The 144,179-nt window shown below is 37.3% G+C and overlaps 10 protein-coding genes across 21 annotated transcripts in view; 4 read left to right on the top strand and 6 right to left on the bottom strand.

Annotated features, from left to right (window-relative positions):
• The window catches only part of camsap1b (calmodulin regulated spectrin-associated protein 1b), a 23,756-nt gene extending 6,877 nt beyond the window's left edge, over positions 1-16,879 (bottom strand). The window contains exons 1-11 of one of the 7 annotated variants that reach the window (XM_083526567.1): positions 16,543-16,708; positions 15,695-15,878; positions 11,210-11,472; positions 7,352-7,513; positions 6,793-6,873; positions 6,447-6,479; positions 3,633-3,774; positions 1,738-1,877; positions 1,543-1,639; positions 1,288-1,423; positions 1-34 (exon numbers count right to left, since the gene is read on the bottom strand). The exon at positions 1-34 is cut by the window's left edge and continues 58 nt beyond it. In XM_083526567.1, coding sequence (XP_083382693.1) covers positions 1-34; positions 1,288-1,423; positions 1,543-1,639; positions 1,738-1,877; positions 3,633-3,774; positions 6,447-6,479; positions 6,793-6,873; positions 7,352-7,513; positions 11,210-11,472; positions 15,695-15,854 — 1,248 coding nt within the window. In that variant the 5' untranslated portion in view covers positions 15,855-15,878; positions 16,543-16,708. Of the gene's footprint in view, positions 35-1,254; positions 1,424-1,542; positions 1,640-1,737; positions 1,878-3,632; positions 3,775-6,446; positions 6,480-6,792; positions 6,874-7,351; positions 7,514-11,209; positions 11,473-15,694; positions 15,879-15,952; positions 15,976-16,542 lie in introns of those variants that run through there. The other 6 variants (XM_083526562.1, XM_083526565.1, XM_083526561.1 and 3 more) reach the window with 6 other exon arrangements.
• A 3,753-nt stretch (positions 16,880-20,632) lies between these two features.
• Positions 20,633-56,449, bottom strand: notch1b (notch receptor 1b). Its single transcript, XM_083527608.1, has 34 exons — positions 56,149-56,449; positions 54,866-54,938; positions 45,652-45,914; positions 45,242-45,580; positions 43,597-43,719; positions 43,224-43,457; positions 42,413-42,568; positions 42,037-42,222; positions 41,681-41,794; positions 40,156-40,269; positions 39,217-39,450; positions 38,977-39,087; positions 38,136-38,328; positions 37,192-37,337; positions 36,984-37,097; positions 35,996-36,115; positions 35,696-35,848; positions 35,367-35,595; positions 34,261-34,462; positions 33,932-34,085; positions 33,647-33,831; positions 33,240-33,372; positions 32,713-32,970; positions 32,476-32,588; positions 31,668-32,239; positions 30,173-30,553; positions 29,944-30,089; positions 28,683-28,896; positions 28,371-28,458; positions 27,777-27,939; positions 24,448-24,746; positions 23,926-24,073; positions 23,662-23,759; positions 20,633-23,461 (listed from the first exon to the last, which is right to left on the bottom strand). The coding sequence occupies exons 1-34, from the start codon at positions 56,204-56,206 to the stop codon at positions 22,178-22,180; spliced, it is 7,398 nt and encodes a 2,465-aa protein (XP_083383734.1). The 5' UTR covers positions 56,207-56,449; the 3' UTR covers positions 20,633-22,177.
• Positions 56,450-78,888: 22,439 nt separating this feature from the next.
• On the bottom strand, positions 78,889-84,272 carry LOC310718065 (natterin-3-like). Its single transcript, XM_083526596.1, has 3 exons — positions 84,192-84,272; positions 83,739-83,832; positions 78,889-80,113 (listed from the first exon to the last, which is right to left on the bottom strand). The coding sequence occupies exons 2-3, from the start codon at positions 83,830-83,832 to the stop codon at positions 79,014-79,016; spliced, it is 1,194 nt and encodes a 397-aa protein (XP_083382722.1). The 5' UTR covers positions 84,192-84,272; the 3' UTR covers positions 78,889-79,013.
• Positions 84,273-86,384: 2,112 nt separating this feature from the next.
• Positions 86,385-88,507, bottom strand: LOC310718064 (natterin-3-like). The gene is made up of 3 exons (XM_083526595.1): positions 88,464-88,507; positions 87,926-88,040; positions 86,385-87,623 (listed from the first exon to the last, which is right to left on the bottom strand). The coding sequence occupies exons 2-3, from the start codon at positions 88,038-88,040 to the stop codon at positions 86,533-86,535; spliced, it is 1,206 nt and encodes a 401-aa protein (XP_083382721.1). The 5' UTR covers positions 88,464-88,507; the 3' UTR covers positions 86,385-86,532.
• Positions 88,508-95,498: 6,991 nt separating this feature from the next.
• On the top strand, positions 95,499-100,201 carry fam163b (family with sequence similarity 163 member B; the record flags this gene model as incomplete). Its single annotated transcript, XM_083527567.1, has 2 exons — positions 95,499-95,591; positions 99,194-100,201. The coding sequence occupies 2 exons, from the start codon at positions 95,499-95,501 to the stop codon at positions 99,722-99,724; spliced, it is 624 nt and encodes a 207-aa protein (XP_083383693.1). The 3' UTR covers positions 99,725-100,201.
• Positions 100,195-111,915, bottom strand: LOC310718651 (ADAMTS-like protein 2). Of its 3 annotated transcripts, none has more exons than XM_083527563.1 (19): positions 111,822-111,915; positions 109,921-110,023; positions 109,621-109,763; positions 109,366-109,441; positions 109,076-109,178; positions 108,848-108,993; positions 108,559-108,682; positions 108,394-108,474; positions 108,084-108,259; positions 107,338-107,653; positions 106,333-106,678; positions 104,223-104,323; positions 103,984-104,110; positions 103,644-103,857; positions 103,123-103,278; positions 102,741-102,911; positions 102,255-102,431; positions 101,999-102,143; positions 100,195-101,815 (listed from the first exon to the last, which is right to left on the bottom strand). In XM_083527563.1, exons 2-19 carry the CDS (start codon positions 110,020-110,022, stop codon positions 101,694-101,696), a joined length of 2,826 nt encoding a protein of 941 aa, XP_083383689.1. In that variant the 5' UTR covers position 110,023; positions 111,822-111,915; the 3' UTR covers positions 100,195-101,693. The 3 variants fall into 3 exon arrangements, with proteins under 3 accessions (XP_083383689.1, XP_083383691.1, XP_083383690.1); XM_083527565.1 differs by having other exon boundaries at positions 111,818-111,912; XM_083527564.1 differs by lacking the exon at positions 111,822-111,915 and adding an exon at positions 110,348-110,365.
• A 3,330-nt stretch (positions 111,916-115,245) lies between these two features.
• mymk (myomaker, myoblast fusion factor) lies at positions 115,246-118,702 on the top strand. The gene is made up of 6 exons (XM_083527597.1): positions 115,246-115,595; positions 116,002-116,116; positions 116,434-116,582; positions 116,976-117,092; positions 117,551-117,691; positions 117,828-118,702. Exons 1-6 carry the CDS (start codon positions 115,461-115,463, stop codon positions 117,945-117,947), a joined length of 777 nt encoding a protein of 258 aa, XP_083383723.1. The 5' UTR covers positions 115,246-115,460; the 3' UTR covers positions 117,948-118,702.
• Positions 118,703-121,913: 3,211 nt separating this feature from the next.
• LOC310718047 (tetratricopeptide repeat protein 16-like) lies at positions 121,914-130,624 on the bottom strand. 4 transcript variants are annotated; one of them, XM_083526548.1, is made up of 13 exons: positions 130,069-130,624; positions 129,247-129,404; positions 129,073-129,163; positions 128,842-128,985; positions 128,531-128,631; positions 128,124-128,253; positions 127,809-128,023; positions 126,916-127,193; positions 126,420-126,561; positions 125,549-125,714; positions 123,227-123,363; positions 122,950-123,091; positions 121,914-122,160 (listed from the first exon to the last, which is right to left on the bottom strand). In XM_083526548.1, the coding sequence occupies exons 2-13, from the start codon at positions 129,402-129,404 to the stop codon at positions 121,996-121,998; spliced, it is 1,869 nt and encodes a 622-aa protein (XP_083382674.1). In that variant the 5' UTR covers positions 130,069-130,624; the 3' UTR covers positions 121,914-121,995. The 4 variants fall into 4 exon arrangements, with proteins under 4 accessions (XP_083382674.1, XP_083382676.1, XP_083382675.1 ...); XM_083526550.1 differs by having other exon boundaries at positions 129,247-129,344; positions 130,069-130,203; XM_083526549.1 differs by having other exon boundaries at positions 129,247-129,367; positions 130,069-130,195.
• A 28-nt stretch (positions 130,625-130,652) lies between these two features.
• On the top strand, positions 130,653-139,042 carry slc2a8 (solute carrier family 2 member 8). Its single transcript, XM_083526552.1, has 10 exons — positions 130,653-130,938; positions 131,611-131,773; positions 133,330-133,536; positions 134,906-135,005; positions 135,652-135,863; positions 136,398-136,547; positions 137,202-137,310; positions 137,420-137,596; positions 137,838-137,983; positions 138,233-139,042. Exons 1-10 carry the CDS (start codon positions 130,847-130,849, stop codon positions 138,377-138,379), a joined length of 1,503 nt encoding a protein of 500 aa, XP_083382678.1. The 5' UTR covers positions 130,653-130,846; the 3' UTR covers positions 138,380-139,042.
• Positions 139,043-139,423: 381 nt separating this feature from the next.
• lcn15 (lipocalin 15) lies at positions 139,424-143,951 on the top strand. Its single transcript, XM_083526557.1, has 7 exons — positions 139,424-139,590; positions 141,429-141,571; positions 141,777-141,853; positions 142,016-142,126; positions 142,209-142,310; positions 142,731-142,755; positions 142,846-143,951. The coding sequence occupies exons 1-7, from the start codon at positions 139,492-139,494 to the stop codon at positions 142,868-142,870; spliced, it is 582 nt and encodes a 193-aa protein (XP_083382683.1). The 5' UTR covers positions 139,424-139,491; the 3' UTR covers positions 142,871-143,951.
• The last annotated feature ends 228 nt before the right edge of the window (positions 143,952-144,179 follow it).

Raw genomic sequence — 144,179 nt, 5'->3', positions numbered from 1 at the left:
ATGTGAGGGGCTGAAGGTGGAATTCGCCTTGTTACTGAAACAGAAAGCATTGCCATGTCACCAGAACGCAAAATCAGGGCAAAGGTTATTTGATTTAAATGGGCTTGGATATCTAATATTACCAGACATTATACATCTCTCTTGTGGCTGGACAAATATAGACAACTAGTATTTCATATGCAAGAGGTCCTTAATTAGGACAGAATGTACTCTCATCCACAACGTCACAAAAACACTCTACAGCCGTTTATAACAAATCTTATGATGCCAAAGATCTGTTTATAAAAAAAAAGAAAAATACACTAATAATAAAAAATAAATTCTTTGTTTAGTTATCTGATTTTCTTTATCAGATAACTAATCTTCCAGTTATGCAGAGGTAAAGATATTCAGGCAATTTAAACCTGCCTATTAACAGAATTGAACTTATGCATTTGTGATTCATTCAGTAAATCTAAATTTCCTAAATCTAAAATTTGCATTTTTCATACTGTATATGTGTAATTTAGATCAAGCTTATGAACTTCCAAAAACTTCCATGCCAAAATCGCCATGTCCTAAATATACACTATAAGAATAAGGCTTAAATTATGCAATGTTAGCACTTATTTACCTAAACATAAGACACAAAGGAGTGATTCTGCTTTACAGCATTAGTTGAAGATCCATCCCATCCCCTTGCTACCTTTTAAAAGCCACAAACTTTGCATACTGAACAGGTCCTATAAGGAAATTTCATTTGTGAATGTAATCAGATTCCGAAGCTTGCATGGAGATTATACACCCGTTAACCTGATGATTGATAATAATCAACCAGAAGTAGTTCTTCTTGTAGTGAAATGCATTTCCAGTTTTCCCAGAGTTCACCAAGAAATTACTGGCACATTCAAAATCATGCTGTAGCAAATCTGACGTGCCATTGTGTTTAAACAGTGAATCTTTACATGATCTTTATGTGGATCATTTAATTTATTGCAAAAACAACATAATTATGATTATTTAACTCAGCTTTATGAAATACTGCATCAAAGTTTTAAGGGCTTATTAACACACTTCAGGCACAATGTTTTAATATTTGACACTTTGCACAAATACAATTTTTTTTCTTTTAATGCCGAGCAACGGTTTTTTTTTTTTAAGTGTGTAAATGTGGCCTATAATTGTTTGACCACACATACAAACAGATGATATTACCCCAACACATATCCAGAGAAAATGTTTATGAACAAAGAGATGCAGGATTTCAAGACTTACGAAGGATCAGCTTCCTCAGTGTGCAGGAAATACCTGTTACACACTTCGGGGCTGTTTGCAACAGCATGTGCAGAATCGGCCATTCCGGGTGAGACGAGGAAGCTTCGCTTCGTAGCATTGGAGATGGGCACGGAGGGCCGGGAGCTCTTTGACTGAGTCATTGCTCTTGCTATAAACAGATTCAGGAAAAAAATATATAAAAAAGGCATTTCAAACCTTCGAAACTGAACTGCATAGAATCAATGGACAGCTGGGAGAAAAAAAAAGAAAGACAAAATAAATTCTTACCGTCCTTCACTTCCTGCACATCCCTCGGGTGGACAAACTCAGGCTTCACAATCTCAAACCACCAAAAAAGTTCAGCAATGAATACCATCACATTGTGCTGGAAAAACATAAAAACAGGGGATAAGAAGTACAAATGTGGTGACGAAGGGGAGAAGAAGAAGAAGAAGAAAAAAAGTTATTAAAATCTTAACTTACTTTAAGCACCAGAGGTGAATACAACATGTCTTCTAGTGTTAAATAGAAGCATTTATTCAGGTATTCGTTGGCAAATTCCTTTAATAGCTGGATATTATAGAGGCTGTCTGCTATTGAGGTCACTTCCTTCAAACAAATATCTAGACGAAAGAAACGATAAGGTTAACAAAACAGCTACTGATGTAGTTGGTGTTATTTTTCAAATCAAACTCAAAGCAACTTTACACCTTCCAATCTAAATCTAATCATACAAAATCAAACAGATTCAGGACAAGAGATGCCAAAACAGCACAGTTGACATTGGTCAAGTATAAAACATGACCTGGTTGTTTCCCAATCGTCATTCTGGTTTAAGGGAGGCATTGGACTCCTGTTTCAGGCAGACCGGTATGGAACACAGTGGGTTATTTTGCTTTTCTAGCCTATTTGCCTGACATTCCTCCCTGGTTGCTAGTGTTTTTAATTTGGGTCAACCCAGTCAAGCCATACACCTCTCTCCTTGCAACACCATTACACACAGATCTGCACCACTGTGTGCAAACAACCATACCATTGTCGAAGGCGGTGAAATCACACTTTACACTGCTGATTTGAAATGTTATTTTTTAAGTAACCTAAAAAATTTTTTATAATTAACCAAAACTCATGACTTGTATTCTCACTTTCTGCACTGCAGACACGACTGATTGGATTATTATTATATGGGTGAGTAGGTATACAGGTAATCGTATTACAGAGCCCTGTCTGTGTATTCCTGTAATCTCCGGACTATAAAGCGCACCCAAATATAAGCCGCACCCACTGAATTTGACAAAGATTTTTATTCTGAACATGCATAAGCCGCAGTGTCTACACTGAAACTAATGAACTTTCTCAGGCTTTAACAAAAGACAGTGTCTGTTACACGGTATAACGGGTGAAATATGTTGTGGCTCCTTTAAGAGCAGAGCAGCATTTTGGGAATAAAAAAAGCACTAGTTTTGGAAACCTGCCTGTGCTTATATGATTTCTGTTGCAACTGGAGTTAGCGAGCTCTTCCATGACCCAGACTCAACACGTTACAACGGCTTGTATCTAAACAGTAGCCGACCAAGTAAGTCATTGTTCACCGTCTTCCTCCTTCCTTTCACAACTATTTTTCTCTAAAGGTAATTTTTTAGAGCCGTGCAGCTCGGAACACGTGAGGTGCTTTTTTCGTTTCCGTTCAGAAATTTCATTCATTCATTCATTTTCTCCCGCTTATCCGTAATTCGGGTCGCGGGGGCAGCAGTCTAAGCAGGCCCCCGCCTTCGACTGCTGCCCAATCCTCTACAGCACCATCCCTTACGGTCCCTCCTGCAGGTGGTGAGCCCACAGGAAGGCGGCCCCACGTCACCCTGACATCACGGACCTTGATATTTCCCTCGTAAGGGACCCCCGGAGCATAGAGGGTTAAGGGCCTTGCTCAAGGGCCCAAGAGTGGCAGCTTGGCGATACCGGGGCTTGAACCCCAGACCTTCCGATCGGCAACCCAGCACCTTAACCGCTGGAGCCACCACTCCCCTTGAAAATAAATTTCATTGGTCTAATGCTTTGGTGCTCAGTTTTTTTGGCTTGAAGTTTGTGAAACCGGGAAAAATCCATAAATAAGCCGCTTCATTGTTTAAGCCGTGGGGTTCAAAGTGTGGGGGGAAAAAGTAGCGCTTATAGTCCGGAAAATACGGTATAAGTCAAGGTTTGCTTCCAAAAGACTGCACAGATAAAATGTTAGCTAAAGAAAAAAATGTATAAATAAAATGGGAAGAAAAGCATGAGAAGAGAAGCATGAGCAAAGAAAAGACAGAAAAGCCTGCAGTAAACAAACAAGGTAATCTGCATTGTGGAGGGCAGCACATTTAAATATTTAGAGCACATACCATCAAGCTTCATGAGGTCTGGGCAGTAATAGTGAACCACAGTCAGTAGGGCAGCACCATCGCACACATCTCTCATTAGATCCTCCAGCAGGGGAAAGTGGGGAAGCTGACGGCCAGAGGCGTGTTCTCGTCTATAGCGCACCTGAACAAGTACGAGAAGAGCAGAACAGAGCAGCTTGGCCAACACGTTCTGAATAAACATAAACTAAACTGTTATATGTTAAAAAAAAAAATAATAAAAAAGAAAAGAAAAGAAGAGCCAAACCAATCTTAGTTCATATGAAGGGCATATCTATAAAGCACGCTATAAATATTATACAGTATTGGAACAGGAAATGCGGCACTTCATTTTTTGGTTTGTTTTTATTTGAGTTTGTGATCAAAAGATAAACACAAATAAATAGACAGCAATTCCAGCTTTCAATTCCTGATCATTACATCTAGATTTGTGAAGCATGCTTGTGCGAAACCAAATGATTTTTCAAGCGATCAAAAATATTGCGACATGCAACCGAGTTTGAGTACTGGGTTTTACCTATGACTTGTTTAAAAGTTGACATTGACAAAACCATGACAGCCAGAGAGCTGTCTATTGGTGCAAAGAAATCCTTCCAAGATTTTACATTGGACAAGTCAGTCACCAAACTAAGCATGCATTATACCGCAGTTTGGTGACATCAGTCATGTTACCTCAGTTACTGGAAAGAAGTGATGCAACCTAGCATTATCTGCTTTAAGACAATCTGTTCCTCTACTTCTGCTCCCGTAAAATTGGGTGGTCTACCCCCAAAGGTTGGTGGTAGACCACCCAATTTTTTTAAGGTATTTTTTAAGATGTTAAAAAATCTTTTTTACAGATTTAGATGCAAGAATCAGGAAACAAAAGCTCAAAATACAACCCACCATCTCATTCAACGTTTGAGTTCAATTTAATGTTTTAAATGTATAGCAATAAAAATTTATAGTTTTGTTCCAATACTGTTAGACAGGACTGCATATGCATATACATATACATACATATATATACACATATACATATATACATACACACACATACATACATACATACACACACATATTCCAGTGGAATTATTTCTAATCTGGCAACCACACCCAGCACAAAGCTTCAAAGAAAAAACAAACAAAACAAAACAAAAAAAAACATTAACTCACGTCGCTAAATTTAAGAATCAAGGTTGTCCGTTCCACAGCAAACAGAAACTGGACTAGAGTTAAGTACCATTTTATTAGTTGTACATTAATAAGTAAAAACATCACATTTACAAAAGGAGGAACGGTCATCCCTGACTCTAAAGCTAAATAAGCTGTCAAACACACGGTGAGAACTACAATAGAGAGCAGGAAGTGAGTGAGGCAGACAAAGTGGACGTGGAGGATTTAGAAGCATTGGCTACTCTGTGGGTTACAACAGCCTCTAACATGCAATGGTTCAGTGACACTAGCATGAGTTCAGGTGTGAGGGACACACAAAGCAGAGTGAGAGTGCAATAATGGGTATACATATTCAAAGACCTAGATAGCATCTGAGAGTGCACACCGTAAGCCATTGCTTTACTTGATTTGAAATACATGAGAACTACTTTAGTTTTGACAGATAAAAAAAAAAAAATGTATTCAAATGAAATTTGCAAACGTAATCTCAGAAAAGCTTTTTTTTTTTTTTGGTTAACAAATCTGAGCTATAATGCAGCACAATGTGACTAAAAACAAAAAAACGGAAAATTGAAAAGCTTAAGGTCTGACCAGTCAAAAGTAGCGAGTTAAATTGGGATAGAAATAAATATGCTGTAAACAACCTAAATCTAAATGATACATATTATAACATTAATGTTAACATCAAACTTCGAGGTTATTCCAAAACACTGTGAAACAGGAGGGGAAAAGAGCAATGAGAGTTTTGTATTCGAGAAGGGCTCTGTGAATGTATTTGTCTGGGATACATTGATCACCCTTATTTTTCCTTATTTTACAAACATTTCTATAATAATCGACGCAGAACCACTGATTGATGCAAATCAGACCAGTACAGTGCAGGCAAGGTAACGAAAAAACAATTTCGTTTGCAAAATTACACTAAGAGAAGCACTTTGTGTGGTATTGGTATGGATTGGCTTTTTGAGCATGATGACAAGCTAACTAGGTCTGCAATATGTACATCTGAGGCACAATGCTAGTGGAGTTTGTTTGAGAGTGGTTTTCTCCAACAATTTAACTTAAATAAGCAAGCAAATAAAGACTGATTTAAACGCCTGGAGCAGAATAAAAAAAAAGCTATGAAAGTAAACAAAAAGTAATCAACCAAATGCCTGGTCCAACAGGTTCAGGCCATATATAATCAGCTGAAACGCTCCCCAGGGTTTTTAATGAACACATGAAATTTTCAGTGTAACAATAAACTGTTCAACAAATAATAATAATAATACATTTATAAATATTTGGAACCCATAAAGAGCTTTTCCACACTTTCAGTTTCATCTACAACGATGCACTGTACAATTTAGGGCAAAAAAGGACCAAAGGCTGGGACGGCGCATGAGATTCACTAATCCACACACACACGCGTCTCTTTATTAACACACCCAAACACTCACACACACACGGTGGAATGCATTTGGCTCAGTGGAGTGGAACGTTGATATTGTTGGGTGATTATTGGACAGCATGAACCGCATGGCATCAGCATTTCCTACTGTAATTCGCTGCAACGCCTCAATGGTAGGGTGTGCATGTGCATACATCAACACACACTAATGCGTGCAGTGGTGGAGATGACTGCGCTAGCAGAAAACTTACAGGTACTAGCTTCCAATACCACTTTGAGGGAGACTATCCGAGTAGCAAGAAAGGAAAGTTAGAAGGGGAGAGACAAAAGGGAGGCAGACAGGAATGTACGATCAGAGAAGAGGGGGAAAAAAACAAAACAGAACTGACACCACTAGCTGAGAAAAAAAAATAAAGAAAGAGAGCAGAAAAAGAATGGACTCGTAGTAGGGATCTTTTCTTTGTTACAATGAACAAAGTCCAAAGAAACAAATAAACGAAAAAAATAAACTTATCAAAAGACTGGTACATAATTACACATAGATCATCAATGCACCTTTTCTGAAGTTACAGAAAGTAAATGAGAAGACAGTGATACCTTCTGGTGACTGGGTGAGTCCAGCAGGTGTTGCTTAACTTTGCATTCCTTTTCAGAGATCTCCCTCATTTTCAAGTTTACCTGAAATGTTTAAGACGTAAATATTACCACAGTAAACATAACAAAGGCAACTTTCCTAGACAATCGTACATCTTCCACCCCCATCGCAGACAACTCCTTCATTATATTATGTGCACCAACACAGCAGTTTTACAACTAACTGTTCATTATTACTGGAACATAATGAACACCCCTCGATGCTGGATTGTGTGAAAACTACTATTTGTGATGTCTGCCTTGTGTACAAAGTCTGAAGGCAAGCAAAAATTGAGTTATGCTCCAATATTTGATGTACTTGTTATATATTTTGAACTTATTCCTATGCACTGTCTCAAATTTGAGGGGGAAAAAAAAACAAACAACCTCTTCATTACAATTATTTGTAAGAAAACCCAAATAACTAACAAGATCTTTATCTATTCCACCCATATCGGTACCATGTTACGTAAAAACAGAAAACTGTTTATCTGCAACAGATATCCCTGATCCTTCACATTACCTTGTTAATCCAGAAGACCATGGCGTCCTCCAAGTCAAAGGGAAGCTCTTTGGAGGCGCTAAAAGTAGAGAAGCGCTTTACACAGGTCACCACTTTCTCGATGCTGATCATCTCCACTGTGTAGGCCATCATCAGGGCATCAATCATCGGCATATGTGAGCTCTATCACATAGTTAAGAAACCAAAGTTCAGGGCAGTCGTGTTGCTATTATATTTGGCAAAAAACACACACACTGAGCTCATTTTCCAATCTCGCACGTCAAGGCATAACGGTCTCTGAAATATTCTGTTAACTGCAATGGCCAAAACATTTTACATCACACTGGCAAGCATTCGTGATGACATCATGGATCCAAAAAGCATGAGACACTACAGATACTATGTAAGGACTTTTAAATAAAACTGGGCAGATAAATAAGTGTATCCGTGATTAATCTCCAAGGAATTCTTGAAAGTTGGAAGTTTACAGAAACAGCAGTGGATAGAACGGCTACAATCCACATTGTCAATTTAGATTGGGTTTAGGGCTAAAACTTTTAATTTAGTGATGGTGCCAACTTCTATTCATACATGTGGCGAGATAAAACACACCATAAAACCCAAGAGCTCAATGTGTTTAAAGACTGAAATGAAGGCCACATTGCACCAGTGTACCAGAGAGCAGTGTTAGGAACATGATCATGTTGGAGGAAATGTGCAGATTAAATGTATAAGTGCTTCTAATATCGTGTGTGTGTGTGTGTGTGTGTGTGTGTGTGTGTGTGTGTGTGTGTGTGTAACTGCCATGTAAGGCGCTGTAATATTTAGAACAGTTTTTATGGTTTTTGCATGGCTTTATATCTGATGTGTGAGCAAAAGAAAACTAAAATATAATATAATAATATATTTATAAAATGCCAGCAGTGCAGTGAGACAATAAGCAGTCCAATAAAGTTCAGTAGCAATAAAGTTATTAACACAGATATAGTATAACAGGCCAGTTTAGAGCACACAGTGAGAGCTTAAACAATATATTTAAAAAACAAACAAACAAACAAGCAAGCAAACCAAGATAATCATTTCAGTGGTTTTGTTTTGCTGTTACATGTTAAGTGAAATCAGTACCTCCTTTATGTTTATTAAAAAAATTCTTCAAGGATCGGAAGTGCTTCCCTGAATGCGTGTTGGTTTGCAAAGAGACAATAAAATTTAGCAAAATGTCCAGTTAAATCACAACGATAGACTCTTTTTTTTTTTTCTGTTACGTTGAGGGAAGCACTTCCGATCCTTAAAGACCAATACAGCGGAAAAAAGGAGCTTCTTCCTGCAGGCCATTCGGAGTCTAAACCAGGAAACACCAAGAAACAAAACCTCTCATTCCATCTCACTTTTCCTTCGTTGCACTTTAATGACAATCACACAGGGACATGATGAGATGTATAATATTATTCTTAACCTTATTTTTATACTCTTAATATACATTTATACTTTATTTTTGTTTTATTTTATTTTTATATTCGATTTCTATTTTCATGTTTAGATGCTGGACTGTTGTAAAAAAAGCATTTTACTACATCATACTCTGTATGTGTATGTGACAAATAAAATTGTATTTGAATTTAGCATGAAGTCCATGCATGAAGTATATCACACCATAATAAAAAATACTTTTTTAAAACATTTTCCTACTTTTCACGACCAGCCTTAACACATGAATACGTTTTTATAGCATGATGTAATACCCGAGCGTTAAAACATTTCCTTTTACTTTACAGAATCCAACACAGCAAATACACAACTTGTTACAGTGTATGTTTACAGCGGGACTGTCATGGTAACCAGTCTCTCATTTATCGTGATTGAAGTACTACTTGTGTTTTTTTAGCCTAAATATGGCCAACTATCTCACTCGTGGTACCATGACTGCATATGATGGCTAATTTTCCAAGCCTCAGTAAAAATTGAGACGGGGGAAGAAAAAAAAAGAAAAAGAAAATCGCAAAATTATTTACATTGTGTATTATTTTATCAATATGCTCCAAAATAAACTTCTTTATAAATTAGCCTACTATCTTTTTATTTTAGTTTGCAACCAGGCAGCCTTTTTAGCAATGCAGTACCTTTTTGTTTTTACGCACCAGCCTGTTTCAAATGTGATTTCAAAAATTAAGCCTCTATATTTTATCTAGAGTCAGTCCCAAAATAAGAGCTCAGTCCCAAAATAAGAGCTCACAGCTAGCAAATTAACACAAATTACACGTAAACTGACTACCGATTGAATCGCCCTAATGTACAGCTGCCTGTAAATGACACCTCTAAAGTGATATTTTCTCTTCATTTAAGCAACAAATCTAAAAAGTAGGGATGCACCTAATATTCGGCCACCGAAAAAGGTTTTCGGCCGAAAGACTTTGATCACCGAAACAACACGGCCGAAACAGTGTGTTGTGATGACGCAAACAGAAACCGCGCCTGCAGCAACATGTGTGGACGTATTTCAGTATATCTGAGAAAGACCCACCGATAGCGATTTGCAAAACATGTAATGCCGAAATTTCAAGAGGAGGTGCGTCTGCACGTCGAGTTTAATTTATCAGCTGAAATCCAAACATCCCGATCGTTATGCTGAATATGAGAGGAACGCAGCACAGAAAAGCAAAACCCCTCCGAGCACGCGCACTCCGTCTGTGGCGGACGTTTTTGAAAAGGCAAGGAAGTTTCCCAGTAATAGTGTCAAGGCAAAGGTCATTACACAAAAAGATTATGGAATTCATTGCCTTAGATGATCAGCCATTCTCTGTCGTAGAAGATGTGAGGTTTTGCAGGCTGATCGAGCACATTGAGAGCCGTTATGCCATACCGAGCAGACGACATTTTTCAGAGGTGCGTTTACCTGAGCTGTTTAATGTTGTTGCAACTCACGTCCATAAGCATATAACTGCAGATATTTCAGCAATCAGTTTCACGACAGACATTGTTTGGATTTTATTTTATCCTGTGCATTGTTGCAATGTGCTATAAATAAATATTTTCATAATTTGTAATTAATTTATTCTTTGAAACTTGAATATTAATTTATGCAATTGAAAAAATAATAATTAATTATTTCTTTCGGTGTTTCGGTTTTCGGCCTTGCTTTCCTCTTTTTCGGTTTTTGGTTTCGGCCAAGAATTTTCATTTCGGTGCATCCCTACTAAAAAGCTTGCATGAAAGATGTGTTAATATTTTCTAAATCTTTAAGAATGATGCTGAAACTGCTGGCGTAATACTAGTCATGACAGATTCACACAAAGCAAAGATCACTTCGGTTATACACACTCGTGCCTTGGAACAATCAGGCTTTGTCAAACAGGTTCCTGTGGGTTACGCCACACTAAGCCTTATACAGGGTGTGGGCTCAATCACAAACATTTGCATCTACAGGAATAAAGCTACAGGTGGGTAGACAGTGCTGAATCAACAGCACTTTCTATTTCTAATCACTGCAGACTTAAAGCACAATGACAGAAGTCAATGCAATCCACTCCTTTTCTAACCTTTTAGTAGAATCCCTTACTTTAATGTTTGCCCTGGTGAAAGAGATTTTTACCAACAGAAAGGAAAGAACATTTTTGCCTGCATGACTTGTTGGAGTGGAGATAAGGCATGTTGATACAGGAAGACTTCCGCACACTGGATCATACACCCTGGCCACGCAATGCCATAATTCCTTCCTCTCGGTACATCTGAGCAGTCACTATCACTATCACGGCTTATAACCATCGACACAAGCTATTCTACAAATGCAGCAATTTTCCAACAAATTTTTGCATGCGATTTTCTGAAAACTCCAACCTGTTCATCCCAACTGCATTAGCTAAAGAAAGATTTAACACTCACCATTTTGATTGGTTGACACTTGAGGTCACCCTCTGTAACAGGTGTGTCATCTCCCTCCATGACGTAGATGCCTTTGCGAGACAGGGCATGGATGACTGACTGATGGGACTGAAGGGAAGCTGCCTGGTCGCCTTTGAGAATGAGGCCACACACACGACAATAGAGCTCAGAGGACAACAGTAGCCTGATCACTGGAGGCTTGATGTGCTCCTGCTCATACTGGTCTGTGTAGAAGGGGTCCCTCATGTCCTCTGGGATATGATCTGGAAAACAGGATTGGGGGAAAAAAAATATAAGACAAAGAATAAAATTGATAAAATAAGTTGCAACCTGTTTCACTTTATGTAATAATCAAGTGACCATGAAGCGCAGCCGTCATAGAAAAGACAACTAACGATTACAAGTTAAAGCCAAATCACACCCAAATTTAGTTCTTCCGCAAACTGTTGCCATGAAAACAACTGTCTAGAGCGTTACAACTTCCCTTTAGTGGAATTTAGGGGCCCAAGTATGAGCCAATATTACATGTCCCTGAGAGCAGTGCTAGCTCGAATGAGACATGCTTGAATAAGAACCGAGCCCTGATCTCCACTGTACAGAACTGCTTTTGCGAATGTGATCGTTGAAGACACCAGGGCTTAGAGACATAAGTGTCTAAGCACACTAAGGCTTACTAACGCTTATGCTTATGTGCCTGAAGGAGCACAAATACACACAGCTACAACCCAAAATCTAGTGAAAAACAATCCCAGAAAAGTGAAGGTAATTAACACCTATGGTTTGGAATGGGTGCATGTGAGCGTGATGTTCGGGTGTTCACATACGTTTGGCCCTATAGTGTATAATATTACACACATTCAAATAATATTTAAACGTGTGGTTTATGGGAAAAGTTGAATTGTGGAGTTGTGGTTTTTGGTTGTAGACAGAACCACTGATATCCACTATAATGTTTTACATGGTGAAATGAAGAAAGAATGAATTAACTCCCTGTTAAAAATGGATCAAAGGCTGATGTCTTTAGCAAAATGGATTCCATAAAACTGGTGACTGAGCCCAGCCTTATTTAATGGCATGGAAGACAATCTGAGACTGTAAGTGTTACTTGGTGTTATCATGGTGAAGATGTGAAAAGGGGGGTGTGATGCCGTGTTTCACAGTTTAAGTGAAAATTCAAATGTATCAGCTGAGGCCTGGTGGTAAACATGCAGCAAAAATATTCAACAGATGACAGAGGCTTGATCCACCCAGTATTACCTTGTTTCTTCCTTTTACAAAACACCTGGAGATACTATTCTACTGGAAGTCACATGGCACCAAGCAAAATCAGCTCTAAAGTGTCACCACTTTTGGTAACTGGTCAATAAAAAAAAAAAAAAATAATAAAAAAAAAAAAATAAGCGGAAAAATTTTACTGTGGAGAAAACCACCAGCATTTATAGATAAAAAGTTATGGATAACTAAAACAACATGATGCTGCAAATAAATATCAACTGAAAAATGCAATTTCAGACATACTTTCCTAATCACATGGCTGCTTAGATAACTATTAAAAATAAATAATGATTCCCAATGCAAACGAGTTTTGAGTGGAATTAGGTCAGTCGTTTCACACTTGATCGGATCCTTCAGCCAGTTATGACAGGGTCCATGTAATACAGTATAGAACACCAAGCTGATCCTCATACACACTCTTTTATAAATAATTCAATAACTATTAAATCCTGAAACATTAACAAGAAAAAAACCTCATTCACGTGCTGGAATGGGACCCAAATGTTCACCAAAATCAGACCATGAAAAAAACTGAGTATTCAAAATATGAGGAAAAGCGGTTGCTGGACAGGATAAACTGGTTGACCTGACGAGAATGTCCACTAATTATGTAAATAGGAAGTAATTCAATCTATTGTCTGTAGGAACATTTGCCCAAGCACTTTACTGCCAGTGTAAAACAGACCTGTGCTGACCAGTGCCAAGAAAAGAACTAAAAATATACTTTGTGCAACAGTACTCCTGGTTATAACTTTTCCATCATGTGGTAGACTGTTAATGTTGTACAGTTGAAACTGTACTCAGTTACTGCAGGACGAAAACCAATACTGTATAATATAAAGGTCCACACACATGGTGGTAAGTATCACAGCTATTAAATAGGATGGTTTAGCATTATATTTTGTGACCAACTGTTGGACTATTACAAGGAAAGAGGAAGAATGAGGTTACACATCTTCCTCATTCTCTGCTTATAAATACAATCTCACTGCTTTCAAATGCCAAACCATAAATCGTTGCCTGACCACAATGCACGTCAACCAAATTTTTACACAGGACACACTCAGGTATACACAGAACACTCCGTCTCAGATATACTGCAGGTGTGTTGAGGTTTAAAAGTGACAGAATTACATTTCTGGAAAATTGCTAGGCACAATATATTTTTCTTAATGACTACATCAATCCCTACATTTGGGAGATGACTAACCACCACTGTGTGTGATATTTTTCTTTAGTCTTGACACCAAGTAATTGTGTGATTTCAGTCAAATGATTAATACAACTTATGGCAAACAATCTTTAATAATTATGAAAAATCGGCTTTTTTGATTTTCCCACACTTCAACTGTTTTTCCCAAACCAAACGTGCGCCACTTGAAGCTCCTTATACAACCACTGATATTTAAAATTAACGAATAAGCTGATTTCAAAATAAATTCATAAATAAACACACCACATTCCACTTCACATCCAGCACGATGCCCAAGACTAATGTTGCTGTCCAAAATTTAGATAAATTCACATAACAAAAAGAAAGAAGTCTGTTATAAAATATGAACAAAAAAGAAAATAGATTGTGCCTTAAGTCCAGAGCACACAGCCATTGGATACAATTTCTGGACATTTGTTTTAAAGTAACCTTGCTGCGAACGCATGTATTTATTATCAGTTCACATGTGATAAGTTATCTCTGTATGAATTACAAAGATTGGCGTGGCCGTCGTGATCATGACATTCCCATAGCAGCTCACGCCAAATGTTTCATACACTATAAACACACCATTTATTAATACAAACTGTGTGCATGATTGCTTTTATTATAACTGTTTCTTGCTCTTGATCATTGCTTTAACATGCACAGGAGCTACAAACTCTAAGACATATCTTAAGATTCTTAGAAAACTGCTTGAAAATAATTTTTAAAGTGCTGCTTTTTAGGCTGTTAAGACTTGGTCTGGGTTTGACTAGAAATATAAAATAGCACTGAAGTGTGTATGTAGAGAAGAAAAACTACAAATCCTTTTTCCTTGCATGATATTGGAGAAAAGTGCCTAGGGATGTTTCTACAGGTCCTTTTATATCATGCATTAGACTCTCTATGATTGAATAGATATGTAGCATTTAAATGTGCCTACACGAAAGCAAAATAATAATAAAGTAAATAAATAAAAGAAAAAGATAAGCACAAAACACAAGGCCTTGCACCATATAGAAGAAAATTACCTTGGGATATTTTTACATTTTCTTATATATCACACATTAGACTCTATGTCTAAAATGCATATGTAGACCTCAAGTGGGTCTGTAGAGAAGGGAAAAAATGCACACAATTATCTTCCTTGCAAGATATAGGAGAAAATTAGCCGAGAGAAAATTACATATCCTTTTATATCACACAGACTCTGTATGTCTATAATATAATATATATATATCCCTAAAGTGTACATTTATTTTTTTACATTTTCTTATACATCATGCATTAGATTCTGTACATCTATAATGCATACGCACGCAGCATTAAAGTGCATCTGCACAGAAGAAGCACAAAAACGCTTTCCTTAAACGAAATTGGAGAAAATCCCCTAGGGATATTTCGACATGACTTTATATTATGCATTAGACTCAGTATGTTTATAACATAATACATATCATGGGATGGGGGCATGTATAGAAGAAAGATAGAACAAAACCTGCTTCCTTACACCTGTATAGGAGGGATATTTGGGGATGGGGACATTTCTATATCCTTTTATATCATGCATTAGACTCTTTGTTTACAAAACATAGGTAGCACTAAAGCGTGTCTATAGAGAAGGAAAAAAAAGCACAAGACCTCTTTCACGATTAACTGGCCATGTCTTTTATAATCATCCATTACACTCAGTAACATTTACAATGAATGTCAGAGACACACAAGGAACAAATACCCTTGCCGAGCTCTCCATGCACAACCAATCCAGTCCATATAGGGATAAAGTTGCCTGAATACTCTGAAGTATGAAAATGATGCAAATTGACAACCAAAGTACTGTCTCTCAGCGTCTGGTAAAGCTAAAGCCTGCCATTATTTACCTGATCGTGCACCACTATTAAAGCCAAAGCCCTAACCATTGTGCTCATGCTGGTGTAGGTGAGCAGACTGTCTCCCCTGTGTCTCTAAACTCCCAGGACACCCTGCATGTGCAAAAACGGAAGGCGACTCCTTACCGATTCCGTAAGCTTTAGCAAACAGCCAGTGTAGGTTAGCCGCGATCTTGGCCCTCGCCGAATCGTACATTTCCAGCGGGGTGATCTCCACCGCATCCCCCGCCGCGTCCATCTTCCGCCTGGCGCCGCTGTCGTCTCCGGCCCCCAAGTCCAAGTCCATCCTGACTGAGACCGAGAGCACGTCCTACAACAAAACAAACCATCAGCCTTTTGCCTCATTGTCCTCCATCACCACCGCCTTATAATCTGCACCTTTACCTGCAGGTCAAAAGCACCAATACCACGCACAGCTATGAAGCGCTATAGGCCGGGGGAAGTCGAGCTCTGTAACGTTAGCTAGCATTTCTAGCAGTATGCAAATACAGCAAATTAGCACGCTAAGCAGCCCAAGTGGATGTGTTTAAATATATCCAAATACTTCCACCAGCCTGATAATACAGCAGATATGGACTGACTAGCAGCCTAGAGGAAATATACCAAGCTAGCAAGAGACTACTTTGTTAGCCAGCTAGTTAATAGATGACGCGTAGGCTAACTATAGTCAGGTATGCTAGAGTCTAGGGAGACTGGGGGTATTAGCTAGCCGGCATGGTTTCAGTTATAATGATACAGTTTGCTTTATTTGTTCTATACACCGAGTTCACTGAGCATATATTTAATATATTATTAGCTATAACTGCACTATTGAAGTACACATACACAGGGGCAGTACGCGGCGGGAATGACGACAGCTAGGTAGCTAACTAGCGTTAATTCAATCCAGTCACGAAGGAGAAACGCAGGGCTACGAATATATAAATATCTATAACCCCATAGTCCGGACAAGACGCGCCATTTTTTTTCCGTACCTTATGAATTCACGCTGTGAAATCAGGTGAAGAAATCGGAGGCTGGGTTCTGTGAGAGAACATGGAGAGATAGATAGAGAAACTCACGCGGAGCCACTGACCGTGCAGAGATCAGCGCCGTCACCTCCCAACAACAAGCCCCCGGTAGCTAAGCGACCCGTATGTGTGGCCCAGGCTAGTGAGCGTGCGCGCGACACCCCTTCTGCTTCCGAATGTAACCGAGGTTTTTATTATTTTTATTTATATACAGTGTTAGTCAAAAGTTTGAACCTTTGGATCTTCCTTTCACCTTCAGTGTGTGTTCTTTACTATGATATCATTTGGATCTTCCTTACACCCTCAGTGTTTTTTCTTTACTATGACGTCATGGGTGAAGGTCCAAACTTTTAAATAACAATATACATTTTTTAAAAAGTAAAAATAAAATAATAATAATTATTATTATAATAATAACTGTATAAATTAATCCAGTACTCTGACCTGAGGAAAATGACTGAAACTTTGCAAGTTCTTTAGCAGCACCTGACATAATATATATAACTATAATATATAGTACAATATATATATATATATATATATATATATATATATATATATATATATATATATATATATATATATATATATATATATACAATACAATATTACTATATATATATATATATATATATATATATATATATATATATATATATATATATATATATATATATATGTGTGTGTGTGTGTGTGTGTGTGTGTGTGTGTGTGCATGTTAGTTAGTTAGTTAGTTAGTTAGTTAGTTCTCTTCAGCATTTTTTTTTTTTATTGTTTTCAACATTGTACATTTATGCTGAAAACATCCAAACTATTAATTAAATGGATTTGTTATAAACAAAAATGTTATATAACCCAGTATATTTTCTCTCTTCTAATCTTCAAAATATTAACCTTTGCACACTCTTGGCATTTCCTCAGTCCGCCTCGTGAGGTAGTCATCTAGATGTTTTTTTTAACAAACTTTGTTCCCAGTGGTGTTAAGTTTTTGTTGGCTGCTTATCCTTCACTCTCATGCCCAACTCATACAAAACAATCTCACCTCTATTTAGACTGGTTGATTCACTATTCTCTCCTCACTCTCCTTCTTGAAGAAGTAGCTCTTACATAATCTAGAGTTGTGTTTGGGCTCATTGTCCTGTTGGAAAGCAAATGATGGTCTCACTAAGTGCAAACCAGATGGGATTTCATGTCTCTGAGTGTGCCCTCAGTTTTGACTAAATTACCACAAGTGTTACCAGCAAAACACCCCCACACCATCACACACTCCTCCTCCATGTTTTCACAGTGCAGTTAGTACCAAAAAATCTCAAATTTGGACTCATCAGACCAAAGGGCAGTTTTCCCCTGATCTAATGATTTAATGATCTAATGATCCATTCCTTGTTTCTTGGCCCAAGCAAGTCACTTCTGCTTGTTCTTCTAAAGTGTTGGTTTCAATGATGCACTTCAACCACAAAGACCTGACATGCAGTCTCCTCTGAACAGTGGATGCTGTTTCTTAGGCTAGTAATTAAATCATATAAACCTATCCTCTGCAGCAGATGTAGCTCTTGATGTTCCTTCTCCTTATAAAAGCCTGTTTCTTCATAGTGTTTGATGGTTTTGGAGACTGCACTTGGGTTGGGGATACATTTAGAGTTCTTGAGATTTTTTGGATTGACTGACCTTCAGTGATTATTGCCACGATATGGATTTGTACAGTAGTTGTAGTAACACTAATAGGGCTACTGACTCTGCACTCACCCTTTCCTCTGCACAAGAAAACTGATGGTCTAAAGCACATTAAGAAGGCAAGATATGTCACAGATGAACACTTGACACAGCATACCTGGGAATTGAAAACCATTTCAGGTGACTACCTCATGAATCCGATAAGAGAATGCCATTAATTTGCCAAACTGTCATCAATGCTAAATGTAGCTACATTTGACCATTTAAAATCTAAATTATATTCTGGGTTATTTAACACATTTTTCTTTATTACATGAAATTTCAGGTATGCACATAAACTTTCTGAATACAGATTCCCTAAATATATATATATATATATATATATATATATATATATATATATATATATATATATATATATATATATATATATATATATATATATAAATGATCAATATATTATGTTTTGAAAAATTTATTATGCTGAATATATAAAGATTTGTATCTACTCAAGTTAACATTACATCTGGAAGTATATTTCTCAAGACCACACGGCACGACGTCGTCAAAGTGGGCATGGTTCAAAACATCATAGTTATAGATAATGCAGTGGTTATGAGTCAACAGATAAAATAAAATAAATATTTAATAATAATAATAATAATAATAATAATAATAATAATAATAATAATTATAAATAATTATATTTTTTATTCAAACAACTGGTCGTTTTAGGATTAATTCATCCAAAATCTGTGATTTATGTATTCAAAGACTTTATTAGATTTTTTTACATAGATTTTCTTTTTCTAAACATTCTCAAAGTGAAATGTTCTACATTAATGCTCAGTTTCATTTCATTTCATTTGTTAAATGCTTAGGTTTATTGGTATTCTTTTTTTCAAACAGACAATATCTTCTTTGTTGTGTGCTATTGTGTTGTATTTTCTAACAATCCTTAACCTCTGAATATACTGTACTGATGTCTAGAAACTTGAAAATGTGGGAAAGGTTAGCGGTTGTGTATAGTTCAGACCAGCAGGTGGCGCTTTATGAATTTTATTTAGCATTGTGATTTATTTACCCCCCACATGATTTTATTTATTTTATGTATTATTAAAAATTACTTTATACAAAGCGACCCACAGGGTGACTGGTATAAATGCGCTAGCAGGGCTAATATCGCTTTCAAATATTTAAATGTCATAAATGTAAGATTTTCATCATCAGATTATTTGTTAGCAAATGTCTTAAAGTGATTTTTTTTTAACCTAATATTATTTCAATAAAAAACTACATGACCAGTGATAAATACACAGAATAATATGTAGTATGAACAGGGCTGATTTCTTTATGAGCTGTAAATCATGAATAGATTCTTCTTTAGACTGGATGTGCATTTTGGAGAAAATACTTCATCCATATCACTGACACATCATCAACACGCCATAAGCAGGAGGTGCATCTGATTTTTATCCATGGATGAACTGATCATAATCATATACATGAATGAAATGAATTATTTACTCTATAATTTGTTTCCCTCTAAAATGCTTTAGAATAAGCATAAAGCATAAAACACATAATGTCCAATAAAAGTAAGAAACATTCAAAATAACACAAGTTGTCTGTTATCTCATTTAGAGAAAACCCTACATGAACTCAATATGGCATTAATAATGAAAAACAAATTATAATAAATGCAGCTAAGCTAACTGCCTGTAAGATTTGTTTGTGTGTAATAGTTTGCCCATTAGGGTCTTATGATATAATGCATTGCTAATAATTTAATCATTGAGCTCTTTCATGTTATTATGCTGTCACTGAACACTTGGCAACCTTTTTTTTTCCTTTAGAAGTGAATGAGATATGCCCCCTCTAATCACAAAGCAGAACAGTCTCACATGTGGACTTGTATGAGCTTTGAGAGCTTTAAAGTCAAGCATTATTAAATTATATTAAAATGTGCAGGGCGTGAATAAAAATGGTTTGATGCTTGTTGCCAGCAACAAAATATTACAATAATTTACTATAAGAATTGACATAAGGAAGGCTCTATAATAGTACATATACTGTGGGAATGTTTAGCATCAATGTTTAGAGTCCTCAAATCAGATTGCTCCTGGTCCTAAAACAAAAAAGTCCCCAGAAACAGATGTTCAGTGAAGATTCATCATTGCAGATTGAATTTGGATCTGCGGACTGAAAAACACTTTGCGTAGAAGGGATATAAATATGATAAAATGCTTAATGACAGTGAGTGTTATCTTTGAAGAAATGAGTCTTTATTTAGAAGATCATGAGAAAGAAAGAATTGTCATTTAAGCAACACTATGCAAAGCCGTGTGGTTTCTAATGAATGACACCGGACATGCTGCCATCCGATACAAATGCGTATCTTTTATTATTTCAAAAAAGAACATTTACAGAGACAGTAGAATGAACAGAAAATATACTTCATGTAAACTATGAGATTATTTGATTGTTTTTTATACAAATATTACATATTCAATGCTGTTGACTTAATATTTGAGGGCTCAAAAAGTATATATATCATACCAAACCTGTTCCATTGAAACCAAATTTGATCAAGTTTGTAATAGTCAGCAAATTGTCTTTTAAAATGTTGTTTTATCTGTATGTGGGATATAAAATAGAATCTACTAATTTGTATACATCTCTTATATCACCTCTAACTCAGTGATTCTGAACAGAATATAGGGTCTCTTTCTACAGGAGAACACAAAGAGCTATTGAGCCAAAGTTTCAAATTTTAGTGAAACGTATAAGACGTAAGATTTCTGAAACAAAATCCTGTTCACATGAACCATGTCCCCTAGATCTATTTACAGTAGCCATAGGCTCCAACATTACATACCATAGAGAAAGTAAAGACAGAGTCACAAGCCTGTCTACACAACCTCATACATTTTTGGCCATAGGACCAGTTCGGTAAAATTGAAAGGGAGGGAAAAATACAGAGTACTTTAAACCGCAAACTGTATTACATCACATCAACACCTAGTAAAGGAGTCCACATCCTCACTTTCACACCCACCCTTACAGTGGAAGTTTAATAACTCTGCATTTCGCAGGTAATTTATTCTAAGGAAAATAAAGAACTCTCGGAAATCAACTGTACAAATGTGCTGAAGTAATAATCATCAGGAACTACTACTTGAACATACACAGTACACATATTTGAGGAGAAATTATGACAATGTGACAGAGAACAATTCAAATAGCTAGCATCGAAAATGATTAGGTCCTGGTATACACTAAATATTTGAGTGGTCAATCCCTAAAAGCGAAACATATACAGGCAGGAAAGCCACAGTGAGCTTGTTCTGGTGATGGTAGAGAAGCAGCTCTTGTGACTGGTAAATTGAAAAAAATTTATTCATCTGCTGTAATACTGAGAACTTCATAAAAAAAAAAAATACAAAATAAAAGAAACAACAAAAAAAAAAACGTGCTCCAAATGCCCTTATACATGTGATTTACAAATTATACAGTGATGTAGAAAAAAAGTCAAAGATTAAGTGAAGGCAATTTGACTACAAATATAAAGGCAAATAAATACCCAGTGTATTTTTTTTAGTGAAAAGACAAACTATTACAAAAATAAGACAAAAAAAAAAAAAAAAAAAAAAAAAAAAAAAAACCACAAAACCAATCAAAAAAATAAAGGACTTTTATTCCTAAGACATTGCCCTTATTTGGCAGTGACCTAATTTATGAACCTTATCCCCTCGGGCAAGTGAGGAAAAAGTATAAATAACAATACATTAATAAATAAAGAAAAAAAAAATGTGGTTAGTACAAAAGACATAGAAAAGATTGAATTACTGTTTTTTTTTTTATATTTTACAAAAAGAATTCTAACAAAAACAAAACTAGTCCTTCAACCACAGATGTAACTGGTTCACTTAAACTGCTCTGGAATGTGTGAGATTTGGGAGTGCATGCTTGTTGGTGGGCTGGAGATCCCCTCAGACCAGTCGGACATGTTGGAGTGGGGCGAGGAGCTGGACCACTGGTCAGGAGAGCCTGGCGATGGGGTTAGAAAAGGATGATCGGGCACCTGAAGCTGGTGGCTGGGTGTGTTGGTGTCCATGCCACCCGAATAGCTGTGCTGCGAAGGGGGCGTGAGGAACTGCGTGCTGGCCATGCCGGGAGCCAGCGTCTGAGCATTGAGGAGTTGTGTCTCCTGAGGGAGGATTGTGTGGATGGGGACACTGTTTCCTGTGTTTTGCTGCTGCTCACTGCTGATGAAATTTTGAGTGTTGCTCAGGTTCTGATTTGGGTTTGAGTTCTGGTGCTGCAGCTGGATGCTGGGTTGCATTTGTTGGGGCTGTAAGATGTGTGGCTGTGCGGCGAGGTGGGCGTTAGTTAAGCTCTGATAGCTGATCATTTGTGGTAATGCATTGGCAGGAACGCCGTTGTGGAGCGATGTCATCAAGGTGTGCTGGTTGGGTTGGCACATGCCACCGGGGATGTTCCTCATGGCTGCAAACTGACTCTGCTGACTGATGCCAGCGTGCATCCTGTTTATCCAATCACATTGGCCATTCATGGCTGACCCATTTGATCCACCGACAGGCAAGTGTGTAAGACGTGGAGGCAAGGGATCAAACTGCAAGCGTGCCAGCTCTTGCTTACCGGCCATACTTAAATGGTGACCATCGGGAACAGGCTGCAGGTGGTTTAGTTGCACAGAGGGTGACTGCTGGAAGGGGGAAGGCATCAGAGGCGGAGAGGCAACATCCGAAATGTAACCATGAGGCGACTCGAGGGAATCGACAGGTGATAGCACAGCCGAGCTGTCTAACAAGCTACCTTTGCCATCCTGCGGCTTCTTTTTCTTGGCTTTCAGGTCTTTAGCATCCTTGCAAGCGATGCCCTTTGCACCAGGCTTTCTGGCCTTTTTGCTCTGGATGGATGGCTTCATACCACTTAGGTAGGCGTTGGGCGAGCACAAAGGTGGTGAGAGCGTGGAACTCATGGAAGCGCTGGCCATAGGCGGGCTGCGCACCAGGTTGTACTCATCCATGAGGCGCACAATGTCATGGTGCATGCGTTCCTGAGCAATGTCACGCGGGAGCCTGTCCATGTGGTCGGTGATCTCGCGATTGGCAAAGTGGTCAAGGAGTACTTTGGCTGTCTCGTAGCTGCCTTCCCTGGCTGCCAGAAACAGAGGCGTTTCTTCCTGTAGTATGGGAGGATTTAAGGTTAAGACATCACTATTTACTTCCTGTCATGTGCAGTTGTAAAATACTTTCGCTCTCGTAAATACTGCAAATGCTACTGTAACTGATAGTACTACTACTACATTCTGCTTTAATACAGTAAAAAAATTATTTTAAATACATGTACAACTATACTGTGTTTATTAGAATTTTGTTTTACCTTATTGTTCTGCATGTCTTTATTGGCTCCGTTTTTAAGCAGTACCACGGCTGCATCTACATTGTTCACCGCAGCAGCCCAGTGCAGTGCAGATTTCCCTGGTACATGAAGAGACAAACAAATCTTAATATATTTCACTAATATTCTGGTGTTTTCACTAATCAAGCACAGCAGTGGAAAAGTACAAATGAAAGGTCTAATGAGCAGAGCAGATTTCTATTACACAGTGAAAGGGAGGTAAGATGAAATGTCATTAAGCAGTACCAAAGTCATCAATGGCATTGACATCAGCATGGCAGTTGATTAGTTCCTCCACCATGCCTTCCACGGCCAGTCTGGCTGCCAGGATCAGAGGAGTAGTGCCGTCATGCATGCGAGCATCGAGATCTGTTGCACGGTTCCGTATTAAAATCTGTAACGAGTATTAAAAAAAAATATTTAATTACAATGGAATTTAAATAGAACCATTTAATCATAAAATGAAAATTTGACAGCAATTTAGAACACCTGGCTTTTTCCTCTATAGGTTTCAGTTTTTGAAGCACCTGTTAACCAGTGCTTTCATAACAACAAGCTGTAGAAGGGTTACAAAATAAAGCACCTGATAACTACTTTACAGTACGAAGATGGATCACTGATGCTTATTTGTGGCTGGTTGTTCAGAGGCTCTTGGCTAAAATTTTTAGACCAAAACCTGATTGCCTCTGCCAAAAGGTTTAGACTACGCCATAGATAATAGTTTTTAGCAAGATTATAAACCAAATATGCACACAAACGATCACACACCTGGAAGACCCCTTGTGCATCTGAAGCCACAGCAGCATGCAGTGGAGTTCGGCCCATGTTGTCTTGGATGTTGGCATCTGCGCTGGCTTCCAGCAGTCTTTTAGCAGCATCGGATCGGGCATAGCGGGCAGCCAGGTGCAGAGCGGTCTCACCTGTGCGGTCCGTCTGGTTGTGCAAGTTGGCACCCTGGTATATAAAGTCATTTATGACATTGGCAGAGGCGTCCTCTTCTTCCTCGCTGTTACCAGTTTCCAGGCCACCTCCGCTACAGGAGGCGATCATTAGAGGAGTGAATCCATCTATACATGGGAGAAAGAGAACAGCCCAGGAACTCAATACATATCACCAAAGCATTTTCTGGACATCAAAGTTTTGGGAGTGGAATGCCAGCCTCCTTTGCATTTGGGTAGCATTTTTTAAAAAGTATTTTATAGCATTACATATATATTTTTTTGATTAACACTTTTCAATTGCAAACCAGTATTCTTTTTTTTTTAAACAGGACCCAACTGAAAAGTATCTGAATGCTGTGGGAACATTCTCTGTATTATTCAGCGACAGTGCTTAAAAGCAATTCTCAAACCAAGTCAAAGAGAAATGTTACCAAAAACCCCTCACTCGTGTTCGCAGCCAAGAGTGAGATATAAGAACCTCTAAGAGGCAATCTGAGGGCATAGTCTACTCCCATCTATCTTCAAAGTGACAGAAAGATTACGCCAAAGTAACAAACAAATCGAAAGCGGATTTGACGTGTTTGCCTCTGCCAATCATCCCTAGATCTCTTCGATAACGGATTCTAATCAAGCGCTCGTTTTTTTTTCCTGCTGAGCTTAAGGGAGCGGGGTAGGCTTTTGAAAACTTCATGGCGGGTATAAATGAGCATTATCATCTCTAAGAAGAGGCTTGACATGCCGTCTTCAACAGGGCCTTCTTTTCTTCAAAAGAACAGCTATTCCCAGATCTATCCTGATTTTGTCAATTCCAGCACATTGATTCAAAGAGTAAAAGGGGGAAAAAAAAGAAAAAAAGAAAAAATACCAGCTAAAAGCATGCTACCTTCAAATTTTTTTAATCATTCTTCAGGGTTTTTGACAGTTATTAAAACAAGTCATAAGTCTGATAATGTCTGTTTAATTGGCACGTGTAGTGAGATAGCAGGTATTATAGAGGGGGGGAGGGGTTCTCTGGGGCACACTCCCTAAGGTTAAGAGCTTTCAGTGAGTCTTTGAAGTTGATCTCTCTTCCCAATGGGCCCTGTATATTAAAGCTGCTGTCATCGATTTTTAAGAATGCTTCAGTCTTAAAAACTGTCTTTTTTATATCCTGATAACCATCACTAAAATAAATGCAAAAAAACATCCCTGTGATTAGCAACTAAAATTTCAACATGACCAGCTGTGTTATTTAATCAGTCAACTATTTTACAAGAAGGAAATCCTCCCTGTCTGTCAGGAAGCAAAGAGCTGGCTTCAATGAGCAGGAGATAACAAGGATGCCAACAAATGAGAATAGGCTTACGCTACAAAACAGCTTAGGAAAATAAAGCGTCCCACAAAAAAGAGCAAACAAGAAGGTGACTGCTGGGGCAGGGTTTCTGCAGGTTTCACAAAGTCAAATTTAAGACATTTTTAAGATTTTAAGACCTATATCACAACAGCAAAAACACAAATACCTTGTTAGTAACTAGTCTTAACCAAGCCCTAAATTAGCTAAATTAGTTAACCCCTAAAGTAAAGTATTGCACTTCCCCATTGCTGAAAAATTAAATTAAATAAAATACACCTTTGGTACAATCTAAGAGAGATTCACACAAATAAAATAAGGCTTTTTGGCTGTTGCATGTTGGTCTCATTTTTAGTCATTATACAGCGAATTATATTTGGACTAGCGAAAGAAAGAACTACAACACCACTAACACACTAAAGAAAAGGACCTGTTTCAAATCATTTTTTGGTTTGCTTGTTATATATAGCTTGTTTTATATATATCAAATTGTTTAATATATATATTTCAAGTCAAGTCAAGCAGGCTTTTATTTTCATTCCATACAGTGCAGTACACAGTAAAATGAAAACAAAGTTCCCTCAGAACAAAGGTGCACAACATTAACAAAAAGTAACAGAAAACAGAACTACACAAGACTAACTAGGACACTACTAAGGACAATACTATATTTGCCATACTATACTATACTATACTATACTATACTATACTATACTATACTATACTATACTATACTATACTATACTGGTTAATGGATGTTGTGAGGGAAGACATGCAGGTATTTGGTTTAAAAGAGGCAGATGTAGAGGACATGGAGAGGGGTATGGAGACAGATGATCCGCTGTGGCGACCCCTAATGGGAGAAGCCGAAAGAAGAGGAAGAAGAAAACTATACTATACTATACTATACTATACTATACTATACTATACTATACTACTATACATACACAACAGATATTTAGTAAACAAACTGAAAAGCAACAATTATTTAGCTGTGAGCTTTTTTAAATCAATAATGCTTAGAAAAGGGCAATTGTTTGTTTAGTGTTTTATGCATTTTCTCACAGAGCTAAATCTAATTCCACTTAACATTGCGATTCTCTAATCCGTTAAAAAGGTGTTGATTCATTTTATGCCTGCTTCATGACAAATCTAAAGCTCACAGTAAAAGCTAATTCACCAGGACCTTTATAGTGGACACCCCACATAATCTAAGACTAATAATCAACGGTTAAACATTTCTTTGTTAATGGCAAACAAAAAAAATGTATATAACCATCGATATTGTGAAGGTGTTTATTTAATTATTTATTTTATTAAGTGACACTGATGAATGCACCTAACCTTTTTTTAAAGACATTCATCACCATTAAATATTATACTTAAAGAAAAAAGTATGATGTTAATTATATATTATAGAATATTTAAATTAATTAGAAAACAAATTACTGTGGTGAAAGAGGAATGTTTTGCTATATGCGGCTAAAGTTCAATAGCTTCAGGGTTGTAATCATTCTGATAACACACATATACACGCACACACACATACATACATACATATACATATATATATATATATATATATATACACATTACCAGTCAAAAGTTTGGACACACCTTGATAATATTATTAATTATGTAATGTATGATTTTGATATTAACATAATTATTCAGTGTGACAAATGTGGTAGAAAAGAGAGAAACATGACTTTTTTAAGGGTCCACACACTGTGTGTGTACAATTCAGACAATTGGAATAATAGCAGTAAGGTTATATACACCAGAATTCCTAGAATAATTACTGAGTATTAATACAGTAACCTTACCTGGTCCTCGGACATTAACGTCCATGCAGTCATTCTCGTTCTCGCCTTGAGGAGGTGTTGGAGCTATAGAGGGAATCCGCAGGTCGGCTGCATCCAGATGCTGCTGAGTCCATTGCCGATGGTCCTGCTGGTCATCCAGATTCAATATTGCCGGCTCCTCAAACTAATACACACAAATACCCAACATCATCCATACTAAATAATTAACTTCAATGCTTAGACTTTCAGTATTTAGCAGATGTTCATATCCTGTGTGAAATACACACATGCACAGAAGTTGCTTGCTAGTGAAAACAGGTTACGGTCTAAGATTCTCAAAGGGCTAAAATCATTTTACATATGAGTTAATACAATATTTAGTACATCCATGGAGTCAATAAGAGTCTGCACTGACTCAATGGGACCTGACATGGGCATGTCACAATATTAAATACAGAATATTAAACAATAAATAAAGATTCAGATTCCTACAGATGTATGCAAATCGACTCAGAATTGCAACAAGCAAATACATTTTTAAAGCCAAAATTTAAAGATGTTATGATATACAGTTGTTAACACTTTCATTAACAAAATATAATTATTTTCTCTTACCCTAAAACGCTTGGTGTCTGCAGGCTCGTCCTCTCCCCATTCATTTTGATTGTCATCCATCAGTGAAATATCGGAGTTCTTCAGTGGCCTATAATGAGAAAAATTCCTATCAGAAGTGCTGCTGTGCCGTCCATCCCAACACCACAGAAACAAAAATCTGGTTTGAATCTGCACCCTCATAAACCTGTCCCGACTTTTCCGTTAATAAAAACTCCTCTATTATAATGCACCTTAAACATGCCATAAGCGGTATGTTTTTTTTTTTCTTCTCACATTCAAGACAACTCCATGCAGAAAATACACTGTACTTACTTCAAGCCGACAGAGTCCTCGCCGACGGGCTCCCTCCGTTTCTTCTTGCTAGGCTCACTGGTTTTAAAGCCCTCAGGGAACCAGAGTTGACCATGCTCTCGTCTCCGCTTACGAGAAGCCACCATGCCCACGACCACAAAAGCCAGCAATGCCAGGCCGGCCAGCACCACATACACCACGTAGAGCGGCGAGGTTGGCTCGACTTCAGTCTGAGCTGAAAGAAGTAAAGACATGTGAGACCCAATGGACGAGTGTGGTACAGGGTGTGAAGAGGTCACAAACATGTCCTTGAACAACAAAAACTATCCCTGAACACGGAAAAAGATGCTCGGCTAGCGACACAGTGAGACAAGCCAGGTTCGTGGTGAACACTTGCTAAGTGTGTGTATGTCATTCAGTAGTAATCAGAATCGCTAACCATTTTTTCATGGAAAAAGAGGCGCCGGCAAATAGGAACACGAGAAAGTAAAAAAAAAGGGAGAAAGAACACCTCCTCTCACATCTCTTCAGCTCAGGGTACCAGGAGACAACTTTACCACTTCTTCTTTAAGGGGGAAAAAAGGGAGGGATTAATGAACTTCAAATTACTGCGCACGCTTTAAGCTGTAAAGACGAAGGATTTATTAGGATTTTCAAGATAACAAAGACTCCCAACTTCTAGCACACTCCCGATCAATTTTCCTCCGCTGCTCTTTTTTTTCCCTGCCCCTCTCCCTGTCTCTGCTAAAGATTTTGAAATGATAAACTCTCCTAACCTAAACCCTTGGAGATGCACTAAGGCTTGGTGTTACATTCAGAGAGGTGAAGGTTGCAGCAGCTTCTTCTTTCCATGCTTAGGCCGCAACTGCGGTGTGTGTTTGTCTGTCTGTGAGGAAGAGCGAGATAGAAATTGAAAGTGATGTACTAAAGAATCTGGTGATGGAGAGCTTGATTTGTGGCAATTAACCATTTTAGTATTTCATTTTGCACTTTGACTACAGCATTCTTTATCTGACATGCGATTTCATTTGCTCTTGTGTTTAAGTACCAAAAAAACAAAAACTTCAAAGTCATCCACATAATCCCTGCCATGTTCGGTGTGCATGCATGTGTGAAAGGGGGGGTTGGGGGACTGTTATAGGGCTAGCCTGAGTTGAATGGATCTGTTATCTAAATTCTTGTTATTATGAGATCATTATAACAAGTTAAATGTCAATTAAAAGGGAATCTGTGTCTTTAAAGTTACTAATGATGACCCTGTATACTGCTGTTTCATACTTACTACTGACAGCCTTAATGTACGGCATGTTCAGGTTGCCACTGGAAGCGAGGGCTCCCAAGAAGGCAGCAACATCAGTAGCACTCTGGAAGCACTCGGTCGACTGCTGGTAACACTGCCGGTTATCGATCTCCAGATACACCAAAGAGCTAGAGAGACGATATGCATGATATTAAACCATGACATGCATCCACTGTTCCCAGATGAACTTCATGGATGCTCACTCATTTACCTTTTGACTTGTATGTGGTTTTGGTCATGGTGGCTTGAACCGAAGACGTTGGACCAGGAATCCAGAGAACGCTTGAAGTTGTGCTTCTTAAGCTCTTTTGTACTGCCATTGTACGGGTAAATCATGAGCTCACCGTGACTGTCCACCCTGAACACCACGTTGGTGTGCAGCACTCGGCTCAGTTCACGTAAGAAAGTTGACGAGTTGTTACGCAGCTGCTCTGGTGGCAACTGCACCACCAGCACCAGATGGCCTTCAGCGCGCTTCTCCGGCACGTTCTCAGCACAGTCCAGTCCGTCCCAGTCACACTCTGCGTTGTTGCAGCCTTGATCGCAGTGACCATCCGCGTAGTGATCTTTACAATACTGATCGTACAGCGGGCTGAAAGAAACACATCACAGCAGAGAATAAACATTAATGGGCAGATGAATGGAAACTAGACTGCATTATGATGGTGTAGGTTTAATTTAAGATTAGCTAGTAGCATTCAATGGTGGATGAAGTATAAAACCCATGTACTTGAGTAAAAGTAGAGATACACAAGGTAAATATTACTCCAGTAAAAGTGCTCCCTGAGTAAAAGTACAAAAATGTTTGCCTTCAAATGTATTTAAGTATCCAAACTATGATTTATTATGGCTACAATGTTCTAATTATAATTTTTGCTACAAGTCTCTTGCTTAAAGAATTCAGTTTATGTGAAAACACTCTAATGTTACTCTTAGCACACCAGTCTATTAAACTTTCTTTCGGCTTCTCCCATTAGGGGTCGCCACAGTGGACCATCACAGTGTTTGATTTGGCACATGATTTTTACGCTGGATGCCCTTCCTAACGCAACCCTCCCTATTTATCCAGGCTTGGGATCGGCACTAAGGCTTGTGCAACCGTAATGGCTGGGGTTGGTTCCCTGACCTGGGATCAAACCCGGGCCGCAGTAGCACACCAGTCTATTAATAGAATGATATTGATGATTCAAACACTGATTGATATTTATTAAAATGATCATGAGCCCAAAACCTTTTTTTTTTTAACTACTTCAAAAAATCATGCAAATAAGGCCACAGGTGTTGTGGAAAGTTCGAGTCAAGAGTTTTTTCCATCATTTATTTCTCTTAAAATATTCTGCTTGCTGTTGAACTGACACTAGATTGTATGTTATTGTAAGTAGATACCACCAAGCACCAATCAAAGTAAGTTCAAAACAGAGCATGCGCTTTACATGCGATTGGTTTGACCAGTTAAATTTTTATCTACTTTTTTATCCACATAAAAAGGAACGACTGATATTACAAAATGTAGTTGGTTAAAAGGTAAGACATGTTGTGAAATGTACATAAAAGTCTCCCTAAATGGAAACAAAACAGTACAGATACACAAAAAAGCTACTTAAGTACAGTAACAAATTACAGTCCACCACTGGTGGCATTCACATCGCATTCTTATCAAAATTAAAAAGTAAAAAATGTACACCAAGTAGACTCCTAAAACTCACTTGCACTCTCCACTGCTTGTTTGACAGTCAAAACCATCATAGAGGCAACCAGCATTGTTGCACTGTTTGTCACATTCCCCGTTGTTGAAGTAGCGCCAACACTGCAGTGCAGCCGAGCAGTTCTTCCATGGATCGTGGAAGTTGAGTGAGCAGTCACCACCGTCCCACTCACACTCATAGCTGTTGCAGGTGCTGTCGCAAAACCTGTTGCCCTTTTTAGCTGCACACTCAGCTACTGGGCAGCTGGCCACCACTTCAGGTGGCGGAGTGATGTCTCGGCCGATGCCTCCAGAGAAATTGTAGTCCAGAATGTGGCACAGCAAGCCGTTGAATGTCTTCGGGCATACACAGTGGAAGTAGGGTGCCTCTGGGATGACTTTGCACGTGCCTCCGTTGTAGCAGGGTTTGGAAGCACAGTGCCCATCAGATGTGTGCTGGCACTCAGGGCCACTAAAGCCTGGTGGACAAAGACACAAGGGGGCTTTCTGGCCTGAGATACAGGTGCCAGCATTACGGCAGTGAAGACTGCCGCATGAATAAGCATCATACTCGCAGGATGAGCCGGTGAAGCCCTGAAAAAGAGAGATGGGTTTGTACTATACCTCACGAACAGAAAGCAATAAAAGGGATGTATTGTGATCACTTGATTTACAAAATACAAGCCCTGCTGGATACACAAGAACAAAGACCTGTACTCTATGGCCAAAAATACAAAAAAACATCAGATAAAAGTATTGTTCGCTGCAATAAAAGGTGCAGCCATTTGCAGAGAGATGAGAAGCTTATAAGTCATAATTGTCTCACTTACTGCAGGACATTTACAGATGAAGCCTTGGGGAGTGTTACTGGCTACAGCACAGGTCCCTCCATTTCGACACGGCTTCCCCTTACAGCCATCGAACACAATGTCGCAGTGCTGACCTATCAGTAAAAATAGATGCTCCCATTTACATCATTCACTCCTTATTGAATTCCACACTATCACTGAAAATATAAATACTTATTGACCGAGCTCTGCGATAGACAGAGAAAAGAGTATATCTACCTGTGTATCCAGTGCGACACTCGCAGCGGTAATTGTTGGTGAGCTGAATGCAGCTGCGGGTGCCCCGTGGGTCGCAGGGGTTAGACAAGCATTCATTGACGTCTCCTTCACAGCGCTCTCCCACGTAGCCTGGTGGGCACTCGCAGTGGTAGCCGCCAACACGGTCCACACAGCGTCCCTTGTTAAAGCATTTGGGCTCTTGAGTCACAGGGTCAGTAAAAGGTATGCAGTCATCGATGTTGATTTCGCAGTGAACACCTGGAACATATGGATTGTTATGAATAAGACGATGTGCTGATAATACTCGAAGATCTAACTAATACCATAAGTGGAAAAATAGCACTGATGCACGCATAGTACTTTTGTCTTTGTTTATAACAATCACATCTTACACAGAAAGCAATTCAATTCCTGATCTTTACACACCCAGGAAAAATCAATCACAGAGGAAAAGTCTTACTAAGCTGACTACTGTCTGCTAATTAGTGAAGTGTGGGATGAACAGATTGACAGAGGAGGTAACTGACCTTGGGTTCCTCTGGGACAGGAGCATTTGTAGGCATTGACGAGGTCGATGCAGATGCCCCCATTCTGGCAGGGCTGAGAAAGGCACTCATTGTTCTCGTCGGAACAATTTGCTCCATGATAACCAGGCAAACACTGCATGAGAGAAAGGGAAAAAAATATATATATTCTGAATGTCAGATTATAAAGTGCAAGCCTTTGTTCCACTATATTATAATCAATGAGCTAAAAAAAATAATAATTATTATGAGAATGTAGGCCAATTTGTATTTCACTTAATGCCATTTCAGGCATTTCAAAAAAAGAAAACAATAAATGTGAAAACATCCCAGAAATGGCAGCTTTCCTGTTAAAATAATGTCATCATATTGAGATAATTAGCAAGCTGTTAGTAAATAAACAAGCTCACCTCACAAGAATATCCTCCTAAGTAATCAGTGCATGTAGCGCCATTCTGGCAGGGGTTTGGGATGCACTCGTCCACCTGCTCCTCACAGTAACTGCCAGTGTATCCTGCCTGGCACTGGCAATAGTGTGTGTTTCCAGCATCCAGACACTGGCCAGAGTTGCGGCACAGTCTGGCAACATCCACACCTACAAAGCAGGCAGAGACGTTTGGATCCAGCAAAGAATATATGCAGTGAGTACAGCTGCAAAGGAAACTGCAATTCACAAGCACACAAATGATCCCTACCTCGCTGTTTGGCTGCAACTTCACAGGAGACGCTGGGGACGTCACAGTACAGACCAGTCCAGCCGCTCTGGCACTGACAGGTGTAAGTAGTGCCACTTTGTCTGCAGGTACCCCCGTTCTTACATGGAGATGGCTTACACCAGTTCACCAGATCCTGAAAAGAACAGTGGACACCATTTAAAATTTTTCATATTCCAGTGGTGGGTTTTAGGGATTTCTCTGCTCGAAGACCTCTGGTTTACACTACCATTTCAATACATGTTAGACAAATACATTATTTTTATTCTTTCATATATAAAATCATATTGGGTTAAATCATAGGGTTGTACCTGACAGTTGAAACCATGGTAGCCATGAGGGCAGGTGCACTTGTAAGTGCCATAACTGTCCTGACATGTGCCGCCATGCATGCATGGTTTTGAATCACATTCGTTGATGTCATGCTGGCAATAGTTGCCTGTGAAGCCAGCCAGGCACAGACAGCTGAACGTATTGATTCCATCAACACAGGTGCCACCGTTAAAGCAAGAACTGCATCAAAATTAGCAAAGAAAAATCAGTTATGGCTTTGCAGCATTAGGTACACTACAATTAATGTCAATCTCAGCGATCTAGACAAAATTACCACTTTCCTTATATGGTCAATGTTTCCTGCTCTTGATCCTGTTGCCATGCTGTTTGGCCAATTGTTTACAGTGTAATTATTAAGAATTCATAGATTTACCAAATAGTATGCCTAATACCACAGTATGGCTCTATTGTTTGCTAAATCAGAATCTGGCCAGTCAGAAGAAGGTGTTGGTTATTTTTCTTCTGATAACAGCTCTACGGCAATACTGCAATTCAAATAACAGTTTTGTATTAACCTATACGTTATTCTAATGTGCTATAATTTCAATAGTAATCATAGCTTTAATCAAGGAGGGTTTTTAACCAGTATAAAATAAGTGAAATCAGAAACTAATCTCACAGATGTTTTACAAATGTTTTCACTGGCAAATAGCTGTGGTATAGGACGAATAAAGCAGAATTTCTCTATCATAATCATCTTTTGTCTGTTTTTATCTGTTTTGAGCCAAAGATTTTAGTATGACTCTTGGTTTCCTCTAATAAATCTCTGAGTATGAACTACTTTTGTTTCCCATACCCACCCATTGTAAGTATTTTGTTTGGGCAAATGCCATTACCTATTGCACTTGTACTTGCATGGATGTTTGTCCACCAAAGAGGGCGCCAAGAGGCAGTAAAGCATAATGGCAACTGTACTCTAAAAAAAAACTTTAAATCTATCACATATAAGGTCAAGACAGTTGACTGTTGTGGGCAAAACAGTGAAGCCAGTGTGTGTGTAAAGGTTGTGATTTACACATTAGAACCTGACACACTTGATCCTGAGTCGATTTAAAAACAAAAGCGAATAGATGGCTGGTTTTACCTCTCAGTGCAGTCTTGTGTGTTGGTCTCACAATGAATGCCACTGAAACCAGGTAGGCATGTGCATGTGTAGCTGTTCACACAGTCTGTGCAGTTGGCTCCATTCTTGCATGGATTGCTCTCACACTCGTTGATGTCCTCCTCACATTTGGAACCACGGAATCCCAGGAGGCAAGAGCATGTAAATTCATCTATGCCATCCTTGCAAAACCCACCGTTACTGCATGGGTCTGGACAAATAAAAAAATAGGGGTAGTATGCATCATGGAGTAAGCAAAAAAGCAAAAAGAAAAAGCCCAGGAAGTGGAAAATAAGTAGTATATGGCTTACTGGGCTTGCAGTCGTCAATGTCGGTCTCGCAGTTGTGGCCAGAGTAACCTGAATTGCAGTTGCACTTGTAGCTGCCAATAGAGTTCTGGCAGATGGCGCCATTGAGACATGGGTTTTTCACACATTCATTGATATCAATCTCACAGGTCTGACCTGCAATAACAGGAAAGGAAATCACATGCAACAAACATGAAGCAAATATATTTAGACCTCCTTGGAATTCTAATGAGCAGATTGCACGCTATTGTCAATAAACTTTTTCTTTTACTTATTTCGCTTTGTTGTTCTGTGCTTACTAACCTTGCCAGCCTTCAGGGCACATGCATGAAAATCTCTCATAATCTTCTGACTCCTTACACACCCCACCATTCTTACAGGGTTTGGGACTGCAAGGGTCTAACAAAGTTTCACATTTCTCACCTGCGAACCACAGAAAAAAAAAATTTGAACACAATGTACCAAATTAAAATGAGTACTAATTTTTGTTAGTTCACTTTATCCATCTGAGTGAAGGCTTTGAATCGTAGCCCAAAACAAAAACTTAAAGAACGGAACAAATCCGGAAGAAGACACTCTTGCATTCTTAGCAGCACTATATTTAGTTAATGACATTGGATTTGGAAACGGCCTTTTAAAGATTCGCCCCTTCTCAGAGACATTAGCATTTCATCACTGGTGAGAAAAGGTGGGTGGCCTCACTGCCTGTCTTCCTATCTGTTTCCACGACACCAGGCCCCTACAGGAAGCCGACAGGCCTTTCCGCTCATTGTCTTTGCATTTGCTTTTCTGTGAGAGAGGAAGCAAGGCAAACAGGAAATGTGTCAAGCTACTGTTCCCACCCAGCCTGGACCAGGACCTGCTTGTTATTCCAGCTCTAACTCGGTGTGGATTTTTCCGGCAAAGAAAAATAAAAGGTTTCAGCAATAAAGACGATTTCAGTCCAAAAGACAGCAAATGATCCTACAGGCTGCGTAAAATAATACAGAGAAAGGAAAAAATGTGTACTCCTCTGCAGACACGTATCTATTCTGCTATCAGCAGTACTTGCAGTACACTGAACAGGCCAGGATGAACAAACAGGCAATCAGCTTTTGGGGGAAAGGAAAAAGGAAGCACTGTTGCTGAAACGAGCACATAACATGACCTTGGGAGCACATTTTATCATATCTCTGAATTTTGAAACCGGAAGAGTAGTGTACACGCTAGGAAAATGGCAAAGAAAAATAACAGTTTGTTTAAAAATGTCAACCTCAAGATGTGAAATGATAATAAGCAATCAAACTCGTACCGGTGTAAGGCAGCACGCAGTTGCATTTGTAGCCGGCAACATCGTCTATACAAGTCCCCTGGTTTAAGCATGGGTTTGATGCACACTCGTTAATGTTCGTCTGACAGTTAGGGCCTAAACACAAAATCATGGGATCCAAATCATTTTGATTTAGGAATAGAGCCACCACACTGGTGTACTTTAGACGGACAAATTTAGCGGCTCTTACCACTGAAGCCAGCTCGGCAGGTGCACACATAACCACTGGTCATGTCCTTACAGGTGCCACCGTTCATACAGGGGTTGGATTCACACTCATTGTTGTTGATGTCGCAATTGGTGCCACTCCAACCCGAATCACAAATGCAGTTGTATCTAAAGACCAAAAAAGCATGAGTAGTATTGTTATATTCTTACATTTATGATGAAGCACATTCACTATTCAATATATATATATCTAGAAAAAATCAAAAAAGAAATATAGAAATATAAAGTCACTCAGACCTCGTGCACGAGTGAATGCTTAAACATGCTATTCAGTTCTCTCTTTTTTGAACAGTTGCAACCAGTCTAACACTTCCAACACATGCATGTGTATAATGTAGATGCACAAGCCCACGTATGCTAATTGACCTGTTTAAATACAATCATTCTAAACCTTGTAAAGGAAAACCTAGTTGTTCAACAGTGCATGTGGACTTAAAAGACTGTTAACACTTTACCGAGAAAACACAAAGAAACTCACTTTATACACACAATAAAACACACTTTATACAATAAAAGCCTAAGGCCAGATGTTGGGACAATCGATAAATGTTTATGAATGTCAAACATGATTTTGTAGAACTTATGTATTCTTCAGTGATTTGCAAATGAAGCTCTAAATCTTAAAAATGAGTTTGTGGTTTTGCACTATAAAAGCATGGAATAAACCAAAACAAGTGCCTCAGGTTGTTTGCACATGAAGGTTACAGAACATGTATTCAGAATATCTTTTCTTTGCCTCCTTAATGAAAAGTTGAATAAACCTACAAAAACAAAGCATTGGTATGACTGTCGTATTCTACATGTGTGACAGATTTAAACAAGTGTCTATGTCTATCAAACATCACAGATTGTAAATGTATCAAACACTAAAGTTTGACATTAATAAATGAAACAAGAGCATCTTACCCATTGACTTTATCTTCACAATGTCCATGAATGCAAGGATTACTGAGACATTCGTTGAGTTGAGACAGACAGGTGGGGTCATGGTAGCCATCAGGGCACTGACAGGTAAAACCGTTGACTCCATCGATACACGTTCCTCCGTTGTGACAGGGGTTGATGGCACACTCATCGATATTGATGTTACACATTTTTCCTGCATTAGAGTCAGCGTTTGATATTAGAATTAAAACAAACGTAGACATAATACATATTCCAATCCATTTTTCTTTTCCAACCAACTCAATCGCCATTTTTTTACTGATTGCTTTTTGTCCGGCCGCATTTTCCCGCCGCTTGAAGCAGCGCCACCATTCAGCTGACGCGAGGCACAGCATAAAAAGGGAGGTTTCGTTTGTCGCTCTTCTTTAAAGCACCCGCCAACTTTTCCCTTTTAAAAGATCGGCTTACACAAATCTTTCGCAAATCTTTTGTCCTTTAAAACCCCCCCAGATGCCTGGCAGCTTTTTCAGCTGAATGGACGAGCAGGGGAGGTTGCGTGTCAGAGCGCCAGGGCAGGGATTGGGAGGGAGTGTAAGGCAACACCACAGCCAGAGTGTGTACTCGCTGGCCAGCTGTCCCTCCACACCCTTGTTTGTGGGGAACTCACCTGGGGAGACTTTTGTCAGCACCCATTCCCCACTGACTCAACTGTGCCATTCTTTTATCTGACTTGCACAAGTTCTAAAAAAAATATCCAACTCAAAATAAAATTCTAGTATCAGTCAGTAAACAGGGTTACACTATCTACTATCTACACTGTTAACCTTGAGACGATCAGTGTGTATTTTCAGAAGCAACTGACCTGTATATCCCAGCTCGCAGGCACACTCATATCCGTTGATCTTGTCAATGCACTTGCCATATTCACATGGGCTGCTCTTGCAGTCATCCAGATTGATCTCACAATTAACACCTGTGAATCAAAGTCAAATCTAATTAAACTGTACAGGTTTTTTTTATGTGTATGTTTGTGTTTATACATTTACATATTTATCAGATAAACCACAGCAGACTGTAAGAGAATTCCAGATTACTTTCTTACCTGAGGTTCCTTTAGGACAAACACACAGGTAAGCATTTGGCCGATCCTGACAGGTGCCTCCATTCTGGCATGGCTGGCTCAGACACTCGTTTATGTTGGTTTCACACAGACGACCGGTGTAGCCAAGGTGGCACTGGCAGGTGAAGCTGGCCAGGCCATCGTTACAGGTGCCGTAATGACACGGATTGGACAGACACTCATCGATATCTGCCTCGCAGTGCTGTCCTGTGTAACCTGGACCATAATAAGGATTAATTTAACCTTCTGTTTTTTTCTTATGTAGGCCAGGTATTATAACATGCCATTAATTTACATCAAATAACTTTGGCAGGTAAAATAGATTGCCTGTCTGTTTATTTTCAGGGTTTGTTATGCTGATTAGGATTAGCTGAATAAGAGAAGAAAAATAAAATAAAGAAAAAAAAATAAAGAAATATTAATGCCAGGCTGATGATTGGACGATTTAAAGCTACTGATCAATTTGATCATTTTGTTTGACAGCTGGTAAAGTCCTCATTATTCCTGATTCAAATGACTGTAAAGGTTACAAAAATTCAGAATGCCAATAATCACCCTTACAAAATAAAAAGCTAGTAATTAAGTGAGAATTTGACTGCAACTTTACTACATTTCAAAGTCAAATATCTTATTTTATACTCTACATTTTGAGAAATCACTCATTCCTATTATTTATGAGTGGATAAAAACGTTCATTATTACTATTGATATTATAATTTTATTAATAGTGTAGCAAGTGAAGTTTTAAGTCATCAAGAATGTACTGCGGATTTAAATAAAAGCCGGGAAAAATACCACAAGTGGTTCTCCAAATTGCGTGACACATGGATTGTGTACTTTATCCGACATTGCATAAACAACATCTAAAATAAGGTTGCATTTTGTATTTAACAAATAAAAGTGCTTAACGGTTCGCCATACCCTCAGTGCATTGGCAGGTGTACATATTAGGCCCATCAATACACTTGGCGCCATTTTTGCAGGGCGTGCTTGCACATTCGTCGATGTCAACCTGGCACTGGTTCCCAGAATATCCTGAGAAGAGAGCCAGAGTGAAAGAGAAGTGAGGGGGTGGGGGGGGGGGGCAATGAAAAGCGTAGAGCTTCTTTAGGATGATCTCTTCAGACCACACTTGCTTCATTCCATCACACTCATCTAAACAATCTCCAGCTAGGCTTCATTAACATGTCCCCACACTGCTCACTGTTTTCCTCTCTCTCTCTCTCTCTCTCTCTCTCTCTCTCTCTCTCTCTCTCTCTCTCTCTCCTGCCGCCACCCCCCCCCCCCCAATCCCCCCACCTTTCCAAACTCCTTTTTCAACAAATCGTCGTGGGGGGGAGGGGGAGGAGAGGCGGTTGTAAATAAAAAAAGAAAGGGGTTAAAAAAAAACCTTCCAAGGCCTCCTGACCAAGGGCACCAGACAAAAGGGAACAGTCTATTCAATGAATTGCAAAGCTGCACTGGTTGCCTCCTTTGTCCTCAAAAACTTTTCCATCACAATGTGCATTCTCTCATCCTGCCTTGGCCCCCTCTCTGCTTCGGCACCGTCAGAAAGATCTCGCCACCTATAACCTTTCACGATTCAGTTAGCTCATCGTTTAGAACCAACCAGTGGACCTGTTATAGATATAGACCTCAAAAGTTATATTGAACTACCAGTATATAGTAAATTTTGTACTAGAATTTGACATCTGCTGTAGTGGAAACAGCAGTAGTGCTCATCCCAGTGAAAATTCCTTTGTCATAGAGTTCCAGCACTACCTAACAATCCAGCAGGGATTTCCTCCGGGCCTCAAAAATGGCACATTTCAAAAAGCTCTATTGTGGTTACCATGGTCTCGCTATGTATGCCATTCAAAAGCAACCCTGCCCTGCATTCTGAACAGTGCCCTAATTTGCATCTGAAGACTGAGTAGAGTGGCCTAGACTCCGTTCCCCAGCTTACCGTACCACACACCTCCCAATCACTTCGCACAAGACATTGCTCAGGGACCCCACAGACCTCATCCCCTCGCCACAGAATACTAGCAGCATTTCTTACCCCAGTATTTATGCATGAATTCCCCTGTACAATAATCCTCTGATCTGCTTTCCACCTTTCTGTACAATAATCCTTAGATCTGCCTTTATGACATGCCTGCTACTTTATAACCAAAATTACTTCCACTTCATTTGGGATGAATGCATAAAAGTTGGATAGTTAACATTCAAAAGCCAGTGCATGAATGAACCACATACCTCATGCCTGAAACTTACAGAGTTACATAATAAAATGTTTAAGTGCAAGTCTCAAACTTGGTAAAAAAAAAAATTGCTAACTGTTAAAAACCCTTTGATATGGATTTTTTCCCCAATTTGGCTGGAGCTATCTTAGTGAGCCTGAGGGCGAGATTAGTTTATTCCTCTCTGTTGCTGTCCAGGGGTTGAATGGCCCCCTTGTACTTACCTTTGGGGCACTCGCACTGGTAGTTGTTGATCTTGTCGATGCACTTTCCATTGTTGAGACAGGGCGTGCTCACACACTCGTCTGTATTGATCTGGCAGAAGACTCCCTCGTATCCTGTCAATTAGCACAGAAAGATTTTATCCAGATTATACTACAAGGTTTATTGATCAGATTGTTTTCTCTTTATAATGTACCAAACATAGAACATATAAATGTGCCAAAAAACATTATAATAATTTCAGACGCATTGTAGCACTGTAGACACAACACAATGTAAACACAAAATATCCTACAGTAATACACTACTACATATGTGTCACTGTTCACCTATGTATACTCAACATTTTGTGCTTTACCTGCCATGCAGATGCAGTGAAAACCTCCGATTTGGTCCAGGCAGGTAGCATCATTTTGGCAAGGGCTGGACATGCACTCGTTAACATCAAGTTCGCAGCGAGCCCCTACGTAGCCCGGAAGACACATACACTCAAACGAGCCTTTGGTGTTCAGACACTTTCCAGCATGCTCACATGGATTTGAACCTATAGAAAAAAAAGATGGGATGGATTAAATCTAATATCTATAAACAGCTTGATAATGAAATATATTTTTTATAGAAAAATATTAAAATTTAATATAGAATATATAAATATAGAATTAGCTCAGCCAACCCATTCATACAAGTTCTGTTGAGTTAAAGCATTTATCTCTAAACAGTGTTACAATGGTTACCCAAAGCGCATTCATCGACATCCTGGTTACAGGCTAAGCCAAAGTATCCTGTAGGACAGGTACAGATAGCCTTGCCATTGACTGGGTTGGTGTCACAGTTCGAGCCTTTCTGACAGGGGTCACTAATACAAGCATCATCCAAATGACACAGCAAACCTGGAATAAATGGAAATGATATGAGTAATTACAACCGCATTTACCTAAAAACATAAATAATTATATAAAATGATGATTTTATATATATACAGTGGAACCCGGTTATGTCGATGTCCTAGGGGGTCGGCAAAAAGCATCGAGATAACCGATGATCGAGATAAACGAAAATCAAAATGGCGGCAGTATATTAACGTGCTTGAAATTTCTTTATGTACATGATGTGCGTTAATAAATGAGAATGTGCATGCACGTGTTTTTAAAGGGTTTTTTACACAACAGCGTTGCCGCGATTTGTTTGATGAAGGCTTGCTATAAAAATACATACAGTACATGTTTATCTGTCAGGAATCCACCTGCCACGCCCCCTTCGGCCCCCTTCGGCGTGTCAGGTGTTTTCTCGCTTAGAATGCTTAGAATTCTAATGCTTAGAAAAAGCGAGAATTTGGCGGTTCCACTTCAAAAACGTCGACTTAATAGGGTTGTCGAGGTAACCGAGGGCGAGATAACCGGGTTCCACTGTACATATATATAGCATTTGTTCCTGGTTCCACCATACAATATAAAAAAAAAAAAAAAAGCCATTTATTCCTGTTTCTATCATATTTAAACAATTCTCAAAAATTTAAAATAGACTATTAAGTATTAAAGTATAGACCTGTGCGTCCAGGTGGGCATTCGCAATAAAAGGACGCTACACGATCGTGACAAGTTGATCCCGGGTGACAGGCAGCATCAACGCAATCATCGATATTTTTGCTGCAATCGTCACCTGACCAGCCATTCACACACACACAGTTGTATCCACCCTGAGTGTTGAGGCAAGTGCCACCATTCTGACACGAATTAGGCATCAGGTCGCACTCATTGACATCTTCAGTACAGAATTGACCTATCAGGGAACACAAGACACAAAGGACTTATGATGCACTGATTTATTCCAAGAGTTAGCAAGCTAAAGTCGTTTTGTGAATGTGGTTTACATTTTTGTTATTAATAAAAGCAGCACAATTAATGTACACAATTCATACCTGTCCACTCCGGTTTGCACTGGCAGTTGTAAGTGTTCACCCCATCTACACAGGTTCCTCCGTTTAGGCAACGATGGTCTGGACAGTCGTCGATGTTCTCCTCACAGTTTTGACCGCTAAAACCTGAAAAGATGTTGATTATTTACTCAAAAGACAATCAATTTTTAGGGTTTGTTCATTCAAAAAGTGGAGGGAAAATGACACATTTAAGGTTTTTAACGTTTTTTTGTAATTAATAATTGCTGAAGTTTAATATCCCTGGTATTTTTCAAATAATTGTTATTTTTTACAAAAGGATACAGTGTTTGTTAAACCCACTGTTACATACTGAAAGTGTGGTTAATGGTCTTGTGGTCAACCGTTGTCTCATTCTGGGAAGCATGTCAGTCCCAGGTCTCAAGACAGAGACGACAGAGTGAACAGAGTCAACTGACAACCACAGTTTCCTTTGAAATTAACAGCAGTTATAAAACATTCCTGTCATTTATATCCCCGTATAAGTGATATATAAGAAAAAAATGTGTATGCATAAAAAATAAGTTTGCCGCTGGAGTTTAATATTTCTTTTTATATCTGAGTAAAAAAAGGACGTCGTGAATAAATGTGTGTTGCATTGAGGTTTTTAATTTCACCTCTTTTATATTTATTTATATATTCAAACAGAAATGCATGCTGCATTAATCATGAGTTAATAAAATTAGTGCCGTTAAAATGAAATTGTCATTGTGTTATTTATATATATATATATATATATATATATATATATATATATATATATATATATATATATATATATACAGGTGTGTAATTATCTCAGATGTTGAGCATAAATTGTTACTTATGTTAGGCCTATTGATGAATTAATGAAAGTGGATAAAGCCTACATGCTATCTACCTTTGTTGCTGTTTTGAGTTCTACATGGCTTTATACTATGCCTATCTAAATTAGATATGAGTTTATTTTCCCAATTTCACCATCAATCTTAGGCTTTCTGAATCTTGGTCACTCATTAAGTTAGATAACTAATGATGAAACCATTAATGACCGAGCTAGGAGCAAAGAGAGAAGAGATATGCAAATAAGCATGATAATCTGTAGAATAAGGAGTAGACCGCATGCGTAACGATGTATTGAACAATTGTGTTCCTCAACCACATTTTCATTCACACTTCTTGCACGTTTTCTTTGGTTTAGATTGGCATCTTAAAGGAAAACGATTAGAGTTTTTGAGTATGTATGCAAGACCTACATTTCCATGTTCTCTTAATCCAGAGACAACACCGTGAGGATATTGTCCCTCAGACACTTCCTCATGATAAGCACTAATGCTTTCCTGCTGACCAGTTCACACACAGTGTTGGCTTACATCATGCTGATGAACGGACATGTTGGGAGAACTAGCCTAGCCAAAGTCCCACACTGGTGGGAAACACTGACACTACGCTGTGATTACAAAAGCCAGTTAACTCTTGTAAATCTTTACCGGCAGTGTTTGGCAGTGACAGATGGCTCCTATCATTTGTCTTGCCCACAATTCATACAAATTAGCCGAAAAAAGTGAACACTGCTAATTCATAGTTATCTTATTTTGCTAGGTAATAATGAAAAAATTGGCAACATGTAAATAACATCGTGCTTTCCTACCTGGCAGACAGGAACACTCGTAGTTTCTGTCTCTGATCTGGACACAGGTACCGCCATGATGGCATGGTGATGGGTTGCAGGGCTGGTAAAGTGTCTCACAGTGTTTTCCTGTGTACTCAGCTTGGCAGTTGCATCGATAGGTGCCCACTTCATTCACACAGACACCGCCGTTCTTGCAGGGAGATGGGATCTGAGCACACTCATTAACATCTTGTTTGCATGTCTCGCCTGAGAAGAAGGGCGTGCAGGTGCAGATGTAATGAGAATCAAATGGACTGCACTGACCTCCGTTGGCACAAGGGTTTGAGGCACAAGGGTCAGCCTGCTGGCAGTTTTTACCTGTAAAAATCAGAAGATTAATGGTTTACTTCAAAAGAAAATTATAATTTCTTCAAATAACATATTCTTACCAGTCCACCCAGGCGGACATTTGCATTTGAATGTGTGGACACTGGTCAGCTCACACGTCCCCCCATTCCCACATGGGGAACTCCGACATGGGTTGTCAGTGGGGGTGAGGCAGCGTGGATCCATGTAACCCAGTGGACAACGACAAACGTAGTCCACTTTGTTGTCACGGATGTTTGGCTGGCAAATGCCTCCATTCCAGCAGGGATTCGGCAGGCAGGGGTTGGACAACTGACAAGTTGGGCCCAAATATTTTTCAGGACACCTTAAAAAACAGTCAAGAATTTAGTGATAATCTCTACGATATGTACTATTTGTTTGTACTGTTATTTTTTTTGTGTGTGATTTTCAAATTAGTTCTTGGCTGCTAACCATAACCACTGCTAAACTACTACTATAACACTGATAATTATGTTGTCTAACAAATCTGGATGACAGAAATCTACAGTGTAAACAGTGGCTATGAAGGCAGCCCTAAACAGCCACAAAAGAGAAAAGTAAGTGATTACATGGTCATTGAGGTTAAAACCAAAATGGAAGATGGGCACTGAGGTTGCAGTTTCCCACATCCACACACTAAACACTCACACATACTAAAACACTAAGCTAAATAAAGCACATTAGCGGCAGCAAAATATTGCTGGTGCAAAGCCATGATATAATAAAAATAACAATGGAGCATGAAATATAAACCACAAGAAACTTGTGGTTTACTTGAGGTACTTGTGCTGTGAATTTACACTACTGATATGCCTTTTTTGATAGTAAACATACCTTTGAAATTCATTTAAATGTTTGCCATTATGAATCTCATCTATAAAACAATGCAATTATTTAAACAATGTTGCACTCTGGAACAATAAACCGTAAACATAACTGTAAAGTAAAGATGAAAAAAAAAACATTCACAAAACTCTTTTCAGCACAGAAATGGGAAAAAAAAAAAAGATTTTTTGTTTAATATAACAAGATTCCACTCAGCTCATTGTAAATTCTGGCATGTACTTCTAATCCTGTTTGAAACTGTTGCATGAAAAGCACCAATCATCATCTCTTAGCAGAACATTTCTGCATGCCTCAGCTTTTTTCTACCATCTATTCACTAAAAGGACAAGGCAGAGCCTATACCAGAGTCTTTGAACCCTTGGCTAACATTATCAGGACTTCAAAGCCCCCTTTCCACCTCCTCAATAGTGTGTAATCTTCTACAGTATAAGCTCATCCCCAGCATCAATCAAGAGCTAGAGGCACAAAGGAAATGAACAGCAAACATTGTAAAAAAAAAGAAAAAAAAAAGAGCCAAATAGTCTTTGTAACAGGGGCCGGCTTGGGCATTCGCATTAGTCTGATTATCCTGGGTGACAAAGAGGGTGCTTTTCCTTACTACACCAATGTTGAAACAACCTTACGCTAACATTGAGTCTACACCACTGGTAAAAAGCTAAGTATTGTCTATATTGCCTAAGTGCAGGCAGTACACATTTCCAGTGGTTTGGTCTCTGATCACAACAAAGAAGTAGTGTTTTTACTATTTATTTCAGGGTTTGGATAACCAATAATAGTAGTCTGGTAGACCCGTTAAGTCTGGTAGACCCATTAAGATCAGAGAACTGCACTTCATCTGCTTCTGCTACATTTTCTATCTTTTTTCACTGTCAGATCCTGCCCACGTATATGGATGTTCCTGTTCCTGTGACTTGCTCAAATAAGTGGCCAAGGTATTTCACTGCTTTAGGCTTTGTGCTACTGAATAGAAGTTGAAGAGTTTAAATGCCATTTCCACCAAGATATCGCTGTTAAATCCTTAATCAAGGCCCTTAAGCTGTCAGTAGTAGAAGGGACAGTGGTGGTCTGTGCTCAGGAGCCTGCAGGGCAGAGTATGCTCCGGCCTTCTGAAGCTGCCTTCGGTAGCAGGTGCGCATGTTAATGAGAGCACGACAGCTGCTAGTCCTGGTACACTCCCCCACTTTCCACTTCCCTCCTGGAATATGATGGCTGAGGCTGAAAGTCCCTGAATAGTGTCTCTGCTGAAAGGCTCCATGAGAAGGGCCATTGTTCGTGCCGCCATTCAAGGGCCAGCCTAAACGCTGTTTGGTCGCCTGCATCCCTTCTGAGTGAGCCTTCAGCTATCAAACCTCTGTTTTCCCTCCCCTGCCTCTCTTCTCTCTCCTTCGCTCATTCCCAGATCCAGGGCTCGCTTTTTACACTCCTTCCCGCCAATTTACTGCCGCTAGCCTTGGTGAGGGTGTACTTCCAATAGGGATCTTTCATAGTTAATGCTCATGCCATCTCCTGCAAGTCTCCTGATAAACAACTAAACAACCAGGTCAAGCTAGAAAAGCTAGTTTGAGGTGTATTAGGCGATCCAAATTCCAAAATTCTCAGTTTGTGAGTCAGCTTTAGAAGAAAGCTCATAGTTTGATAAACGTCTTTGTCAATAGCTTTAAAACACAGAACTCTATGCTCCACAAAACACAAAAAGTCTTAATTTTTTTTATGGAATTATTTTTGATCTGATGGCTGGTTTAAGGGTTTTTGCAGACAGTGTGAGGGGAAAAGCCTAGTGATTAAGGAATGTAACGAAAAAAATTCGCCCCATCCTGCGTCCCATCCCTGACAGCACTTCTCAGTGGAGTCTGCTGGCAGCCGCACTTCCCACAGCCAAGTGAAAATCACACCAGCTTTAAAAACTCCACTGGAGCTTGCCCAGCCTGGCAAACAGCACCACACCTCATGGAAATTGCAAAAGTAAAAAATACATAAACGCACATAGTCATCCCATCATACATTCTGCTAATATGCAGAAAATGTTGGTGGTTTGGTCTTGAACTTGGCAAAACCTTGACAAATAATTTGTCAGCACAAAATCTGTCTTTGAGAGACAGTGAAGCACACTTAGAGAGAATATGTTTCAGGTTAGAGACCAAATGCAGTCAAAATTGTATTATTACAGGGCATTTGAGCGTAATGGAAAATAGCTGTGGTTGAACACAAATCATACACAGGTTTTTCAGAATAACAGAACAAACTTGACATGGCGCAAACAACCATGATTTATCTGGCAATGTCTGACCTCATAGTGACCCTATTGATGTAAATCAAATAATCCTATGCACCAAATCGAAATCTTTGTCCTTTGAGATGTGATGAGATTCGTTTTCTATGTGGCCACCCGTAGCCCATGATAACAGGGCTTTGCCAGTGCTGCAATGTGCGGTCAGGCCAGAGCAGATGTTTTGCTGACACCTGACCTCTTAACCAGATGAGATACGGGGGGGTTTCCTCCCCCATGCCCCAATCTGCCATCTGCCACCCTGAGGTTGTACAGTGGAAGAGGCTCTGTCTCACACACAGCGTTAAACTTTAACTTGAATTTCCTTTCACAGCTGAACGTCTCCTTTCACATAGGGAGGAAATGTGTGCTCAACGTTCAGTTTTCTTCACCAATGCTGATAAACACTGTAAAAATTGATATGAACTACAGGTAATTGTGGCGCCATTAATACTAACCTGGTATTTTCATGCCTTTGAGCTCATCTAGCCCTCTTCAAACCCTCATTTCCCGCAGTTGGGTGTCTAAACACCTTGTCTGATCTTTAGGTAACGATGGCTTTGGGCTCCCTTGTCTAACTCTGTAATCACTACGGGATGCCTGATCTTCCAAGACCACATCTGTTGGTGTTCATTAGAGACATGCCTGTTTATCCCTATAACTTTAGGACCCCATGGGAAAGGTCAGCAACCCCAGGGATCAAGCAAAAAGCAGGAATTAGAAACTCTATACTGACCTAATGAGTGCTTCGCCTGGTGGTTTTGCAAGTCTGGGAAATAACTTACTGTTTTCGCATGTGCCTCACAACCACCTCAGGCATATAACTTCTTTGGACATTTTGCACGAAGGCTTTATTTCCAAAATGCAGCATTTCGTTTTCACATAGCTTCACAGCATTTGGAAACAGTGTGTGGTATTTCTTGAGGCAGCTGCCACTGCTACAGATGAATGGCTTAAACCACAGACAGTAGATATGTATTGTGTGGTACCTAAAAGCATGAATACCTTGATAGTGATCGCATGTATTGCAGTGTTCCACAGACAGATGGCTCAGGTCAAAAGCAGCAAATAAAAAAAGCATGGATGATTTTTTTGCTTGCTCAGCTGTGCATACAAAACTCAATCCACCACATTTGGCTCTTTGAGAACGTGTGATAAAATGTTCTACAGAACACAATGTAAGCGTAACCATTTTTTCCACATGTATACATCAAGAAACAAAAAGATAAAACATATATGCTACATAATTCCGACACTAGTGCCTCGTTTTAGACATTTGCTTTCTTGAGTGATATGTTTATAGTCTCAACCTTTCAGTCCTCCCTGGCCCTGGAAGTGCATTTCCTGTATATAAATGAAGAAGGGAGCACAGAGGAACTCATCCTTGACCCGTAAACAAAGCTTGCATTGAGCAAAGACAAGAGGTTGCTTTCATACAGTACTTTTCTTAGCTGTCCATGTACCAAAATAGACACTGTTTTGCTTGCTTACTTACACATGCCTCTACTTTAAAGTCACCTTTGTCCCCATCCCCATCCCGAGGCTTCCTGAGGTTTGGCCAGCTCCAGTCACGTCCCACCTCATGAAGATTATGGACTTTAAAGAAGTAGATGCCAAACTCGCAAACATCCTGAACCATCTAGAGACGTACCAGTGCCAATTGGATCCCACTGCATGTATGGAGTTTGACATTGGACCTCCTGGAGTGTTTAAAGGCTCTGGCATGGAGAAGCTGATGCAGGATCTGTGATGATCACAAATGAGCTCAGTAGCTCCTACTTTTATACCAAAGACTGTAGAAAGAACATTTACTAATAATCTTATACTCCAGTGCTCATGTAAGTTCTCACTCTCCAGTGTTCCAGTGTTGTTGAAAGATTTATGATCAAACTCTTGATGCCACCCAAATGAGGATGGGTTCCCCTTTTAAATCGGGTTCCTCTCAAGGTTTCTTCCTCATAACATCTAAGGGAGTTTTTCCTTGCCACAGTTGCCATGGCTGCTCATCAGGGATAAATACACACCATTTACCTTGACTGTTGATTTCTGTAAAGCTGCTTTGAGACAATGTCTATTGTGAAAAGGCGCTATACAAATAAACTTGACTTGACTTGACTTTGTGTAGTGATATTAAACAAACATATACAGGTTAAAAATGTACAGACATATTTTAACAGCTGCTTACTTGCTTGCCTTTTCAACAATGTGCCTTTAAAAAAAAAACATGCATCAAGTATAGGGCCAGGGGATCATGTCTGTTTTTGTAGACTTCTATGTACCTTTTTACAAAATGTCAAACACTAAAATATAACTGTTTAACCCTTACACATTTGTAATATGATTTATGCTAACAATCATTTAATTATCCTTTAACAGAACCTTTTACCCTGGACAGGGTTGCAGTGAAGCATGTGATAAAATAATTTATTATACTTGTGAAATCATTTGAAACATGACATTGGTCTATTGTGCCTCTTAAATATCACAGATTGGTGATAGTATCACCTGTGGTTTTGAGATATGTATAAGTGTGTCATGTACACGCTACGTCATAACAGAAAGTTATGATCTGGCTGTAGCTAAAATTGCTAGCATTAGTGTTAAATCAGTGTAAATACAAATGCATGTACTCAGTGGCAAACCTCAGCCTGGCTGTCAAAATTAACCTGTTAATAACACGTTATTGCAAATTCATTTTGACAGCACTAATTTGATGCAGCGACCAATTCTGATTGACTATTTTTAATAAAATATAAATAAACATAAAAGAGGCTAAATGAAAACCTTCAATGCAACACACAGTTATTCACAATGTCCTTTCTTTACTAAGATAAAAAAAAAAAAACCTCCATCTAAAAATAATTTTCTATCATTACACATTTGTTTTACTGATGCGCCATCAATCAAACACCAAAATCTGCTATGATGCACACATACAGCAAAACTTAAAAATGTAATAATTTAAGGTACATTTAGAACCGAAAAAATGTGTGATTAGGTTGTGATTAATCACGAGTTAACTTATGACAATCATACAATTAATCAAGATGAAATATTTTAATTGACTGACAGCCCTTATATTTATTCGTATATATATATATATATATATATATATATATATATATATATATATATACAGTGGTCCTCAGTGGAACTCAGTGGAACTTGCAAGGGTTACGTTCTAAGACCGTTCTAAGTTTCTACTGTTAATATATTTGTCTATTACTTGATGAAATGATTTTTTTAAAGTGACACCAAACCGCTCGGTTATCATGTCTACAAAAGTATTATAAGTAATATGTTACATAACAGAAAAATAGTTTTAAAGTGAAATTGAGCCATATGCATATTCATTCATCCAACACAAAGGCCAGTTAGGCCTGCCAGCTGAGCTATTAATATAACAATACCTGTATATTTAAATAGTTGTTCTATTATGTTCTATTTTCCATGCATAGATTAGTCTAGACAAAAGAAATCAAGTCAATGAAACATTTTTTAAATAAGGTATTGAAATAAAGCTTTTTTTTATGACATTGGTTTTCCCATTTTTCCTATTTATTTTTAAGAATCACTTGCTCAAGTTAGTGTTGGGGTTCGAGTCAGAAAGCCTCATATTTGGATTGTGTTAAGTCTTCGTGTAATTTGTGGAGAAATCTGAAATAATGTAAATGAAGTAAACTCAATGTAGGATTTATATTTTGGAGCTGTGTATAATACTGTATTACTTTTTTAATTGCACTTTCAAACAGTAGTTAACTTTGGTAGTTACCCATCGGTTTCACCAGATGACATTTACTTGGTCTTACACAGGCAGCACAGATCTTTAAAAAGGCTTTATCATTTAACTTCAGAAGTGGCATCTGCTGTGCAGTAGATCCACCAGCCTTCTAAAAACATTAACCCTTATCCAGTCTGGAGTGAGACTTCATCATTGCTGAGGAAAGCTTTTCACTCTAAAGAGCAGAAGCCTGGTTAGCTTTTTGAGGTGTCAGGTGTTCCTTAAGTTGAGGATCTTCAACAACCTCTTGAACCCCTGCATCTGTAATTACCTTATCAGACTAAGATCGTTGGTCCAGTAATTTCTTCTCTGTCCACTGCTGCAGAATCCAGCTCTGGTAGCTGCTTTTCATTGCTCTTAGCAAAGCAGACATATATGTTTGTCCAGGCTTCTGAGGTAGCGCTGCCTCTCTAAGCATCAGAAAATGAGCCTCAGATTTGCATTCCAGGCACAGTTTGACCTCTATATCTCTACAATGTTGTACAAATCTGGCTTTAAAGACACAGCATATTACAGCACAGACAAAAATCTTGGTTTTGCTAAAGAAAAGAAGCATCTGTATGAGAATGATTAGTTTCTAAGCTTCACAAAGGTGTTTTTGTCTGGAAAATGCAGCAAGATGCTCATAAGTTGTATGATCAAAACAGCCATTAGCAAAACCTCATCCCTGTGCTGGGTTCTATTCCCTTTATGAACCCTTTAAGCAAGTGTCAGAACAATTTGTCGCACACATCATACAGGCTACCGGGGGGAAATAAGCTAAATCACATGTTTAGGAACTGTAAGAACTTGCCAAATGTTTGAATGTGGTTAGTTTTATAGAACAAGCATGCCATGAAGCTGTCAAACTTAAAGCCTCTTCCTCTACTTCAATTTGATTATTACCAAATGTGATCCGCAACTACAGCAAAGACAAACTTTCTATGTCAAATTCCAACAAACATTCACTTGCCCACACACTGAAGCTAAACCAAATGCTATGGACGTAATTACTGTCCCCAAGCATATTCATGGCTTGCACAATGGAGTCATTTGATAGCAACATGGGGTGGTCAAAACTGACCTGTGAACCTGCTGCCTGCAAAAGCTGAACAGACATGCTGCAGACTCAGAGGCCTGTCCACTCTGTGCACTCAAATTTTTCACAAAAGGCAGCGGACATGTTAACCGAGTATCTTAGGGCGGGAAGAGCAGCCCTCGTCCTATCTCTGTGCTTAATTAGAGGAGTCTAAGGGTATCTGACCACAATGGTCGCTTTGTGAATCGACTGCGGCAGGGAGGCTGCCAGACAGAATTAAGACGTGGCCCCATGCCAGCATGGCCCTGTGAGAGAATGGCCCTCTAAAGGATGCCGCAAACATTGCCGCAGTCCCTATTTCAAACCAGTCACGCTGATAACTTGCTGATAACGAGAAAGAAGACACTGCTGTACTCGGCCAAACTCCCTGAAACTCAATCCAATGTTTGTATCTCAATTGCGCAACAATAGGAAAAAAAAAAAAAGAACAATCAAATGTTAGCCTCCGTTAATAAATCCACAGCAATTTCATAACAACTTTCTTTTCACTCATTCTATTCAGGAGAGTGAAGGTATGTGCTCTAGGAGGTTTGCTTTTTATAGGTCTCGGCTCCATTGTTGCCAATTATGAAAACATCCAGTCCAATTACACTCTGCTGCCATCTGTGCCTCTAATATAAATCAAAGCATAGCCATTCAAAATAGGACAAAACACCCAAGCGGGGACAAGGGCATGTTGAGGGGGGGGCTATAGGCATTCTCGGAAGCCTGACACAGATTAGTCACACAGAATTAATCTAGATGGGAGAACAATGGATGCTGAGTTTCTGGCAAACCCCAGCTGTCGTTTCATAAAAGAAATGAGAAACAAGATTTGGGGCTTAGAGCGTCTCTGAGACTTCTGTTAGAGAAGAGGCACAAACAGCATGACAAGAGAAAGCCAAATTCCCCTCCCTTCTTCAACATCATCCCATTCATTGGCTAGTGTAGACCATGTTTTCTCTTCGAGAAAGTGCGTAAGCATTTCAAAAACGTGATCTTTTCAGTGTCAGGTAAGGCACTGGATTTATTAAGCGGTATTTATGCATTTATTTATTAAATCATTTTAAATTTACACTATATCTATGTGAAAATGCATTCTGCAGAAACAAAAGATAATAAAACCCCAAATTTTTATTAACAATAACCTGGTAAATTATTATAGTATTTCACTATATTGTATATTTTTATATTTTTCTGTCAAATTCCACCATATTTCAGCAAGTCTACTCATTAAACACATCAAGCAAGAGGTCCAGTATTAGAGTGATACAACTAAAAGATTTCGTGCTCATGTTTTGAATACTTCTTGAGATTCGTACTCACTTGCATTCTCCTCTTCCATCAACAGTAGCCACGCACGAACCTCCGTTTTGGCATTTCTCAGAACATTTCAGACCTATAAAGCAGAGGAATGTCAGCAAGAGAACAAACTGGAACGATGACTACATTTCAGATACATGCCAAATTCCCAAGCTTGGTTAAGAAAAAGGAGACATAAGACACAATCATATTGATTTTGCCCTGAGTTATAATGAAATTATATTTATAAGTAAACGAATACTTTCAGCATGTTGGAGAGAAAACAAAACCAAATGGAGAGAAACCCCAGGGAGAGAAAAGAGGGATGAGGTAAAAGTGTAACTCTTAAGACCTTAAAGAGATGTCTGGTGGCAGGAAAGTCTGAACACAGCACTCTCCAGAATGAGGCTATTTTTGGCCATTCACACAGACCTGCTAAAGCATTTCTGTGAAACTTTACTGAACTGTGCTAAAGCAGTCTATCTATCTATCTGAGATAGATAGATAGATAGATAGATAGATAGATAGATAGATAGATAGATAGATAGATAGATAGATAGATTTTAAATTGTAATTTATTTATTTAATTTAATTTCTTCAAATCTTTTTTGTACACTGTATCTGTATGTCCATGTTTCCAAATGAAAGACATATTAAACTTACAGAACGGTAAAATACTTGCAAGTACTTTTGCTTCTTTTTGCATTTTGACAAATGATCAACAAATCCCCCCCCCCCCCAACACACACACACACACACACACACACACACACACACACACACGCGCGCGCGGTTTTTAAACTCTTTGTCATTATTGATATTATTAATATCTAGTGGGTTATTAGATACTTTTATAATTTTTTGGTTATGAATAAGATATTAAGAAGCACTGTGTGCTATAAGAGTTGTGTGTTATGGTAAATCTTACACCATGTCTTTTGGAGCTGAAGCGCGCTCGCGCACCGTTATGTGATTTCCTTTGACTCACCTGTTGCTCAAAAGGATGTCGGCAGTACAAAGTGCTAAAAAACTATTTTATTATATTTTCAATGAGATTGTTATATTGCATGCCAGTGGAGCTTCTATTATTGTGCATTTAAAGAGTTTTGCTATCAGCTATCAGCCCTCATTCACTTTCATCCTGAACGCAACAAGTGGGTTTCTACTCAAATTTGTCGATTTCCATTTCCTCTTTTTTCCGTGCACACGCCATAATCGTGGAAAGTTACAGATATTTTGGGTTTTTTTTTTGTTGTTGTTGTTGTTAGCAGCTGAATGCATGGCACATACAGTGTGCGTCGTCTTACCCTGTGTCAGAGCAATCAGCGAAATCACACCAATCAGTTTCACGAGGAAAAGATGCATTCCTTCTTATGGAGCTGTACGAATCCGCGCGTTAACATAGATCCAACATTTGCTCGCAGGGGTAAAAATGTAGAGAAAAGAGAGAAATATATCCAGATATGGCGCTTTTCTTCCTGTCCACGCAGCACCGCAAACTCTGCGCGTGTGTGACCTCGCCTTAGTAGTGGCACTGAATGGGATTCAAAGCTCCCTCCGACTCATCGCCTTCCACACACACACACACACACACACACACACACACACGCGCGCGCGCACAGGCTGAGACAGTGGGAAAACCACGCCCCTTTCACGCGTGTCGAACCGTTGAAAACGCAGAAGCGGGAAATTCACATATTTGCTCCAAAACCGCACACGTGGAGAAGGTAGCATCGGAGTATGCTTGTCACGTGATCACTGGACATACAGTGTAAACAAAACAAAAAACGAACCACAATTAATGCGGTTTCAAATGATTTAGAACAGTCAAACTTAACTGGAAAGAAAGAAAGAAAGAAAGAAAGAAAGAAAGAAAGAAAGAAAGAAAGAAAGAAAGAAAGAAAGAAAGAAAGAAAGAAAGAAAGAAAGAAAGAAAGAAAGAAAATCAAAAGGTCAAAGATTCCCTCAGAGCACATTTATGAACACAATACCACTATTCAGATAATGACCCCATTATTTAACTTGCATTTTATTCCAGAAACTTCCTGATAAGACATATTTCATAGGCCTACTTAAACAAGATAATATTAAAATTCAATAATAAATTATATATACTTCATTATATTGGGTTTTCATTTCCACTATTTTGTAAAATAGAATATATTATGGACCCTCAAGCTATGCTTTCCTGACACATGAGAAGCATAGGTGCAGCAGAAAGTTCATAAAGTGATAAAAAAAATTGTTCATAATGCTCTAGAATGCCTCAAATATCCCGACAGGTATCATATACAGACTTTTACTGTAGATAACCTTTTTAGTCTGCACACAGTTCAGTTGCCTACCTCAAAAATAGTTTAAGCACTGTGCATGCTATATTTCATACACAAAATTAATAGACTACATCGTCAAAATCCCTTGACCAACTCAAAACATAAAAGAACTTTGTGTTTAGATCACAGTTAAAATATCTGATTCAATTTTGTGTGTACAGCAAAATTCAAGAACAGATGAATCACAATTTATGTGATGGAAAATGCTGACTGACAAAGGAAAGTTTCAGTTTATCAGCAAACAGAGAGTCAGACAGAGCCCAACCTCTATTTGCTTAATCTTCAAGGCTAATACCTTAAGTAAAAGCTTCATTGAAGACAATTAAGCAACTGAAGAAAGCGGTTCTGCACATTCATTTAGTTGCAATGTCAACATTTGAATTGTTCGGACTTTTATGTAGTTTTAATATACATGAAGTCAAAATGATAACATCTTTTCCATAATATGGGTTTCTCTATCTATAAATGCTGTGTACTAACCAATATTTAAGAATTCAATTGCACAGAAGATCATTGTTTATGCCTTATATTAGCCACAATGCACCTATTATTTAAAGGAAACTGCTGCTCTTTATGAAGTAATAGTCTATATAATTTATAACGCTTTCTTATTTGAGTAAGTGCAAGGTGTGACAAGCAGTTTCAACACCCCAAGGCTGGATTTCCCGTCTTGATTCGTTTAGTACTTCGAATTGGCACCATTTCCTCATGGTGTGTGTTTGTGTAAGTAGGTGCCAAAGAAACCGCAGGTAACTGCAGGCAGTGTGGGAAACATCTCTGGAGGCAGTGTGACCTGAAGGCTTGGAAAAAAGAGTTTCATAGTGGAGGCGGTACCCGTGATAGGGAGATAATTAGAACTGTGTACAGACATGCAGAAACAGCTCTCACACTGCACACTGGGAACAGAAGTGTGAGAACAGGCATCCTATTTGTAACTGCAGTCTCACTTTGCTGTGTTGTGTGTCGTAGCACACATTGTCTTTAAAAGTAAATTTTAACTGAGGTATTCAATTTAATGGTTAACCCTTTGTTTGGGGCCTCAGAAGGAAATATGGTCCTCTAAATTCACGTTGCTGCTGCGGCCATGTACATCACTGACTCAAAATAGCTTTAAGACATGGAATGTCTTCCCATCTGCATCTACCAATAAGTTGATCCTTTAATAAAATAATTAAAGCAATCCATTCGCTTTAAATCCATCCACTCTGTTTTACTGTCACCTACAAATTATCCCCCATCAGATATTATATAATCATTGTACATTTCTTTCTGCTGCACTAGAATCTAACTAAAAATAAATATCGCTTATATTTCAATGAAAAAAGCACACTCTTTGAATTTCTTACATTTTTATTTAGATCTTCCATGCATTAGAGTCAGGAATGAATAATATAATTTTATGAATGGCAACCTAGCTAGTTATTTGTCTTGATAAATATTTACCAATCTGAGACTGCAAAAAAATCTGAAAGAAAAAGACTAAGTTTCGGGGTAAAATCACTTAAATTATTTAACAACTGGTTAAAAGTATCTCAAGTATCATTTTTTGCAATGTTTTTAAATGAGGTCAATTTTGACACTATACTTTTTCTTAGGTATCCATTTTTTCTCTACTTTTGCTCCCCAGACATCTGTTACTAACTGTTGAAGATAGTTATATGAAAGTGATTAGACACCATATAAAATTAGCATTTTAAAAAAGAATCAGATTCCCAGCTGCATTGAAACAACACAGACATTCTTCTTCTGTGAAATAATCACAACATCTGCTGCAAGAGCAAGGTCAAACAACAAATGTATTTTCTGCCAGGCTCCTACTTCTGAAAGTGCTGTAACAAAATATGAATGTATTACATTTAAAAAAAAAACACACTTGTTTATTTAAAAGGTTAGATCTGCAGGGTCCAACAAACAATATGAATGATTTTTTACCTTTGCATTGTCAAAGTCTTTAAAATGATATTTTCTTGAGGCAGAAGTCTTAAAGAAAGAGTTATGCTTGACAGGCAAATGTCTCAGGATGAACATATGTTCATGTGCAATAGAAAAGATTTTCCCCACAGGACTGGCTGTCCTTTTTCAGTTTTTATGTGAGGTGTTTATTTCTGATTGTCAATCGTCTGTCATCTTGTGGGCTACATATGCCAAACATGTAGTGCTGATCGAGGATTGTTTTACTTTTTATAACTTAACAGAACAGAGTTAATTGTCCATCCTCTGAGATTCTTGGAAAATAAACAGATAAGGGTAAAAGAAGGGAAAGATTAGAAAACAAGTAACTCCCAATTCATAAAAAAGATAAGGAATATTGACACGTTCTCCAACAAGATACCATTGCAAAAACAAAAAAAAGAAGCTTTGCCATGATCCAGATTTTTTCTCTAGCCAGCTAAATTCCACGTTATTGTTCATTGTGTACTGCCTGATTGATAAACTTGGGCTGTTTAATTATTATGAAACATATTCTGAAAACTAAACTTAAACATGCAGGTTATGGTGCTATTTTGGATACAACAAAGTAAACAGAAAAACCTTTTTAAATGCTTTTACTTTTTTACTGTCAGTTTAGCAGGAGTTACTAGAGTTACTAGAGACCACAGCAGATGTTGCCTCGAGACATGTTGGGGCATATCCCTGGACAGTCCCTATCCATTAGCAACACAGCTTTATTATTATCATCAGGTACATTAGCCCTGGCTCGTTTGGCTGATTGGTCCATGGGTGGAAGGGTTGTGGTCTTCTACATATGCAGATTGAAACATTACCATCAGTAGAGCTGAATATGTAAAACTTCATTGGACAGACTCTCTTGTAATGCAAGGTAACACTGACCAGAGCAGTACCATAAAAGAGATGATAACCTGACCCTAGTTATTTGAAGCTTAGAACATAAAGCCTAGGCTGTAAATAAAACATTGGATTAGAGTAAAGAAATACTTTCAAATTTGGCTTGTTATTTATCTGCTGTTTAGAATGGTTTGGACCAGAGACTCTATGCAACTTAGAAAACTAAGAAGCAAAAGGAAAAGCAATTTCAGTAAAGCAGAGAGGAAGGATGTGGATAAAAAATCTTCAACAACTTACAAATCTCAAACAAAGAGCTCATTTATTATAAGAAATCCATACGGGTGCATGCTATATATAAAAAATAGCATAAACATTAAGTATTTCATTTGACACGTGTTGTTTATGTTGCATTTAATTGTTTTTTTTTTCTTAGTATTTAATTCTTGTTTTCCTTGCATTTAAATGAATTTAACACTAAAGTGAATTTTTAACACTAAAGTGAATGAGTATGAGAAAGTTTGCCACACAACATGTCCACAAAATTGAAAAATCACCACTAATCACCTCACACTTTAGAGACCTGGGGTCATAAGAGCTTTTATATGTACAAAAGATTTGAATTCTTGCAAAAAACAACACATCAAATAAGCCAGGACTAAAACCACTTGGGACAAGAATCTATAGACTGATTGGCTTGTTAGTAGGCATGGCTTGTTAGCAGAGTTTTTAGGAAACACTAATTGAAGTTAGACTCCTAAACTTAACACTTAACTTAACACTTAACACGCTGCTTTAAAGCCTATAAACCCAGACAAAAATTCACTGTGGGTTAAAAGTGTAACTATACAGCAACTTCAAGTAGATTCATACATATCCCATGCATTTATTAATTGTGTGTTTACATTAGTACATTTGGCAAAAATAATTGTGATATTATTAGATGAACTGTGTTTTTTTATTATTTTTATATTAGTTTCCTTTTGATTGTACTATTATTTTTGGTTGGTTTCACTGTAGTATTCATTTAGTGTTTTTATTTTTTGCACTGGCATACTGGATTACTTGTACTGTATACTATACTATACATACACGCATCAAGCTTTACTACACCAATCCTAACAAGACATTTACATTTACATTTGCAACATTTAGCAGACGCCCTTATCCAGAGCGACGTACAAAAGTGCTTTGAGTCTCTAGCAATGAATAAATATACAGTGGTACGCAAGATTACAAACTTAATATAAATATAACTCTTGATTTCTACAAAGCAAACTTGGAAAGTGCTAATTTAAGTGTTTCAGGAAGAGGCAGGTCCACTCCACTGTATGGACATCTAGGGGAAGTTCATTCCACCACCTCGGTGCCAGAACAGAGAAGACCCCTGAAGTATACTTAGCTCTCATTCTGAGAGAAGGTGGTACCAGTCGAGCAGTGCTGGAGGATCTCAAGACCAATTCTGAGCAAATGCAGATATATATGTACAGTAAAAGGACTATGTTTCTGACTTTGTAATAGTTTCATTACAAAATCAAATTTTATTTAATTAAATAAACTTATTTTATTTTTTTAGGAAAACCACTTAAAACTGTATAAGACTTCACTATAAAACATGATAGAACCAGTGTATGTTAAATTATGCTTTTGTTTAACTTTAGTCATCATTACTGACAAATTTTGGATTATATATGTGTATGTGTGGACAAATTTTGGATTATATATGTGTATGTGTGTGTGTGTGTGTATATATATATATATATATATATATATATATATATATATATATATATATATATATATATATATATATATAAAAATATATATATATATATATATAGAGAGAGAGAGAGAGAGAGAGAGAGAGAGAGATAAAACATGATAGAACATATATATATATATATATATATATATATATAAAACGGATAATTATTATATTATTAAGTAATTATAAATAATTTAGCATCTTGACTATTCTTTAAACTTTTTCATTTTCAAGCTGAGTTTTCTTACATTTTTAAGGTGTACTTTCCCTTTTTTCAATTTGAACCAACTTGAAATGTTATACAGTGAAAGAATTTCCTGAAAGAATATTCCAGAGCAATATGCTACTATGATACATCCTTAGTTGTAACTGAAAAGTGATTATTTGCTAGTGACTCATCACTTTCTTGCTAAACTGAGGTTAGACAAAATATTTTAAAGTAATATTCATTTGTTAAAGTGAATAGTACTTTTAGTGTTTAAAAAAAAAAAAAAAACCTTTCGTGACCACCTGAAATGGGTACAATGTCCCATTGTGGTTCTATTGTAGCGTTATAGCTTCCTCAGTGAATCAACAATTGATTTATGCATCCTGCTTTTCCACCACAATCCACAACCCCTCACATTCATTAGACAATACTCTGTGGCTTGCCTAATGTTTAAAACAATGAATCTATGATAATGAATGAATGATGTAAAAAAAAAAAAAAAAAAAAAAAAAAAAAGCGACCTGATCGAATGTCATATCATGCCAGTGAGTGACAAGTCCCATAATCACATATCACAACAAAACATTTGTTTATGGTCCACTACTGATTGCACACAGACCCACACACTTGTCTCTTTTATAGTGAGCCCAGCTGCTTCCCAGCATTGTGACGCTCCACCTACAAACGTCCACAGACGACGTGTGGAGAGACACCCGGCAAGACTGCGGCGCTCCACTGTTATCCAAACTGCAGAACAGCATGGTATCTGGCTCTGTTTTTGGCTGCGGAGTCACAAACAGGAAGTCACTTGGGGCCAGTCACACAGAGACACTTCCCCCTTTTGTTTTTGATGAGGTTGTGTGAAGGTTCACAGCATAGACCCTGTGTCGCCCAGCATCTCCTAATGCTGGTCTTTCTCTTGGCACACCCTTTGCAACTGCATGACCTCATTTTTGCTCTTGTTACCTTTGATGCCAGGCATGAACCTCCTTTCCATCAGCCAGTTTGTGAAAATAAACTAGTTATTTTGGCCGAGAAGTGCTAAAATTCCTGAATATCAGCTGTTTCTTCATATCAGACAGCTGGAAACATTTAAATAACATTGACACAATTTATATATAATTCTGTATATATAAACAAAGCCGATATTTGTAAAATAGTTTAGCATAGCCCTGATGAAAAATAGGATTTTTTTTTCTTTTTTTTTTTGCATTTGTTCATGATTTATGCATAGAGCAAGGCAAGGCAAAAAGATTCTAACATTTCCTAAATTGCAACTACGAATTTGGTGATTTTCTTCCACTGCACTGTTGTCACATTGTGTGCCCTAGTTGATCTTCCTTCAAAAAAACAGTAGTGACCTTTGCGTTTCATTGGCTGTACACACATTAATACTGCAAAATCAGCAAAGTGCTAAAAACATATGCTATTTTTAGATCAGGCTAAGTTATAGTTTCCTTCAGCAACTTTTGAACTTTCTCAAGGTCCTTAGCAGTGACAGAATGAGTACTATACATATCAGGCAGTGAGAAATCACTGATATCAAGACAGAAGGTGAAGTTAAGGAAAAACCCAGTCATGGCTGGACTGTTTGGGAACTATGTGGCCTTTGTCCATCCATGACTCTCTTGAGACAAGGCAGTACTGCTCAACTCACTAGTTTATCTACATCTTGTCTTCTTGTCTTAAGCTCTTCTAGAGTCTTGATGTTGAAGTCTAATATGGTCTGGTTCCTTCTTGTCTGCAAAAAGTGTTACAAGTACATCTCCAATGAACTGTAAGTGTATTCTATGTAAATGCAGAAATAGGTTAGTTGCACCTAAATGACTATTATAAGGCACCTAGTTGGTTTATTAGCTATTTATTTACAACGTACTTACTTTTATACTTTTTTTTAGCTATTTATTATACTACGTACTTACATTTATACTATATATAAAAATAGGCCAGGGCTATAGTTGAAGTAATGTCTCTCTTTCTAAAATAAACACTAAGCTAGCATGCATTTTTGACTTTAAGTTTGTGTGTGGGAAGCTAAGGAACATAAGAGATTGCAGCATGACTCCATATTCTGCACATTCTGGGTAAATATCTGAAGGTCACTAATGAGACAGAAGTTCATGGACCGTTCAACTAATTTTGACTTGGCCATGTTATTTTCATTGCTGAGAGTTTGGTGGTTTCTTTATCTGTATGCAACATTTAATGATAAGATTATTGCTATACACTCACAGGTCACTTTAACAGGAACAACGCACACCTTCTCATTCATGCTATAAAAAAAAAGTGATCACTTTCACTAGAAGAAATGCGGAACTTACTAACGAAAGAGCCCACTGGAGAATAACCAGACTTATTTTGAGCTGACAAGAAATTTGTGGTAATGCTTTACTTTAGTAATCACTCTTTACTGAGCAGAAAAGCATCTCAGAAAGTGCAGCATGCAAACCTTTATGCAGATGGGCTACAAGGGCAGGAGACAGGATAGGTTCCACTCTTCTCAGTCAAGAATTAGAGTCTACATTAGACAAAGAACCTGGGTAGTAGAAGACTGAACAAAGACAAGATGATTTTTAGTTTTGACCAGAATATTTGCATAAATGAGATGTTCCTAATAAAGTGTCTGAAGAGTTTATATGTAACAGATTAGTGTATTATGTAATGCTGATAAACCTTTAAGATAGTGATGTCACATTTTTTAATCTGTTTCAGGATGTCAAAAAGATGGCACATGCTTAAAGTGTCCAAAAACAAGCCTTATATCTACAGGAAGCCAATGCTTTTATTTCTATGACGACATTTCCAAATGTCCCTAATGCCAATTGACAGCCATACACAAAGTGTTACAAATAGATCTAATGTGGACATGTCTTCCTGATATATTGTATGGACTAAGCAAGCACACGAAACAATGCAATTTGTGACAATGCAAATTGAAATATTTACTTGCACCTCCATTGTATTGTTTCTATCGATTGCCCACATGCTAGAAGCTACAGATAGACGTTCTCATGCCCACAAGCTTGATTATAGCCCCACAAAACCATGGGCTCCTCAAATGTCGATACACCGGTCAAACAATGACAATTTTAGGTGTCGACTCACTTCAGACCTTTTCATGTTCAGCAGGGAGGTGTGAAAGTCTGGCTGAGGAAATCACAAATGGATAGGAAATCACAAAGGAAAAATTCACAATATGGGAGGAGGGTGGGAATTAAATGGTGAGAAAAGAGACAAAGAGCCCAGTTATGCTTCGAAATTTACCTTCTCTCTTGAACCCAGTAGTTTGGGAGAACATGTTTTTCTAACAGTGTCTAAATGTTCCTGAGAACCTAGCACTTATTTGTGTAAATATTATGAACAGCTTCAAAAACTGCCCGTAACTTTTAAGAACTGTTCATTAGAACTTTCCTGGACTTTCAAGGCAAGTCAATATAAAAATTCTAGTGAGAAAGAATATCTATTCTTCAAGCTCTCTTGGCGAAACATGCAACATTTCATCCTACTTAAGCTGCAGGAAGCAGGCAAACATTCACAGCAGTCGAGCTCAGAGCATGTCAGCGTGTCCCTTTTCTCTCAGCAGATCCTTTGCATGCTTTCAGTCTAAACACACAAACAAAGTAATTATGTAAAACACAGTTGGACATGGACAAGAATGTTCTAAATAGTCGTATAAGAGCAAGCGGCCCCTATTTTACGTCTATCATTTCCACTAGAACTGCAAAACTAAACTGCTGACTTTACAGCATGTGCGTATGCTTGTTTCTCAGGTTTCCCTCACCTGTCACCTGGCATCATATCCTATCACAACAGCTCGTTTTGAAACAAAGTGTGTGAGCCTGAACCAGCGAAACATGCTTATTGTCCAACCTGATCTCTCTGTTCCCAGCTCATTTTGACTGGTTCAGCAGCTGCATTCCAGCAGCGCCTGGGAACAGAGATACACTGGTGGAAAATGATAATACACTGCACATGTGTGTTTACAGTAAACAGACAGGAGCTCTTAGATGTTCTTCATTTAAAATGACTGTTGTGGTTATTGGTTAATGCTTGTTTGTTATTATTGTAACTTAACAGTCTTTTAACAGTCTTAGGGTAAAACTCTTATTTGTTGTATAAATGAGCCCCGCTTGCTGGGAATACTGTTCTATGCAAACATATGCAAAACCATCAGTAAAATTGTGAGACTTGGTGGGGGTTCAAATTCCCCAAGGCCTGGGAAAGAAAATGAGAATATTCTTCCTTAGTACATTCCAAAAATCCTAAACAACTGAACGTATACTGCAATTATTCTTAATCCATTGTTTATAAAAGAGAATATATATTTTTCGTAGCACTAAAGGTCACAAAATCTAACTAAAGTATATTAATTACTTAATCAAAAACATGCAAACAGACTAAGGGAAAGCATTTATTTAGGACAGGCTGTGTCCTTAGGGTCAGATAAACACTGCTTTAACTGCTTGCCCATGTGTTCAGTCATTCAAAGATCCTTAAGGAAAGATGGTGACAAATTTTGGGGCACAGAGGGGTGTTGATGGATCCAGCTGTTCTCCTGAGCTGGGGAGGAACAGGTGAGAAGGAAAATGTATTCATTAAATGTCTCTAAATGAGCAAACTGATACAGATATGTTTCAGCACACTATCTGAGTGAAATATGGTATATATAGCAGATGCACACTATACATGAGCAAAGCAACCAAGAACAGTTTTTATGGCACTTAAAAGTTACTAAGGTGCTACACATACTAATTGTGTATATTAAAATAAATCATTATTTTAAACCTTTCTTACATTTAACTTTATATGTAAATACAAATTTTTTTAATATAGTTTACATATATTATATATGTTCCCTTACATACTTACATTGACAGTTTTTTATATAAAAGTTGCATATTAAATAGGTTTTATGTGTGTCTGTAAAAATTATGTTTTTGTTATTCTAAGCATAAGAAGCACCTTATTCTAAGTAATTCACTTGTCTGATCTTTACATTGAAATACAATTTGAAGTAAAAAAAAAAAAAAAAAGATTCACTAAACGTACATTTTCCTTTGATCATTCTGCATATAAATAGGTTTTCCCACTTAAGCAAAGCAAAGATTTGCAGTTTGGATAATGGTTTTTCACAGTGACTAAACTCTGTGGTTGTGTTGTACTTATGCATGCAAATATATCCACAAATGCTCACAATTGATATGCCATAATTGATATAGGAACTGAACCTCTGGTTATGAATTTCATGTTTGTGAGTCTCTAGGTGTGTTCTCTGGCCTGCTGTGGTTCACTGCATGAATCATTTTGGAATGAGAACACGTCTCCTGATAAGTTGCTTGAAACATTTGGTAGAACTTTCTGGCTGCATGATCTTGCATTATGTTCGGCTGGTCACTCAGTAAAAGATTATGGAAAACATGTCCAAACTGCCACAAAACTGTAGTATTTTAAAAATGCTCTAAGAAAATCACATGTCCCAGATCTTTCATTTATTTTTTTTAAATACCGCAGCTTGCCTTTCTCATTTCAATTTTAATCATGAAAGGTCACAAGTTGCCTTTAGCAATTGTCATCTTTTCAGTACTTTTGTTCCCTCGTATCAGGGCAGAATAATGAGCTTTCACTAAAAGCGCTTCGCTGATGGGTTTTGTACCAGAAAGTTGCTCACTGTGCCAACATTTTTGTATAGAATCATAGTTTACAATGTCTGGATTAATTTTATAAGGCTCACCAGCACAATGACAAACAATCAAAATCTGCCCCAACACAACACCACATAAACCAGTCTTAACTTTATATTTGCTTAAATATTGTTAATGCTACAATGAACTGAGATTAGCTATAAATTGAAGCATCAATATTGAAGCTGATAACAACATAACCTAGAACTCTTTGTGACACAAAGCAATAATGAGCAAAATAAATAAAAATAAATAAATAATTGACAATCGACAAGGTTGAATTATGAAGTAGCAAAATGTGCAAATGGTATCAGTGAACAGATGCTAACAACCCATGCAAGACAGATAGCTAGTTAGCTAGGTCATTAGTTGACTAATGACAGCTAACATTAAACATTCATTATATTCTACATCTGTAACATTATTTACCAGGCTCAGTTAGTCCACATGCTGCTTTCATATTGTCCCTCAATTGTGCACATCATTGACAAATAAACAGACAATTACCAGAAAATCCAGCAAGGATAAAACCAGCCCCACACAGATACTCTAAGCAGCTGCTTGCCTCTCCTAATAGATTTTAGTAACCTCTAAGTTTCATCGGGGTTTATACAGATCTGGAATAATCTAGTACTGTATTTTGACACCCTCCATAAATTCACATTTTCTGCTTGCACCTTTAATGTGTAAGTGCAATAAGGTTTTATGTTATGTGCATTCTGATTATAAATGGCAGAAATATGAATGTTTAAAAAACTTTCATCTTTTATCTTAAATCTCTAATCTACAGATGAACAGTGCTGATGATGTTCATCTAACTTGTAATAATACATGAGGAACTTTCCTTGAATTAAATTTGTTTGTCAGATAACATGTAAATAGAGCTAGCTTGTTAAATTAGTGACATTTTTTTTGCTAGCGTGCTAATCCATCATGCAAACTTTTAAACACACTTAACAATATTAAATGTGTGAAAAACACTAGCTATATAAGTAAGTTTAAATCTGCCAAATGATAATTTGCATGTCATTGCATGTCAATTCAGTTTGAATTTAGAAAACCTTCACTACGTAGGTTCACTCCTGCTTATTTTAATGTTAATGTTAACTCACAAATATCTGTCATGAGAGATAATAATAATTGTAAACTACCCCCCTCAATTACTATCAGGGTTTCACTATTTTCCAAATATCGCTCTAAATCCCTGGGTGTGTAACTACACTAGATCTGTGCACAACCCACAAACCACAGTTCTGAAGGCAGGAGGGGTTTTACAGCTGTAGTCCTTTCTGGGGAAATGTTGTGCTTTTTCCCATGTCTGTTTTTCATATCACATCCTCAATTAGATGATTACAAAACAACTGTCATGGGGCAGAGGGTGAAAAAAAATAAATGAAAGAGAATAAGGGAGGAGACCAGAGAAGGGAAAAATAATGGAAAATGATAAAAAGACCGACTTTAGTAAGGAGAGACGGTGAGATTAAAGAGAGTTACGGAAAACAAATAAATGTGGGAGTGCAATATAGGAAGTGATGGAAGTGTGCAAAGAGTGAAATAGTAGAGAGAGAGAGTGAGCAGCGGTAAAGCACAGGGTCCCAGACGCGAGGGAGGAGGTGGGTTCCCATGCCCCAGAGGTCTCTGGGGGGGAGTAGCAGTGGCAGATGTGACGTCTGGGTTGCCAAACTGGTAGCCTGAGAAGCCATGGAAAATAAGGAAAATATCTTAATCCATCACCTTCTATGAGCAGTAGTACAGTTTATACACTCACAAATAACATATATATTGACCACCAGGAAAAAGTTGTTTACAAAATGGGTTTACAGAAGCTCAATTTGAGACAACATAATTATGGATTTTTATTTAATTAACATTGCTTATTTATAGTAAATTCAAGGTTAAACATTCAGGCTGGAAGTATCAAAAGTTTCCATTCAATATCAAGCCACTGCTAGTGTGGGAAAACAACTCTTATTTGCCCCCTGGGAGAATATTATAATTTGTTCTTAGCCAATGGAATTTCCAGATGTTTATATTATTCTTTTTTTTATAATTTTTTTTGTCGTTTTAAAAATGGATGTGTATTAGAACATGACTGGGTCGATGACAGCCAAGAAATCCTGAGAATCATTTGTATGTAAAACAGAATTTAATGTCAATATAAGACATTAAAAACTTTTGCAGACAAACAAAACAAAGGTTACAGGTGGAAAAAAGTAAACAACAAGAGGGTGATAATCAGAGAGTTAAAGAATGAGAGATAAAGTGCAAGTGACTTTTCCAAAGAGCTGTCAGCATGCCACAGCGGTAAGCAAGAGGTCTTTATCTCCTAATGCTCTGTATTACAGAGTCCTTGGAAAAAGCCGTGCCTCTGTGAGGGCAGATGAAAAAGATCCGGATGGGATTCTGCTTTAAAAGGATTAGGGCCTGAGCAGTCACACATCTACAGCCTCCATTGTTCCTTTGAAGCTTTGTGACTAGCTGTCAACAGCCATAAGACGTGGTCAGACCTCTGCGCGAGAAGAGTTCAGGCCCAAAGAGTCACAGTGACTGCCCAAGAAACTAATCAGTTTGGAACAGTTTGTTGTGTTTGGCCCCAGCAGAGACAAGGTAAAGAGCAAAAAGAGCAAGGAAGAAGGATTAGGTCAAGTCAAGTCAAGTCAAGTTTATTTGTATAGCGCTTTTCACAACAGACATTGTCTCAAAGCAGCTTTACAGAAAACAACAGTGAAGGTGAATGGTGTGCGTTTGTCCCTGATGAGCAGCCGTGGCGACAGTGGCAAGGAAAAACTCCCTTAGATGATATGAGGAAGAAACCTTGAGAGGAACCAGACCCAAAGGGGAACCCATCCTCATATGGGTGACATCAAAAGTTTGGTCATAAATCTTTCAACAATACAGAACAATTTGTGATCATCATAGATCCAGCATCAGCTTCTCCATGCCAGGGCCTTTAAACACTCGGCATCTACTTCTCCATGATCATCCATAGGTCCATAATCTTCACGAGGTGGGACGTGACTGGAGCTGGCCAAACCTCAGGATGCCTCGGGATGGGGAGAGAAAGAGAAGCAGTGGAGAGGAATTAGCGTAGCTGCTGTTCATGATATTAACAGCACAAGTTGATAATGTGCATGTGATCAGATGTTCTGGAGCACAAGGTTGTGATGTGATGTGTGTGATGTGTGTTATGTGTAGGCTTTGCTAAAAAGATATGTTTTTAATCTGCACTTAAACTGGGAGAGTGTATCTGAACCCCGAACACTGTCAGGAAGACTATTCCAGAGTTTAGGAGCTAAATGTGAAAATGCTCTACCGCCTTTAGTGGACTTTGCTATTCTAGGAACTACTAGAAGCCCAGAGTTTTGAGATCTCAGGGAGCGTGACGGATTGTAGCGTGTTAAGAGACTGGATAGATACATGGGAGCCAAACCATTTAGTGCTTTATAAGTGAGTAGCAGTAGTTTGTAGTCTATTCGAAACTTAATAGGAAGCCAGTGTAGGGACGATAAGATTGGGGTTATATGATCGTATTTTCTTGACCTAGTAAGAACTCTTGCTGCTGCATTCTGAACTAACTGAAGCTTGTTTATTAATGATGCAGGACATCCACCTAGTAATGCATTACAGTAGTCTATTCTAGAGGTCATAAACGCATGGACGAGCTTCTCTGCATCAGATATAGATAACATATTTCTTAGCTTAGAAATATATATAATATATATAATATATAATATAATATAATATAATATATTATATAATATATTATATATTATTATATATTATATATATTATAATATATAATATATATAATATTATATATATAATATTATAATATATAATATATTATATTATTATAATATAATAATATAATATAATATATTAGGTGTGGACCAGGGGTGGACAAATCACTAATCCAGGCATCTGACTCAAGCAGATTTTATGTCACAGCTTTTTGTAGTTTCCCAGAGTAAAAGTATGTTCAACAACAAGAACAAGAACCTTTTTATTGATTTCTTAAGGTTTCATTTGGTTTATAATGTTTGTTTAAACATAACACAATAATGGTTAACTATGGTGCATGCTTCCAAAATTTATAGGCTGCTGCATTACATTCATTGATCATCATCCAAGTTGTCTGCTGATGAATCTCTGTGGATTAATTAGTGTACATAGATGACAGTCAATTTTTTTAAATCTGGACAATAAATGTATGTGATGTGAAGATAAAAAAGCACAGAAAACATTGCTGAAATGTTTGCCAATGACTATTTGTCAAAATTCAGATGTGGATATTGAACACATACTCCAACTTTCCTTAGTCCGTATTAGCTCACTGTACTTGTTGCTATATATTATATTAAGTTAGATTATATTTTAGCCTAGTCAATTAGGTTTCCAAGCAAGCGAAACAAGTGAGTGAGCAGCCTATTGGAGCTTGTACTTTCACATTGGGCCAGTTCATTAATTTGATATATGTCTACCCCTATGAATTTTGGAAATTGTCTATAATATGTGGCATAATATCAGGTCTTTGGAAATAACGGTACATCAGTCAGTAAAAACAGACTGCTTTTTATTGATGAAAAGTGAATTAATTTAAATGGAGTTTGCATGTGGAATCAGAGTTAATGAATTAAGTTACTCATTAACACTTTTGTAGAGTTGCTTACTCAAATGAACAACCACTGTATCAACCTCATTGATCTTTGTGCATTCATAATATATCTAGTTTGATATATTTTTTGGAGGGATTTTCCTTAACAAATGAGTAACTTGTCTGTGAAGATTCTCCACTCATCCAGGTGCAGTTATCTGGAAGTATCTAGATAGAATTCAAGTTGACGTGACTCATCCAAACATGTTAAAAAGTAAAATAATAATAATGATTCTAAGGAAAAAGCATTTTTGGTTTTGGTTCCTTTCAAAGGCATCCAATTTCCCTTGTCATGTCATTCCCCAGACATTTACATTTAACAATAATAAACTGTTGTGCTAAACAACAATAGATGACCTAAAGGGTTTAAAAGGGAAAAAAATGCTTAATGTATGTATAAGGCTTCTGTAGACCTGATGGTTTAATTTCAATAGATCTAAGGCTTTTAAGCCCACTGGGTGGGTGACAACTTCCTATTCTTTAAACTCTATAGGGAAAAATAAGTCCTGACAAAGAAATACCACAAGAGGAAGTTTCTGGACGTATCACTCTGCACTCCCTAAACAAGATAACAATACCTTCAGAGACAAAAGTCAGGTATAATAGATTTTGACAGCTTATCCTAGAATGTCAGAGACAAAGATGTTTCTAACAAGATCCTGCCCCCTTTCAAATCACCCATGATATTGGGTTTCCTTAATGCACCCAAATTAATGCACTTAAATGCATCCTTTTAGCAGACATTCTCTTTGGGAATGAAAAATTTGAATTCACATTTTATTTGACGCATATATAATCACAGACAGTAAAACATGCAGTTATTTATTGTTGTCTTTATTGCATAAAATAAAACATGAAAAGAGCAAACATTTTGAAATTAAAGAATGAAACAAGAATAAGGAAACAAAACAGAACTTACCATATAATAAAAATATAGTTTAATATGGTTGCAAAAATAAAATATACAATAAAAAATATAGATTAAATGATAAATAAAAAATAAAAAACGGAATGAGGAGTATATGCAGATGTAGCAGCTTCATTCCAGGGAGGTGAATAAAGTGTGACTTTATTGAGATAACCTTAAAATGACTGTGGTTGTATGATTGCAAAACTTCTTCCTATGAGATAAATATTTCTTCATATGCACAGGTCTCAAAGATATTCAGGTAATGTTCTCTATAACTGCTGTCTTGTTCTTCTTTGGAGAGCTCATGTTTTTTTCTCACTTGTCTTTGTTTCATATAGAGTTAAAACATGACAAAAGGATCGTGACACGCCCATACTATACTTCAGACAAAAAAGAAATCATGCTTGTCAGGTGTCATATTAATGAAACATAATCAGAATCCAATTTCCAATCTAGCAGAGAGTTGCAAGACTTTACAAAGCATTTTCTTATTAATTAACCAGTTTTCTCTTGAAAGAATGCGCTATAGTCCACTGCTTCTCATAATAAGCCATTTGTAAGGCTTTGTTTATTACAGTGCATGAGAGATGTGGTTTCACGGGAAATAATTCCTGATTAGGGTTGCCACAGGTCGTTAAATCAATAAAAAGGCAATACTTAAATGTTAACATTACTAAAAGTTTAAAGAACAAATGAATTCCAAGAAATGAACACTGAATAAGTACATGGAATTGCTTTAAATTAAAAGAAATAAATATTAATGTGTTGTTAACAAATAAAAGTGTATCATAGATTTTTGATTTCTGCAAGGAAACTTTTACATTTATCGTGCGAGTGTTGGATTTCAGTTCACTGTAATAGTCAGTAACATTTCCACCATGGCAGAGTTTTCATAAAGCAGGGGGTCTGGAACTATAACTCTGCTTTTTATAAACCCAACCCAGTGCAAAGAATTTTCTTGTAGCAGCAATTAATATATTGTTTTATTCATTAATTCATTCTAATTATTGAATGTAATAAAATAATGTTTTGAACAGATTTTTCTAATAAAAAAAAGATATGTAGAATTTAATACCAGAATGCTTTAATTATATTAATTTCTTTTAAATTGTGTTTATAACTGGGACCAACTAAAGCAGTTTTGGCATCAAGAGATGCTTGGGTCAAAGGTCATGTCAATAAAGGAAGTTAAAACCTTCTCTCTTGATTAGAAGGCATGAAGCCCTTTGACCTCCAGCTTTACTTACTCCATTATAGTAAAAACAAGCAAACCATTCAACGGTCAACAAAGAATTTCAGAGAATACCCAATGCACAGTTATGCCTAATGATTCATTTACGGTATAATTAACTGTATGCAATGTCAATTAATTTAGAATCCAATCTATAAGAGACTAATTTGGCTGGGTCTAGTTTATAAATGTTATTTACTGTGTTTGAATGATTAACATCTCCACAATGTTTAGTCCAAACATATCAAAATTTAAAGACATTAGTATGAACAAGTAGTTATGAGCCATTATGTTGTAGCCTATTTCACACAGTAGCACAAAGTTATCTAAGCTATCTTAACAAGACCTCATCATGAGCACGCAGCCACAGGCTAGCGTGTGCCTGGGGTGTGCCAGGGATGTGTCTGAATGCAGTTAAACTCCCCCTCTATTCAACACAAAAAGAAGCCAGATCCGCACCTGCTCCTCTCTTTGCTCAAGACAAACATTTACAGTGAGGACCGCAGACTTTGCTGTATGGCCGACGAGGAAGAGGGACAACCAATAGAAGTGCAATCAAAGCAAAGGGTACTTTCCCGTTGCTTGACACACCTGGCCGAACATGTTAACCTTTACGAACCTGGATTCCTAATTTACAAGTTTATCTCTGTGATAACTGTAATTGATAGTATCTGCTGTGTTGGAGTGCTATTTACTTATTATTTAGCAGTTTAAATGTACTGTGGAAAAAAGATTTGATACCAAAGGTTAAGTAAAAGAAACAATAATTCACATTATATCTTTTAATATTATTTTTTATGGTTGTATTGACTCCACTCCTATGACAGTGTTTAGAGGGTCTTTCCTCTCTCTTGAGAGAGATAATGGCATGCTCAAACTCAATCAGGCAGTGTGTTGTTTGCACATGTCAATGATTCAGGGTGTAGATGAAGTGGGTAGCTTTTCACACTTCACATTTCACCCTGGGGAATAAACTGAGAAAATACATTTGCATATGCAAAACTGGTAAGTCTGTAAATAGAAAATTAGCAGAGGGTGATTACATTTATAAATACCAAAGTTATTAGGACTTTGATCAGCCTAAAATTGCATTTCTGGAAAAAAAAGGGTAATAATTTGCAATACCAAGGACTTCAAAACAAGGCGAGGTGGATTTTATCACAGATCTGCACTAAAGATTCTGATATTTTGCCCTCAGGTCAGAATTCAATCAGGTAAACATCAATTGCATCATTGTATTTGAGAAAACAACAAAAAGAAAATTCACCCCCTAACCAATATTAATTATGTCTTGGAAGCCTACTGTGGTGTACAGGTGGATTTGATGGTACGGGTTCCCACTAGGTCAAGACCATGGACTAAATCTCTTCATCTACTCAGGCCTAGATAGACTGATTTCACCTCACTCTTCATCATTTTATTTAAACCCTGAGGGAAAAGTGTATTTTTCATGCATTGGTGTTCTGATATTGACCTTTTTCTTAAGCCTTACTGAAGTAATGAAATGCACATTTTGTGCGCATATGTGTGTGTGTGTGTGTGTGTGTGTGTGTGTGTGTGTGTGTGTGTGTGTGTGTGTGTGTGTGTGTGTGTGTGTGTTTGTAGTGGTACAAGGGTAACAAGAAGGGATAATAGGTTGTTTGCTTTTTTATTCTGGAGATGCTCTTAAAGATTCTATGAAAAACACAACAGAAAGTGTTTGACTTTTGAAAAGATCATTTAGACTCCCAGAGCAAGTAATCAACAATTTATTTTAAAAAGTTATTTTATTTAGAAATAAGAGTAAAATGTATTTTAACTTTGCTCCTGAGGTTTGATACATAGCCCTATGACATAGAAGTTAAAAGTACCTTCTGTTTATAAGCTAAACAGCATTAACTATCCAAAGAACTATTAAGAGACCCTTTATATTAGTGTAGAAGTGATACCTTTAACAATCCATAAAGATTTTATGGGTAATATATTTTATATGTATGTAGTTAGGAGATCTTAGAAAATTAAAAATGAAACCTTCAAGAAACCTGTTTATGAGTATATTACACTTTTATGGGTATATGCAATTAGAAACATGAAAATGTACTGGACTTTGACCTGGAGTTATTTACAGATAGAGTTGATTTCATATCAGAAGCAGTTGGTAACACTAGAATATATATATATACTACATATAGCTTTGCTCTTATAGATTTATTACTACATTACAATTGTATTGTATATAGATTTATTACTACATTAATAAAAATTATTACATTAAAATATAATTTTAATGTAGTAATAAATCTATAAGAGCAGAGCTTTTCATTGCATTTTATAAACTATGAAAACCGTGTAGATCAGAAAAATTTGTCATAAAGAATATGCTCAAAGAATCAAGCAGTCATGTACTGTAGTATAGTTCTCTTTAATCAGTTTACCATATAATCTCCTCCTCTCCTCCTCTCTCCCAGCTGGCCTAGACTCATTAAACATATGCCATATATTTCTAATATTATACAGCATAAAAAAGAAATATATTTCAGTTTAAACCTCAATGAACATCAAAGCCTAATGAGAACAAATCAGCTCTAACAGATATGGAACAAGACTGAGTGATATAGGCATAAGCAGAACAATAGCATGTGATGGAGGGTGTGTGCCTCCCTGAAGGAGGCAGGAGCTGTTGAATGGGGCTTGGGCTGTAATGAAGGATTAATGGAAGAGTTAGGATTCTCTATTAAGATGTTCTGTATGCTCATTAGGCTGATACTTATATCAATGAATCAATTCGCTTGCTCACTCCAAAAGAGCAAGATTGTAGAATGGGAACGTTCTCTCACACATTAGTTATACTATGGGAAGAAACTCATGTTTCCGTAGATCTCTTCTTTTTAAATCTATGGGTATGTTATGTTCTAATTTCTTACGTCTACGTGCACTAACAGCTGTTTACATGTACTGTCTATTCTCCTGATTGTTTGTTTTCCTGTTATCTCCCACAGAATAAGGTAAATGTGGTGACCATGGCCAACACAGACCATCAATCCTCTAAAGCCACTATTGACACCTCATCACTGCCCAAACAAATCCTTGTGTGAACACTACAACCAAGTGAATCTCAAATATTCTCTTGTTTACATGAATAATGTTCACACTCTCTTTTTGAGTCCTAACAATAATAACAGTTTATTGCTCACAGACAATACGCTTACTTATTTATATCAATGTTTGCTCTTGGAGAGTGTGGACAGTTGGATTCGGGTGTCAGTTTGCATGGGTTTGCATACGGAGCTGAAAAGGTGTGATTGTCAGGCTGATCGACTGTTTAGATAGGAGTAGTGTGCACTCTTTGGCTCATAGTATAAATACGGGTATCTCACCAAACACAGCACCTGTCACATGTTCAACTGTTTACATGGTAATGTATGCCGAGACAGGAACTGAACTTGTTTAAACATGCTGACTGTGGAAAAACACTTATGAATCTGGAGTTGATCTTGGGAATTTTTCCTTATCCCCTTTCTCCCCTATACTTTGTTTAGCCGTGTAAACAATATGTCCCTCTTCTAAAGGAGGCATTAGTTCAAGGATGTCTCTGTTAGGAAAGGTAGCTGTTTTCCATGATTCCTGTTATTCCAATAAATAGATGAAGAAAAATAATAAATGTAGACGGTGGTGACCTCTACAGGTTGATTTTCCCTGAATCTACCACTATATGTAGCCACTATATAAAATATTTTTCTTTTAAGTTTCTATGAAAAAAATACAAATTCTCTGGTATCCACCTCAAAATATGTATGATTTTTTTTTTACTTTTATAGTATAACGCTCTTTTATACAGAAGTCTTCAGAGGCCATGCATTAAAATATTTTTTCTTTCTTGTTTTCTCATGATCACTTCTCATGATCTCATGATCACAACTCATGATCACGACGTCCACGTGCCCGCTGCCACAAATCGTTATGTTTACTATCCATGATGCTGCCTTTAGAGCCTGCTCTTTTTCCAAATACACAGAAAAATTAAGAATTGATCACGAGAAAACAACTTGTTAGGTTGTGATCACGAGAAAATTCAATCATGATCATAAGAAAACAAGAAAGAAAAGTATTTTAATGGGTAATATGCAGAAATATTGTAATGCAATAATATTTCTGAATGTACTTTTAGACCACTTTCAGAAAAATGATTTACTATATGGATGGTAGTAACTCCAAAGTATATATATTTTTTTTTATCTCATATTGCATTATATAAGCTTTATACAAGCATTATACATTAGCAGGGCAGCATTATACCAACCTTATATGTTCTGCTGACTCACTTATCAAATATGTAATATGTGTACTTCACTGTGTACTGCGTCAGCTAAATATGGTAGAAATGACAATAAAAGCTTCTTGACTCATTTCGAATCAAACTCTAAAATAGATAAGATGCACTTAGTTTGCAAATCAATATGGTCACCAAATTTATATAAAGCTACAAAATAATACAGTCATCATTAACTGCAGCATGAACTTTATTAACACAGATACACACAGTTAAATCATACCATTAGCATGTCAATTAATGGTGATCATTATCAGTCATGCAAATGTGGGCAGGATAAGGGAAGATCCTTTGCCCTTATTCATTTTCACTAAAACATGGTGGGGCATCAGGGATAGGAGTACAGCGTTCCACCACAGCATTAATTTCTCCAATCTTCACACCATCATATGTCCCAGTGACAGTGGTCCAGTGAGTGTTTCCATTGGCGTATGTACGACTCAGCCGGGCTGTGAACGGGATATCAGCAGTCATCCTTCTCGCCTCCATTCTCACCAAGCATGAATGGTTTGGTGGGACCAAGACCTGTACAGACATGGAGTGGCTGATAGTCTCCATCATCCTTGTTCCCTCAGAAAAACTTACTGTTTGCTCCTTGGTGAAGTCAACGTTGTCTGGGTTGATGATTGGGATTTTCCCTTTCATGGTTGAGATGGATCCATTGCGGGTTTCTCTACCAATGTCCCAGAACTTCTCTACAGTGCTAGATTTCTGCAAAAGGACTGTCTTCTCAATGCTGGAGCACTCGTAGTTGGTTCCCCTGGCCATTTGGATGGTCTCTGGTGGATGATGGAATAACTTGACCTGGTCAATCGCATAAACAACATTGGAGATTTGCTGGTTGTAGGTGTCTCTGTTAATGGCCAGGGCATCATATGATTTGTACCAGTACTCCTTGCCTTCCCAAGGCAGGAAGAAAGCCTCATGTTTAGTAACAATTTTGCCAAGCCCATATTTGTTTTTGCCAACAAAGATGTCAATTCCAGGACAAGTCTTTACTGAGTGTTCGGCCACAGAACCATAGGAGCCTTGTTTCCATTCAAGGAACTCAAAATGGTCCTCATTGACCAACACCTCAAACTTAGAGGCCGTGTACTCAGCATCTGCATAAGGATATTTGCAGTATGGGCCTTTGCTTGGATTGAAAAATCCAGCCTCACAGTTGAATTTGCAAACATAGTCATTACGTCCTGCATAACCATTGTAGATGCCTACTGCCCCATTTGGAAGTGAGCCTTCCCAGCTAACCCATTTTAAGTTGACATTTTCCTGAAACATGAATGCTGAGCCCCCCTCTTCCTTGTATTCTAACTCTGGAGGAGAATCAGAATTTATGACTGTAGTCCAGGCATCAAGAGGTGGGACCACATCCCCCAAAGCAATGTTTAGATGGTTCTCTGAATGAAAACAGTTAAAGAAATAAAAAGATGTTATAAAAGCAAGATTACACATATAATCTAAATATTGCCAGTGGGCAAACTGGGTGTGTGAAATGGTCAGAATTAGTCTTTCTGTATTTGCTAGTAATTAGCATGACAGGTCAACTTAAAGTAATGGTATGTCTTGATTATACACTGGTCACCAAGGAGAAATAAAACAAGAGTAGGATGCCAATCCATCCCAAAAGAATAGACAGAAATAAACTATAATTTGCACAGTTATTATATCTTTTTAGGTAATGTGGTCTAAAAATGTCTGCGGTTTGCAGGTCTAAAATGCATCTGTCAAAGTGGTGGTGAATATTAAAATGTTAAAATAAATGTGTAACTAACCCAGCCATTAGGGGGGCACAAGCCAGTGTACTCTTAGTGCCGGTCCCAAGCCCGGGTAAATGGGGAGGGTTGCGTTAGGAAGGGCATCCAGCGTAAAACATGTGCCAAATCAAATATGCGGATCACAAATGAGAATTTCATACCGGATCGGTCGAGGCCCGGGTTAACAACGACCGCCACAGGTATCGTTAGCCGACAGGGTACCGGTGGAAATTGGGCTACTGTTGGCCGAAGGAGGAGAAGGAGAGGAGGAAGGCGTCTACAAAGACGGCAGGAAAAGGAGCAGTGTAGGAGAGTAGAGGTTCGGGTTGGTACTTTAAATGTTGGTACTATGACGGGTAAAGGGAGAGAGATAGCTGATATGATGGAGAGGAGAAAGGTAGATGTGTTGTGTGTTCAGGAAACCAAGTGGAAAGGGAGTAAGGCCAGGAACATTGGAGGTGGGTTTAAACTGTTTTATCATGGTGTGGATGGGAAGAGAAATGGTGTAGGGGTGATTCTGAAGGAAGCGTACAGTAAGAGTGTAGTGGAGGTGAAGAGAGTTTCTGATAGGGTGATGATCGTGAAGGTGGAGGTTGAAGGGATGATGATAAATGTCATCAGTGCCTATGCTCCACAAGTTGGCTGTGAGATGGAGGAGAAAGAAAGATTCTGGAGTGAATTAGATGAAGTGGTAGATGGTGTACCTAGGAAAGAACGATTGGTGATTGGGGCAGACTTTAATGGGCATGTAGGTGAAGGGAACAGAGGTGATGAGGAGGTAATGGGTAGGTATGGTTTTAAGGAGAGGAATGTGGAAGGGCAGATGGTGGTAGATTTTGCTAAAAGGATGGAAATGGCAGTGGTGAACACGTATTTTAAGAAGAAGGAGGATCACAGGGTGACGTATAAGAGTGGAGGAAGGTGCACACAGGTGGATTATCTTCTGTGTAGGAGATGCAACCTGAAGGAGATTGGAGACTGTAAGGTGTTGGCGGGGGACAGTGTAGCTAGACAGCATCGGATGGTGGTCTGTAGGATGGTTTTGGAGGCGAAGAAGAAGAGGAGAAAAGTAAGGTTTGAAAGAAGAATAAGATGGTGGAAACTGAAGGAGGAAGACTGTAGTGTGAGGTTCAGGGAAGAGGTGAGACAGGGGCTTGGTGGTGGTGAAGAGGTGCCGGATGATTGGGCAACTACTGCAGGAGTGATGAGGGAGGCAGCTAGAAAAGTACTTGGTGTGACATCTGGAAATAGAAAGCAAGACAAGGAGACGTGGTGGTGGAATGAGGAAGTGCAGGAGAGCATTAGGGGAAAGAGGTTGGCAAAACAGAAGTGGGATCGACAGAGTGATGAGAAAAGTAGGCAGGAGTACAAGGAGATGCGGCAGCAGGTTAAAAGGGATGTGGCGAAAGCCAAGGAAAAGGCATATGAGGAGCTGTATAAGAGGTTGGACACTAAGGAAGGAGAAAAGGATTTATACCGATTGGCCAAGCAGAGGGACCGAGCTGGGAAGGATGTACTGCAAGTTAGAGCAATAAAGGATGGAGAGGGAAATGTGTTGACTAGTGAGGAGAGTGTGTTGAGAAGATGGAGGGAGTATTTTGAGCAGCTGATGAATGAGGAAAATCAGAGAGAGAGAAGGTTGGAGGATGTGGAGTTGGTGAAGCAGGATGTAGATAGGATTAGTAAGGAGGAAGTGAGAGCAGCGATTAAGAGGATGAAGAATGGAAAGTCGGTTGGACCAGATGACATACCGGTAGAAGCGTGGAGATGTTTAGGAGAGATGGCAGTGGAGTTTTTAACCAGATTGTTTAACAGGATTCTGGAAGGGGAGAGGATGCCTGAGGAATGGAGAAGGAGTGTGCTGGTACCGATCTTTAAGCATAAGGGAGATGTGCAGACCTGCAGTAACTACAGGGGAATTAAGTTGATCAGTCACACCATGAAGTTATGGGAAAGAGTAGTGGAAGCCAGGCTGAGAGAAGAGGTGACCATCTGTGAGCAACAGTATGGTTTCATGCCGAGGAAGAGCACCACAGATGCCTTATTTGCTTTGAGGATGTTGATGGAGAAGTATAGAGAAGGACAGAAGGAGCTGCATTGTGTATTTGTGGATTTAGAGAAAGCGTACGACAGGGTGCCAAGAGAGGAGTTGTGGTATTGTATGAGTAAGTCAGGTGTGTCAGAGAAGTATGTGAGGGTGGTGCAGGACATGTATGAGGACAGTGTGACGGCAGTAAAGTGTGCAGTAGGTACGACAGACTGGTTCAGGGTGAAGGTTGGACTGCATCAAGGATCGGCCATGAGCCCTTTCCTGTTTGCAGTGGTAATGGACAGGTTGACGGACGAGGTCAGACAGGAGTCTCCCTGGACTATGATGTTTGCAGATGATATTGTGATTTGTGGTGAGAGTAGAGAGCAGGTTGAGAAGAGCCTGGAGAGGTGGAGATATGCGCTGGAGAGAAGGGGAATGAAAGTCAGTAGGTGTAAGACAGAGTACATGTGTGTGAATGAGAGGGAGGGCAGTGGAGTGATGCGGTTGCAGGGAGAAGAGGTGGAGAAGGTGGAGGAGTTCAGGTACCTGGGGTCAACAGTGCAAAGTAATGGAGAGTGTGTTAGGGAAGTAAAGAAAAGAGTGCAGGCAGGGTGGAGTGGGTGGAGAAGAGTGACAGGAGTGATTTGTGATAAAAGAGTATCTGCAAGAATGAAAGGGAAAGTTTATAGGACTGTGGTGAGACCTGCGATGTTGTATGGATTAGAGACAGTGGCATTGAGTAAAAGACAGGAGGTGGAGCTGGAGGTAGCAGAGCTGAAGATGTTAAGGTTTTCGTTGGGAGTGACGAGGATGGACAAGATTAGAAATGAGTTTATTAGAGGGACAGCGCATGTAGGACGTTTTGGTGACAAGGTGAGGGAGGCGAGATTGAGATGGTTTGGACATGTGCAGAGAAGGGACAGGAATTATATTGGTAGAAAAATGCTGAAGATGGAGCCACCAGGTAGGAGGAAAAGAGGAAGGCCAAGGAGGAGGTTTATGGATGTGGTGAGGGATGACATGCAGGTAGTTGGTGTAAAAGAGGCAGATATAGAGGACAGGGTGGTATGGAGACGGATGATCCGCTGTGGCGACCCCTAATGGGAGCAGCCGAAAGAAGAAGAAGAAGAAGAAAATAAATGTGTAACTGTGGCATGTGTTGTGCATCTGCTGCATTTTAAAAATCAGCAAAGTCCCTTTTGTGGCTCTCTTTTAAATGATCTCTTTCAAACTCACTGTTTTCTGCAGTAAGATCTGGTGTGGGGACTGAGTGCAGAGGTGTTGCACAAATCTGCAATACTGCTAACACTAAAGCAAGTGCTGCCCTCATCTGGAGACAAAAAGAAAGACATTTGCACTGAATATCATTGCATTTTCTTGGTACAGTTACATATTACTTTAAACAGAAAAACAAATATTTAGTAAAAACGCATTGCATTCCTAAAAAACAGTCAATTATACAATGCAAACAAGTCATGCATAAAATGCACAATTAAGCAAAATATTGTATAATATATTTTAATTTTAAATTAGCATACATTTTAACATTATATTTATACGTTATATGACAAAACCTTCACAAAGAAAATGTTCATTATATAGGCAGGTCTTGTTCACAATTCATTAAATGAAATGATACATTTTTAAAGAAAACTATCAGGGTTGTAGAGCATTAAATGGAGTGCTTACCTTCTCAGACTCCTTTTCAACTGCTGATGCAAGCTACTCCCAAAGGGTTCTTAAGCTCTTATAATTGCTGCAATAAACCAGCACTGATAACTTCATGAGGATCCTTGGGATTCTCTGTCTATATAAAAGGGAAAGTTTCAATTACAATATTGGTGCGATTTGTGTAGATTTTTTCTTTACAAAATGTTTGTGTTCCAAGATATTGTTTAATTTTTATGTTTCTGAGAATCATCAAATGAATCAAAGGACATACTAGCATATGTACATTCATCATTTTCTCTGTAAGGTTAATTTACTGTATAACAGGACCATTAATAAAAGTATGTAGTATGAAAAGTTATTTTAATGTATTTTTTTTTTTTTATTGAATGAGACATCTGAAGTAACATGACACTTAAATTTGCTTTCTGTGCAAAGATAAAGACAAAAATCCCAGGTCAAAGAAAACTTTAACCTAACAAGATATTGGAATTACAACCTGATTATCAGGCACAAATGTCTGATTGATAGCAGATAAAATCAGTACCTGTATATAGGTTAAGGACACATCATTAGTGTTTTATTACTGTGGTCTGATGAGCTTTACTGATTAAATAAAGGATAAAAATATTCTAAACTGATTGGTGATTTCAATGGAATCAGTGATCTACAGTATTCTGATACATATCAGTGTACAGCATTCATACTAATAAACAATTATACATCTGTATCATATTTATAATATGTGTAGAAATCCTTCTTGTGCATTTATTGATAGTGTGTATTTATTTATTTAATGTATCTATTGATTTTGCATATTTATTGATGAATGCAAACACAGCAGAACTTGCCTTGCTTGCACTTGCACCTGAATGTTAGCAGGAACATTTCAACCATAACATTAAAATCACTTAAAGTTAAAGTAATTTTCTCATTGCAATGGCATATTTGAAGGGGTTGGACATATTAGGCAGAAAGTGAACAGACAGTTCTCAAAGTTGATGTGCTGGAAAACAGAAAAATAGGCATGCATAAGGATCTGAATGAGTAGACGACTGGGTCAGAGGATCTCTAAAGCAGGTTCTGGTATGCCCCGGTTAGAACCTTCCAAAGTGTTCCAAGGAACTGGTAACAGTGTCATAGGTGCCCAAGGCTTATTGATGCTCATGGTGCTAAGGCTGTCCAGTTTGTCTACTGGTGATCAGAGTTTAATGATAGGTTTACTGATTTATTTACAATAAAACAGTGTTAAAACTGGATATGTACAATACATATGGATATTGAAAAAGGCAGTAAATAACATGTCGTGGTTGTACCTATGTTGTTATATCTTTAGGTTATAACGGTATATGTTATACCTATCAGGGGATCCAGAATATTATCATTATAGCCAGTTATAAAAGATATATGGATATAATTATTTGTGAATATTTATATAATACTCATAAAGGTAAATGTATATATATATATATATATATATATATATATATATATATATATATATATATATATATATATATATATATACAGAGCGAGAGAGAGAAAGAGAGAGAGAGAGCGAGAGCGAGAGACAGACAGACAGACAGATAGTGAGAGAGAGAGAAAGAGAGAGAGAGAAAGAGTGAGAGAGAGTGAGAGAGAGAGAGAGAGAGAGAGAAAGAGTGAGCAATAGTTGATATTTATAGACACGTATTAATCAAAAAAACACTTTGAAACATTTATGTTTGTATAAATGAAATATAGTAGACTGGTAAAATTATTTATATATATTAATGTTCTTTATTGGCAAATAAAAATTATTTTTTTTTTTTTCTCTTTACCTATAGTATTCATTAAGCATATATTATATATTATAATATCATATAATTATATATAAGTATATTATAAGTATACTAAATAAATAATAAAGATATTAATGTTAATGTTTTTACCTTGATTCCTTAATTTATTAAATTATTTTTCTTGATGTGTTAAAATTAAATCTTTGTTTTTTTGTTGCCAATTTGAAGACTTTTTTTTAAATTTAATTACATTTATTTATTTTTTTTAACAATGTTTGGGTAATTTTTTATTGTGTAACATGAAATCTTGATAAAAAAATTGTTTAGTGTTTTTGCATAACAATTCTGCTGTGCACAAAGATGCTTCACAAAGATATTTACTGCATTTCGCTTTAACACTTTATTTTTCAAAAAAAGGAAATTCTTGAAAGTGTTAGTTCACAAATGTATCATTTACTGTTTCCAGGAAATACAATTTGTCCACTCTTTTTAGCCATTTATAATTTGCAATTAGTAAAACAATTACACTTGATTGTTGCAAAATACAAACTGGCTCCTGGCTGCTGTGAGTTTTCACTTTGCTATTCAGCTGATGGACATGGCTTAGCATCTGGAATAGGCTCACAGCGGTCCACCACTGCTCTGACTTCTCCTATCTGTATGCCATCATAGACACCAATGATGGAAGTCCATTGGGTTTCTCCATTGGCGTATGTTCGACTGAGCCTTGCTTTAAAGGGGATGTCAGCGGTCATCTTGCGGCCCTCCATGCGTGCAGTACAAGAGTGATTGGGTGGCACTTTTAGCTGAACTGACACTTCGTGACTAAGAGCTTCGACTAGTGTTGTGCCGCGGTTGAACTGCAAGGACTTTTCTGCAGTGAATTCCACTTTGCCACTGCCAATAAGAGGGATCTTGGCAGTAATGCCTGCTGTAACACCAAGCATGGTGGTACGACCAATGCTCCAAGTGCTCTCTACCTCTGACTTCTTGGAGATGGTCACTGTTTTGGTTACTGTCTGGCAGTCATTGTTGGCAACACTGGAGATCCGCATGGTCTCTGGTGGGTATTGGAAGAGCTCAACTTCATTAATACCATACTCAACATGAGATATATGTTGGGAGTACACATCACGGTTGATGGCCAGAACTTCATATTTCTTGTACCAGTACTCATCACCCTCCCATGGCAGAAAGAAGGCTTCAAATTGCGGTACAACTTTACCAAGCCCATACTTGTTCTTGCCAACAAAAATGCCAACACCTCCACATGTTCTAATGGCATGTTTGGGTACAGAACCATATGAATCTTCCTTCCACTCCACAAATTCAAAGTTGTCTATATTGACTAAAACTTCAAACTCAGGGGCATGGTATTCTCTATCTCCATAGGGGTAGTTGCAGTATGGCCCTTTGCTGGGAGTGTAAAAACCTGCTTCACAGTTGTATTTGCAGATGTAATCAGAACGCTTTGTGTAACCATTGTAGATGCCAACTGCACCTTGAGGAAGAGAGCCCTCCCATTTGGTCCAGTTTAGATTGACATTCTCGCCAAAAAGACTTGAATAGCTTAATGGTTCCTCAAGCTCTGGGGGTGTAAGTGGTCCAGTAATTGGATCATTGCTAATTAGAGGTGGGACTTTACCCTCTAGGAGTGGGTTCAAAAGAGGTGCTGATTGAGAAAAAAAAAAAAGAAATATTAGTCACATTTATGGCATATAAGAAAAGAAACTGATATCTACAATCTTAATGATGCTACTTAACTAAATAATTATTAATAAAATAATTATAATCTTATAATAGAGAACATTATGTTAATAATATTAAAGAAATAAATAATAATAGAAAAAAAAAAATATATATATATATATATATATATATATATATATATATATATATATATATATATATATATATATATATATATATAATAATTTTTATGTATTACTATTAATCAAAAGATAAGAACTCTACCTATTTTTGTATGTACACTTTTCTCTACTATCTCTTTTAAGTTGACATGTGGTTCTGTGGCAAGTACACAGAAAGCCCCCAGCTGAAGAAGGGTGATGACAGCAAACAGTTTCATCTATAAAAGATATATGATTAGGGTTTTTTCAAACTTGCATGCAGTATTTAATTTATTATTACTTTGTATTTACTCATTGTACTTTATTATTGATTTTGGTGTGTATTTACAGGTATCATGCCCACATCATTTGTTTGACTGACTGCTTTAATAAGGGTTTATATCACTCTTTTCATTAGCAATTCTTCTGACTGGTATGTTCTCTCTATTATTGCACTGGATATTAGCTCTGCCAAATTAATTATTGTATTTGTGTATGTATGCTTTTGTAGATATTTCTGATGGAAATGTTTCATACCTTTAATTAAAGTCGCAGTCTCGCATGGGATACTTCGCATGTTTGCATTTTACTACCAGTATATACCACTACCAATACATTTCTATGCCAATACCAATAATTTTCTATGCAAAAAGTGCACATACCTTTGTCGTCTGTTCCCTGTGTGCAGATCATCCCAACCGGTTCATGCTTATATAGCTTTTTTTATGGACTCTTAAGTCATAAATCTCAAATCTTCTGTTGCACTTTAATGCTATCAACTCTTTGATCTCAGCAGAGTAAGAAGTCACACACATGTAAATTGGTCAGTGAACATTTACAGGGTTTTCTTATATATGATTATTATTGCAGCATGCATAAAAAAAATAAGAAAAATAATGTTTCTTAAATTTACAGAATTGTATTGTAAATAATTAGGCAATTAGAGCAGTGCACTTGTTTATAGTTACCAGAAAATACAATGCATAATGGGTTACCTTTATATGCCAGTAAATACTTGAAGCAGTGCAAGCTAATTAGGAAAGCTGTGGTGGCTTACTGGTTACGGTGGCTCTGTGGCAAACCAGAAAGTCACACATCAAATGCCAACATTGCCAATCTATCTTTATTGGGCACGGTCAAGTCTTTCAACCTCAAGCTGTTCAGCTGCATCAGACAAATGTATTTGGTTATCATTTACTTTATAGTATAATTAGTTTTATTGCTGGAAATTACTACCACTGGAGTCATTAACTATTAATCTATTTTAGTTATTTAGTGTATATTTGAGTTACTTTCAAGGCAGCTCCCCTACCAGTTACTACTGTGTGTAATTTGCATTTAGTGTAATATATAGTATATTATATAGCACATTTGTATCCTTTCAAAATTCTATTTAACCTACTGATCTTTGATTAATTATTTCCATTGTTTCTTTATAATGTAGACAGACTTTGCCTTGATTTTGCACTGACAATAGATAAAAAGTTGTTGATAAGAATCATTTTACACAACTTAGTTGATAAGGAGAAATATTGTGTTGTTAAGGAGCCACTGTCTTTGAAAGTGTTATTGATTATGGGGCAGGAATTGTACCAGACAGTTTATAAGATCAAAGTCATCGCTAGCATTTTGTTAGGGAGTCTATAATTAATCTTGAAAATGTATGGGCTCCTCATATTTTTCTGATGTGCTTTATAGAATAGCAATGGTATTTCCTGGGACTTGACACTTGACAATGGTATTTCCTGGGAAACTTGATTTCAGTTACAGTTATTTATCAGATTTGTGATTTGGTGTCCTGAAAGTTGTTCCTACTATTTAGCTTTTCTGTCACAAGGAGCAAATATTTGGATGTAATGTCAATGCAAGAGCAGGAATAAGAAATGATAAATGAAAAAAAAAAAAAAACTAAAAACACCATTCATTTATATTTCATAGCTTGCATACAACGTTTAAATTCATTTAGACCCTACACCACTGACATACTGCTGACTGTGTTACAAGATTGCTAGAGTAAAATATAGGAGCAAATGTATCAGATTGTATTATTAAGTATTGTATTATTCAATATTCATGTATACGTTTAATTTACACAAAATGTTACACATGAAAGCTTTAAACGCAGGTGATAGGAATTGTACTTTAGGATTTCAGATGAGGGATTTCAAAGGAGACCAGCTATAGCAAAGATATGATGCACAAAATGTACAAACTGTAATTTCATCTATGCTGCCATCCAGCATGCTGTGTTCTTTCTTAAGCCAGCTATTTATCCATCCCAAAGTGTCCAAAGACAACAGGGGGGCATCTAAAGATATAAAATACTGTAAACATTTTTTGCAAACAAAGAGAGTTATAGACATAGTCATAGAAGAACATAAAGAACACAGTCTGACATTTGATTTGAAACTGTTTAAATGCACCATACTCTCAAAGTCAAATAAGATGACCCTTCTTCAGCTGGGGGCTTTCTGTGTACTTGCCTCAGAACCACATGTCAACTTAAAAGAGATAGTAGAGAAAAGTGTACATACAAAAAAAGGTAGAGTTCTTATCTTTTGATTAATAGTAATACATTAAAATTATTAATTTTTTATATATATATATATATATATATATATATATATATATCCCATTTTGTCTAAACACATCATGGTAGTACTGTCTAAAATGATATGTTTTAACCACAAAGTCACTAGAAATGATTATGTTCAGCATATTTTATGTCTTTCATGGGGCCAGTCACATAGAAATTGAAATGGAAATACAAATCTTTGTCATTTTCCAAATGTTCTAACAAACTATTCTGGAAAATATTTGTACAAATTCTGTGTATATGCATGTTTAAATTTATTAAGAAAATGTAGACATATTTCAGAAAATCTGTGCTAAAAAATCTGTGCTAAATCTAAAGCTGGGGCCATACTTCTCCTCCTCCACCATGGAATAGATGAATGCAATAGATGTTTTTTCCACTGGATATTAATAAATAAAATATGCTATTCCACTTTTGAAGCCCTCTCTTCTTGCTGAGATAAAACACTTTAGTACATTTTCCATCATGTGGAATAATGGCAAAGGTATTCTCAGTATCAGTGTGTTGCCTTTGTCCACCACTTCTGGAATAGCTTCGAATCATTGGTATGTAGGCCATCAAGTGTAGCTGGCTAGGATTTTAAAATGAATTGTCCATTAAATCACATCCCAAATCAAATGATAGTAGACATTGCGTATTACCTAAAAAGCTTTTTTTCCAACTAGTGTCATTTTTATTTACTTCTGAGTTATACTCTTGCAGTATAGAATAATAGTAGAGGACCAAGCTTATAATAAAAAGATATGGAATTGCATAACTTGACATAGAAAGGCTGTTATAATCCATAGATGTTACTGCGAATGTCAGTAGGGTAACAGCTTAAATCACTGACTCCATTCTTTTGCACACATTCTCTATTTCACAAAATGCAAAATAACAATATTCTACGCAAATAATACTCCTTTTAAAATAATGCAAAAATAGACATGATCCAAATAAATTATCAGGTTATCAAGGCTAAGGACTGAAAAAGATATAATTGGGAATAGGGGTTAATTCCAATTGCCCACTTTTCTCTAACCCCTGTTTCTCATACAGAAGAAAGAGGACGTTTCCTTGTACTGTATCAAATATGCATAGCTTTTTGTCTTCAACATTGTTCCATGACAAAGCTTTGAGAATACCTGTCTCCCCTCGTTCATAATGCACAATAATTTAATATAATCTACATAATTTAGTTTGCAGACTCACTTTTTAGTTGTAGTTAAGACCAGAGTGAAGCCTTGACGGATAAAAAAAAAACACATTTATTCTCATATAATTTATTACAAATAGTGTAAATAAACCTGGAATTTGTTTACATGTAAACAGTTAAAATATATTAACTGTATAATAAAGGGTACATTTGTTATGCTATTATTAGATATACATATGGTTGACAAATGAACGTAAAAATATATAGTAGGTTTAGGTTTGTGCCACCTTGAACCTCCTAAACACTCTAAATATGCCTTGTGAATGATTAAATGTCATTTGTCAATAAAGGGAAGTGTTGAGTTGTGTTGAAATCTGGTTACTGTGAAGAATATAGCATATTATTTTCAAACAACTACATGAGCCATTATGCTTGTTGGATGTACAGGGCATTGGGACTCACTAAATAGTTTAATGCGCATTAAACTCATGTAAATCATATTCTATCACACACACTATCATAACCTCTCACACACACTATCACATGCATGCTATCTTAAAGTCTCACACAAGCTATCATAACCTCTCATGCACGCTATCATTATAATGCTGAGCAAACCAAAAAAGGACACTATTGACACTGAGTTTGTTGCATTGAGATGCAATATGTGTACACATGTTGTTGTGCGAACCGACTTTCTTTAGAAATCCTTGAAACTTCTTTATATGCTTGCAACAAGAAACAAACACTCACAAAAGCAATCACACAGGCAGATTGAGTTTTTTTTTATTTTATCTCCACAGACCCCTTACACATACTTGGGTGATTTTTTTCAGGGCAGCCATGCATGCAGCTTGCCTCCAGCTCATTTATCAAAAAATTTAATTAGATGAACTTCTAATGACAATCAGGCAAAGAGAACACAACACTGAGCTAAAGCAACCCCCATCTGCACGGGTTTAAACATAAATGCCTTTAAATTATTAGGGGAAAAAAAGCTGCACATCTGAATTTACTATAGTTAATAAAAGACTGGAGATTGTTTTAACCTCCACAAATTTCTACAATCAATAACAAGCACCACACTCCACTCCACAGGCTTTTTAGCTATGTTTGCTCCTGATCTCAAACATCAGGATTATGCACACCTTTTTTTAAGTTGTTGCAAGGCAATTATTTAGACAATGTAAACCCAACGTAGGCAGATTTTTGCAATCCCAAACTAAATAAAAAATTATTTAAACTAAATGCAGATATAAATGTACAGTAACCGCATTTGAAGCCCTACCAGCTAAACTTCAGATTAAAAAGCTCCTCTAGGGATACGGAAAACGGTTTCTGAAAAAGAAGGCAAAGTGAACGAGTGGGAAAAATGACCAGTACAAACCCTGCATCTTCTAGCATGAATATTTCACAACCTTGTCTGTACAATGCACTGGAATCTGAGCCTGCTTTAATATTTGCAGGCTTAATAATTTATGTAATAAAAATCTGTGCATCCTGCTAGATAAGAAGGGAAAGTGTATTTCTCTTCTTCTTTGTGTGTGTGTGTGTGTGTGTGTGTGTGTGTGTGTGTGTGTGTGTGTGTGTGTGTGTGTGTGTGTGTGTGTACATGTTTGGTATCTTTAGCCTCGATCTTTGCCTGTATTTTTTTCTTGAAAATCAATTTTCAAGATTTCACTATGAAGATGAAGTGAAGTGTATTGTAAATTATGTGAATTATGTGTATACCAGTTTTAAAATGCCGAAATGGCAGCAGAAAAAAAAACAGGCTTGGTTCAATCCTGGCAAAGGATTTCTTAAAAATACAACACTGTTTTGCATTTGGCTTTCCTTTTCATGTATAGGATGACGTTCAATATAATGACCGAAAAGCCTAAATGATGTGTTTCAGAATAACATCCAAAAAACCCATTAATTCCAACAGTGTTTGGGGCACGTGTGTGTGTGTGTGTGTGTGTGTGTGTGTGTCTGAAAGCAGTGCTCCAGATGTGGCACACAATTTCCAGAGTTTTAAGACCATTCATGCTCCGTGGAGTCACCAAAGCCTCGCTCATGCGCTGTGAGAGAAATGCTGAGCTGATTGTTTGGCTGCTGCATTTATCAGAGGACACCAAGCCATGCTGCCATGCTGCTCTTTTATCATAATCAGTAATCAAATACCACAGTGTAAAGTATACCAGGGATGCAGTAGAGAGGACTAGTTACCTTTTAGTGTGTCTCTAATTGAACAGTTTTTAAGGCGGAGAAGAATGGGCTGAATTCTCAGGATGACCAGCTCACATTTCAGGTTTAACATTTTAGTACTACTTTCTTTTTTCTAATGATCTGTTGAATGTCTTGTCACATGTCAGTATTTTCTCTAGAAAAGGCTACATATATTGGTTTAGATTAGACAGAATAGGTTAATTTTGTAAGTCAGAAAGAGAAATAAATTGGCTTGGAGGAGGAGACTTTAGTCTTCAGAAGGGCAGACAGTCACATTGGAACTGGACATCATCTATAAGCACTCAGGAGCTTCTGAAAGGTAATAACCTTCTTCTCTTATTTTCTGAAAATTAAATATGGCAGTGATACCATCAATGGGACATGCTCTATACCTGTAGGAGGTGTGTTTTACTTGAAAATAGATCATTTAGGATACTCATTGGTCAGGAAACGAGAAAGATTTTAAACAAGAAAAAGTCGCTTAATATGAGGTAACTATTCCCTTTTAATTCTTTAAATGTTTAAGCTTTGTGAGTAAACTTACAGCTTTTTAAAATAAATAATAGTTCATGTTCTTCCCTTTGATATTGATGCTTCAAATACAAGATGAGTATTAATCTTGTGAATGCAGACATGAATGTTACATCAATTATTTTAATCAATATCATGGTTTAACATTTTCACACAAGAATATGTAAATTAATTTTCTTGTTTTTAGCTTTGCCTCAGATAAATGACTGGATTTATGGATTTATATAATTTTAGTCATTTTATGATCAATTATTTGTATTTAACACCATTAAAATTATATGATTACATTTATAATATAAATGTATATTTGCAATTTTGTGATTAGCCCATTTTGTTTTGTCCGCACACATACTGTGCATACCCACAAACATACATACATACTTCATACATACTACTACATACTAAAGGTACAAAAGATGCACCCTTGATTTTACAACCCCAGCAGCAAAGAAAAGTACTTTACTCTAATTTTAGTAAACTACACATGAAAGAAAATTGTATTGAGTCTTGGTCATATTTGTAAGTTATCAACAGGAAACCTACCTGAATTTGATTAAAATCAATAAGCAAATACATTTTTCTGTAATAGAAACCTAAGAATATTTTTCATAAGCTGTGATTTTTTTTTATCATGGATGGTACTAAATAAAAAAATAATTATAAACCTATAAGTATGAAATGCCTTTGCTTCAGTCCAGTTTTGATCCAAAGATAAATTGCTCTGGCAAAAAGTTTCTCATTAGCAAACTAAATTATTCAGCATAAACATGCTTTTAATCAGCCGGCTCTTCGTTTGTTTAGTGGCTCGTGGGAAAATGTGATAATGAGGCACATTTTTCATTCAGATGTTTGTCTGTTTGTCAGGGTATGGAAACTTTTAGATCTAATTTTGTTCATGAATTTTCTTATTCTGAATTTACACATAAATTGAGATTTGTAAAGATAAAGGAGTGGTGATGTAATATCAGTGTGGATTCTGACTGTGAGAGAATAAAGGACATTGGAGGCAGGTGGTAGTTTGTTGATTGTTGATTATTGGGTTGTTGTTTTTTATTCTTGTTTCTTATAACATTAAGATGGTTATACCAAAAAAAATATATATGAAAGAGAATATAACAGATACTTTGGTGTAACCACAGAATTCCTCATTCAAAATCGGCACATAAGAAATTATCATGGGAATTCTTTGTTCCTAAATTTGCAGGGTGTTGATGGAGAGGATTTCGAATGTCAGCCGGAACAGTGGTCATCACAGGTGGAATCATTGCTGCAGTCATCTTATTGACTATTGTTACAGTGTTGTGTTGCTGTAGACTGCAGGTAAACAATTTTCCTCTTGATTCCTTAAAATTAACCAACTCTACCTTTCGGCATATACAAAGGTGACAAAGGTGTTTAGCGTTTTCTTTTATGTAACCATGACAACCAAGAAAAAAAGACAAACCAAAACAAATGAAAGCAAAAAAAAAAAAAATAATACAATAAATAATTTTTATTATTTATTAATTGATGTATTGTTTGCTACAGGCTTGTAAGATGTATGTAATATGCAGAAGTGGCAAAAGTACACACGTCCTTCACTTAAGTAGAAGTACAGATACAAATGTTTTAAAAGTCTCCAGTAAAATTAAAGTACTGACTACACTTTTTGACTACAAGTTTTACATGCAGTAAAGTAAAAATGAGCCATTACCACTACCTGTTTTAGTGTCATGCTGGTAACTAGACCTTACATCATATTAACATTAGGGCTATCAATCAATTAAAAGATTTATCAGTGACTAATCGTACGATTGTCTTGAGTTAACCTACAACATTTTTTATCTGTTCTAAAAGTACCTTAAATTAATAGTTTTCACGTTTTTAATACTCTTATCAACATGGGCATGTACAAATATTTATGCTTTATGCAAATGTATGTGTATTATTAGTGAAACCAAACTCAAAATAGAGCATGAAGACAAAATATACTTGTAAATGTTTTAAAGTAATTAAGTTATTTGGAATTTTTATTATTTTCACTTTCTATTCATATCATTATGATGTCTGTGAGGCAAGTATTCACTGAGATTCAGGTTGTTTTATTGATGTGTCTGGGAAGAGAGATGACAGAGATGGCAGAGAGCGCCCCCTGTCTGTTTTATTTATTTTACAAAAGCTTTTGCTGTTATGTTTTGTTGTTATTATGAGTGTATACAAATAAAAGAAGACCCTTTACAGATTCGAACTTTGGTGGGTCGTGAATTTGGTACCTGGGCCTTCAGTGGGGACTTACCCGACTTAATCTACTTAATACCACCACGATCAGGTCGAAATTATAGAAACCTTCAATACTATACAACAACGCAATATAACAATGCGTGGCATTACAGAGAGAGAAAAATTTCACATATGGATGGTGAATACCATTTTTACTAAAGCATGCTCCGTACTTCTACACTACAACCGCAACTGTGCCACATACATCATCTGGAGACATTTAGAATACATTTTTGTCTAATAACATAACAAAAACTTAAAAAATGTAAATAAAATACATTATATTTTTAAGTATGTCCAAGACTAAATTCATTTATCTTCCTCCGTCAGCCATTGTGTGGTAATAAAGTCTAACTCTGATGTATTAATGTGTGCAGAGCTACAGATGTGTTTTGCCAGTCGAACTTGGCTGTGACAGTTTCCCTCTGACCAACCAATCAGAGGATGGAAAAATTCTGACACTATTCTGCTAGCTGGCCCTGTGAGGCGAATTTGAAATCTGATTGGTTAAAGAAACAGACCCATTGCTAATACAGTCTAGGGTACAACAGCCAGCACTACTGAGTGTGAAGGCCCTGGGCAGATTAGATTGACATGGCAGCACATAAAGGTGAAATCTGATTGGATAAAAAATCTAACATCCACATACACGTACTGGAAGCAGGTGAAGCACTACAAAATGAAGAGAATAAACTGTGGGGAATAAATTAATACAATTTCATGAAACAAATATTAGAATTTAGGTTGTAAATGTAGGTCAGTGCTTCTGATAGTGTTTAGGCCAGCAGAGAAGGCTTTGCTGGCCCTGACGGCCCGCCACTGGATTCGAATTATGTATTGCTTTTATCTGTACAATCAAAAAAGACAGAGTAATTGAAGTTAGTTTCAGCATTATGAGGAAAAAATGCTACAAAACCCGCCGGCACGTTTGTTGACCCCAGTGGGTTAATTCCTGATATCTGCATAATGGTGGATTTTGATGCTGCATCAGTAAAACAAATGTTTAGTGATTACAATTTTTGTTTGTTTTTTATATCTGAGTAAAGACAGGATGCATGAATAAATGTGAGTTGCATTGAAAGTTTTAATTTAGCCTCTTTTATATTTATTTAGCTATATTTTTTATAAAAACGTTCAAACAGAAATGCGTGCTGCATTAATCACGTGTTAATAAAATTTGTGCCGTTAAAATTAATTTGCGTTATCAACGCGGTAATTTCGACAGCCCTCATTAATATATTAATACAAACACTTATTTCAAATTTTGTTACCTAATGAATGTATCCAGGCTGAACATCCACCATATAGAACACACCAGAGAAAAGATAATGATGATCAGAATGTCAGAAAGACAGAAGACATGTCGATGAGCTGAAAAAAAATGCACGCAGTTCATTCATTCATTTATTTTCTCCCGCTTATCCATAATTCGGGTCACGGGGGCAGCAGTCTAAGCAGGCCCCCGCCTTCGACTGCTGCCCAATCCTCACAGCACCGTCCCTTACGGTACCTCCTGCAGGTGGTGAACCCACGGGAAGGCGGCCCCACGTCACTCCGACGTCACGGACCTTGATATTTCCCTCGTAAGGGACCCCCGGAGAATAGAGGGTTAAGGGCCTTGCTCAAGGGCCCAAGAGTGACAGCTGCACTGCACGCAGTGAGAAAAAAAATATTGACATTTCACCAAATAGTATCAAGCCTGATTTGAAAATGTAAGAAGTAGAAAGTACAGATATTTGTGTAAAAAATTGTCTGGAAAATAAATAGTAAAGTACAGATACCAGAAAAATCTACTTCAATACAGTAACAAAGTAGTGTATTTGTACTTTGTTACTTCCCACCTCTGGCAATATTCCACCCATTACCATTTATATCCTTTAAGTGTTGCTGATTGATTACATGAGGAAAAATACCAGAAGCTGGTTACAAATAAGCTGTAGCTGCTTTATTTACAATTTAATCAGTTTAATTGTGAAATAAATTATCTGTTAACAAAGTCAGGAATACTTACAAACTGAAGCCACATCAGTAAATAAAGCTCAGTAAATAACTAACACGTTATTAGCTATAACATATCTCTGAATGAACTTTACATAATATTGCATAATATCTGCTATAAACAATATAGCAGATATAGCTAGCAAATTGTCTTGTAAGCACTACATTGTTATATTTTTTTTAGCATAAGCCCCTTTAATGTATTGCGAACAAAAACATTCATGGTTTTATAAGTTTGGCAAGCATGGACAAGGGAGAAGACGAAGATGCATTAGAGAAAATCTGAAAAACCTTTAGGCCATTCTTACACAATAGGTGAGAAATAAACACTTAATATGAGATGCAACACGGTTTCACAGTTAAAGCTGAATACACTTTTCTAAATCAGGTTGTAATTATGGTTCAATTTTCTAGTAATCGCTGGTTCTATTATACTGATTTGGATAAGTGTCTCTTGGTTATCTTGGTTAATTGTTGTGTGTAAAAATTGTTCACAGTTTCTGTTAGCTATTTGTGAATTTGTTTACATTTGTGACACAATCAAATGAAAGTATTATAAACAAATGCAAACATGTATAACACCTCTTTTCATAAAAAAAAAAAATCTTCCCTTTTTTGGAACCCACTTACTTCACCAAACATCTGACTTTACTTGACTCTACTAGTATTACTGTTGTAAGAGTGATGGCTCAGCGGAGGATGAGGAAGAGGAGGAGGAGGAGAAGGAGCCTAAATTTACCAAATCCTTACCCGGACCTGCACATCAGTCAAAACCTACAAACACTTTGAGTTCTCTACGACCACTGAGCCCTCTGATTCCTCCAAGTGTTCTGACATCACCAAGCCGACTGAGTCTACCGTGTCCTCCAGAACGCTCATCCTTCAATCAGTTTCCCAAAACCACAGAACATCACAAGCCAAACGGGCCAGCCATTTGCAGACGCTATAGTGCTGCTCTATCCCCTGATCCCATACATTCCCACATGTTCTGCCCCTCATGCTCTGGCCTACTGCCATTCTACCTGCCTCGAGAGCAGGAAGTAAGGAATGGGGGAGGAAGGATCAGCTACAGGAGCCTAGAGCAACAAGAGGTGGACCTGCCTATGGATATACCCAGTTATAACAAGCTTAACCTCATACGTTCTATCACCATGAGGGAGATGGTGTCACACCAGAGCATCAGTACCGATGTTTAATTTCTTTTAAAGATCTTGGTTATGACTTTTGAAGGAAGAACCGGTGTAGGATCCTAGGATAACCATGGAAATTAAACTATTTCTGAGAACAGTCTGATAAGAAACATGAGATATGCTATGTATGTGTACATGTAGAAATGTATTTAGATTATATAATTATCATTTGTTGTTTCCACAAGACTATTTAGACTCCAATGTAATGTAAGTAGTTATAAATTGCTATAAATAGTTATAAAACATTTCTATTAATTGCTTATAACTGCTATTAGTGTTCAAGGGCTTATTATATTTTACAAACAAATTCTACTATACACTTTAAAGAACTGATTGCTTTTTTTCTCACAGCAGATGTAATTGTGTCACAACTGTCACCTACATTTCAAGCAAAGCAAAGAGCTAATAACCATTACAAATGAGATGGTCAATTACTCTGTAAGGCTAGTAAGCACATGAATAAGTGGAGACACAGGTTGCTTGTCAATATTTATTTGTAATTATTATTATAGAATTACATGCACTAGTGGTTATAAAAATAGATAATTTGTTACCATGTCATTTAAAAAAAACATAAGTTTATTAATATTTCTACATATTTCTTAATATTTTCTATTTTCCACTTTATTTATACAAGTAAATAGATTCACCACAATGACCGTTCAGAGTCTGGCAAAGATTACACATTTCTGTCAGATCATTTTAATAATCTAATGAACAAAACATTTGGAAGAGCTTTTCCATCGTTGATCAGCAAATTAAGCATCAGTGTGTGTGTGTGTGTGTGTGTGTGTGTGTGTGTGTGTGTGTGTGTGTGTGTGTGTGTGTGTGTGTGTGTGTGTGAGTGAGTAAGTGAGTGAGTGAGTGAGTGAGTGAGTAAGTGAGTGAGTAAGTATACCAGCAGATGGCGCAAGTTTTTTCAGATAATTGGTTACAATTTTGGCAAAAGTTAAAAGGAATGTTGGACTCGCAGTATACATCATATTACAAACTGTCACATTCTTACACTTACTGACTGACTGCAGTGGTTTCTTTAAATCAACCCAGACAGTTATTTCTATATCTGTCAAAAGTTATTGTTTTATTCAAGCCTTCAAAGTAAAAAACTGTAATATGCCTGATTTTACAGGATGTGAAAAAGGATGTGAAAAATACTACATGCTGTTGGATTAGAAAAGGAATCATATTTATCTTACTGTGTGAGGTATCAAAATGTGCATTTTTTTTTATCTACAATAAAATGAAATGTTTTATTTTTTTTTTTAGTTTTTTTACACTGAGGTAACAGCAAGGTATATTATATTAACTGGAGTGTGCCACAAAAGAGCAATATATAAATTGCATACAATTAAAATATTACATGTTCAAGTGCCAGGACACAGTCAATTACACATACGTCTCAGGAAAATCAAGTAAAACGGGTGTTTTTTCCCTGCTGTCAAAAACAGCTGCTGGCTGCAGAGGAATTGTCAGACTGAGTGGAGAACATGGGATGCTTAACCTGTTCTGACCAATAAATAAAAAAAATAAACAAGCAATGGTCCAGTAACAGTTAAATAAAATACCAAGGAAACAGCAGAGCATTGCAACTAGCAGAGGATGAAGAGCCATCCTGTGTTTAAATGTACACTTTTTTTTTTATCTTAAGCCCAAGTTAATATGCAGTACTGACTATCATCACTGCCAGGGTGATGGATCATAAATGCTCATGCTTTATAATTACGGTCCACAGAGCAATAATCAAAATAACTTATAGTTTCTTTTATATATCCCACATTTGTGGGACTTTGTCATAAAACATATATTGCTACTAAAATACTGACATAAAAAATTATTTAACAGGTCAAGCCTGATTTTCTAGGACTCCAGATATTTGTGGATCCTATGCATTAAATATATTCCTCCAGAATCTCTTGAATTTTTGCATATTACCCAATGGTGCAAAATTAAGTGCATTAACTTTGCAAATTAGAAACTAGGTGGTACGTTGATTCCGACACGAATGGCAACACGCCTTGCTGTAATACCAGTGACTGCAAAGGTTGACTTTAATAGCCAGAGAGCAATTGGTGCTGGGACGATCCTGGCAGTTGTCATCTGTATTGAAAATCAGCCATCAACATATCATATTAGTCAGTTATCTTGTCAAGGAACTACAATTATTTAATAGGTACAACTGGTATTGAAATTGGCCTACATTCTGCATGCAAACAATGTATTAACCAGCTTTTACTAGCATAAATGTGCCAGAGCACCAGTCTGTTTCTCTTTGAGTTTTACCTGGTGGTTCAGTGGGGCAAGGCTGCAGTGCACAGGTCTGTTTGTTAACAGGCTTAGTCAGAGGGTCACATCCACGAACAAGTTCTCTTCCTTGGTAGCATTTCACATCCCTCATTCTCACTCCCACTCCACATGTCTTGGTACACTGTAATTTGGGCAACACACATATGTAATATAACTATGTGCACTTAATACACGTAAAACATTCATATTCCCAGTAAATAAAAAGAGTAAATGAAAGTCATGATGGAGCTACCTCAGACCAAGGAGTCGTATACCACTTGAAGCAAGGTCTCTCAAAACAAGTGTCCTCATCTTCTGGTCGCTTGCTAGCATCACATTCCTCTTCCTCATGAATTTGAAACTTGCCACCAGTGATACCAACGCATAGCACAGTCCTTCGCTTTGTTCCACGTCCACATGTTGTGTTACACTGTGAGGAGAAGTTTACTTTCAGAAAAAGCTTAGCATACATTTCTGAGTATAACTCATAATAAATAATTTGCCATTTATCTATGCAATTTTGGCTTCCCAGTGTTTCATAAGAATGTCTATAAGTATTTCCTCTAACTCTGCACAACACCACCTGATTACACTAATGAGCTCTCCATTTTAACAAACAAGGGAAGAAAGAATCTAGGCGGTAGCCCACAATTTATAGATATAAACCCAAATTGACATTTGGACAAAGCCCCAAAACTCATTAGCTCAGTTTACTTGAACTTTAAGTTCAGTTGCTCACCCTTTCCCAGTCTTGATTCAGCCAGTGTGGTGGGCACTCTTTATCTCCACAGGGATGAGTGGCCAATGGTTTATTCTCTAGTGAACACTGAGACTCAGGCACCACTCGGCCCTCTGGGGTTTTGCAGTACACATGACGTACCATCTTCCCCTGTCCACAAAGACCTGAGCACTGGACATAATTAACAACAAAAAAATTAACACAAATATTTTGATTGTCTCTGTTGCTGAACAAGTTAATAAACATATAAATTAAATGTATTTTAATTCTTTTTATTTTTGTAATACATTCTATTTAATCATTCTAATTGTAATAATTGTAACGGCAACTCTGAAACATAATGCTGTGGTTTTGTGTTTCACTGTACTACTATGAAGCTTACCGGGCCCCACATAGAGACTGTCCATTGGCGATCACAAGGTGGACCAGTGCAGTTCTTGGACGATGGAGGCTGAGTTGCCTCATCACATGGCCTGACTTCATCTGAGCACCTGACCTCACGAGTCACTAAACCTCTGTGGCCACATTTTGCTGGGCACTGCAAAAAAATAAATTGTTGAAATTGTTGCAATTATATTTAATAACATTTTACTTGTATAGTGCTTTCAACATTGTCCCAAAACAGCAATGTAGAAGTAAATAGATTATCAATCTATTTATCAATCAAACCAACAAAAATGCAACATGACTTCCTATCTTCACTGAATCATACAAGAACACAAGTAAATAGCCTGATATTAAGGAAATCAGAATTGTGGCTTTAGTCTTTTAGATTCAAGTAGCGCTTAAGGAATTTGAGGAACATTTAAGGAACCTCTGTCATGCAATAAAACACAATTCGATTTGTTTACTTTGATAGCATTTTATGATAATTGAAAAACCAACAAGTCATTGTTGAACCACCTCTAACCACTCAGCCATCTCCCACTGTGGGCCACAGGTAGGGCTCTTGCAGGACCGACGCTCTGGAGGGCGCTCTAGTTCAGCATCCATGCACAGATCGCTGTAGACTGAGCTATCCAGGCCAGGTGCCAGCATCTTCCAGCAGCGCACGAGCCGGAACTGAAAACCCTCACCACAGGTCCGTGAGCACTCACTCCAGCTGCTGGCCTCCCACCTGCAGGCATGAAAAGAAGATGTAAACCCAACAGAGCAAAATTATCTTTCATTTATTGAACTATTGAAAAACATAGAATTTGCCACTTGTTTTTTCTCATTGTTATCTGATGCATGTGATACGTGCCTTGGCTGGCACTCCCTTCCAATGCAGAAATCATGCACTGCTTCAGGGCGAGTCAAAGAGTCACAGTAAGAGTCGTCTACCTCAACACCATCATGCCGTACACACATAGCAAAGGACCTTGTCACACCTATTATCAACATATAAGCAACAAATAATATTTAAATGAAATTGAAACCCATTAAGCATTTCCAAGAATATATTTTTTATATTTGAATATGGATGTGTGGTATAGTTGTTACCTATTGAGCATGTCATGCTGCATGGCTCCTGAGAGGACAATTTCCAACGATACATATCTGCAGAACTCAATTTGTTCTTCCCAGTAACTCTCTGTTGGTTTCTGTGGAGTTAATATTAAGGCATCATTAACTATATCTCAGGCAAAATCACATAAAAGCTATTTTAGAATATATTGATTGGTCATACCATTGAAACTACCTGCCTAATATTGTGTAGGTTCAGCCTGTGCTGCCAAAATAGGTCTGATCTGTTAAGACATGGACTCTACAAGACCTCTGTAGGTGTGGCTGGTGTCTGACACCAAGACATTTACAAGTCCTGTAGGTTGAAAGGCTCTGCCTTTATAGATTTGATTTGTTTGTATAGTACATCCCAATGAAGGATGATCAGATTGGGAGCTGAGGAATTTGAAGGCCAAGTCAAAACCTTAAACCCTTTGCCATGTTCCTCAAACCATTCCTGTGAATGTTTTTTTGCAGTGTGGCAGACTGCATTATTCTGCTGAAAGAGGCCACTGCTATTAGGGAACACTACTGCTATAAAGATGCGTACTTGGTCTTGGTCAACAATGTTTAGGATGGTGGTATGTAACGTTTAAATAATGGTTAGTAAACATGGTAAGCAAAATTCAAATAAATTGTAGGATCATGAGGACCAGCAGTATATTGCCCAGATGCTTCTGCCACCTTGCTTTCTTCCCATAGTGGATCATGCCTATCTCAATAATGCTAAGGAAAAGGTGATTCATCAGCGGACCTTGTTCCGTTGCTTCATGGTCAAGTTCTGATGTTCACATGCCCATGGGCCTTTTTGGTAGTGGGCAGGGGTCAGCATGGGTACACTGATTGGACTGTACAGTAGGTATGCACTCAGCAAGATGTGATGCAGTGTGTACTGAGACCTTTCTATAGCTTTTCTTTTGTTTCTGTTCTTCAGTATATATTGCATCTGTCAATCTTGCTCCTTCAGCGCATTAATGAGTATTGGACCTTTGTGACCCTATTGCTGGTTGTCCTCTAAGACCTGACATTTAGAAGATGCTCTGACCCGGTTGTCCAGTCCAGTATCACAATTTGGCAAATCCTTATGCTTGCACATTTTTCTTGCTTCCAGCACATCGACTTTAAACAGTGATTATTCATATACTACTTAAATACAACTTACCTTTGACCATGGTACCAATGTATTGAAATACATTATTTTTTTCACTTCACATCAGTGATTTTATTAAGGCTGATTGGTATAAATTATAACACATCTAAACTTATTCCTGTTGCCAAACTAAGAGGTAAGAGGTCCCAACCAATGCCTGAAAGTAAAAATGTTAATCTGTTAAATAAAAAAAGGCAAAAAATATACCTTGTGATTCCTAAATTATCTAAACCAAAAATAAAACCTTAGTGATTCCTGTAAATGTATCTGAATAGACTAGCATGGTCATGGTGTGTTCTATGCTGCCTATTTTCCATAAATATCAAAACACCATGAATTATGTCTTTTTGAAAGACCATCTACCTCACTCTTAGTATATCTTCCTCTCTCTCATTACTCGCCTGGGATTTCTTTTCCTTTAAGTGTGTGAAAGGGTGTGTCATGTGAAGTGTTTTATAATCTCTGGCATGGAGGCTGGTGAAGCGGTGTTTGGACACTGCAAGAAAGCCAACATGAATTATAAATATGATGGAATGCAATCCCAACAGCCTTCCACTTGGCTGTCTCTCCTCACCACTCTTTGAATGTCTGAAAGAACGGAAAAAAAAAAGGAGAGTCTAGAGCGCATTCCATTCCCTATGAGCTTGACTGTCCTTACATGAGCATATATATATATATATATATATATATATATATATATATATATATATATATATATATATAGCTATCCTGCATATCTTCAGGTTTGTAAGCAAGGGCTACAGTAAAAGTTCTATTCATTAAAATTAATTATGCCTAATACCTGTGACCTTGTGACATTGTGAAAGATTAAAAACCGTCGCAAAAAACAGTACCTTATGCTTTCAAGACCCTAAAAAAGCTTAATAGAGTATAAGGTATATGGAAAAACCCTATGGCAAATTGATTAAGAGATACTTGATTTGTGATGGTGTTTACCTGGTGCGATTAGAACGGCTGCCATTCCTTACGCTGGTAATCAGCGTCCTGTTCTGGAAAAGATCTCCTGTGTCATTGCGGCGACGGCCTAGCGAGAACTCAAGAAACGATCCATTGAGGTTCCCTTGCTCTGAGCTGCTGTAGCCCAATTCTGCTGGTTCTGCTTCAGAGATGAGGCTTTCACCCTCACTAAGAAGCTGATTTGTTGAAATGTTAATGTGCAATGTGCAACGTGCAAGAAACATCCTCCATATGAAATTTGCTGAATCCACCATCTCCTCTGTAGGTCTGCTTGCAGTTACAGTGCCAGGGGCAACCACTCCACTTGGCCAGCTGCTATTTCCATCTTTACAGAAAAAAGGTTATAAAGGACATGCATCATGTATAAAGGCATTACTGTGAATTGAAAGACAGAGAATAGCTCATTGAAAAAATATTACATCACAAAAGAAAAATCATATCTAAAAATACATATTCAGACTTATACAGTATTTGAGACAGACTCAAAGGGCGTTCCAGAACATTTTTTTCAAATCTGGCACTATCAGTTGAGAGGACCACCTTAGAGTCACTGACTGCCTTTTCCCCCATGTGGTTGTGGTAGCTGGCATTAATAGTAGGTGAAGAACTTAGAACGCAGAAGTTACCAATGTTAAACAATAACAGGCTATTGCACACTGAGCTATTAAGTTTTTGGGCACTCAAAATTTAACTGAACCGCAACTCAGCTGCTCTTTTACAATGAAAGCAGCTGGGCCCAGGCAAGACAGGTAATTAATTATTATACCAGCATGTCAAAACGATATCAAGATTCCTTAAATTATTTATTTGCAATGTTTAAATGTAGTGTGGCTGCTTATTCATCAAGTTCAAAGTAGTTCATGTGAATTATATGCATCCCTCCTCCCTATACTGTCAAATTATCAGTATGATGCCTCAATAAACATCTGTTTTCATTACTACTGCTTTAAAGAATAACCCCCATATTACACAATCAAATCTTACCTGGAAAATGCAGGGGTGTTGGAGCATCCTGATTACAGTCTACAGCAGCAGTGTCCTCATAGACTTCATTGGTCTCTGCACCGGGTTTGTCCACTTCACCAGGCCCAATGTTCTGCTTCCTCTGTGCCTCTGGGACAACTTTGTCATTGATACTCTCATTGTGGGTTGGCATATTGTTAATCTCCATGGAGACTAGGTGACTGGATCCTCCATCTGAGCCAGTGTAGATGGGTGGCTGGGAGACAGGAGTAAGAGGGTCTCGCATCACAGTGTACTCGTAGGTGATGTAAGGGTTGCGACCGTTCTGGTTCCAAACCTTGAAAGACAGTAGAGAAAAAAATAAGGCAGATAAGACATAAATTAAAATGTGAAATTAATAAGGTTCCATAATTGTACAAATATGTTTAATAAATGTACAATGCTTCTCATCTATGGTCCTTTGTGATTACTATAACCAACCATTGACAGGAGCGCCGGTGTTTGTTCAGAGGACACTATACAAATGCTGCAGCAGTTTTTACCAGTAAAAGTCACATACTCATGTCCTTTTGTGGTCATTTCAAATGCCAGTACAAGACTGATTTGGGGACCATTGCTTTAGAGAAATGTACCACATTGTTACAGATTTTACAGTATGAGCCTTGAGAGCACCTGTGGCCCACATTAAGTCAAAGGCAGGGTCAGCTAGCCGAGTGAGATTACCCAGGGGCCCTTGGCGGCGGGAGGAAGGACCGCAGCTACAGTACCAGAACATTGATGGGCTGATTGATGGGCCCTTTCGCCACGATGTACTCAATCCCCGTCTCATACACATCGGTGGGCCTCCGGTACTTGAAGATGGTGCCTGCCACATGAAAGTTCTGAGGGCTGTCCACTTTGTAAGCGCCATTAAAGAAGAAGTTTCCTGCTTGATCTGTCACAGCTGTAAAAAAAAAAAAAAAAAAGTTTTTTTTTTAAAGATGCTTTTAGTTAAGAATGATTTCAGACATTACTTGCAAACTATTTTTGTTATTTTATTATTCTTGACCATTTTTTTTTTATTTTAAAAGTACACACCCAGTATATCTGCAGCCTTCTTTCTCTCAATGATCTGGATGTCCCATGAGCCTTCAGGGATCTGGGTAATGAAGGAATATCCTAGAAGAAAAGAAAGAAATGTGTTAATAGTTTCATGTGTTTGAGGTGTATTGTATGCTCAGTAAGGTAAGCGAGTATCCTTACCAAGGTTAGAAGACCCACGACGAAAGTTACCAGTTATCCTACTGCAGCTGCTTCCATCACCTTGACACACTCCACACTTATCCAGTGTGTTGGGAGAGAAGAGAATGCCATCACATCCAATGGGCTGCAAAAAAGGAAACCACAATGAAACATAGCTTGTTTAAAAAAAAATTTATCTAAAAGATCTACTACTAGGTGAATATAGCCTTGAAGAGGTGTTTCTAAATAATTCTTGTATATGATGTAAACAAATTGTAGGGAAATATCATCTTGTGGTCTATGCATTTACCTCACACCTGCCATTTACACAGACTCCTTTATAATTGCTATACTTGCAAGAAGTCCCATCACGGGCTGGTACCATTAGCTGCCTCTGACCATCTGAAGTAGTGCAATGAAGGTCACAGGGATTGCTGGAGATGTGAACATAGTCATCTACAGAATTACAAATGTGGTGTTAGTTCTTTAGGCTTAAGCATGCATTTGTAAAATATGGACTCATTCCGATTGCAAGTACCTGGGTAAAGGGGTTTCCAGTGGTAGCTCTTTCCATTGAATACCTGAGAGTTAAATGACCAGCACTGCTCCTCTCGGAAGCTTCTTCCAGTTGAGGGGCAGTCCTAAAAAAAATAAAACACCAGATGAATGAAATGATTTGGGGATCATTTACTCAATGATATTCCAAGAGTAAAAAAAATAAATGGTGTAATCACCAGCTCTATTGTGGTTTCAGGTGGGGTGTCTGGTTGTACAAATGCATATTGTGTTTCAACAGAAAGAAAAGCAGGACTGAAGGCATGAACTAACCTTTGTATTACAGAGATGGTACCTTTTTGCACTCCCTGTACATGTCATGTTGTCCTTTCCAGTTGTTGTTCTCTTTCTATAAATGAAAAGTTGTGTGTAAATGTGATTATTTACATTAAATTCTATATTTCACTTTCTATCCCTGAACATATAATATAAAGTGGCACCAAAAAAGTGCCACCAATCACCAAGAAAAGTTTGCAGACAGTGCTTGGATATTTAATTTAAGGTAGTGTTTATAAGGAACCCACTGACCTTTGCTTAAGACAATGTCTCTCCTGAGACATGACCCCCCCTCCACAAGTGCGTGTGCAGGCTGTCCACTTTGCCCATTCTCCCCACCAATACGTAGTCACCTCTATTCCGTCTTCCAGACTGTTAGAGGCTACACCCTCATCCTGCCACAAACAAAGAGTCTGTTCAGGAAGCAAGTACGTACAAGCCAGTTCCTATGCTAAATACAACCTGTAAAACCTGTATTATACTATAACCGTAATAATTAGATTTTATTGAACTTTAAAATGTAATTTTAAAAGATGTAAGGCTGTTACTAACCTGTACTCTACTTGAGATATTCCCCAAAGAAAAGGTCAACGTTATGAGACCCAGGAGGACCACAAAGCACTCTGCACACTGAGCCCTTGACCAGGCCATCATCCTTAGTGTGGGAAATGTGGGAAAACAAAAGAGATGGCTGTCTCCAAGACAACAACATATCTAGTTCTATTAAAGAGCATGAGGCAATAAGTCAGAAGGAAGTTACTATATACAAAAATATTCTGTCAGAAGACTCAAAAGTGTTTTATAATGCCTGTACTGTATAATTATTAGCCTTGACACAGGACAGTTTTCTGTGAATTTGCATTGCTTCAGTGTCTAATTCTTGCAATTGGGAGACATTACTATCCTATTTCACATGGCTGGAGGCTCTGTGAAGATATCAGCTGACATCCTGACACCAAAAAAAATCTCATATGCCTACTTTCAATCAACTGCAGTCTCCTCATCAGGTTTGTGCCTCCAATTAGGTTGGTTCCTTAAAATAAGCAAACAGATCGTCTAGCTCATTTTGCAGTCTGGCTTTTTCTGGCACTAAATATTGGTGACAGGTGTCTTAAACTACCCAAAGGAACACCTGGAGTTCATTATCCAGCCCAGACACAGCTGGAGTTCAGCCAGCTCGCCAAAACACCCGCCTCCCACAGATCCGTGCAGCAAGCCCATGGCTGCGGAGACAGACCTTCCTCCTCTGAGCTTCCCAGTCCACATTAGAGTGTAAACACAGGATCCCCATCATCCCCCTCATGGGCCTCTGCTCAGGGGAAGGGGAGGTGTTTTTTTCTGGCAGCAGACAGACAGCAGGACCATTCCCTCAAGTGAGAGAAACTAAGGGCACAAGCCCTGGCCTGGAGGCTGAAAGAAGCAGACTCATCCTTTTCTGGGAGAGTTACTTCTCACCAAGATCAGTTTAGTGCTTCCTCATTTTTCAGCACCTAGCTTAATTCCCCAGCCCCAAAGAGTAGAATGAACAGGGCATTCATTTGTCAATTGCCATGAGCAAGTAATTGATACAGGCTAAATGGCAGAGAAGACACTTCATGAAGCTCATGAATATCTCACAGCTACAAAAGGTTTTTTTTGGAAGAAAACTACTCCCTTGCATTCAAATACATAGGCTATGTTATAGCTTTCACAAATTACTGTTAATATTTGAATATCAAAGATATAAAAACAGAAAATGTAAAAAAGAAATATAAACGATATTTTCAACATTTAATGGTCTGAACATTGGTTTTTGGGTCTAAGTAATACTGAATTGGATTGGAGTTTTATTAAGTAAAATTTCAAAGAATGAGCACATCATGACTAGTACAATTACAAAAGTACAAGTAGTAGTAGTACTAGTGCAAAACTAATACAAAAGCTGATGTCTCATGTAACAATAAATGAACTGCATTAGCTCACTAAGGGATGAGGTGTGTGAAGTTCAAATATTTAAATATTTTACCATGTGTTTTCAATATTATTCCAACACATGGTAAAAAAAATAGTCATGTATTCGAATTGTTAAAAAATGGCAGAGCAATAATTATTAATCACTAACACAGTGACAAATATACAGTCAAAAGATAAAGAAATTGCCCAGTGTTTGGCATTTTCTGTAAAAACATTATTACCATTAATGCATTTTATAGTAATATTAAATATGCCACATGTTATTGCCCTGTGCACACATAAAGAGCAGCTCACCCTACAAAAGTGCCTGCTACAATCCAATGTTTTGCATCAGCAAAACAATGTTACAGAAATGTCAACCCTGTTTATTTGGGTTTGTTTTACTGTGGGATAAATGTCTACTCTGTCTGGTTTAGTTGTCACTTCTCAAAAAGTAAATTTTTAAAAATATAGATGGGTACACATAAACACAGTCAGTAAATATTTACCCACGTACCTACCTGCAGTCCTTGGGCTGTAGTAGAGCTGAGTGGTGGCTGGGCAGTGTGTGGGTGGTGGTGGTGGCAGTATAAGTCTGTAACAGTGTGCTCTGAGGATGTGTCTTAGTAGGAAGGTAAGGTGTACATCTGCATCCCTCCTCTCACCCCCTCCTTTCTCTCTCCTCTTTCCCTCCCATCCCTTCACCCGCCCACCCTTACTCTCCCCTTCTAGCCCAGAGAGTGGCAGTGCAGGGGAACGCCTACATGAAAAGCACTCTTCCAGCTAGTGCCAAGCTTGAGGGCTGCTACCACTGCTGAGCTGTGAAGCACAGCCCTGGCCCCATGAGTCTCTGCCAGACTGGCCTCAGCTCGCAGACAGACATGGAGGAAGTCGTTGTTTCCCACAGATCAACACCCCCCCCTCCCCTGGCCCTTGAACACCCCTTCATATCACAGCAGTCCATTCGGAACTCCCTTTTCTTGGCCTCTCAGTCTCATATCAGTCTCTTTCCACCTCTTGCTAACATTTAATCTGTATGCTACCCCTAACCATGGATATTCCCCTCCAGATAGATCCATTCATTTCTCCTGGCTGGTGTGCAGAAGGAGTCCATTTTTATATTAGCCAGCAAAAATGACAGAAAATCCTAAAGGGACAAAATGTTATGAAGAAAAGGTGAAAACAAAATGTCATATGGCTTATGCTGAAGGTAAATCTTTTCAAACTGAAGTAAAAAAAAAAAGTGCATATAACTTTTTATAGTAGAAATATAATTATTATATATAAAGAAATGTAATAAGTTATTATCACATGTACAAGAAAAAAGGCTGATAACTGAGACCACCGTGCCTGTGTGAGACGCATATATATAAAGACCACATGTTCTCCTGGTTGCCCTTGTGTCTGCTCTGTGCATTAGGGACGCTCTGCTACACTAAAAGCTCAATCAAGCACCGTTCTAAGACCGCAGATCTGTATGGTGATAGACATAGTTCAGGAGATTTGCACAGTCTGCAAGTCTGGAGAAATAGTCGCTGTTTTAAAAAAAACCAAAATTACAAGGCGGCAAACATGTGGAGAGTGTGCGTGTGTGTGTGTGCGTGTGTGCGTGTGTGTGTGTGTGTGCGTGTGTAAATCCTGCACTGTGAAAGTGGCATGTTGTGTACTAAATGTAGTAAAAATGCTCTTTTTGTTATAAGCACACAACAGAAAATACAAGACAGTTTTCTTTAACCTTAATGTGTGCAGTTGTAGGTTTGGGTACTGGGAAGTCTCAGATAAACACCCTGATTTAATAGTCGACTACTTCGTAAACAAACGCACAAACTATAAGTTATAACTAAATGTATCATCATTTAATTGAAACATTGTAGGAAATGTGAGGGTAAGTAACACTGTTTTCAAACTGACCTGCAGTTTTTATCTTTTCTAATATAACAGATAAGAAGGCATCCTCTCTGCTACCATCAAAGCAACCAAAGTTAATTCAGAAAAATGTATTTAATTTATTTAGATAATTTTCATTTATTCAAATTATTTCGATAATTTATTTAATTAGTTTAGATTAGTTTAGATTTATTTAGATTTAATTAGAATCAGACAAAATGCTTATAAAAATCATCCAGCAGAATAGGGCAATTTGCTGATGGCAATATGATATGGGACTCAAAAATCAGGCATTTCCTTTTGTTGCAGTTTTTTTTTCCTAGCTGAACTTTGACCTGGGAATTTATAAGGTTTTCTCCTCAGCAATCTTTTCTAATCTCGCATCGCTTGAATGTTGTTTTTTAGATCAAACACACACTTTCAATCTTCCTTAATAAAAAATAAATAGTATTAAAAATGGTTCAGACAAAAGACATGACCACTCCCCTTGTGAAAGGTTCACGTCTAGGGTTTATTTTCACCTAAAACGCAGAAAGAGACGGTTTATATGAAGCATTCTGAAAAGAATACATGCACAAATAATAATAATTTCAGAGGTGATCAAATTTCTCGTATATTGGAAAATTTTAGTCCCTATCAGTTTGTCAAAATAACGTTTTAACGCTTCAGTTTCAGATATGATCTATGTTCCTGAATGCCAGATATTTTCTGTTAAAATAGGAGCTATGATTTAATTTTAAATTAGCATGAATTAAGTACAAAAAGCAATACAATTTTAAGTGAAAATAATGATGCTGCAGGTTCAGCTTGCGACTTATGACCCTCAAACAACACTGCATTTTTTTTTTTTGCTCCCAGAGGAAAGCAGGAGAGAGAAAGAACACAACAACACAATCCTGTCATAGACCTCAAAATGCAAGCTCCTTTTTTTTTTTAGATAGATTTAGAAAGTTGCTTAGGGAATGTGAGGCGTGGACCATACACCCTCATAACACTGTACTCTTTGTATCCCAAAGGCAGGTGTGACAGCTGAGTGTGGAGGGGTAGAGGGCAACTGTGAGGAACCACCAAGACCATAGCTGTATTCTCTCTCTTCAAGGGACAAAATTAGATCTCCTCATGCTGATGGGAATTTGTGTGGAAGCAGAATTTGAATCTTTTGAAAAAATGCACATCTTTCAAATTAAGAAGACTAAATGGACATTACAACAGCACAGTGTGACAGGATACAGCTTTTCCAGGCATGGGTTTTGCTATCCAGGCATTGGTTTAACTTCATGGGAGTCTATATTGCTAATACTTTATAGAATATTAGTGTGTTCTCTATTTAAAAATGGAAGTGGGTGGGTGTCATTCGACATATTAGGAAACATTTTGCCTATTGAATAAAAGGTATAATAAATAGGAGTGTAGACATACCACTGGAGTTGTAGCACAATTCTGCTCTTATGTACTGAAAATATGACCTGGAAGGATGATTGAACCACATTAAAATTACACTGGCAAAAAAATAGGGACCTTCATTTACTGTTCAGGTAATTTTCAGAAAGTCTTTTGTGTAGCTCTGCTTGGGCTCACAAGATTCGACCATCTTGCTTCCCTAAACAAATCATATTCTTTAAACCCTTTCGAACCACATTCACGTCAAAAGGGCAGCTGTGACGCATACAGGTGCTGTGGATTACTCTCGCGTGGCCAACGTCAATAACCCAGAAGAGACAGTTGTTTCTATAGCCACTGCTTAGAATTGATTCACACATTGATACCAAAAGTATTAACATTGCCTATACTTACCAATGAATAAGGAAGGGAAATTAAGGAATTCAGTTTAAAGTTAGCATAGTCTTGGAATGTATGTTGTGGATGGTGTTTGGACAGTGTTATGATGCTGTATCTCTCAAAATGTGGTACCACAAATGGCTTTGGCCTTGGTATTACTATGTCCTTCTTTCTACAATTTAAAAAATGTGTGACATAGTGAGAGCAGGGACTGTGTGGCCTCTCAAACTGCTGTATACCAAACAGCTGCTCTGCTGATGATATGGACATGAAGGTCCTTCTGCTGCTCGCTGAGCCATTTAAATTTTCAAGGTCTTCTGAAGAGTCAGCTGTAGGCCGGTGAGTGTGAGCGTGTGTGTGAAGAGGGAGAGCACTCCACTCTTTGCCACTTTTACAGATTTATTGACTTGGGAAATTTACAATCGGAAATTCTGTGGAGCGTTCTTCTACTTTCTAAGATTCAAAGACGCACAAAGTGCTTCATATTAAGAAAAATGGGAGCCCTTATTGCTAAGATGATACTACCTACCATCAGCAGTCTGGTGTTTCTACCTGCTGCCAGCGTTGCCGCAAAGAGAGGTTTCCACATGGAGGCCATGGTCTACTTCTTTACGATGTTCTTCACCTCGGTAAGAGACTGATCAACTTTAGTCCTATTAAAGCTATAGTCATTTTTTAACAGTAACTATTTGCTTCCTAATGTTAACTACATTTTGGTAGCAATTAATTAACAAATTCTTATCAGAGTTTATAATATCTTGTCAAGACAATAAACTAATTTTTCTGAATTAACAGTAGGAAATCTCTCTGTGAACAGACTACAGCAGTGACTAATGATATTTATCATTTATGACTATTTTCTTACATAATTATCTCAACAAGAACAATTATAAGGTATATTTACTTGTCTAATTGGGTTACAGCACTGCAAGTTTAATCTGTTTCTTTGTCACTCTTGTTTTTTTTATTTTCATTTAAATCTGTTTGAATTTGAGGAACAAACTACACAATGTTTAAAGACTTTCATTGTTTTAGATCTATCATGCATGTGATGGACCAGGCCTGTCTGTTCTTTGCTTCATGAAATATGAGATTTTGGAGTACTTCAGCGTTTATGGTACATCGATCTCTATATGGGTTACATTATTAGGTAAGTCTCAGGTCTCAGACTTGAAATGCTTTTTTGCAATATCTTAAAAAAAAAAAAAAAAAGATTAACGGATTTATGCAATTAGATTAAAAAAAAAAAAAAAGATAATAATTTAGAACTGTAGTCTGGACATCGGTAAGTGTATTTCAAAAGTCATACATTTCTTTTCAGAATCTGGCACCCCACTCCAATTGCACTACAGAGTGAATATTAATTTTTGGGAGTCATGCTAACAATATGACATGTGTTTATGTCTGGAATTCCAGTATGTCGTGTGAAGAGTGTATACTCATTTTCTTTCTTCCACACTCAAATAGCTCTCGGAGATTTCGAAGAGCCTAAGCGATCAACGCTCACCATGTTTGGAGTGCTTACCTCTGCTGTGAGGATATACCAGGACCGCTGGGGCTATGGCATCTACTCCGGCCCCATCGGCACAGCTGTGTTCATGATCACAGTAAAATGGGTAAGGAAGAAAAAGAAACAATTACAGATGCTTCTTATTAGCACAGAAACATTGTCATGTGGAAGGAACAGCAAATTTGAGCGTTTTTCCAATGAAATTAATAAGAATGAACAGGATATTACTGGAGACCTTTATGAATACATTGCAAACATCTTCAGACACATAAGTTTTCCAAAAAACAAACCAAGTTTATTTTGAGGGAAAATATTGCATGGGCAAAAAAGTTAAAAATTCATTACACGATACATTTATCAAAAATGCAGACCCTATGACAGCTATAACTGCCGCAGACACGTTCTTTGTTTAAGCATTCAGTTTTTCCAGGCATTGCTCGCAAAGATGCTCCAGTGTGAAAATGCAATTATCACAAACTTTGTCCTCTTTTTACTCCAGTTACAAAAAATGAAAGAAAAGAAGGGCCTGTACCCAGAAAAAAGTGTGTACACTCAGCAAGTGGGACCGGGATGCTGCTTTGGAGCCCTGGCTTTGATGCTCCGCTTCTATTTTGAGGTAATAAACACTAACGCATTTTGTCTATTGTCTATTGAGGCACTGGCTCTCAAAGTGGGGTCTGTGAAGCATAGCAAGGGGGTCGCGATTTTATTTTTTAACACCCACCATTATCAAAGTTTTATAAATTTTTTTATTTATTACATTTTTTTTTTATTATTGTATTTGGTTTTACTGGTCAGTTTAATTAAATGGGTTTTATCCAAACCTTTAATAAATTAAGAACAAATAGGCCAAAAGTTTACTTTATAATCAGAAATAAAAATCTCTATGGTTACAATATATACCTGGTATATTATTTCAATACTTCAAGAAGTAGAATTAATTTGTGGTAAAAAAAAAAAAATCTGTGACATTTTATTTACAGCTAAAATCCTTCTTGACTCGAATAAAGGTGTAAAAATACATACATTAAGATACTGTAATACTGTGGTAGTGACCTCCATTTGTTTTTACAGGAGTGGGACTATGCTTACGTGCACAGTTTTTACCACCTGTCAATGGCTGTGTCCTTTGTACTTCTGCTGCCCAAGAAGAACCGCTATGCAGGGACAGGGCGCAATGCAGCCAAACTCAACTGCTACACACTCTGCTGCTGTGTATGAAGTCCCTTTATAATAACACTCTTTTCTTGTAGCGGTAGGCCTGGAAAGCATGGCGTTAGTAGTGCATAAATTATAAATTCACTGAGCATTAACTATAGAATCTAATTTTTTTTGCCTGTTATGATCACAGACATCCCAACCTCCATTAAAAACGAATGGTCGTAGCATTTGGACGATACCCCAAAAGCCCTGGATGCGAGCCTGCGGTCCTGGCCTTCCATTTCGCCACTCCCAGCCACGCACAATGTAACATGCAAAGATGTCTGCTACCAGCAATCCAACAGTGAGGACAGTTATATGACCTTCAGGCAAGCCAAGAATGTGTGGGGCAACATACTCAACCAGCACAACTCAGACTTCAGTATGGAAAGGATGTCCTTGTAAAGTTCAGAGCAAAAGGTGACTAAAGGCTTAGCGTCCGAATGTGTAGACATATGATGTGGTCTTATAAAAGCAGGTAGTCGGAGGGTTCCTAAGATGTCTGAAGTCCAGCTGGAAGGTTTACGAGTCGCGAAACATAGCAGACATTTTATTCCTCCAGAATGAATAAATTGTCTTTTAAGATGTATCTCAGGAGAGATTGCTTGTCTACATTTCTCTAAGAGAAATGGCCATTAAATGCAGTTAGAAATGCTGAAAAATACCAGAACTAAAAAAAAACAACCAAATCTTATTCTTCATATTTATTATAGTGTCATTTGGTACATCATCCATCTCCATCTTCACAGCTGAAATAAACTAAAATATTCCAGGAACACGAAGCAAACAATCATTCTGATGAGTCTTGAGGCAGGTGGAAACTAGTATGTTTATTCCAGTTTACTAAGAGCACAGTATTCCCCCTTTTGAAATGTACAATGTAGTATGCCAACAACTGTGTAAATATATTTATTTATTGTAATACCACTACTAGTTGAAGGTTGTAATTTTATGTTTTATATTTTTGTTTACTTTTGGTTGAATTGTAAAAGTTTATATTTCATTAAAAAGTTTTCTACAACTGTATATTTTGTATTTCCGTTAGTGCTCGGGACTATAAATCTATGTAATCCTCAAAGTTTAGGGCAAAAAAATTAATAAAAAATCTTAGCAGTAATCCCCTTCACTCTTCATTGTCAAATTTCCCTCCATTTAGGCTTGATCCATCAGCCTGCTCCAAACATTATCCAAAAGTTACAAACGCACGCGACATGTTTTAGACAAAACAGTCTCCTGCCAAATGTGAATGAAATTTTCGTCCGCAAAGCATTTTTTGACTGTGGGCCAGGCCACTGGCTCATGTGCCCAGAGAAAGGTGTTTTTGTCTGGGGGAGAGCTGCCAACTCCTGTCTATCCTGACTGCAAGTCCTAATTCTGCCAAAAAGAGCAACCTGACGCTTTTATTACGCTAGTGTAAAGCACTTTTGTGCTCTTTTATGGCTACTGTCTGTTCAAAACCACTTTGTTTGTGGTTTAGTGCCTCACACATACAATACTGTGTAAAACTGCACAATTTATATACATACATTTTGTCACATTCATATTTTATTCTTAACTGCATCAGTTTATTAGTAGAACAGAATCTTAATAGCAGTATAACTTTAGCTGCAAAATCAGAAGAATTGCACTGAGTTGATCATGAAACTTGATCATGACCATGGGTTTATACTGTTTTAAAGGCAAAGGTAAATTATCAATCGATTGTTTTTAATAGCTGGTTTACTGTTTACTCTACTGTCAAGTTTGAGTAAACTTCACCGACTTCACAAAGGTTCAAGTTACAGTCTATAAGCCTTTTCTGTATACTTTTAGCAGTCATTCTTAACCCTTCCCATCCCATAAGTGTTGGTGCATGAGTTACACACTGGATGGCAATTGAATTTGATACTATCTGATGGGTTCACTTGCTTAATACACAAGATGGAGACTTGAGCTGGCAGACAGGATGCACTGAGCTGGAACACTTCATAAGCTTTGCAACCCTAATGCCAGAGCTTTCATCCACACTTTAATTGACGATCATACAAGATTATTCACATTAGCCTTTGATGAATGTGTTTATGTACTTCTCTATCCTGCTTTGAATTATTTTTTGTACAGTGTAGAGCCTTCACCTAACTTCATCTGGCAATAAGGATAACATCCAAAATAGTTTTGTTCAAATTTTTGCTTTTGCACTTCAGCTATGGTCAAAGTCTATAAGAGAATTTTAACAAGCCCTGACTCTTGACTCTTCTGCACATAGCAGGCATATTAAATCCCATGAACTGCGTGGTTTATTCTTCTGACAGCTGCACAATTGTTCAGCCCACTTGTCAGTGACTGGTCTGCACTGGATGGTCAATTACAAATTATAACTGATGTCTACATTTTCCAGAGAAGAATGCTATCATCTTAGACAAGCGCATTAAAAAAATACGAATTACAGACACCATATGATAAGTGATGCTCTACTGTTTGTGTGCCAAACAGTCTAGGACTCTTCTCTGGAGACTCAGAAATATGTGTTGCACCATTTGTTTGAGGTTGTATGGAAGTCTCTGACAGGGACTTGGGATCAGCTGTTGGGGTGTTTTCTAGACAGCATCACAGCCCCGTCCTCTCTCTCTCAGCTGCTCTCCCAGCCACTGAACAACAGCTGCTCTGAACAAAACAAGACTTCTAGCAAATGTACTCAGCTAGCCATGGACCAAGCATAATTAAGGAATGATCTTCCCAAAACACTAGATTATTTTCCTTTAAATGCCTCTCCCTGAACAAACATGTAAAAAACTCACACACTGTGTGGCTTTGTTATTGCCATAGCAGCTGTCTGAGGAGCACCTCTCATTTGATTTAGCTCACAAGTTCCCCTTTTTTTGTCTAAAATATTGTAATACATAACCATGTGTGTAGGCATCTTTGGTCAGGGAGTCATAGATGGTGCCCATGTGTGTAGGCCCTCTGTGGTCAAGGATTCATAGGCGGTGACCAGATGTGGAGCCCACTCTGTGGTCAGGAAGTCACAGATAGTGTGACCAGGTGTTTAGCCCACTCTGTGGTTATTGAGTCGTATTTAGTAAGCATATGTGTAAACAGTTCTGTGGACAGGGAGTCCTAGTTGTTGTCCATATTTGTAGACCAGTCTGTGGTCAGGGAGTCATAGCTGGTGACCAGATGTGTAGCTCTCTCTGTGGTCAGGGAGTCACAGATAGTGACCATGTGTGTAGTCCACTTTGTGCTTAAACAGTTGTACTTGGTAGCCAGGTCTGTTAGCTGCTCAGTGGTCAGAGAGTCATAGCTGGTCACCAGATGTGTAGCCATCTCTGTGGTCAGGGAGTCACAGAAAGTGAACATCTGTGTAGAGCACTCTGTGTTTAAACAGTTGTACTTGGTAGCCAGATGTGTAGGCCATTCTGTGGTTATGGAGTCGTATTTGGTGAGCATGTGTGTAAACAGCTCTGTGGACAGGGAGTCCTAGTTGGTGTCCATGTTTATAGGAAAGTCTGTGGCCAGGGAGTCATAGTGGCCGTAGATGTTGTGGAGGGTGGCCAGGTTTATAAGCCGTTCTGAAGTCAGAGACTCATAGTCGGTGGCCAGGTGTCTAGGCCACTCTGTGGTCAGGGAGTCGTAGTTGGTGGCCAGGTTGTAGGCCATTGTGTCGACAGGTAGCTGTATTTGGTGACCATGTGTTACCTGATGTAAGAAGCAATGCTGATTCGGTTTTAACATAAGGGATATCTTACAGCAGGGGTCACCAACATGGTGCCCGCAAGCACCAGGTAGCCCGCAAGGACCACATGAGTAGCCCGTGGGCCTTTTCTAAAAATAGCTGTTTCCTACTTTGTTAAATCATTGTTGATAATAATTATGAGAAATCATTAACATGATCAGTGTCTTCACATAGATGAATATCATTCATTATTAATAATAACATATAATAAAAGGTAAATCGAGCAAATTTGTTATTTCAGATCAAACTGAAAACTGTGTGTATCAAACTGGTAGCCCTTCACATTAATTGGTACCCAAATAGTAGCTCTCAGTTTCAAAAAGGTTGGTGACCCCAGTCTTACAGTATCAAATGTTTCATTAAATGTTTAATCAAATCAAACAGGTCTCATATACTTACGCTTGTAATTATTTTTCAATGTTTCAGTGTTATGATCCGTTTATACTCATGCTGTAAACATATAGTTAAAGTACAATGAAATATAACAATCTGTAGATGACAATAATCTGACTGGAGGCATCCAGCTTAACCATAATGATATCTTTATTTCAGGTTAAACTCATAAGATATTTCATTGTCATTTTACTTATCCTTTTCATTCATGCCCTTAGCAGTTAAGGCCCATGCCTCCAAAGTTCCTCCAAGTGTATGGCCGTTTAGAAGTGCAAGCAGTCTCCTCTAAATTGTTTGCATTAGAAAGCTGGGCAATACGAGGTCCAGTGAAAGTTAAAGACTGTCTCTGATACAGGAGCTTCTTCACAGCTTCATTCACCTGGCACAAAACATTTCAGTTACCATTAAAATACATAGATGGTTGCTTCATAAAAAATGTGGTTATATGATACGATTATAAATGTATTCTTCTTCTCTTAGCAGCTCCTTTCTGGAAGCTTTATCCTCAGCATTCTCTTACTGATATAACCCATGTCCTTCCTCTGCACATGTCCAAACCATCTCAATCGGACCTCTCTCACTTTGTCCCCAAAACGTCCTACATGCGCTGTTCCTCTAATAAACTCGTTTCTAATCCTGTCTATCCTCATCGCTCCCAATGACAATATCAACATCTTCAACTCTGCTACCTCCAGCGCCACCTCCTGTCTTTTACTCAATCCCACTGTCAACCATACAACATCGCAGGTCTCAACACACTCTCCATTACTTGTACACTGTTGATGCACAGGTACCTAAACTCATCAACCTTCTCCACCTCTTCTCCCTGCAACCGCACCCCTCCACTGTCCTCCCTCTTATTACCAAACATGTACTCTGTCTTACTCTTACTGACTTTCATTTCTCTCCTCTCAATCGCATACCTTCACCTCTCCAGGCTTTTCTTAACCTGCTACCTACTTAAACCACAAATCAAAATATCAATACAATTATATAACTAATTAAAAAAATATATAAATAGAAAATTTTAATAACTTGTTAACAAAACCGCTGTGCTATTAAGTAGAGGCAACAACAGGCATTGTTTATTTATTTATTTATTTATTTATTTATTTATTTATTTTTTTTCAGTTTGATAGATGAGTGTCTGATCAAGCAGTCAGAATACCTGTTCTTTGCTCCTGATCGGATCTTGAGTGTATTCAACAGGTTTAAATCTCACTTCCACATCCTCCCTGCTTTCAGAATCTGTTTTTGACTGGCTGTCAGTGTCATGTCTAAGGACTATACTCTCAAGCTTACTGAAGAGCCTGGAAATGCAGAGTCAACAGTTACCAAATACAGGTAAACAAAGTGAATTATGCCACTGTGGCACAGAAAACAGTAACAATTCTCTGAGGTAAATGTGAATATGCTCAAGTAAACCAAAGAAAACCGTTTCTTACCTTGACACAGACAAGCCTTCTAGTTTCCAGGTCTGGATCCGCTCCATCAGCTGAGTTTTGACTGTTTGAGCAATGCCACTGGATGTGACATCTGATAGAGAGCAGCCAGGGAACAGTCTGAGCAGCAGAGGGACGAGCTGACCACAGATATTCAGAAAAACACACCACACAACACATTTTCATCTCCATAATTTTTGCTTTTTTTTCTCTTTTTTCCATTACATTAACCATGACAAGCACAATAATGCTCTTCAGTGTTTAATATTATACTTTCACATAGCACTACATACTATGCAAATACTCAAAATGTCCTTACTCAAGGGACTATTTTGCATCTGAAGTTCATAAATAATTGGACACCAAGTCCACTTTATATGGCACCGTACTGAAATCCAGTAATGTCTGCCATCAAAATACAAAATGCCAGCTTCGTTTAAGAACATTGCTATTAGATGAACCATACTTTCCATATACTGTAGCTCTTTTGTACATGCCCTCTTCTTTCAGAGGACCATGGGTAAATGAGCATTTGGCTCCTCACAGTCCTTACACAAGCGAGCTAAATGAAGGTCCAGCATTGCTTCTAGATGTGGAGTTTGAATCTGGATTCTATTTATGTTGTCTTTCAACATAAGGACTAAAGTAAAGCAGACCTTTTTAAAGGCTGGAAAATCACAATAAATCACTTATATACATAGCCAAAACATTAAGCCTTATGAATAAAAAAGGCCACACAGCCAAAACATTAAGCCTTATGAATAAAAAAAAAGGCCACACAGCCAAAACATTAAGCTTTATGAATAAAAAGGGTAGTCTGCCATTTAAAAAAAAAAAAAAAAAAAGTACATAAAAACTTGTTGAGTTTTGGAACAAAATATTATGGATAGATGAGACCAAGATTTATCTGTACCCGAGTGATGGAATGAGGAAAGTCTGGGAGAAAAAGAAAATGACCACAGTCCAAGCATACCACCTCATTTGTGAAGCATGGTAACATCAGCCAATGAAACTCTTTTGCTTGTCTTTATTGATGAGGAGGCCAATTGCAGCAACAGGATGAATTATGGAGTACACAGAAGCATCAAATAAATATTCACATGCAAACAAATGCTTTACAATACTTCAGGAAATGGATAGTTAGCATACTAAAAATGTTAATAAATTGTTAGCAAAATGTTAACAAACAGGACATTATAAAGGGGGATTAAAGCAGTGATCAACACATATTCCACATGTGAGTATCTTGGTATTGAGTTTAAACCTGAGCACTGCCAGACAGTCTCTATTAAGCAACAGATAAATTATATATCCACAAAGAGCTTGTTTAATGAATTGATCAGTCTTTATGTCCATCGCTAAAAAACTATTAATTGTGGCTTTCATTTGGCTGGAATAACAACTCTATAGAACGGACTGAAGACTGCTGGCTAAGCTGTTTTTGTATCATGTGTGCCAAAAGCATAAAGGAAAAAGATGTTAATATTGGTGTACACCTACTCTCCCTTAGTAGACTGCTATAAAAGTCTGCTGACCATTGTTAAAATCAGATCTTTCCTACAATCAAAGCGATTTAGCAATCAAACAAAAAATGAAAAACAAACAGAAACATATGGGGGGGGGGTATGTTGGTTGCATGAATGTGCAAACCACTTAACTAATACTTTGTTAAAGCACCTTTCAATTAAAAAACAACACAATCTTTTTGGGAACGAGTCCATTTGGCAAGTGTATTCTACTCTTACAAAATCTATCAAACTGCTTGGAGATCTCTTGTGTCACAGCCCAATTCTGACTGGGACAGTCCAAAACATTGCTCATCTTCCTCTGAAACTATTTCACTGCTGACATGGATTTGTGATTTGGTTCGTTTTCATGCTGAATGTTGATCTTTTTCATCTTCAGCTGTCTTACAGATACCATGCAGGTTAGATTACTATTGGGAGGACAGCATGAAGCTGCCACCACCATGCTTCACCATGGGTACAGTGTTCTTGGGATGATAAACTCTTTTTTTTATTTATCTTGTAATAAAGGCTTTGGGTTGCACATCAGAATATCATGTGTTTAAATCTTACCCAGTACAAATATGACACTTTGGGGTCCTTGAGCAAAGCCTCCTAAACTGCTCAGTTGTATCTTGTGTCAGTTGTAAGTTGCTTTGGATAAATGTGAATGAATTACCCTTGGAATAAAGTTGAAAGGCTGAACAGTAATATTAACAACAAAACAATACTTTTGTTTTGCATGAAATACACACTGTGCTTTTTCATTTACAAGATTATTCTTTATTCGACATCAAAGAACATGCATATGTATACTTGCCTCATCATTAGCAGGATCTAAGATGTGAGCACAGACAGCATCCTGCTTGGCTTCCTCCATACATTGCATTCTGCTGAGAGCCTTAGCATGATTCCCATAATACTGAGCTTCTCCAGGGTTGTACTTAATGGCCACAGAAAACTGGTCTGCTGCCTTCTGAAAATTCCTGTAGGTTTTACAAGAATAAGCAAGCAAGTGCAATAATAAGTGCCATACTGAATATGCATTAGTCAGTGTATAATATATCAGCAGGTTCTTGAAACTAAAATGCCTGTTTGTTTGTTTTTTTGCGGAATACAAGAAGACAGGTTTGCAGTGTCACCAACAGTTACAGTATTTTCCAATAACTGTATCCATTGAAGTGTTTTATTCCTTTCACATCACAACAACTTGATAATACTTACTAATTGCTTAAAGAATGATGTTATGATGATGTTATTTATGACATGAATTTAACATTTGCAAAACAAAATTGTGGTATTACTTACTTTATAATAGCTGTAACTTTACCAGCCTCTCTTTTTTTTATCTCTTAAAGTTAATAATACATAACATTAAGTTTGTTCTTATGTCACACAACTAAAAGCAACAACTGTTTTTTGTACTGGTAGGAATAATGCTGATACTGGAGACTCCATATTATAAATATTAACTAAATGTCTCCTCACAGAAAACATCATCACCACAAACAACTACAATTTTTAAAAACTCTCTTACATGCAGAGTCTATACAATAAATCCATATTTATTTATCCGTTACTTAAATAATAAATGTTTTACATTAATAATTAAGTGCTATTAGAAGATATTTGATCAACAAAGCTATTATTATTGTGTTTCAGATGACATGCACAACACTTGTATACTTTACAGGTTTTCAAAACTGTGAAGACCGAGTGTGTTGTGAATAAGAGCCAGACGAAGCCAAACGGTTGTATTTTGGGGGTCCAACTTCTCAGCCTGCTGGTAGTCAGCCAGGGCAAAATGCCACTGCTTCTGCCTAAAGAAACAGTCTGCAGTAAGAGAAATATGGTATACAAATTATGCAATGGTTCGGGATGGTGAACCTCATCTTAATCTTCATCATCTTAATAAAAAAGTGACTGATTTCCAAAACACATATGGTTAATCAAAATTATATTTTACAAATCATATTTGAATGTAATATATTGTCAATAAATGTTTGCACTTAAATGGAATATATTGGAAAATAAATCAACTTTGTTTCCCCACTGAGAAATTTCCTACATGTGTAAATAAGAACACAACATTCAGTTTAAAAATGTTATCATTTAAACATTCACTGAATTTACCTTCAATGACTTATAATTTATAACCAATAAAATCTATAAATTCTTAACACATACCTCCTCGATTAATAAAGAGTCTGCTCTCATCTCTCTGCTCATGAATAGCCTTGTTAAGAAGCATGATGGCCTCGCTGTAAAAGCCTTGGGTGAAGCAGTGTACCGCAAAATCATTGTAAGTGAGCACTAGCTGGATGTGAGCATCTCGTTCCAGATCCTTAGACTCCTCAGGCTTTTCTCCCTCAGGAAGTTTTGGGCCATCATCACTGAACTCCACAGCAAGCGTCAGATCCTCGATGGCAGCATTGAATTCTTTCAGTCTGCGGTATAGTATTCCTCTGTAAAAATATGTATTTGCAAGACATAAGATAATAATATTATTGGACATTATTGGAATGTCAATGTCGGCCCAAAGTCAATGCTTTTTCATAGATAACCATGTCATGAATTTAATGAAACCAAAATGCTGATCATATTACTAATAAACTGCAAAACCTGCATAGACTTCAAAAGTACTTGTAACTTGTAACAACTGTTGGTACTGAAGACCACTTCTGTAAATATTAAATAAACATCTCCTGCTAAAACCTTTTAATCTAACCTTATACAGGTTTTTTTTTATAAAATATTTTTTTATAGATGTAACTAACTTTAGAATAAATAAATAAATATAAAACCTGTGTTTTGATCAATCAGAATAAAGAATTTAACAGCATATTTGTATTAGAGTGCATTATGCATACAGACATGAACGTCTGGATCAATATGCACATTAAAATGATAAACATTTCTCTTCTGTGATTCTAGACTATACAAAGCTGTGTCATGTGTTTCTTTGATGGTTTTACTTTGGCATGGGGATTAGTTTTGCTCACCATATTCTGATTCTAAAATAAAATAATAACAAAATATTTGGCATAGCAAACTTAAACAGCATGTTAATATCACCTCACCTAAAAAGGTAATATTGCACATTTTCAGGGTTCATTTCTAGAGCTGTGGTAATCCTTCTCAGGGCATCAAACAGATCTCCCTCCACAGCTTTAGTCACTGCCTGCTGGCGAGAGCACTCTGCTCCCTGCGCCATCATCTCCAGCAAGGCCCGTGCCTCCGGACAGCTCGGATTAAGCCTCAGAGCTTCCTTCAGGTCATAGTAGCATAGGTTGTGCTGAGGAAGAGCAGGAACCTTGAAATGATCTTCATAATACAAAAGATTTTAATTTCGTCAATTTTTATTGTTTATGTAATCAAACAGTGAGAGATTTGACCTGATTGAGTTGGTGGAGTAGACGTGCTCTTAGAGTGAAGACGTCAGTGGATGGAGTCTCACTATCGAGCCAGTTAGTGACCATTCGAATGGCATCAGAATAACAACCAAGCGCAGTCAGACATGCCAGGCTTCAAAAAGATTAGAAGAGGGTTTTATTTATGATAAGAGTATGCACCAAATACACCATACACAATAACGTTCTCACATTTTAAGATTAAGGTAGAGGACCTAAATAGAGACTAAGAACTGAAAGTCTGACATAGGCTTACAGCTCCCCCTGCTGGTGTAAAAAAATAAATCAGCTGTCTTGAGTATATCATTGTAATTTATTATTATTGTTAAATAAACACAAAGTATTTCAGTACTTCAATACATAACAACACATAGCCGAATGGGTGTACAAACCTCCTCATGTGATAAGGTCTAAAGCCAGGCTTCAGTTCAACTGCTTTGGCAAAATAATTCAAAGCCTCGAAGAACATTTCCAAGTCAAAATAACATTGACCCTGTTGGTATAAACCACATGTGCAAAGTAAAATCACAAGTTGTGATTATAGGCAATGTTCAGAATCCTAAACAATCACTGCTAAATAATCTTTTTTCGCTTAAAGCTTCACAAATAATCAGTAATCACAACTGAGCCTAATAGTGATTATTTTATTATTCAGGATTATATTAAGTAATATTAAATTAGGTGATGAGTCTGTCATAGTTACCTGCAGGTTATAAACAAAGGCAAGTCGATAAAAATAAGCCTTTTTCTGTGGGTCCAGGTAGCAGGCATGCTTATAGTCGAGGGCTGCAGACTTGAAGTCACACAGCTGAAGATAGGCCTCTGCTCTCACTACATAAAGCTGAGTCTTTAAACAGCAATATATTTAAGATAGATATATTGTCTGAAAATGTATTACAAGTCTGTACATATTATAATATTGTCTTGCTTCTACCTGTTCTGGTTGAAGTGTTATGGCTTTTGTGAAGCAAGTTACAGCATTCTCAAACTCTAACTGATCTGCAGCCTCCATGCCTGCTCCATAACTACAAAAAACACACAATCCAAGTCAACACACTAATCAGCTAGAATTACTGTAAAATAACAATGGGGGGGGGGGGGTGCTTACTGAGTATTTGCTTTATCCTTTATAATACAGGTGCCATTCAAACATCTGTCCAGTTTTAACTCCGAAGTCTTGAAAATGCTGCTGGAGCCAAAGGGTTTCTGGATAAACGGTTGTTGAGAAACTGGGCATTTTGGCTCAGAATTATTTGAGGCATCCATCTTTGATAAATTGACAAATAAACATTGTACACTGGATTTTATGTAGTTAAGGAAAAAGCTCGGCACATCCTTAGAATAAAATTTCATCTGAATCCAGGATTTTATGATATTAGATACCATATAATATATAATACCAAAAAAACTATATATTATAACATGTAACACCATATGGGTGCAATCTCTAATTTAGAAGGAAGGTTTCCATAAATTATCCTTTATTATCGCAAGCAACTAAACTGTCAAATAGTGCATGAATATTAATGAAATAATATATATATATTTATAACTTTTTTTTTATTGAATATAGCCTTCTAACCACTGCCTTTTTAAGTCTGGAGATCATGAGGATCCTCACAAAGCTTCTTTGAATTATTATAATTTAATAATCTTTTCATTGCACACATTTCATTTGTATTCTCCATTAATTTATTTGTATTAATTGTAAAATAGATATCCTCGTTTTATCCAAAACCCATAACAGGAAAAGTAGGAAAAAAACAAACAAATCCATAACCTCAGACTACACAGATTTACTGCTTAGATCCTGTTTTTAGGAGAAAATGGGTTATATTTACTTAAAAATCATCCTAACCCATGTAGGTTTGTATATAATAACACAGTCTAGCTACAATAAAAGTACAGTATGTAATTTGTTCATACAAACCTCAGACAGGTTTCTCGACAAATTCCCTGTGTATCTCACGTTCGATTATTATTTGCAGAAAATCCACATAAATAGAAAACGATTCGCGAAATGAGTCCTGAAGTATCTGAAATTGAAGCAATAGTTGCAAATGTATGTATATTCTTTCTTTATTCGACTCAAAAAATCAACTCGGTTAACCTTCCATTCTTTCAATCCTCCAAATAAACAGTTGCTATGGGAACTATGGCTCTACAGTAACCCGAACATCTGGATCATTACAAATAAATTAAATATACTGATACTGAAATACGATACTGAAACATAAAAATAAAGAATATGCAAAAGAGTTCAAATTTCATTTTTAAAACTTCAAACATTCCTTACTCTAAAATGCGGAAATGAATAAAAAAAAATTTTCATTAAAAATATTAATAAAATACCCCTGAAATCCCCGGAATAGTTTAGCAGTGACACTAGCTTAAATGGAATAGGAAAGAAAGTACTAAGAAATTATTATATTTCTGGCACATTGATAAAGAAAAGGTAAATATGGTTTGTTTAAAAACGTGTTTTTAAATAGTTAAAGAAAAGACTTTTACTTTGGAATGAAAGGCGGAAGTAAATATGATGGCGGTATATGGCTATCAGCTGACAAATGCATGAGTTGTGTTCTGTCCCTCACGGGATATGTTCAGGCAAATCAGTTTAGGACGATTGACCACACTTACTGCAGTGATGTTTGTGAAAAGAGCACCAAAGTGAAAAGGAAATAAACTACAATATTTTCAGATCTGCAATGAATCATGAAGAAGAGTCGAGGCCACTGCTGGCAGAGGAGGACAGTGAGCAGGGAGAAGAGGACAGGGCTGAGACAGAGGTCTATCTGGAGTAAGGATTTCAGTTAAAGCTTTTAAACATTCCTTACATTTGATCTTTCCTTTATATATATATATATATATATATATATATATATATATATATATATATATATATATATATATATATATAATATCAACAATTAATGACTTCTATACTGTCAGCTGATTTGGTTTGTTAGTTTTTGATAAACAAAAGATCATAAACTTTCCACTGCTTCATTTGTGTTTTCTTTCTGTTTATCAAGAATCCCCAAATCTACTCACCAAAAAACCTTTACTGTCCAGATTTAATTATCAATAATATAATTCCTATTGCTGTTCATTTAAGATCAGTGAGAATTCCTCACCCCAGACCACTATTCTGTCATCTGTTTGTGTTTGCAATATTCTGGTTCAGTGCTTCTGGAAGTTCATTATTTGCTTCTACATTAGAACCTGATTGCAAACCATATAAAATATGATTAACTAAAATTTTCAGAAAAAAAAAAAATCCTGTTAACACATAAAACACACTGGTAGGTTGCCAGACATGTAAAACTCGTTCTTCACGTGATATTCTTCCAATTACTTCAACCTCTTACATGTCTGGATATACAGTACTCAGTCAGTGATACAAGTTATATCACATACCATAACCTGACATTTTCTGACTTATTTTTTATTTATTTTTTATTTTTTTTAGCAAAGTCAAAAATGGGAAGTTGTACATGGCCACATTTGCAGCTGTTCTTGGCCCCCTCAGCTTTGGCTTCGTGCTCGGCTACAGCTCTCCTGCCATACCAGAACTGCGGCAAATCCCTGACCCATGGCTAAGACTCACACCTGAAGAAGCCTCCTGGTTTGGGGTAAAAATAAATAAATATATCCAAAACTATGAGCTGCAAAGGGAATGCTGAATAATCTATTTCTACACTGAACAAAATTATATATTTGTTTTTACCCCTATTTTTCATGAGATGAACTCTCTATGTTCACAAAAGGCCTATTTCTCTCAAATATTGTTCAAAAATCCGTCTAAATCTGTGATAGTGAGCACTTCTCCTTTGCCGAGATAATCCATCCGCCTCACAGGTGTGGAATATCAAGATGCTGATTAGACAGCATGATTATTGCACAGGTGTGCTTTAGGCTGGCCACAATAAAAGACCACTCTAAAATGTGCAGTCTTATCACACAGCACAATGCCACATATGTCCCAAGTTTTGAGAGAGCGTGCGATTGGCATGCTGACTGCAGGAATGACCACCAGAGTGAATTGAATATTCATTACTCTACCATAAGCCGTCTCCGAAGGCGTTTCAGAGAATTTAGCAGTACATCCAACCGGCCTTACAACCGCAGACCACATGTAACCAGACCAGCCCAGGACTTCCACATCCAGCATCTTCACCTCTAAGACTGTCTGAGACCAGCCACCTGGACAGCTGCTGCATTGATCAGTTTGCACAACCAAAGAATTTCTGCTCAAACTGTCAGAAAGCGCCTCAGGGCAGCTCATCTGCATGCTCGTCGTCCTCATCGGCGTATACGACAGCGTGTTCCAGTTCCTGCCAACATCCAGCAACTTCGCACAGCCATTGAAGAGGAGTGGACCAACATTCCACAGGCCACAGTCAACAGCCTGAGCCACTCTATGCGAAGGAGATGTGTTGCGCTGCGTGAGGCAAATGGTGGTCACACCAGATAATGACTGGTTTTCGGACCCCCCAATAGAGTAAAACTGCACATTTTAGAGTGGCTCTTTATAATAATCATGCTGTCCAATCAGCACCTTGATATGCCACACCTGTGAGGTAGATGGATTATCTCTACAAAGGAGAAGTGCTCACTAACACAGATTTAGACGGATTTGTGAACAATATTTGAGAAAAAAAGGCCTTTTGTGTACATAGAAAAAGTCTTAGATCTTTGAGTTCAGCTCAATAAAAATGGAGGCAAAAACAAAAGTGTATATAATATAGAACATGTCTAATATAATATTTTCTCTCCAAAATGTGTATATATATATATAGCTTGCCCACTATGCATTTAATTTCCTATTACTTAGTAGTTTAACATTCATATAGTAATCTGAATGTTATTCAGAAACTTATTTCACCACAGTAAAAGTAATAGATTAAGCACATGTTGCAATGTGGATCATTTAATTGAAGAGCCTGGAAAAGAAATATTTCCTTTTATTGAGTTCTGGAATGTCAGTGTACTAAAGAGATTAAAAGATTGAAAAGACCATTAAAATTTAGTCCTCTCTGATGAAAAGAATCCATGTGCAAGAGTTTCATCTGTAAGAAGAAGACCATACTATTGATGCAAGAATTGTGTGTAACATTTGCTGTTATGCTTTAAAGTAAAGCATTTTATAACAGTCTAAGCTTTTACGTTGAATTTGTTTGTTTTCCAGTCTGTGGTGGCGATTGGAGCTGGTGTCGGAGGTCTGCTCGGAGGCTGGGTGGTAGAGAAGATCGGGCGGAAGTTGAGTCTCATGTTCTGTGCTTTGCCATTCATTTTTGGTTTCACCATCATCATTGCTGCTCAGAACCACTGGATGCTGTATGTGGGACGGGTGCTTACTGGGGTAGCCAGCGGAGTTACATCTCTTGTTGTGCCTGTAAGTCGGAATATGTTTTAGATATACTGTACATAACACCTTAACCTGATGAGGGATAATTCTCAGCAAATGGCAACCTTACATTCAAATTGCACTCTTCTTCTCTCTAATTGTTCTCTTAGTTATTTCATGTAGTCACTTGATATTTGAACATTGTAATTTTTATACTATTTTATATATTATAAAAAACACACTTCATATTCCTTTGTCTGTGTTCTCTCTAGCAGATCACATGACTACACACACTTGTCACTATGATTTTACAGTCAAGTCAGTATACAGTAAATTTAAAGAACATACATCCTGAAAATACAATTAAAAAAATTTAAATAAAATTTAAAGCTTGATGTTTATTCGAGTAAAACGGCAGAGTCTGTGATTACTCCTACAGCATTTCCAACAGTCCATTTCCAAGACCTTTAAACCAGTGTCACTTTTTGGCACCAATGCTCTTAAACTGAATGATATATCTCTATGTAATCTCATTTGCTTATAAAGTTAGGATTTTACAAGAATGGCTGTAATGAAGCTGATATATCAGGATGTAATGGCCTTCAAAATTTATTGATTTGATGGAGCTGTTTACTGTTTTTCGGACTATAAGCCGCTACTTTTTTCCCCACGTTTTGAACCCCGCGGCTTAAACAACGAAGTGGCTAATTTATGATTTTTTCCTGGGTTTTTCACGGTTTCACAAACCCCGATAACATTACACCAATGAAATTTCCAAACAGAAACGAAAAGACGCACCTCACCTGTGTTCTGAGCTGTACGGCATCTAGGAGAAAAAACTTCCATCGGGTGATTTTTAAACGCACGACGATGCCAAAAGTTAAACTCCCGAAAGAAATAGTTGTGAAAGGAAGGAGGAAGACAGTGAACAATGACTTTCTTGGTCGGCTACTGTTTAGATACAAGCAGTTGTAACGTGTTGAGTCAGGGTGAAGGGAGAGTTTGCTTCTGGCATGCTATTCCCAAAATACCGCTATGCTCCTAAAGGAAGCGCAACATATTTCACCCATTACACCGTGTGTACTGTGTCTTTCGTTAAAGCCTGTGTAAAGTACATTAGTGTAGACACCTGCGGCGTATAGACAGGTGCAGCTCATTTATGTTGAAAAATTTAAATATTTGTAAAATTCAGTGGGTGCGGCTTTATAGTCCGGAAATTACAGTGTGTATATATATATATATATATATGTATGTATATATATATATATATATATATATATATATATATATATATATATATATATATATATATATATATGTCTCTGTGAATCCAAAAATGTTAATCTTTTCAAATATGTTCGTAGTGAATTTCATCATTTTGTATGTTTTTATTTTAATAATTTTTTTGCTTCTCTAGCTCTACATCTCAGAAACATCTCATGAGCGTGTTAGAGGAACAATGGGCTCCTGTGTTCAGCTCATGGTAGTGATGGGAATCATGGGAGCATATGTTACTGGTATTTATTTTTACTCTCAATACACCCTTCCATTCACAAAAAAGAATTCTGTCATAGAGGAATCTAGATCATCTAATTATCCACTAATTGCCCAAATTCAAAAAATAAATAGATGTTAAAACAAAATAAGTAACTTGGTATTGACATTAGCAGATATTTCTGCTGGAATTCAAAATGCATAGGTGTGTATGTGTATGTATGTATGTGTGTGTGTGTGATAGATTTAGGTGGTGGTTTGTCTGCCATCTGTATGTCATTTAACAAAATGACTGAGTCTTCTCATAAGTGATCCTGACAAACAAAAATGAGCACAAATATTTTGAAGCTAAGAATCCTAGAGGTGAAGAAAAAACAACTGCAGAATGATTAAACTATGTCATGTCTGGAGCTCTGAAACTATTTTAAGGTTAAAAGTGTCTTTCAGTTATTCTATATTGTACCAGAAATAATAATCAGCACAATTTGCAGGACTTAACAAACTCGGTTCATATCAAAAGTTAGGACCTATAATGACTAAAATCCAACAAAATAGTTTTTTTTTTCCATCACAAGACATTTGATATAATGTACATTTAAATGCAATGTATCTTGTTCTAGTGAAGTGTGTCTCTAAACAGCACTAAATGTTTGATGCTGTTGGTTTCAGGTTTGTTCCTGGATTGGAGATGGCTGGCCATCGCATGCTCCATCCCTCCTACACTGATGCTGGTGTGCATGTGCTTCATGCCAGAGACGCCACGCTACCTGCTGTCTCGCGGAAAGAGGCATGAAGCAGAAGAGGCACTTCGCTTCCTTAGAGGACGTGACACACCAGTCGAGTGGGAATGTGCGAGGATAGAAGCAGCCTCTCAGTATGAGGTGAAGCTTGATTGGCTTGATCATCTTTAAAGCAATGTGGTCTTATTTATAAAGCATCGAAACAATCAAATTTGTTAAAAGCAGAAGTTCTTTACTTTAGTGACCTACACCTACATAAATTACACGTCATGAAAAACCATTGTACCCGTGTGTGATCCTTCACAAACTGTTGGCAGAAGATTGGAAGCACACAATTCGTTAAGCTTTCTAAAAAGATTTCTAAAAAGTATAAAGAAGCCCATGTTACTGTTGTCAAGTAAGACCTTCTGGCATGACTGAGTCCTTGCACAAAGCAGGTTCCATTGAAGATCTCTAGTGTTCTGCACAGAGCTCTGACCTCAACCTCACTCAACACCTTTGGGATTAATTCAGATTTCTGACCTGATCTGAAATCAGCAATTTTTTACCAGAAAATAGAGGGTATTAAAGCAGTAAAATGGAACTAAATCTAAAATAGAATGTTCAATAACAACATATGGTAATGATAGTTGGGTGTCCACATACATTTGAAAACACATTTCTGTTTAATTACAGGAAAGAAGTCTCACTCAGGCTGATCTCAAAGACCCTGGTGTGTATAAACCTTTAGGAGTGGGCATCATGATGATGTTCCTACAGCAGTTCACTGGCATCAACGCCATCATGTTCTATGCAGAAACTATATTTGAGCAAGCGCATTTCCAGGTAAAGATTTTTACTCAAGCTTTTACAAAAATCTGTATCTGATATTTGTTTTTTTGTGACGTTATTTGAAAACAAATTAGCTTTTTTGAAACTTGCAAGACAAAATGGATCTAGAAAAATTTGTCTTTGTTTAAACAGGTGATGTTAAAAGTGTTCACCACCATCGTCTGTTTTTCGATGACACTCTGATATTCTGTTTTAAAATAATTTGGAGATAAAATGGGTAATGTTTATACATTCATTTTGATATTATAGTAAGATCCTGGTTTATTTTTTTGGTTTGGCTGAAAACTTATTAAATGCTGCTTTGGTTGCAATTGCTGAATTATGCCAAACAGGCAAAGAAGTAATAATAATGATAATAATAAATACAGGGATTTATTTTCTGCCTATAACACAAATTCAGACCCAGGTTTAACCAAAAGGGGGTTGAGGGTATTATTTGCAGTTTGCCAGGTTTCCCAGGCCACCACACTTTGCCCAGTTCGGGCTAAAATTGGTTTAATATATTTTGTATAATTATCACACAATAATTCAATCAAATAATGAATTGTGTCTGTTGCACTTTTTCATCAGTGATCCAAAATCAAACACATCACAAAAATTCTTTAAACTGGTTTCTAAATTAATACTGCATTTGTTTTTGTCTCTCAGAATGGCAATGTTGCGTCAGTGATTGTAGGAGTTACTCAAGTGATCTTCACAGCGGTCGCGGCTCTAATCATGGATCGAGCTGGAAGAAAAGTTCTCCTTATCCTATCAGGTCAGCATCTACCATTTATACTTCCTTTTTTATAAACTGATATCTTTGCACTTTTGTGTTTTGTTCCACAAAACTCTACTAATTTCCTTCTTTTTACTTTGTTGTTCAGGTGTTGCCATGTGTGTGAGTGAAGCAGCATTTGGTGTCTATTTTATGTTGTCTACAACAAAACATGGTAACTCTACATTGCTCAACACAATTCTGGGAGCCCAGGATGCAGTTAGTGAAGCTGCACATCCTGATCTGTCCTGGCTCGCACTTACTAGCATGGGCATTTTTATTACAGGTAATCAGAATTTTCCATAATACCACAAATATACAACAAATATCAGGATCAGGATCTATTCTGAAAAAAAAAAATGCATAATGCTCACAGGATCTATCCTGAAAAAACATTAAATAAAAAAAAAAAATTATAATATTCAGTTTATCTGAAACTTCAGACTTAAACCCTAAACATGGGTTTCAATGACTCCATGACACCTATATTGGATCTCTGATCGCTGTATAATGTATGTGCTTATCAGGTTTTGCACTGGGGTGGGGACCTATTCCATGGCTTGTGATGTCTGAGATTTTTCCCACCAAAGCTCGGGGGCTTGGAAGCGCTGTGTGTGTACTTACTAACTGGAGCTGTGCCTTTATCGTCACCAAGACCTTCCAGAATCTCATGGTAAAGATTGTCTCCATGTTAACATTAAAGCAAACAAAAATTGTAAAATTGCTGTAAACTGGACATTGATGGAGCAGTTAACAATAGGTGTAAGTGTTATGCTGGGGAATGTAGTAATATGTAATAGTAAGATAAAGATGAATCTGTGTCCTGATCTGTGTTCTTTATTTGGGAAACTACCCTACAATAAATGAAGGATTTTGAAGATAATATTTATAAACTTATTACATTTATGTTGTAATCCTACAGGACCTCATAACAAGTGCAGGAACCTTCTGGATGTTCTCATGTTTCTGTGCCATCAATGTCATCTTCACTATATTCTTTGTCCCAGAGACTAAAGGCAAAACACTGGAAGAGATTCAAGCACATTTTAAAGGACCTCGCTCTCGTTAAGCTCAGGTTACATTGCTGTTCCCACTGCTAGCACCAAAGTAGGAATAAAGGCATCTTCACTGGATTTCCTGAACTAAATAATTGTTCATTGAATAACATGCCTCAGAATATCAACTGATCACTTGTCTTTAAAGATTTCTAACTGGAAGTATTCACAAAATTATCTTTCTAAAGAAGGTACTTATACAAGGAATATTGAGGACACTTTTAGTACAAGTGTACCAGGGATTGCATTTGTATTATATTTCTTTTTTTTAATAAAGCCATTTTCTTTACTAAAGTGTACAGTAACATCCGATTCATATCTTCTGACGTTTACTTTCTCAAGGGATCTTTACCAAATGGCGCTAGTGCTTAGTGTTTTGTCAGCGTTTGTAACTTTTAGAGATTCAATGACATAAAATATAACACGAAGGTATTTAATTAAATTAAACCTTGGAATTGCAGGTTTAATAAGCAAATGTATCTGAAAACATCCCCAACTACCAATGAACTAACGACATGCATTAATACGTGTGAATAATATTTTGTTATAGTTTTTCCAGGTTTTTTTTTTGTTGTTGTTGTTTGTTTATGTATTTGAGAAAACATATCAAAACCTTGTTTATCTGTGTGCAGTATTTTGAAAAACTTTATATGAATAAAATGTAATTCTATTGACAATAATTGTTTTCTATGTGTAACTTGAAATCCATATATTTGCAAACGAAAATAAACCTGCCCTTTAAGTGCTGTTTATCTAAGTGAAAAAAATGGTTTGTTCCGATAGCAAGATTTCACAGAATTTGTTTTGCAAATGTAATGTAGTCATGTGGCAGATGGTTTGTTCATAGGTTTGTTTTTTCCCCACTAAATATCATTTAAGTCTGGTTTCACATGTCATAAATATGACCAAGTTCTCTGTTGTGCCTAATATTTGCTTTATTTGAGGTTAGAGTCGTTGTTGAAGTCGTGTGTGTGTGTGTCTGCATTTGGGGGCTTGACCTTCCCTAAATCATGAACGCTTCCCACTGCTGGCTGTCTACATAAACCCCCCAGGTTCCTGGAAGAGCATTCACAGTTTTGCAGCTTGAGGTTTGAACACACGAAGAGAAGCTGGATTACAGTTTAACATGTTGCTGGCTGTGTTGGTTCTGTGTAGTGTAGTGCTATGGACACACTCTTACAACTCCAGTGAGATTCTTCCCCAGTCAGATTTCGATCTGCAACAGGTGAGTGAATTATACATGTTATAATAGTCTGCAGCCATGAATGTGTGCATATACTATAATTAGTGTCATACAGAAAATCAATTATTTGTAAATGCTAATGAAGCAAGATGTTTCCCTCGCTGGATTTAATTACAATATTATGAAATGCTACACGTTTGTAACTAAACTGGTGCCTAGTCCCTAAATAAATGTTTTTAAGTAATAGTATTTTCTACTAAAGCATTAAACTAAGTAACATTTGTGATTCTTTTTTCAAATGTTCCTACTAAAGAATGGTAAAAGAGAAGAGTAAAAAGAACAATTCAGCACTTAATCAAACAAAACTAATGGACTTTAGCTGCTTCTGTAAACCTTATCACTCTGGCAAAGGCCTGGATGTTATTTACAATAATGAGATTAACTTAATCATCCCATTTTAAATATCTTGCATTGAAATAGTTTCTTCCACAAGTCTGACTAATTCTTATTGTGAGCTGTAATTTCAGGTAATACATGTTGCTACTCTTGTATGTATGGTTGACTTACCAAACAATACATTTGCTAAATGAGTTCCTTTTTTTATGTTATATCTAGTTTGTTATGTTATATCAAGCCACTTGTGCTTTTACAAACTATATCCAAAACCAGTGTAAATTTCAATTCCACTCTCCCTTTTTTACTTTATATATTTTTTTCTCGGACACACATCTAAGCTTCATGATATAAATAAATCAGAAATCTTACTTTAGTCTTATACTTTGAAGACCCTTTATCTACTTAGCTTTACTTACTGCTAAATCTCCTTACTTCCGCTCTTTTCAGTGCTTAAAAGGCACCTAATCAAAGATGATCAAATTCTGCACCTCTATAGTTAATCCTAATCACATTTTTGACATTGTTACATCCTAAAAAAACAACCACCACAAAGAAGCACTAAGGCTAGTTTTCCTGGGTTCTGTCCTTTAAGTATCTTATTAAATTAATCAATTTTGCTTTGTCACATCCCCAATAAATCGAAGCTCACGGAAATAAAATAACTAAAATAAAATATTCATCATAACTCAAAACTGCACTTATCTCTAACTAGATATAATGTTTGTTCTGCTTAAATACTAACGAATGACTAACTGACTACTTTCACCGTTTACTTCTACTCACTCTTGGGGCCTCAACATTCTCATTTTATTAGATACAGGTGCAGCCTTTGACTCTGTGCTACCTCTTTTCAGAGATATTATATATTGTTCAAGGCTTCGCGTTCCTTATTACAATGGTGACATTCAGCATAAATTTTACCTTTGTACAAATTCCACTTAAAAAAAACAGTATTACAACAGTTCTAAAGGTCAGCTGTGATACTAACAAGTTCTTATTTATTGGTTCAATAACAAAAGCAGTCTATTATACACAGAAGTCCATAAAGCTTCAGATGACAGATTCTATAGTGGATGGACATTCTGTGTCACCAAAATAAAGATGAGTTAACTTTTGAGTCTGGTTCCTCTTAAGGTTTCTTTCTTATACCATCTCATGGAGTTTCTCCTTGACAATGTCACCACTAACTTGCTCAGTAGGTATAAACGTATATAAACGTAAAGGGATAAACTTCTAAGGAATCATTTTAAATGTATAATTGTAATCTTTTTATTTCTATACCTCTCTCCAGTTGCATTGCACTGCCTAAAATTTCACAAACCTCAGACCATGTTTAAGATGTTATTTCCATTTGCATTCCATTTGTATTATCATATCTATATCTACTGACAAAACGCCAGATTGTCAAAAATGTTGATACTCAGCTACATCATCAGCTCCTTATGCACAATTCATTTACTAACAGTTCTTCATCTTATTGTTAGTTTACAGGTGAATGGTATCGTGTTGGGTGGGCTTATGACCACCCATTAGTTGTTAAATACAAAAGCACATTTTTAGTCTCAAGAGGTCATCTGATCGCTAATGAACATGGAGGAGCCAACCTTACAATGTGGACAATGAATAGGTACAGTCCTTTTCTTATTATTGCTGTAGTTTACAGCTAATGTACTCAACCAAACTATGTGCATAGACTCTTTTGTGCTTTCAATGTTCTTAGGTTTAAAGAAATGTACACACCTCAAACTGTGTTTTAAATGATTACTTGTGTTATTTAACCCAAAATTACTTATTGGATGTGATCTGTCACCAACCTTTTTCTCTGCCCTTAGCCAAAAGACGTGCGATGTAAGTTCTTATATGTATAAGAAGACAGAGCTTCCTGGAGCTTTTACTTATTTCAGTCAAAGTAAGTCCTGTTCTAATGTAATGAGAGACATTTCATATTTCTTTTAACAAAATAGAGAAAGAGAGAAGCAAGTGGTGATCTTACTTTATGTGCAAAATAATTTTCTTTATACAGCACAAAATTAATGATCTAAGTCTACAAGAAAAAAATCTTTTTCTGTAGGGCACAAGATTGAAAAGGACATTACAGTGGTGGAGACTAACTACACTGACTATGGGGTCGTCCTGAAGTACAAGAATATGAACAAAGAATACACTCAGCTGGCTCTCTATGGTATGCTCATAAAGTTCCTTCAGAATCCAGTGCTTTTCCTGAACTTCTTACCCCACTGACACTTTTTCTATGTATGCTTTAGGGCGAAAGCCAGAACTTCCTATTGAGCTGGTAGAACAATTCAGATCCTTTGCCTTGTCTATCGGGTTTCCAGAGGGGGCCATCGTTACACCAGTCATTTTGGGTGAGTTTGATGCGGATCACAAAGTAAACAAGAATTTGACCGAGATCTATGTGGGATGTCTGTTTGCATGCCTTTTGATGTTTACAGAGCAAATATAATGCTGGACATAGAGAATAAACATTATTACAGAGATAGACTCTAGTGACCATAGTGGGTTCATATGGCTTGTAATACAATGCAATAAACTACATGTATGTAAAGGATGGGGATTAATCTGACCAGCAATGTTATTTGTATTAAATCATGACTAGTATTTGGGATTGGATAGCGAATCCTGATTCTTTATAGGATTACATGGATCGTTTGAACCTTCACCCACATAACACAGAGATTTCTTTCAAACCAAACTGTTCTAATGACCTAGATGTTTATAAATCACTGAAGAAATCCCATTGTGACAAATATTTTATTGTATTACAGACCCATGTCCTCTTCCAGAACCAAGGTATGATACAAGGCACACATCTGGTTTAAAAATATCTTTATGTATGACTTTAAAGCTCAATGATATTTTACTAAAACCTTTCACCTGCAGTAATATGACAGAACTGCTGGACTAGAAGAGTCAGGTCCTTTCCTTGGTTTCCGGTCCAGCTGGTCTTGTATCAGTGCAGTAGTTTAAGTTACAACTGTTATCCAGATGTTATCCAGATCTTTGGTAAAGATAAATTCTGTGCAACTGTTGGTGCTTGTCATTATTATATAATCACGCCTCTTCCTCTTATGTACAGTAAATAATTAGTATTAACAGACTGAATTGTTGTACTGTTATATACTTGTGGAATTTCTTATTTGTTATAATCATTTACAACTAAGAATAAAAAAATGTTGCAGTGATATTTCTGTGATATTTCTTTTACTCAGCAGAGGTCAGTGTTGTAAAATTGTATAAGTCTCTAGTTTTCCTCTAGAATTAGCCCAATCTGCAGTCACTGGCTAATTTTTAATTCTAATAGTAACAGTTATAGTTTATAACTGTTCAAACAGTAATAGTTTGAACATACATTCAATTAATTGTGCCACAATAATGACATTATTAAGGTAAAGTGTTTTATTACCCGTTATTTTCTACTTAGTTCAAAACTTCATATTAGTTTTCATTGGTAATAATTATTTCTGTTCTTTACACTGCAAAGAAATTATATGAATCAAATCTTGTCTTGCATGTAGGCATGTTTAACTACTATTTCTCATTAACAGACTTTATTCATTTACAGCTTGTCTAAGTCTATTCTATTGTCTGATTCTATGAGCAGATCATTAGATTTTTAAGGTGTTTGTTTCTAGAAACAAGCACAATTATCTGAATAAGAGTAAGACAATTTTAAGACAATATGAACAAAGACTTGAATACAATACAGTATAGAACTTAATGATGTTCATAATGTAGCCATATTTTAATGGCTCTTTTTCATTTGCTAAGATATATGAATTTGTATTGAAAAAATTTGTACAGTAAATGTAAAACATTACATAATATTGCCATATGTTCCATTCTTTCATTGTGTCTCATTTCTGTCAACCTGTAGTCTACACAATTACACACACACACACACACACACACACACACACACACACACACACACACACACACACACACACATTGTTTATTTTAAATAAATCTTACTGTGTTTCTATAAATAAGTGTGATGGTATGAGTGAATGGAACGTATCATGGATTAAATGCATACAACATGGGGTTCAATTCAAATAGTCAATGCATAATCAAAACACGTATATGTTGTGGTTATGATTCAAATGCATTGAATTAACAGGTGAAATGATGTGTGAGTACTAGGATTGATGTTATGGAAACTCCATGGTATTGTGAGGTTTCACTGTTAATATTATACATAGATTAACAATAGA

The sequence above is a fragment of the Silurus aristotelis genome (assembly GCF_946808225.1).
Source record: "Silurus aristotelis genome assembly, chromosome: 23".
Classification (NCBI taxonomy): domain Eukaryota; kingdom Metazoa; phylum Chordata; class Actinopteri; order Siluriformes; family Siluridae; genus Silurus; species Silurus aristotelis.
Note: the sequence above shows the minus strand (reverse complement) of the source record. Positions and strands in the feature narration are given on the sequence as shown.

What these genes read in the sequence shown, in the direction of transcription:
- lcn15 (XM_083526557.1), top strand. Translation starts at nt 139,492, where the DNA reads ATGTTGCTGGCTGTGTTGGTTCTGTGTAGTGTAGTGCTATGGACACAC. An exon ending in ACAATGTGGACAATGAATAG is followed by an intron (nt 141,572 to 141,776) that starts GTACAGTCCTTT and finishes CTCTGCCCTTAG; the next exon opens with CCAAAAGACGTGCGATGTAA. An exon ending in TGTCCTCTTCCAGAACCAAG is followed by an intron (nt 142,756 to 142,845) that starts GTATGATACAAG and finishes TTTCACCTGCAG; the next exon opens with TAATATGACAGAACTGCTGG.
- notch1b (XM_083527608.1), bottom strand. Translation starts at nt 56,206, where the DNA reads ATGCATCTTTTCCTCGTGAAACTGATTGGTGTGATTTCGCTGATTGCT. An exon ending in CCAGTGCGAGTGCCCCAAAG is followed by an intron (nt 40,270 to 41,680) that starts GTAAGTACAAGG and finishes CTCTCTTCTCAG; the next exon opens with GATATTCTGGGAACCAGTGC. An exon ending in CTGCGAGCTGGGATATACAG is followed by an intron (nt 38,329 to 38,976) that starts GTCAGTTGCTTC and finishes ACTCTAATGCAG; the next exon opens with GAAAAATGTGTAACATCAAT.
- slc2a8 (XM_083526552.1), top strand. Translation starts at nt 130,847, where the DNA reads ATGAATCATGAAGAAGAGTCGAGGCCACTGCTGGCAGAGGAGGACAGT. An exon ending in TTACATCTCTTGTTGTGCCT is followed by an intron (nt 133,537 to 134,905) that starts GTAAGTCGGAAT and finishes TTGCTTCTCTAG; the next exon opens with CTCTACATCTCAGAAACATC. An exon ending in AGACCTTCCAGAATCTCATG is followed by an intron (nt 137,984 to 138,232) that starts GTAAAGATTGTC and finishes GTAATCCTACAG; the next exon opens with GACCTCATAACAAGTGCAGG.
- LOC310718651 (XM_083527563.1), bottom strand. Translation starts at nt 110,022, where the DNA reads ATGATGGCCTGGTCAAGGGCTCAGTGTGCAGAGTGCTTTGTGGTCCTC. An exon ending in AACACCCCTGCATTTTCCAG is followed by an intron (nt 106,679 to 107,337) that starts GTAAGATTTGAT and finishes TTTTCTGTAAAG; the next exon opens with ATGGAAATAGCAGCTGGCCA. An exon ending in ATACGACTCCTTGGTCTGAG is followed by an intron (nt 102,144 to 102,254) that starts GTAGCTCCATCA and finishes CCCAAATTACAG; the next exon opens with TGTACCAAGACATGTGGAGT.
- LOC310718047 (XM_083526548.1), bottom strand. Translation starts at nt 129,404, where the DNA reads ATGGATGCCTCAAATAATTCTGAGCCAAAATGCCCAGTTTCTCAACAA. An exon ending in TAGATCCTGCTAATGATGAG is followed by an intron (nt 123,364 to 125,548) that starts GCAAGTATACAT and finishes ATCTGTGGTCAG; the next exon opens with CTCGTCCCTCTGCTGCTCAG. An exon ending in CGATCAGGAGCAAAGAACAG is followed by an intron (nt 122,161 to 122,949) that starts GTATTCTGACTG and finishes GTTTTGTGCCAG; the next exon opens with GTGAATGAAGCTGTGAAGAA.
- LOC310718064 (XM_083526595.1), bottom strand. Translation starts at nt 88,040, where the DNA reads ATGAAACTGTTTGCTGTCATCACCCTTCTTCAGCTGGGGGCTTTCTGT. An exon ending in AAGTGTACATACAAAAATAG is followed by an intron (nt 87,624 to 87,925) that starts GTAGAGTTCTTA and finishes TTTCTCAATCAG; the next exon opens with CACCTCTTTTGAACCCACTC.
- LOC310718065 (XM_083526596.1), bottom strand. Translation starts at nt 83,832, where the DNA reads ATGAGGGCAGCACTTGCTTTAGTGTTAGCAGTATTGCAGATTTGTGCA. An exon ending in AGATCTTACTGCAGAAAACA is followed by an intron (nt 80,114 to 83,738) that starts GTGAGTTTGAAA and finishes GTTTTCATTCAG; the next exon opens with AGAACCATCTAAACATTGCT.
- mymk (XM_083527597.1), top strand. Translation starts at nt 115,461, where the DNA reads ATGGGAGCCCTTATTGCTAAGATGATACTACCTACCATCAGCAGTCTG. An exon ending in TATATGGGTTACATTATTAG is followed by an intron (nt 116,117 to 116,433) that starts GTAAGTCTCAGG and finishes ACACTCAAATAG; the next exon opens with CTCTCGGAGATTTCGAAGAG. An exon ending in TGCTCCGCTTCTATTTTGAG is followed by an intron (nt 117,093 to 117,550) that starts GTAATAAACACT and finishes TTGTTTTTACAG; the next exon opens with GAGTGGGACTATGCTTACGT.